This window comes from Clinocottus analis, unplaced genomic scaffold (assembly GCF_023055335.1).
Source record: "Clinocottus analis isolate CAN_PGR_092001 unplaced genomic scaffold, fCliAna1.0.p SCAF_3, whole genome shotgun sequence".
NCBI classification, from domain to species: Eukaryota; Metazoa; Chordata; class Actinopteri; order Perciformes; family Cottidae; genus Clinocottus; species Clinocottus analis.
The window spans coordinates 8,996,905-9,133,795 of NW_027176042.1; the positions used below are offsets into that span (position 1 = coordinate 8,996,905).

At 43.4% G+C, this 136,891-nt stretch overlaps 15 protein-coding genes across 24 annotated transcripts; 5 read left to right on the plus strand and 10 right to left on the minus strand.

Annotated features, from left to right (window-relative positions):
* Positions 1-1,650: 1,650 nt before the first annotated feature.
* Positions 1,651-3,130, minus strand: LOC137796362 (blue-sensitive opsin-like). Its single transcript, XM_068594261.1, has 5 exons — positions 2,752-3,130; positions 2,490-2,658; positions 2,232-2,397; positions 1,846-2,085; positions 1,651-1,752 (listed from the first exon to the last, which is right to left on the minus strand). Exons 1-5 carry the CDS (start codon positions 3,128-3,130, stop codon positions 1,651-1,653), a joined length of 1,056 nt encoding a protein of 351 aa, XP_068450362.1.
* Positions 3,131-6,904: 3,774 nt separating this feature from the next.
* Positions 6,905-20,242, plus strand: hcfc1a (host cell factor C1a). 3 transcript variants are annotated; one of them, XM_068594258.1, is made up of 28 exons: positions 6,905-7,044; positions 8,231-8,430; positions 9,004-9,152; positions 10,117-10,277; positions 10,361-10,569; positions 10,822-10,906; positions 11,046-11,152; positions 11,261-11,440; positions 11,526-11,768; positions 11,887-12,035; positions 12,152-12,334; positions 12,424-12,645; positions 13,012-13,116; positions 13,213-13,438; positions 13,740-13,876; positions 13,960-14,107; positions 14,789-15,009; positions 15,212-16,037; positions 16,123-16,322; positions 16,471-16,599; positions 16,701-16,908; positions 17,067-17,348; positions 17,417-17,523; positions 17,611-17,745; positions 17,836-18,021; positions 18,164-18,461; positions 18,568-18,631; positions 18,740-20,242. In XM_068594258.1, exons 2-28 carry the CDS (start codon positions 8,235-8,237, stop codon positions 18,777-18,779), a joined length of 5,196 nt encoding a protein of 1,731 aa, XP_068450359.1. In that variant the 5' UTR covers positions 6,905-7,044; positions 8,231-8,234; the 3' UTR covers positions 18,780-20,242. The 3 variants fall into 3 exon arrangements, with proteins under 3 accessions (XP_068450359.1, XP_068450361.1, XP_068450360.1); XM_068594260.1 differs by having other exon boundaries at positions 16,126-16,322; XM_068594259.1 differs by having other exon boundaries at positions 13,213-13,426.
* On the minus strand, positions 19,679-22,831 carry si:dkey-13a21.4 (uncharacterized protein LOC494576 homolog). The gene is made up of 5 exons (XM_068594262.1): positions 22,746-22,831; positions 22,199-22,325; positions 21,875-22,093; positions 21,336-21,461; positions 19,679-21,210 (listed from the first exon to the last, which is right to left on the minus strand). Exons 1-5 carry the CDS (start codon positions 22,799-22,801, stop codon positions 21,124-21,126), a joined length of 615 nt encoding a protein of 204 aa, XP_068450363.1. The 5' UTR covers positions 22,802-22,831; the 3' UTR covers positions 19,679-21,123.
* A 4,602-nt stretch (positions 22,832-27,433) lies between these two features.
* On the plus strand, positions 27,434-31,232 carry gata1a (GATA binding protein 1a). 2 transcript variants are annotated; one of them, XM_068594601.1, is made up of 6 exons: positions 27,434-27,522; positions 29,078-29,312; positions 29,408-29,914; positions 30,128-30,273; positions 30,381-30,506; positions 30,598-31,232. In XM_068594601.1, exons 2-6 carry the CDS (start codon positions 29,099-29,101, stop codon positions 30,883-30,885), a joined length of 1,281 nt encoding a protein of 426 aa, XP_068450702.1. In that variant the 5' UTR covers positions 27,434-27,522; positions 29,078-29,098; the 3' UTR covers positions 30,886-31,232. The 2 variants fall into 2 exon arrangements, with proteins under 2 accessions (XP_068450702.1, XP_068450703.1); XM_068594602.1 differs by lacking the exon at positions 27,434-27,522 and adding an exon at positions 28,843-28,902.
* Positions 31,233-34,624: 3,392 nt separating this feature from the next.
* Positions 34,625-36,770, minus strand: LOC137796402 (bcl-2-like protein 1). Its single transcript, XM_068594321.1, has 3 exons — positions 36,652-36,770; positions 35,369-36,034; positions 34,625-35,186 (listed from the first exon to the last, which is right to left on the minus strand). Exons 2-3 carry the CDS (start codon positions 35,894-35,896, stop codon positions 35,046-35,048), a joined length of 669 nt encoding a protein of 222 aa, XP_068450422.1. The 5' UTR covers positions 35,897-36,034; positions 36,652-36,770; the 3' UTR covers positions 34,625-35,045.
* Positions 36,771-37,477: 707 nt separating this feature from the next.
* adnpa (activity-dependent neuroprotector homeobox a) lies at positions 37,478-41,945 on the minus strand. 2 transcript variants are annotated; one of them, XM_068595208.1, is made up of 4 exons: positions 41,574-41,945; positions 40,882-40,994; positions 40,446-40,538; positions 37,478-40,341 (listed from the first exon to the last, which is right to left on the minus strand). In XM_068595208.1, exons 2-4 carry the CDS (start codon positions 40,987-40,989, stop codon positions 37,870-37,872), a joined length of 2,673 nt encoding a protein of 890 aa, XP_068451309.1. In that variant the 5' UTR covers positions 40,990-40,994; positions 41,574-41,945; the 3' UTR covers positions 37,478-37,869. The 2 variants fall into 2 exon arrangements, with proteins under 2 accessions (XP_068451309.1, XP_068451310.1); XM_068595209.1 differs by lacking the exon at positions 41,574-41,945 and adding an exon at positions 41,111-41,230.
* A 309-nt stretch (positions 41,946-42,254) lies between these two features.
* On the minus strand, positions 42,255-44,587 carry si:dkeyp-97e7.9 (DEP domain-containing mTOR-interacting protein). The gene is made up of 9 exons (XM_068594989.1): positions 44,505-44,587; positions 44,220-44,398; positions 43,961-44,084; positions 43,635-43,813; positions 43,220-43,432; positions 43,002-43,136; positions 42,803-42,873; positions 42,466-42,570; positions 42,255-42,380 (listed from the first exon to the last, which is right to left on the minus strand). Exons 1-9 carry the CDS (start codon positions 44,585-44,587, stop codon positions 42,255-42,257), a joined length of 1,215 nt encoding a protein of 404 aa, XP_068451090.1.
* Positions 44,588-47,121: 2,534 nt separating this feature from the next.
* Positions 47,122-48,947, plus strand: mafbb (v-maf avian musculoaponeurotic fibrosarcoma oncogene homolog Bb). The gene has a single exon (XM_068594263.1). It carries the CDS (start codon positions 47,404-47,406, stop codon positions 48,364-48,366), a length of 963 nt encoding a protein of 320 aa, XP_068450364.1. The 5' UTR covers positions 47,122-47,403; the 3' UTR covers positions 48,367-48,947.
* Positions 48,948-71,202: 22,255 nt separating this feature from the next.
* Positions 71,203-79,055, minus strand: fam83d (family with sequence similarity 83 member D). Its single transcript, XM_068594816.1, has 5 exons — positions 78,689-79,055; positions 74,623-75,297; positions 72,856-73,023; positions 72,565-72,689; positions 71,203-72,394 (listed from the first exon to the last, which is right to left on the minus strand). The coding sequence occupies exons 2-5, from the start codon at positions 75,106-75,108 to the stop codon at positions 71,554-71,556; spliced, it is 1,620 nt and encodes a 539-aa protein (XP_068450917.1). The 5' UTR covers positions 75,109-75,297; positions 78,689-79,055; the 3' UTR covers positions 71,203-71,553.
* On the plus strand, positions 78,543-92,312 carry zhx3a (zinc fingers and homeoboxes 3a). Its single transcript, XM_068594812.1, has 3 exons — positions 78,543-78,851; positions 86,996-89,884; positions 90,417-92,312. The coding sequence occupies exons 2-3, from the start codon at positions 87,192-87,194 to the stop codon at positions 90,448-90,450; spliced, it is 2,727 nt and encodes a 908-aa protein (XP_068450913.1). The 5' UTR covers positions 78,543-78,851; positions 86,996-87,191; the 3' UTR covers positions 90,451-92,312.
* A 329-nt stretch (positions 92,313-92,641) lies between these two features.
* On the minus strand, positions 92,642-105,393 carry top1a (DNA topoisomerase Ia). 2 transcript variants are annotated; one of them, XM_068594814.1, is made up of 21 exons: positions 105,258-105,393; positions 104,766-104,790; positions 102,580-102,676; positions 102,286-102,361; positions 101,710-101,756; positions 101,520-101,612; positions 101,347-101,419; positions 101,064-101,152; positions 100,792-100,907; positions 100,563-100,684; positions 100,320-100,442; positions 99,711-99,898; positions 99,461-99,605; positions 98,989-99,132; positions 98,602-98,787; positions 98,449-98,517; positions 95,421-95,535; positions 95,083-95,210; positions 94,380-94,474; positions 94,142-94,291; positions 92,642-93,975 (listed from the first exon to the last, which is right to left on the minus strand). In XM_068594814.1, the coding sequence occupies exons 1-21, from the start codon at positions 105,270-105,272 to the stop codon at positions 93,873-93,875; spliced, it is 2,199 nt and encodes a 732-aa protein (XP_068450915.1). In that variant the 5' UTR covers positions 105,273-105,393; the 3' UTR covers positions 92,642-93,872. The 2 variants fall into 2 exon arrangements, with proteins under 2 accessions (XP_068450915.1, XP_068450914.1); XM_068594813.1 differs by having other exon boundaries at positions 102,286-102,394.
* A 1,786-nt stretch (positions 105,394-107,179) lies between these two features.
* Positions 107,180-112,233, minus strand: cyld2 (cylindromatosis (turban tumor syndrome) 2). Its single transcript, XM_068593696.1, is given in 12 exon segments — positions 107,180-107,965; positions 108,212-108,416; positions 108,504-108,622; positions 108,750-108,858; positions 108,959-109,091; positions 109,186-109,437; positions 109,689-109,793; positions 109,984-110,116; positions 110,605-110,773; positions 110,847-111,082; positions 111,524-111,653; positions 111,793-112,233. Coding segments are annotated over 12 exon segments (2,238 nt in total). The 3' UTR covers positions 107,180-107,759.
* A 1,353-nt stretch (positions 112,234-113,586) lies between these two features.
* Positions 113,587-117,732, minus strand: LOC137796466 (glutathione hydrolase 7-like). Of its 4 annotated transcripts, none has more exons than XM_068594409.1 (15): positions 117,590-117,732; positions 117,190-117,374; positions 116,544-116,695; positions 116,413-116,458; positions 116,200-116,267; positions 116,039-116,112; positions 115,736-115,917; positions 115,536-115,623; positions 115,317-115,447; positions 115,129-115,217; positions 114,668-114,820; positions 114,445-114,562; positions 114,238-114,375; positions 114,044-114,143; positions 113,587-113,962 (listed from the first exon to the last, which is right to left on the minus strand). In XM_068594409.1, the coding sequence occupies exons 1-15, from the start codon at positions 117,717-117,719 to the stop codon at positions 113,817-113,819; spliced, it is 1,800 nt and encodes a 599-aa protein (XP_068450510.1). In that variant the 5' UTR covers positions 117,720-117,732; the 3' UTR covers positions 113,587-113,816. The 4 variants fall into 4 exon arrangements, 3 of the variants coding, with proteins under 3 accessions (XP_068450510.1, XP_068450509.1, XP_068450508.1); XM_068594408.1 differs by having other exon boundaries at positions 116,341-116,458; XR_011078590.1 differs by having other exon boundaries at positions 113,837-113,962; positions 114,252-114,375; positions 116,341-116,458.
* A 209-nt stretch (positions 117,733-117,941) lies between these two features.
* LOC137796785 (tumor protein p53 inducible nuclear protein 2) lies at positions 117,942-120,331 on the minus strand. 2 transcript variants are annotated; one of them, XM_068594906.1, is made up of 4 exons: positions 120,144-120,331; positions 119,149-119,328; positions 118,711-118,813; positions 117,942-118,568 (listed from the first exon to the last, which is right to left on the minus strand). In XM_068594906.1, the coding sequence occupies exons 2-4, from the start codon at positions 119,255-119,257 to the stop codon at positions 118,331-118,333; spliced, it is 450 nt and encodes a 149-aa protein (XP_068451007.1). In that variant the 5' UTR covers positions 119,258-119,328; positions 120,144-120,331; the 3' UTR covers positions 117,942-118,330. The 2 variants fall into 2 exon arrangements, with proteins under 2 accessions (XP_068451007.1, XP_068451006.1); XM_068594905.1 differs by having other exon boundaries at positions 119,149-119,331.
* Positions 120,332-122,353: 2,022 nt separating this feature from the next.
* snai1a (snail family zinc finger 1a) lies at positions 122,354-125,789 on the plus strand. Its single transcript, XM_068594576.1, has 3 exons — positions 122,354-122,584; positions 123,090-123,611; positions 124,265-125,789. The coding sequence occupies exons 1-3, from the start codon at positions 122,509-122,511 to the stop codon at positions 124,447-124,449; spliced, it is 783 nt and encodes a 260-aa protein (XP_068450677.1). The 5' UTR covers positions 122,354-122,508; the 3' UTR covers positions 124,450-125,789.
* Positions 125,790-136,891: the final 11,102 nt, after the last annotated feature.

Sequence of the window (136,891 nt, forward strand, 5' to 3'; positions counted from 1 at the left end):
CTTTTGTAAGGGGACTGACTTTATAAACGTTCCCAGGATGTCCCTTGTCCCCATTCGAAGATTAACTGAATAGTTGACAGGTTAATTTGTTTTTTATATTGATTGGTGTAAGTAACAGCTCGTAACGAGGGTTGAGAGCAGCGCCTGTCACGTGTTTACAGAAAACAGCACATGCTGCAAATTTCGTGTTTAGTGTTATTGTCACTGGAAAATACACAAAACACATTTGCAAAAGCTAATGCTTGTAAAGACTGTTCACGGTGCTTATCCTACAGAAGTTAAAGAGATACATTAAACCTGTGTAAGAGGTTGTTGTTCATGGTGAGCAAGACAATGATCAAAATGTTGAATGTGAATGCTGAAAGACACACATCCTGCTGTTAAGAATATCCCCGTATTGGACAGAGAATATAATATTCAAGCACAGTGGTGTAGTGGCTCGCAGTGTGACCTCACAGCAAGAGGGGCCAGCGTTTGATCCTGTTCGGTGTTGCTTCTGTGTGGGTTTCTCTAGCTTCCTCCCACAATCCAAAGACATGCAGCTCAGGTTAATTGGAGACTCTAAATATCCCGTAGGTGTGAATGTGAGCGTGACTGGTTGTCTGTCTCTGTATGTGCCCAGGGATAAACCGGCGACCAGTCCGGAGTGAACCCTGCCTTCGCCCTATGAGCCTGAATAGGTTTGGATAATGGTGTGAGATATTCAAGATTTGGTAAATTGTAGAATCATTATCTACAGGTATCTGAATCAAGGACCACACAAGCATGTGTGCACGGTGCACTTGTGTATGTCGACATACAGGCTTGTTCTTAACATGCTTGTTAATCCTACTGTTTCAAGCATGTTAATCCCACTTTCTTAAGAAAGATCGCAGCAGGTCTTGATTGATAATCTGGCTTCCAATAATCGCATGCACTGTAGCCCTTTCTAATCCTCTCTGCTTTGTGTTACCTTTCTGCCATTTTGCCCCCATCCCTGAGCTTGAAGAGGGTTAAAAATGTTTTCAACAAGAGGTTATTGCAAAAAAATACTCACCGTCCGGTAACTCTATAATATCCCCTGATACAATGTGCACTGTCCTTGTTTGCATTGGGTTGTTGGATTGACACAGACGAGGGGATAAATTAAAAATGACCAAATGGAAAACTTTTTGTCTAACTGCATAAGAACATTCAAAACAACACAATCCTATAAAACAACAATATGAATGCAAATGATCAGTCGCCTCTGCAGTAGTATCGTTGGACAAAACTGAAATAAAACAAGGATTTTGTGGGAGCTTGACATCATTAACATCAACCAACATATAATTACTTTTCCATCATGAATTTCGCAGTAAATAGTAAGTTACTTTCACAACGCAGCTTGTGTAACAGCTCACATGTTGCAGTGCCTTACAACACAACACCCAGAAAGGAAACTACAATCCCAACCTGTATGTTGTTTCCCAGAATCAACAACATACAGACACCATCTTCAATTGATGTTCGTTTTTTATTTCATTTTTACACTTTGCAGATTATTCATATTTCTTTATTTTTTTGAATTGCATATACCTTTTTTTCATATGACAAAACACACGTACATTTACTGTTATTTACAATCAACAATCATTTGTGGCAGAGAAGTCAGTGGTCTTGATGTTAAGTCTAAGCAGGCCCAACTTTGGAGACTTCGGTCACTGATGATGTCGACGACTCTTCATCCTCAGCTCCGCCCATTCCCATCATCTTCATCATGCATGCCCGGAACTAAAAGACATCAAAGGAAAAATACATTACAAATAAGCCTTTTGAAGCATACCTGTTGTGGGTTTTTCAACATGACAGGCCATATTAACTGACCTGTTTATTGAGGAGAACATAGATGATCGGGTTGTAGACTGTAGAAGCCTTGGAAAAGACGGAGGGTATTGAAGCAAGCCTCAAGTCGAAAGGCTGCCCTCGGTTGTTGACCACCCAAATAGCAAAGGAAGCATAAGGCATCCAGCACACCAGGAAGCCCATCACCATGAGGACCACCATCCTGGTCACCTCCCGCTCGGCCTTCTGGGTGGAGGCCGACTCTGCTTGGGCCTTCGCTGCCTGTTGAGAGAGAAAGGTGAGCCAAGTCTCATCTTCTTCGTGTTTAGTCGGCCAATGCGCCAAAAAGGTAACAAGCAGATTTACACAATTGTTAGCCAAACAACATTCTTTCTTCGTTTTCACTTTTTTTTCAAACTTTGCCTCACCATTTTCAATGTGAAGAGGAGCTGGACGTAGCAAAAGACCATGATTGAGAGGGGAACAGTAAAGTGGCAGGAGAAGAGATACAACACGTAGGACTCATTGTTGTATTTGTTGTTTGAGGTGTACCAGTCTGGACCACAGGAGCACTGCAGGCCCTCTGGGATGTACCTGGAGAGAAAAACATAAGAGCAATGAGTGAGCATGGCCGCTTTGCATCCATCATGTCAGTGCAGATGTAAGAGTGTGCAAGTAATACTGACCTGCTCCATCCAAACAGAGGAGGAATTGAGGCAGATATTGCCAAAACCCAGGTGACTACGCAGCAGCCCAGAGCATGGTCAGGCTTGAAAATAAAGGTACCAAGTGGCTTGCAGATGACCAGCCATCTTTCAAAAGCAATCACAGAAAGAGACCACAGGCTTACCATACCTGAAACGACATAAAGTAGGATTAAAAATGTTTTTACCTAATCAAAACTCAAGTTTCTTGACCTCATAGAATGTGTCGCAAAGTTTGTCTTACCGCCAAGCGTTGCTAAAAAACCTTCTATCTTGCATGCGAGTGCTCCGAGGATGAAATACTTGTTTGCAAAGCTGCAGAAGGCAGTGAAGGAGCCCACACTGGCAACAAGAAGGTTTGCCAGAGCCAAGTTCACCAGGATGTAGTTGAGATGGGATCGGAGCTTCTTGTTTTGGACGGTGCACGCAACCGTAAGAGTATTGATGAAAGTGCCCACAATAAATATAAAAAGCATGAATACGGCCATTACATAGAAGATGCCTGAACTTGCTAGATGGTCCTGGGGGACCAGGAAGGGGCTGAGAGACGTGATGTTGTCCGTATCCAAGGGTATGGGGATAAAGAAATCCGCCTGTAGCTCCGTGACACGACCGTGCTTCATTTTGACCCGAATGTGAATCAGAAAAATCTAAATTAGCTTTTAATGTGATGGTCCACTCAGCGTCTTCTGCTATATCGCTATGGCAGTCCACCACAAATGACAAAAGCCCATTTATAAGGCTGTCCAACAGAGCATTTAATTAATTGAATGATTAAATAATGAATTGTTTGGCTAAATAGAGACCCTGAAGGATTGCCAAGGAGATTAGAGTATGACAGGAAGCAATGCGATCTACAAACACATTATACAATGGAAAAAAAACAGGCCAGTACATGATTTTGGATATCATTAATCACAGCAGTGAATTTATCTCATTACTTAGATGTAATTTCAGGTCCAAAGAACAGTACATTAAAATATGCACATTGATGCTAGATGTCCTGACATGACCATGCATTCACCCATGAGTGAACAGTTGAGTTGCCCAAGCTGTTTAAATTGTTTTTTATTTGTTTGTCCAGTGATCTATTAGATTAGGACTGCTAATCACATTCAGGATGCCCTTGGGTAACCTGCTTTCTGTTGGTTTTAGGATGGATGATCTCTTCCTTCATTATCGTATCAGGATCAAGAAAGGATTACTCTGTGTGGAGCATGGATCTCAACAGAAAGGAGAGCGTTTCCATTTTTCCACATCAGAATCAAATATTGTACGGAGAGCTTGCTGTTGAGATGAAGTGGAAACATAAGTCTGCACTTCCTGTCTGAAAGGCTATGACGATTTCTGCAATTTCTATTGGAAATATACAAACTTCTGTTACGTACTGAGCGACATCTTACACAGTGAACAGCAAATATTGCTTTCTGCTGCTCTAGCTAAAAGTAAAGGTGTGCAAATATCTAAATAAAAAAAACAATGCAAAGGAATTTGGCCTAATTGACCTAATTGAATTTAAAAGAAGGCTGTAAAAAAGGACTGAGACAAGAAGGTCCAGAATAGATGTACTAATGTACTCTGCTATTTAGATGCAAAAATAAACATTAAAATTTAATACTAGCAGAGCTGTTGTTGAAAGTATAGAAGGAACAGACTTTCAGAATAAAAGGTCCGTTGGGAAAACTGCCTGGGTTCTTTGAGCAAAATAAAAAGTAAGGTGTTCATGAGGTAGACAAACAAAATATTGGACATAAGAAAACCCAATACAAGTACAATCAGCATTTGGTTGTGAAAACTCTGTTTTAGAATAACAATACTCAAGATATAATTTCATGACCTCCGTATTATAATGATTGTTTAGACTTCTGATTTCATGTCACAAATCCCTTTCAAAAATGTATCAATATGGCGACAAAATGAAGATTGAGAAGAAAAAAGCTCACACACTGATCTTCTTTGAATCTTAAACAGGTGAGAACCCACGTACATCTCCTCAAAAACCTGCACCACCAGCTGCCTTTATCCATGACCCACGTCAACTTGTGAGGATTTCACATGATGATCTCTTCAGGCTTTTAACGCTTAGTTCTCTAGCCGTTTCTTAAGACTCTTACCATTTGTAAACCATTACCGGCAGCTCAAAACGTTATGTTAAGTCAAGGTGTTTGTCTGAGCTCCATTGACCTGTTTAACCCGCTTCTGTTCTCGCTATCGAGGTGAACAGACACGTCAGTGAGCGCTGATAGGATACGAACTGCTCATTTAGTTAAATGGTAAATATTATTTTGGAAGTTCAGACATTTCCACTATTTCTTTCTTTAGACCGATTACAATGTGGTGTTTTTTCTTATAATTACAATCTCAATTGTGAGTCTCTATGACTCTGAATAAATCCCTCTCCTGGTCAGGAAAGGGAATTCCCTAAGGAAAAAAGGAAAGAAGAGATTTGGATTAAAAGGAGTACACATTCCATACAACTACATGTTACAACAGTTTGTGTCAACTTGATGGACAAATGATCTGTTAAATTGCTGCTATATTAATACAGACAACACTCAGTGTCACTTAAGCACATTATGTATTATTAGTGTCCACAGTGTACGCTGTTTGACTCGCTGCTGTGAAGCACACCGTGTCAGTTTACCTCTTAACCGTATCTTTTATTGCTCTGGTTATATTAATTTGTACTGTGTGTTGCTTTTTACTTTATATTCTTATACTAGTTGTAAATTCCTTTTATTTAATTTATAATTTCTTCTATTTCTGTCTTTCGCTGCTCTAACACATGGAGCTGGAGAAAGGCCTGTCTTCTTATCTTAGTATTGAGTTTTAACAAGTCTTCAGATGATTGAATAGATTGCCTGTGTGATGGGAGCAGCCTTCTGTTGTTTTCACTTATTATCATCGCATGCCATTCAATTTGGCTTTAAAGTCAGCTGCTGCATTAGTGCTGATCATAAAGCTTGAATTAGAAAAATCTCAAACTGCTCACTGTACATTAACAAAAGAGGATTTAAAAAACTACAATATTGTAGCTATACAATATTGTAGCATTTTTTTTACTGTAACCTTTTCATCTTTCGGTTCATACATCATTGATTGTTAGCTTTGGTATTGCACTATATTACTGCTCCATAAACACACTAAAACGACCCTATTTAAATGCAAGGCACACCCAAAAAGGTGATTTTGATTGTCAAACAATCAGACCTCTCAGGGTGTCTACAGTCTGTACTTGATTAACATTTCCCTTTATCACTCATGAGCTTTGATGCACCTATTAGAACAATAAACAATTATAATGTTTACTGGCACTGGTGATCATCCCATCATCAACCTGAGCAGAAACTTAATCAGACATAATAACCCAACTAGGGGTGTGCAGGGGTTTTAAGTTTCCAACTATTTTTCTTTAGTCTGTATGGAAATGGTATTGTTGTAGTTGTAATTCAGTATAATGACAGCACACAAAATCATTAATAAAATAATTAACTGATGAAAATCAAAACACCCTGGCCCTGTTGGATTCATACATAACTTGTTCAAGTCTGGTATGTTGCAAAAAAGGACCATTTGAATTAAACTATAAGCACAGTCTTTCCATATTCATTAGATGTTTTTTTTTCACATGTATTAATGAAGCAATAATTAATACTATATATGTTTGTGGTACATTAAGAATAGATTCAAATAATAGATGGATAGATATGTCCATCTATTATTTGAATAATATATTATTGAGTAATATTGAATAATTATTTGAAATAATTTGAGGATATCTTGTAAAATAGACTGCTATTTCAGTTTACTGACAAAACACAAATCAAACTTTCTCTTAAATGTCCATATTTAAAGCAATTTATTGTATTTTCAGTGTAAATTCAGAAGAAATTAAATATGTACTGTTTTGAAGAGAGACGATTTGTTAATTGATGTAGATAGTAATGCACTACTTGTATCAGTGGAGGGCGCACTAACGATGGGTGTGGGCGTGGTAACTGCATAGTACGCTTCACGTGAGCGCTTATCTGTAAATAAGTGCTTTTACACTATTATTGTGCATGTGAAGGCATACCTCACTACGTTTACAGTGGAAAAAAATCCACATTGCTTTTAATATTAAAATAAAAGAGATTTCAGCACGGATGTCGCCATCTTTACTAAGGGACAATAAGCCGAGTGCTATAACGCAACTTGTTGTAATTTTCAAAACTTGTCATGTGTTTTTTTTCCATCGATTTAAATTGTTCCCAAAAGCACCTTACGATGTAAGGCATCCTTAGCCTATTCAAAATGACAAGTGACAAAAACGTTATACGTTTCTGTCGGAAATGGTTAGCGAGCGGGTCTCTGTCGCCATGTTTACTTTGGGTGACGCCAACTCTCTTCCATTTTCCTCCGCCTCTGGTTGTCAAGAAGATGGCAGCTTCCAGGCAGGCATGAGAGGAAATACTTCTTTAAAAATCGAATGAATTTGGATTATTGCCTCAAGATAAGACCACATACGCGTGTTTTTGCAATTTCTGCATCGAAATAAGTAAGTGAAATTCAGAAATATTTGCGCCTTTTTTGGTTTGTTATGTTTTGTTGTGGCAGACCGCCCGGCCATTTTTCTTGTGGGAGCTGTAGAACTAGGCCGATTGTCGAAAAGATGGCTGCTTCCAGAGACGGCATGAAACATAATAACACTATGTTTATGCAGTTTCACTCTGTTTAGCTGCGTTTTAAGACCGTTGTTGCAACTACACTTGTATCAGGTAAAATATGCATGTCAGTATATAACGCAGTTACATTGCATTTAATTAGAATATTTGGCGAAGCTCTGACAGATGCCAGCCTTAATGCTAACGCTGTTAGCTTGAACAAATTAGGGGGAGCGACTTGCCGCTAGTGCTAACGGAGTAAAGCTAACGTTAGATTCCTTTTGATTACCACAATTTGGCGTAATTTATTTGAATATTTCAACACGGTATGGAGTTGCCGTTTTGGCGCGTGCCCTTCACGCTGTTGAATCTGTTAATATAAGCTTCTAGTGTGTATTTAGTGCCAATAATTACGTTAAAGGGACTGTAGATAATGCTAAGCTGGTTAGCTACAATATGGCGACTCCCACAGAGGCATGAAAATAGCCGACTCTTGTTCACAGTCCTAACTGTGGATTAAGTTTGTGGTGCTACTACGTAAGCTTCTGCTGTGTTGGCCTACTACAGTTTCATTGAATTTGTTTTTATATTTAGTGTTTTTCTTCGCTTGTGTGGCAGCTTTCATCTATTTTTCTTTTTCGTTCGCTTCCGCCATTTTTCAGACGGGCATTCGCGTTAGCGGCGGTTTGTTTGGTTACAAGATGGCGGCTTCCATAGGTGGAATTCAATGGTTAGAAATAACTAAGACACAACTCTATGAAAGATTCGATGTATTTATCAGCACAGCTGCATCGTTAAACGCACAGCATGGGCTATTAATCAGTAATTACCATCGAACACGTTCTCTGCATTGTTCTGTGCGTTTTGGATTGATTGTGTTCAATAGCCAACAGTTAGCTGCTAATACAGCGAGCGTTAGCTTGCTGCCACACAACGACCGCACAAACTGTTTTTAGAAGTTGGCCGACGTTACACGGCACGGCCGGTTCCTGCTGATAAGTTTCTGGAGTCGATATCGTTTGATTACCACAATGACTCAAGCAGTCAAGTGTAATGTTGTGTAATTATTCTCTTTAACAGAATCATGTCTGCCCCTGGCTCCGCGGTGTCTGGGACCACAGCGTCGGTTCTGCAGCCGCGGTGGAAACGGGTCCTCGGATGGTCCGGTCCCGTTCCTCGGCCCAGGCATGGGCACCGAGCTGTTGCTATAAAGGAGCTAATGGTTGTCTTTGGCGGTGGAAACGAAGGGATTGTGGATGAATTGCATGTATACAACACTGGTAAGACAAACTTTGCATGTGAAACTTTACCGATTATTCGTTGCAGCAAGCACCGTGTTCAACTTAACGAATCTTCAGATGTGAAATAACCTACAACTCTTTTGTTCACATTGAGTCTTCGCCCTAAACAGATCTATGTTATGTCTGCCCCTGGCTAAAGACCGATTCGTGATGTGCAAACTGTGTAGCCTATAGGCCTCAGCAGGCCAAGCAAGTCCGTGTCGGATTAAATTTGGCCCCCTCTACCGGAGACGGGGTGTAAATGCACGTTAAAAAAGGCGGGCTAAAATAAAATGGATGATGCTGGTTGGTTTAAGTATATCCTCTGCCCCAATTTCCTGCACATAAACCAATAAGGACAGATAAATACATCACATTTTCTTTCTGTATCCTTATCACTAAATCTACATTTTGGTTTATGTATAATGCTCATAAGAGGGTTGTTTTGGAGTTATTCCAGCAGTTCACACCAATGTTTAGTTCATAACATTAACTTCCTTCATAACTTGAATTACTTTATATGAGTAAGCCTCAACTGTTAACTTCCATCATCATTGTGTTTTTAATTTCTAGCAACAAACCAGTGGTTTATCCCAGCGGTTCGTGGTGATATCCCGCCTGGTTGTGCTGCATATGGTTTTGTCTGTGATGGCACCAGATTGCTGGTGTTTGGTGGGATGGTGGAGTATGGAAAGTACAGCAACGATCTCTATGAACTACAGGTAATCCGTCTGTGGAAAATAACTCACACTTTTGTCTGACATTTGCACAATAAGACAATGCAATTGTTTTGATGTGTTTACAATTGTATCAATCTATTTAAAAAGGCTGTTCTGGTAGCTTATCCTACCATGAAATGGAGACAAATATTTTAACAATACAAACAAATGTTTGACATGTGAGTTTGCCTGCTCATATTTTTTTAAGATCAAAGCAAAGTGCACCTTTTCACGGCTACAACCGTCTGTAGAGATTGTAGATATAGAAAAAGAGTTTAAAATCACTGTCAAAGTTATAGTTTCAATGATACGGTGTAGCTTTTTACATAAGCAGAGGAAAAGCAGAGATCAACAAATGTAATCCGTCATTGTTACGTGTAAATTTCACTCTTGTGCATGTAAATGTACTCTGTGCAGTTCAGCTATAAACAATGATGGTAAGCGATGGAACTCAGTTGAATGAAGACATAAATCCTGAATTATCAAATGTAGAGTGGTAGGTGTGTTGCATAGTTGTTGGTGTGCAATTGATTCTGTTTGTATGCAGTATAAAGGTTTCATTTCAACCTCATCCTATGTTAAATGTGGCTCAACAGGATACTAATCAGCCCAAGTTATTCTGCTTCTGACATGTGCACTTTGCCAAAATCATGTATTTATTGTCAAACTTAAAAAGCTTCAGTCTGCACAATGGAGGACGTTTAAGTTGTTGTTATTGTGTTGTAGTTCTGGTTCGGACATAAAATAGATACGTTCCAAAAAGGTTTTGTCAACCAGAGTCCAGATGTTTTTTAGCCACTAGAAAATGGAATAGATAAATATTAAATGGAAAATAAGTTTTAAAAAATCCTTATCAGATAGCCAGAATAGGGAATGTGGTCAACTTGTGCTTGGTACAGTTTCTGCTCAGACATGAAGATAATATCATAATATGTTGTTTTGACCATGTTTTTTTTTTTTGTTACAGGCCAGCAGATGGGAATGGAAAAAGTTGAAAGCAAAAAACCCGAAGAATGGTCCTCCTCCTTGCCCTCGTCTTGGCCACAGTTTCTCACTGGTTGGCAACAAGTGTTATCTGTTTGGTGGACTAGCCAATGACAGCGAAGACCCAAAAAACAACATTCCCAGGTACAAATTTTAACGACATGGCCCTTTGCGCCTACTTTAACTAGCAACACAATTGTGACTTCTGTTTTTTTTTTAATTTTCAGATACCTGAATGATCTGTACACACTTGAGCTACGTGCAGGCTCCAGTGTGGTTGGATGGGATATCCCAATCACATATGGCGTTCTGCCTCCTCCTCGTGAGAGCCACACTGCTGTTGTATACACAGAAAAGACAAGCAGGAAATCTCGCCTTATAATCTACGGAGGGATGAGTGGTTGTCGCCTTGGAGATCTGTGGACACTTGATATTGGTATGTTTGTATAATAACAATTGTGTATAGAAAAATTATACCACCCAGAGAAAGTGCTGCGGTTTATACTCAATCCGACCAACAGGGATTGAGCATCATCATCCTTAGAGTCTCACACTTTCAGAGAGGATTCAAAGTTGGTCAATGATGTGTATAAGTAGGCCTTACCCGAGGTTCTTTAATGTATGCGGTTGTGTGTCAAAATACAAAAGGGCTTTTGTATAACATCCTGCTGCTGGTCATTGTCTCCAGATACCCTGACATGGAACAAACCATCAGTAAACGGGACGGCACCACTCCCCAGAAGTCTTCACTCTGCCACAACCATCACAAACAAGTGAGAAACTGCTTCACCTACGCAGTAACACATTGACATGTTTTATTAAATCACATTTAAACTCCCAGAAGATCAGGCTGTGTTTTACAGCAACAACGTGCTTAAATCTCACAGAGTTTTCTTTTGTCTCAATTTGCAGGATGTACGTTTTTGGAGGATGGGTTCCATTGGTAATGGACGATGTCAAAGTGGCCACACACGAGAAGGAGTGGAAGTGCACAAACACTCTTGCCTGTCTAAATCTAGGTTGGTCTAACTCTGTATTTATTACACTTTGTTTTACCTTTAAAAAAAAAAGAGGTTTGACTAAAACAGCTTCACTGGAGTTTATTTCTGTACCTTGTATGTCTGTAGACTCCATGTGTTGGGAGACGGTGTTGATGGATACTCTTGAAGACAACATCCCAAGAGCCCGTGCCGGCCACTGTGCTGTAGCCATCAATTCTAGACTTTATGTATGGAGCGGACGTGACGGTTATCGTAAAGCTTGGAACAACCAGGTCTGCTGTAAAGACCTCTGGTACTTGGAAACAGGTAAGTGTTGTGTAACACAGCCTTGTCATTTAAAAAGACTTCTCTGGGTCAGCTTCTTAAATCGTGTCAATGTTGTCCCCCCCAGAGCGACCCCATGCCCCTGCCAGGGTCCAGTTAGTCCGTGCCAACACGAACTCTCTTGAGGTGAGCTGGGGAGCCGTCTCCACCGCTGACACCTACTTACTGCAGCTGCAGAAATATGACATCCCTGCAACTCCAGCTACAGCCTCACCCATCATGAGTGCCACCCCTGTGCAGCCTTTGAACTCTCCAAAGAGCCCTGCACTGGCTGCTGTAGCACCCTCTGTTCAGAGCCTAACCCAGACAGGTATTATAACCTCTTTTCCACTGCTTTCAAGTTCATCGTTTTCACCTTAAAACCAGAAAACTCAGCAATTGCAAAAATGCTGCACATAAAGTCTGATCATTGGTTTCCTGTGTTGCAGCTGTCTTGAAGGTTGCAGCTCAACAGTCTGCAACAGGCACATCTATTGTCACAGTCCGCCCCAGCCAGCCTGGGAAATCCCCCGTCACTCTGACATCCCTTCCACCAGGTGTTCGTATGGTAATGCCTGCCCAAACCGCCCAAGGATCGGTACGACCAACAATTTTGCACTGTATTTTATCGTATTAAAATATCATCAATACATATAATTTTCAGAAGATAATAGTCCAATGATGTGTCTTCTTGCTTGTTTTTTTGTTTTTTAGCCAATTGGGAGTAGCCCTCAAATGAGTGGCATGGCAGCTTTGGCTGCAGCAGCTGCAGCAACACAGAAGATCCCGCCCTCTTCTGCAGGCACTGTCCTCAATGTTCCAGCAGGTGCCACCATTCTCAAAACAGTAGCGGTTTCCCCTGGCACAACCACAATGAAAATGGCTTCTCCACTTATGGTATACATCTCACTAAACATTCTCATTTAAAATTTTCTGTGCCTTCTGTCTGTCCTGGGTCATTTCTGAAAATGTCGTTGTGCTTTTAGGTCAGTAACCCGGCCACCCGAATGCTGAAAACGGCTGCAGCCCAGGTGGGCACAGCGACTCAGTCCTCTCCCACCACCACCAGACCAATCATCACTGTGCACAAGTCTGGTGCAGTCACAGTGGCCCAGCAGGCCCAGGTGGTAACCACTGTGGTGGGAGGAGTAACCAAGACCATCACCCTGGTCAAGAGTCCCCTCACCATGGGGAGCGGTGGCACTCTGGTAAGAGAGTAGGACAATGTGGAAATGCTGTAGCACAATTTAAAACTGCACCACCACTCCGAGAGCACCCATTGGTGTGTTAACATACATGCTGTAAATTATGGGTTCTGTAAATTGCTTTTTTCACACCTTTTAGTTTTTTATGTCTTCACCCATGACGGTGACCAAATGCACTGAGCTTTAACTAGTGGCGGAACAGAGTAAATGTTGAGGGATTTTACTAAGAAAACAGCAAGCGTGATGTTAGTGATTTGCATGACTGTTGGTATGTTAGGGCTGTGATGATCCAGCTTACCAATGAACTCATTGATCTTTCCAATGTTTTCTAGCGACTTATGAACTTGAGTCTCTCTCTTATGTTTGCAGATCTCCAACCTTGGCAAGATGATGTCTGTGGTACAAACCAAGCCAGGACAGACATCGGCTATCACAGGCCAGGCATCTACCAACCCTCTCACACAGCTCATACAGGTCAGCTATATGCGTGAGTGCTGAAGAAAAAAACAGAGACAGGCAGCAGATGTCTTTTTCAAAAGCAGTTGGCGTAACGTTCTCCCCTCTCCCCAGACAAAGGGTCCCCTCCCAGCCGGCACCATCCTGAAGCTGGTGACCTCCGCAGATGGAAAGCCCACAACTATCATCACCACCTCCCAGGCAGGAGGCACAGGACACAAGCCCACTATCCTCAACATCAGTGGCGTCTCTCCTTCCACCACTAAGCAGGGCACCACCATAATCAAGACTATCCCCATGTCAGCCATCATGGGCCAGGCTGGAGCAGGTCTAAACTCACGCAAGTTCATGTTCCTAACTACATAACACAACAGCCTGCACGTTTATGACTAGGAATAGTACTACACAAGAAGAGATGTTAAAGTAAAACCTAAACACGATGAACATGTAGATTACATGCTTTTTGCTGTTTGTTTGTCATCTGGTTGGATTTTCAGATGAGCTTTGGTTGCATGCCACAACATAAGTTGTGATTTAGTCTGGCAATCAATGAATACCAAAAACAAATGTGGATAGTGTGTCTTGAGTTGGTCAAATCGGATTTAAATTAACTTGAGGTATACATGCATTGGTTCTTGCAGGTATGACAAGCAGTGCAGGCATGAAAACGCCGATCACAATCCTTACCACAAAGGTGATGACTACTGGAACTCCTGGTAAAATCATCACTTCTGTGCCCAAACTTGCCACTGCAGGTGGTCAACAGGGACTGACACAGGTAATCTAACTGCTTGCAGTCTTTATAGCCATCATCATTTATGTTGCACATAAGGACACTGACTCTGATTTGTGTGTCTGTAGGTGGTTTTAAAGGGTGCTCCCGGGCAACCTGGAACGATTTTGCGCACTTTGCCAATGAGCACAGTCGGTGGGGTTCGACTTGTGACACCAGTGACAGTATCTGCCGTTAAGCCCACTGTCACCACTCTGGTTGTCAAGGGGACTACTGGTAAGAATTTATTTTTTTAATGATTTATTAATAAATCACATGAATATGTTATCACAGATGTACACTACCGTTCAAAAGTTTGGGTTCACGAAGAAATGTCCTTATTTTTCAAAGAAAAGCACTAATTTTAAATGAAGATACATTAAATTAATCAGAAATACACTCTATACATTGTCAATGTGGTAAAAAACTATTCTCGGTGGAAACGTCTGGTTTTTAATAAAATATTTACATAGGTGTATAGAGACTCATTTCCAGCAAGCGTTCGAATGGTACATTGTGTTTGCTCATCGCCTTAGAAGACTAATGGATGATTAGAAAGCCCTTGAAAACTCTTGTTCAGTGATGTTACACAGCTGAAAACAGTTCTGTTGGTGAGAGAAGCGATAAAACCAGCCTTCCTTTGAGCTAGTTGAGTATCTGGAGCATCACGTTTGTGGGTTCAATTATATTCTCAAAATGGCCAGAAAAAGAGAACTTTCATGTGAAGCTCGTCAGTCTATTCTTGTTCTTAAAACAAGAATAGACTGACGAGCTTCACATGAAAATGCGAGAACTTGCGAAGAAACTGAAAATTTGTCTGGTTGACCCCAAACTTTTTAACGTTAGTGTAGTTCTTTATACAATGTATTTTGACCCGTTTTGTTTTTCATCTTTTAATGCCACTTATCTTCCTTCCAGGTGTCACCACTCTTGGGACAGTCACTGGTACGGTCTCCTCGAGCCTGGCAGGAGGCACGGTGGATAGTTCCAATGCCTCTCTGGTCACACCCATCACCACACTGGGAACCATAGCTACCCTGTCCAGCCAGGTCATCAGCCCAGCTGCCATAACTGTTTCAGCAGCACAGACCAACCTGACTTCTGCCTCCACATTGCCCTCCTCCACCATGACTGTGCAAGTAAGACCGCGCAGATTGTAGTAGTGATTAAAAGTCTCTGCTTTTAATCACTATGTTAAAAGTTAAGTTGTTCTAAGGCCTATTTCTGTTACCACAGAACAATGGTTATGTTACTGCTTGAAGAACAATAGGATAAGAGTATAAAATTACTTCCTTTTGAGCTGTCTAACTTGCAATTAACTTAAATTGATTTTCTTTCAAGAACCAGCCCACCCAGGTCACTCTGATCACAACTCCCAGTGGTGTAGAAGCTCAACCAGTGCAGGACCTACCTGTGTCCATCCTGGCTTCACCAACATCTGAGCAGCCTAGCTCTACTGAGGCTGGAACAGCTGGAGAAGGCTCTGGGACCGTCACCCTGGTCTGCTCCAACCCGCCCTGTGAGACCCACGAGACAGGAACCACCAACACAGCCACCACCTCGTCAGCTACAATGGGAGCAGGACCAGTCTGTTCTAACCCGCCTTGTGAGACCCACGAGACAGGAACCACCAACACAGCGACCACCTCCTCTGCTACAATGGGAGCAGGACCGGTCTGTTCTAACCCGCCGTGTGAGACTCACGAAACGGGCACCACCAACACAGCCACAACTGCATCATCAAACATGTCTGCGCCGCGTGTGTGCTCCAACCCACCATGCGAGACCCACGAAACCGGGACAACTAACACGGCTACCACAGCGTCGTCTAACATGGGAGGAGGCCAGCAGCTGTGCTCCAACCCACCCTGTGAGACCCACGTGACGGGCACCACCAATACAGCCACCCAGTCGTCATCTACCATGAACGCTGGCCAGACAAGCACCGTGCAGAGGGTGTGCTCCAACCCACCCTGTGAAACACACGAGACGGGGACCACCAACACGCCGTCCACAGCTACCTCCAGCATAGGCGGCGACCAGACCAGCACAGCGACGGGCCAGGTCCAGAGGGTTTGCTCCAACCCGCCCTGTGAAACACATGAAACTGGCACCACCAACACAGCCACCACAGCCTCCTGCAGCATGGAGACAGGCGAATCCACGAGTATACCCAAATCTATTCTAATGGTATTGATTGTGAAATAAATGTATTGGTGGTCAACCTTAAATTATATGTTTGTGTCCATCAGCAGCCCAGCAGACAGAGGAGGGAGCAGAAGGTACCAGCAGTCCTGAAGTTGCCCCCACCACCACCACTGCTGCTCCAGCAGCAGCAGCAGCAGCAGCAGCAGCAGCCGCAGCAGCAGCAGCTGGCATAGTTACCACTGCTCAGGGCAGGGCCATCACTACCGTCACTCAGTCCACACCAGCCCCCGGACCCTCCGTACCTGTAAGAAATGCACTAATATGCCAGCAAAATTAAAAAGTGATCTAACCAGCACTGCCGAGTTATGCTAATCTCAGTTGATGTCCTCCTGAAACATAATTTCCCATTGTGAACAATCTGCATGTTTTATTTAATCTTTGTTTCTCTCCAGTCGATCTCCTCAATCACAGAGGGCGTGAGCACTGCTGCCGGCTCCACGGAGGAACCCATGCAAACTGATGAAACCACATCAGCAGAAGCTGCACAGGGGGAAGCCACCGCTATGGAGACACAAGCAGAGGTGAATAACAGTGTGATGTCCCACAAAGCCAGCGTTGGCTTGACGTCTATCCAATCAAAGAGGTATAGAGTGCATATGTGAACTGTGTTGTGTTCTTCTAGGGAGAAGCAGCCACAGCTACAGCCTTGAATCTACCCTCAGAGCTGATGTCTGAGGGTCAGGGTGCCACTCTCATGGTGACAGGGTTGTCGGACGAGGAGCTAGCTGTGACTGCAGCGGCAGAGGCCGCCGCTCAGGCAGCAGCCACTGAAGAAGCCCAGGCCCTCGCTATCCAGGCCGTCCTCCAGGCAGCCCAGCAAGCAGTAATGCGTGAGTTCAGCCATAGTATAGTCAGATCTCTCTGCTCACTCGGTTTTGCTTTGATTCTTAAATGTAGTGTCATAGACTAAGGGCTGCCTGTAGTGAAGTGGGGGAAAGGCATGGGAGGCTTCATGTTGTCAATGTATGAATTATCTTCTGTTTGATAGATGAGGGAGATTCCACTGGACAGAGCCAGCAGCCCACCAGCATTCCCATCATGTTGACCCAGCAGGAACTCGCAGCACTGGTCCATCAGCAGCAGCAGCTGCAGCTGCAGGAGGCTCAGGCTGCTGCACAGCAGGCCGCCGTGGACTCGAGCTTGCCCACTGAGGGCCTCGCCCCTGCTGACAGCCTCAACGACCCTTCTGTCGAGAGCAACGGGCACAATGAGATGGCCGCGGCAGTCACCAGTGCCGTGGCATCGCTGTTGCCACGTACCACTGCTGAGAGTAAGTTATTGCTTCTTTTTTGGATGTCTTTTTTAAACAGAGTTTGACTGTTCCTTTTTACTCCATAGCACTCGCTCCATCAAGCACATTTGCACCCTCTGTATCGGTGGCAAGTCCAGCCAAGCTGCAAGCAGCAGCCGCTCTAGCAGAGGTCGCCAATGGGATTGAGGGAGAGGTGAGGTATTGGACAACATCCGGCTGGTCCAGCTTAGTCGAGCAGAGAAGAAATGTAACAGTCTACATTTTTTTTATTTCCTTACAGAAACAAGCCCCTCAGCCAACCCCAATGAAGCCTGTTGCAAAAAAAGAGAACCAGTGGTTTGATGTTGGAATTGTTAAAGTGACAAACATGGTGGTCACCCACTTCTATATGCCTGGAGACAATTCTCAAGGAGATGTAAGTTTCTCAGGAGGCTCCTTTCATGCTTCGACGACTTGATGCCGGAGTGCTCGGTGCATCTTTGACCTTGTGTGTTTTGTTGTTCAGGATGACTCTGGCATCATGCCAGACTACGGCCAGATGAAGAAAATGGAGCTGCAGCCTGGCACAGCTTACAAGTTCCGTGTGGCTGGAATCAACGCTTGCGGTCGCGGGTCTTTCTCTGAGATATCTGCTTTCAAGACTTGCCTACCAGGCTTCCCAGGGGCACCTTGCGCCATAAAAATCAGCAAGGTAAACACACCAGTAAAGCCCCTTTCCCTTCTTTCCTCACGTGGTTGTGGACATACTGGTGTGTAAAACATGACGATGACACCAGTTCTACTGAGCTTTGCTTCCGGGCACTGAGTGGTAATCGTCCACTGTCCCTATGCAGAGCCCAGATGGTGCCCACCTAACCTGGGAGCCGCCCTCGGTGACGTCGGGGAAGATCATCGAGTACTCTGTGTACCTGGCCATCCAGAGCAACCAGACAGCCGAGGCCAAGGCCTCCACTCCGGCACAGCTAGCCTTCATGCGCGTGTACTGTGGACCCAATCCCTCTTGCTTGGTGCAGTCGTCCAGCCTCTCCAATGCCCACATTGACTACACCACCAAGCCAGCCATTATCTTCCGCATTGCTGCCCGCAATGAGAAGGGCTACGGTCCGGCCACGCAAGTTCGATGGCTGCAAGGTGAGCGGACGGCGTCACAGACTATTTCTCACAGATCCTTTTTTTCGGGGCAGTGAGCAATTAATTGTCGTTGGATGTGTTTAAACTGTTTTTATGCTTTTTGTAGAATCCGGCAAAGATGCCGCCTCTGCAAAACCGGCCGCCAAAAGACCAGGCACCTCCCCTGATACGTAAGTACAGTGTCTACATTTGGTACCGTCCACAGAGGCTCGACATTGACACGACACTAATGAATAAAACCTACAATACTTACTCTGGTTTTGTGTGTGCTCTTCCAGTAAGGCTACTGGTCCAAAGAAAGCAAGGACGGACCAGTGAGGTTGCCCAGAGACCCCCCTCCCCCTTTTCTCAGTCTTTTGTCCTTTTTCCACTCGCTGTCCTTTTTATCAGGAAGACTGACCTTCACCCCTCCTCCACCTCCTCATCCTCATCCTAATCTCATCCTCCACCCTTCAAGTCTCAGATCAAGACGGCAATGGAGGCAGAACAAGCGTATGAAGCCGAGATGAAAGTCAATCTGAGAGATGTTTCTGTAGATAAAAACCCTCCTTCCTCCTCGTTCTGTTGGTTGTACTATTTTTAGAGCAACACAAACTTAGAAGCACATTATCTTTTTCAGTCACATCCCCTCCCATCGTTTAACATCTTTTTTGGCTTGTTTCAGTAGTTAAGCAGTGTAGAGAAGAATTTACATCTTTTCACCAACTGGGAGCCAGCCTGAGCTCATTGTTACCTTTTTGTTTTGTCTTTTGCTTTGTGAATCCTGGGGGATGTAGAGAGAGACTACACAAAATGATGTACAGTGTTGGAAAAAAAGCTGTGGAGGCATGAGTTTAGATAAGAGGAAAAATCGGTATGGATACAAATAAAGCACTTGTCCTCAACGACAGAGGACATCATTCTTTTTCCCTTTCTTTTTTTGGTCAAAACAAATTTGCTTCATCAAGAACCAAGTCTGTATTCATCGTGCTGGACTCCAGTCTCCTGTAAATGTCATCAATGTGCGCTTTTTACCCCAAGATGAGGACTGGTGGCCGACACTTCAAAGTGGACAAAAAAATAAAGAGAATGACGAGATTTGTAGAGGATGAATGACAGACTTTGCTAGGACTGAGACTTGCAACACACACACACACACACACAAATCTTCAAAATCTTCCCAAAAAATTAGCAAGCAATGACGCAGAAGATCTTTTGTGTAGTTTATTTTTGTATTTTTTAAGCTTTTTTTTTTTCTTCTTCTCCTGTGTGTCTGTATGTCGTGTGCATTTTAAAAAGACATCACTTTTTTTAACAGTTGTTCATCCCCATAGTTTGTGTTCGTGGGAAGATCGGTGGCTGTGTTGCAGTTGCCACTATATTTTTAAAGAAAAGAAATTTTCATTCAGTTGGTTGTATGTTCTTGTTCACAGATGGTAATGAAAGAGAGAAATACTTTTGCATTTGTTCCATAGTAGAACCCACAGAGGTTATAGGACTGAAGGGAACTTTGAAGTGGACCCAGGGAGAGTTTTTACTTTGTTTACTTCTCAATGCTTGTGTTGCTTTGTTTGCCAAACATGGTATTTCACGGGGTACAAGGAAAACATCAGATATTTTTCGTGCCCCGCCCCCGCCCAAATATCCTGATCAGTTGTCCCACGCTTTTTATGCTCATGAATGTGGCGTCTTACCTCTTTAATTTTTAAAAATGGCAAATTATATTAGTCGACATATTTTCCCTTTCCTATTGATGTATGTGAATCCATTTAATAAATTTTAATTTTTGTTTTCCTTCCACGGCTCTGTATTTCAGACTACAGATGGTGTGCAGCTTACTGTGATGTGTTAACCGTATGTCTTGGACTGGGGACGTCTCGGGAAGAACGCTTACATAGCCGGAGTGTACTCACTTGTAAATTAGTTCGTTCATAGAGCAAGAATAAAACAAACAAAAAAACATCTTGGCCTTTTATATAATTACCTGTAACAAACTGTTTTTACATGTTGGTCATCTCTTGATTGCCTTTTGTGTCTTTACTTATAAAAGAAACAAATATATATATATAAATATAAATATATATAGTCTCCCTGATGGTTCTAATTAGCTTCTGTCCAGCTGATTCACTGTATGAGTCTGAATCACTGCTAGTTTCATTACGGTAAAACAAGTTGTACAGGGAGGAGGTTTCTGGACACAAGTGTGTATCAACTTTGTAAGGGCGGTTTCAGTTGTTACGGTAACGGCCAGGAAGATCCGAGCCGAGGTTTTCGCTCGCCGCCTTTTCTCCGGCTGGCACCTTGGTTTCATGTTTTGTGGTTCCTCCCGATTTCTTACTTCGAAGCGAACGTTCTCTTCATATGCATTCATCATTTTTGTGTGTGTCAGTGTGTCTGTTGAACAAAACTAGACATGCATGCAAAAGCAGTGTATTTTAGTAGTGATGCCTTAAGTTAGACCATAAGCTGAAGGTTCAAAAGAAAAAAACAAGAAAAAAAACATTTACTGAGTTTGTTCCTCTCTCTCTCTCTCTCTCTCTCTCCACGTGGTATACAATTGTGTCCTTTCCTTCCACAGTACCTTTGCTGGGTCACTATTTTTGCACCCTTGTTAGATAGGTCATCATCAGCAGTGCCGAGGTCTCTCTGAACTTTCCCTCCCACTCCGGGACGAGTGCTGCTCTCAGCACTCACAAGTGTTGCGAGTTTCTCTCGGCTGTTTGCAGGTTATCTGGAAATGTCCTGTATTTTCCAATGTGTGTTTTTTGTACTGTAGGGAGTAATGTATCTTTTATCATCAAAAAATAAACATGTTAAACATACAAATAAAAAGAGATGCTGCCTCTTTCTTTGTCTTTTTTTTTTAAACAAGAGGCTGAAAAGTGTCGGACTCACCTGTTGTAAGCCCCCCCGAGCGGCTTTCAGGAACGGTTCCTCCACGTCCAGGTCCTCTTTCGCGCTCCCTTCGAAGTAGTCCGCTCCAACCTGCCCGCACCAGTGCTGGGCCTTGCTGACCGACACCTGCAGGGGCCGAGTCAGTGCATAGAGCGTCAAGCTGTGCTGACGTGACGTGCATGAAATGTACATGAGAATATAATAATGAAGATGTAAACAGGTGCCATGTACACTTTAAATTACATTCTTCAAGCCAGATATTGCAGCTCACAGTTGGTGAAAGCTGCTTTGTACTTAGTTTGTAATGAAATCGTCATAGAGAAGAAAAGGCCTCGACTTAGTGGATAATACATCGACTATAACTTGGGCTGCCAACTATTTTCTTAATCTGTCATGAAAAGGCCAGCGTGTATGATTAATTTTTTTTAAAAATACTGTTGCTCTTATCACCTTTAAAAAAGACCCCTGTTAACCTCCACCCTTTAGTCTCCTTTCCTCTATTGCACAACTGTTTGACACTTATATGGACACTGGCTGACCTCTCGGTGGCTCAGGTCAGTCTTGTTGCCCAGCACAATGAAGGGGAAGTGTTGCGGGTCCTGGGGCTCGCCCTGGATCAGAAACTCCTTCCTCCACTCCTCCAGGGCGGAGAAGCTAGCCGCGGACGTGACGTCAAAGACCAGCATGCAGCAGTGGGCCCCCCGGTACAGAGGGGTGCCCAGAGACTGGAACCTCTCGGTGCCGGCCGTGTCCCACATCTGGGTGCAGATCAACATCCATGTCAAAGCATTAGCAGGCTACCGGACACGTACTGCGCATGACCGTGGCGGGACACGTGGTCACGTGGACAGGTGGACAGGTACCTGAAGGGTGACTGCCTCCCCGTCGATGTTGATGGTTTTGGAGAGGAAGTCTGTCCCCACCGTGGCCCGGTACATGTTGGTGAAGCGGTGATTCACGTACCTGTTCATGAAGGAGGATTTCCCCACCCTGTGTCAACACACACGCGCTCATTAAGTTAAAGGTGTGACGCACGCAAATCTCTCCTAATTCCTCCCAGAGACATTTATGTTATAGGTTTCACCTTTAAATCTCATTTTCAAAAAAAATTTCCTTCATTTTTTCCTCTCAGTATACTAAGTAAACAAGTTTCATCGACTTCAACGATTCATAAAATACAGTACTTTCTTTATATAATATATATGTGGGGTTTTTTAAATTCATAATATGCTTTACAATTACATATACCACAAAAACAAGTCCTAAAGAAATACAAACCCAAACATTGTTCAAACACAGAGATGTGTTTTACATTGCGCAATAAATGAAAGTGAAACGGCTGTCGAGGTCGCAGCAAATCAAAAGTTTTAAACAGGGGAGATTAGATTAAAAAAGGCTGGTCGACGTTACCCGGAGCTTCCTATGAGGATTATTTTCAGTGTCACCGGACTCTTTCTGTCGCTCATGTTCGGGTCTGTTCAGGTTTGGTTTCCAGCAGGAGCTTCAGCTGCTGCCGCCTTCAAGAGCTCTTCGGAAATTTTGCCTCTCGGTAGTTTGAGGATCGTCTCAGTAGTTAGGATATTAGAAAAATGTTAGGAATCCAACTTGAAAAATAAATAATTCATTCTGTCAATGAAACTAAGAGTCCATGAGGTGTTTCAAAGCCCTCTCTACGACGGCAGGAATCAAATTATGGATGGGAAATAAATCAAACCCGACACCTTAAACACGTCTGAGTCCGAACATATTTGCATAAAATGAAATTGAACGTCCACGATATGTCGTTGTCTGTAGAGGGTAAGTTACTAAACCTATGTTCCTGTGTACGAAATGCACTTTTAATTGAAAATGTTAATGTAGCCAAAGTAGCATTTTAGTGGCCAATAATCCCAATAATCTTAAGAGAAAAGTGTCCAAGTGTCCGAACATCACATCGTATCCGTAGGAAATTATAGTATTTCCTCCAGCCAACGAAGGCACCATAAAACAGCTGCTTTGTCCGGTTGGCACTGAGCTGACCTCTGTCCGGTCTGAGTCACCACGCAGAGGTTCAGCTGATTTCAGAAGAAAAGTTGAAACCGGCTGGACGCGAGACACAATACTCTCATCATTCTAAAACACAAAGATAACTGTTTCCCATGCTAATCTTTTTTGTTTGTTTGTTTTTGTTTTGCCATGTAAACTATTCTGCAGAAATTGAAACACATAAGTTATCTTAATTCAACAATTTCAGAGATTTTCAGAGATGCAGTTGCATTGAATATTCTAGTGTGGATTTATAAAAATAAACCGACTTCATTCTCAAGAAAAATTCTCTCAACATCTGCTCTGTTTGTTTAGCGTAACTGTAAATCAGTAATTGTATAATAAAACTCAATTACTGTAATCTACTGCAGAAGATATTTGATAATGTGTTGATGGGCCACTAGGGGGAGTATCAGCCTCACCTTTCCTACAGGAGTTCCTTTCTGTTGGAGTACAATATTTTAGGCGATTCATTATTTTTCATCTGCTTTTTCAACTGAATGTGGAGCTTCTTTATTTGATGCTTGAAAAATGCTTCATACTGTAAGTAAACGGACAGACAAGACGTCATAGGTGAAGAGAACCATATTTACTTACAATTTGTGTTGTGATTTTTTTTTCTGTTTTTCCTCTCAATATTAAAAAAAGGTTTAAATGAATCTGCATTCAGAAAGTGCAGTACTTTCTTTCAAATATTTAGTAGTACAGCACACAATTAACACAATACAACTTTTTAATATATTTATCAAATTGTTTGTTTAAGAATTACATAAACCACACAAAAATCCTAAATATCAATACAAACCCCTCGTATGCATCCAAATGTTCAAACCCACAGATCTGTGTTTTACATTTTTGATATTACACCATGAATAGAAAAAAGGGAATGAAATCTTTATGAGGTGACACGTGTTGTCATCTAGAGTATTTTCATTTAATTGTGATATTTTTGTATAACATGTTGTAACTTAATCGGCAGTGTTTTCGGTTTTATATGTTGAAAAAGAGCTGAAACACACTAATAAAGTGGAATCACATGAGTTTACGACCTAAAAGCTACTTAATGGAAAATAAAAGGGAAACAAACAGGATGTGAAGAGGTGAGAATAATGCCATAAAGTATCGTTAGATAACTATAGGAAATAAGAAGAAGAATTATGTAGATTACACATAACATGGCATGTTGGTGGTTGAACAAATGAAAGCAAAACACTTCAGCTCAACTAGAAAAACAAATTTCCAAAATACCAAAGTAAAAAAGAAAGAGAGGAGCAGTTCCATACGTTGAGGTAACGCTCACATGCTTTTGCAGCTCGCTGTCCTGCAGAACACTGCGATTACACAAAATCTTGAATATCAAAATCTCTATGATATCTCAATGAATGGCACTAAAGGGCCAAGCGTTTTATCGCCCAACCACCCAACTTTATTAGTCATTGCAGGAAACAAACACTCACAACACACTGCCTGATGCGCGAAACACCACGGGAAAGAAAAACGCATGGATATTAGTTATGCGTTGTCTAAAAATGTGAGTAACTAATGAGGTAGAGAGGGGTAAAACTAAAGCATGAGGGTGTGTGTGTGTGTGTGTGTGTGTGTGTGTGTGTGTGTGTGTGTGTGTGTGTGTGTGTGTGTGTGTGTGTGAGCGAGAGAGAGAGAGAGCACTCTCCTGGGTATGTTGCTGCAGTCCTGCGTGGCAGAGATAAGACCACCGCCTACACAGAAGCCTGTTTCTTGGGAATTAGAAAGCTGTCCCCAAAGTCCACTGTGACACACAACACCATCCGTCACCCGGCTGCGACCTCCAAACTGTCCAACAAGATGCTCCGGGGTCAGCCCAAACTGCTCCTGTCAAGATACCGTCTACAAAGTGGGCATGGTGTGTGTGTGTGTGTGTGTGTGTGTGTGTGTGTGTGTGTGTGTGTGTGTGTGTGGGCATGCAGGTTTATGACTTACATGACACGACCACAAGCATGCTGCAATGTCCTCTGTGTGTGTGTGTGTGTGTGTGTGTGTGTGTGTGTGTGTGTGTGTGTGTATGACAGAGCGCGCCGCTGCCCTATAATTCCTGGCCTCCTCCTTTCATCTTGATAACCTCTTATCAGAGCAAAGCAGCCCGTCCCTCACACAGCGGCAGCAGCCACATCCCTGCCCAGCTGTCCGCGCTGCCTCAGAGACCTCGTGTCACTCTTTCTCTCGCGTTATGCCACCCTTATTCAGTCTTTCAAGCGCACATGAAACATGCACAAAAGCAAGCAAAAAATAAGGGGGGATAGAGTTAAGTAGATAACGCACACAAAAACGAGCCTCAGCATCCATCTTTCCATATATTTGCAGTATCCTGTTCTGGAGCCGACCCAGCATGCACTGGGCAAGAGAAAGGTCACGGTTCACACACAAAGGCAACTTTAAGTTTTCAATTCCCCTTACCTGCATACTTCCGACCCGGGGCCTTCTTGCTGAGGCAGCAGCGGCAACAACAAGCGTATGTTCGTAAACATAAACTGAGGCAAAATGCCTCAAATATCGTTTTAAAGAACGGCGCCACAGCCGCCTCCTTCAAGTAATGCAGTAAATACAGTCAATCAGAGTTGAAATGGTTTTCACCCTGTTAGATTTGAACTTTCAGTGGTCTATGCCCTAATCCGTGGGAATACAAATAATACATTGCTCACAAAGGAAAGTTTCACTTTTAAATGTACATTATTCATCAGTCAATTACACTTCTTAAAAACAAACTAAATATCACAATTCTGTGGAAATACCCAAAAACAATGCAAGCACGCCCTCCAAAGGTATGTGATCATACGAGAGCACGAAGGTGATTCGTGAATACATTTCACAACCTGTGAGCTGATGTTGTCAGTGGCCATTAGTGGATGACTTCCCCAGCTGATCACCCCTCAAACACATGAAGGGGATATTTTCGTACCTTTCTGTACTTCCTGATCCCCGTCTGGTCAAAAATTCTTTTGAGTTGTCCTGATGCCTCACCGATTCTTTACGATGTTCTACGGTTTGTCTCACAGGAGACTTTCATACCAAGCAGCTGTTTGAAAGGGTGAAACGTTGAAGGAAATAGGTGACTCAATTCTAATTTAGTGCCACTATTACCTTTATTGATTTGCATCTGACCTAAGTGATGTAGCTCTCTTGCCCCTCGCTACATCACGAGGGCATCATTCTGCAGCAGGTTCTTTAAGTGTCAGAAAGGCCTCAATTATTCCCAACTGTTTTTCATCCCCTGATTTCCCTGGAAACTGTAAAGGAACAAAGAGAAAGGAAAGTTGAGGAGCTGCTTTGACTACCAAATGACCGGGACAGTGCCAGGCTTGTGCGCAGCCAGGCCGGGTCCAGCCCATATCTTCCCCCCATGATTGCAGCTCCTGTCCTTGATTTGCATTACTGTATTCCACTCTTTGCTGGACCACAAAGAAATTGAGTCTTTGCATTTCATATTTGCTTTGTTCTGTCGACTCTTTTCCATGTGGGCCCGGTCTTATCAGGGGCCGTATGCACATTTCATCAACAGACGAGAGGCGCTCACCCTGCACGCTCACCGCTGTAGAAGAAGCTGTACGACGCCTTCTATTTCACATTGGTGGTGTGCATATCTGTGCAAGCATGAAATCTTAGAAATATGAACCCAGTCGGATGTTTCTCTCTATCAGCCACAACTAATCGTTTGATAAAGGCTAATTAGGTGCTTTCGTTGTGCAAATCATCAGATACAAAGCTGTTATCAGTCCACTGCCGGCACACACGGCCATAAAAACAGAGCAGGGCAACCGCGATCTAAAGTGGACACCTTTAATCTTCGGAGGTTACGGGTGTTGATGTTTGCAGTTGATGAGACAAACATTATTTTTTGGGAATAATTACACCGTTTGAAATGATTTTACTTTGAGAGTTATGTCATATCTGCCCTCATAAGTGGTTTTATTTTTTCTTCTCTCTGGCCCAAAGAGGTGTGTCTTCCAAAACGTTGCCCCCAACCCCTCCCACGGACCGTCTCTTAGCCCCAAACTTTGCTGCTGGTAGGAGAAGTTGTTCTTGTAGCCAGCAGTATAATAGTGAGACAGACAGTCCACCTGACTCCACACATTAAGACCCCGGAGTCCGATACCGCTCAGCACGCTCCTCTGTCACATCCACTCAGGTAGGTGACCCCTCGGCTCTTTGTCTCCTCTTGGTCCTGCTCTTCACTGGACATCAGAATATAATCCAGTCGGCTAAATAAATATATCTGTCTTGTGAATGCACAATTTTTCCATTTTAAACTTTCACTGGTGAGGGTCTTAGCTCAGGCCATTTATTGCATGGTATGACTTGTAGAGATGTGAGGACTTTGCTATGTGGTGACAGATGTTCTAGCTGTTCTTCATACTATTATTATTATTATTATTATTATTATTATTATTATTATTATTATTATTATTATTATTTGCGGTTCTTCCATCAATATATTGCCATGGGCCTGCGTAACTTAATGATAAAAGAAATTTGGAAGAAAGTAAGTCTTAATATATATATATATAAATAACTATTCATCAACTTAATTAACCTTGTTCTTGTGTGAGACGCTGCTTTATTTTTTTCTAAATCTAAATGGGATTATCGCCGCCTGTTTTCATCACTGGATTTCTCAGTGCAAAGTGTGATGGTCCCTCCACGAACACGCTGTCTCCCTCGGCCGTGTTCTTACATGTTCTCACACTTCTAGTCTAACAGATTTCTATGAATCAGACGATAAGGGCTGTGTTGTGTCAGTGGAGCTGGATAAATTTAGCATTATAATAATACTGTCTATCAGATTTTCTCAGACTTTATCAGACGCTATCAGCCTCTTCTCTTTTCTCTTGTCTTTCCTCTAAAGATATGGAGCAAGAGTGTTCATGAGCGCTTTTGCAGCCCTAATAAAATTGATTTAACATTCTGCGCTTTCATAATTTATTTTTTTAGAATAGTTTCATCGGTTTTACGAAGCGATCTTCTTTTAAATATATTTTTAGGTCATTAAATGGTGGTCTACTCTCTATGACTAAAGATTGTATCATGAGTTATTCACCACCACGGAAAAAATGACCAAATAAGAACATCCTTTACAAATTGAGAAGACTGGTGTGAAAATGTCACATAATCTTTTCAGCAGTGTGACAGGGGCTGCTGCTCATAATTTTGCTGAGAAAACGTTTTTGTGTGTGTGTGTGTGTGTGTGTGTGTGTGTGTGTGTGTGTGTGTGTGTGTGTGTGTGTGTGTGTGTGTGTGGTTTAAGTGTTGTGCTGTTTGTCTACCCTTGTATAAGGCGTCCCTCAGGGCATGTCTTTTGCATTCAACTGGCACACCTTTTGTAGAAAGGCCACCGAGTAACCGTTTGGTCACTGGCTACATCACTACATTTATAGACCCAGATATTTTTAGTTTTTACTTTCAGCCACAGTCAAATGCGGATCCTAGAAAAGGAAGTTTGAAGAAGCCTGCTGTCGAGAGATCGTATCCCTGATAACTTCAAGTTACATTGGTGGATTTGAAGTGAACGGTATGGTGATAATAATGCAGGGCAAAATCAAAACAGTAAATCAAACACAGTTATTGTGTCAAAACAGTTACCGACAAAATCAGATTTCAGCTTTTAAAAGACAATTCAGACGGGTTGCATTCTGCAGGAGACTCAAAGCACAGTGGATTTCTCACATTATTGGTCGTGCCCGCAGGTCGAGGTGTGATCTGTCAGCATGGAGGATTTGACCGAGCAGTCCCACTGGGCGTCTCCAACTCTGCTCAGCTCCGACACTCTGGCCGGTTTCTCGTCTGAGCCCGGCCTTCTGCCTCCAGGAGAAGACGGGGAGGTGTTCTTCTCCAGCCAGGACACAGACTACAGCGGCCTGCCCTCCTTCTTCCCCAACCCGAGCCACAGCCGAGCGCCACCCACCTACAGACACACCTCGGGTGAGTGCTCCCAGCTATCGGTCGCCCATCCGTTCTTCTCCTCCACCGTCCACACCATGATCTGACTTTAGTCTCTTCTGTCCCGCTTTCTCAAGTCCGACAGGTGTTCACCTCACCCAGCCTCCTCAGTAACCTCCAGCTGCTGGACGGGCCGGGCAGCCACTCCCTGAGCTCGGCCTACAACCACCCGGCCTCAACCTGGAGCAGCAGCCCTCTCACTAAGACCCCGCTGCACTCGCACACCCCGACCTCCCTCTACACCCCCTGCGTCACCCCGTCCTTCGCCGCCTCCAGAGACGGATACTTGTCTCCGAGCAGAGAGGGCAGGGAGAGCCCCCGGCTTCAGGAGGCCCTGAAGGCCGAGCGCCTGAGCCCCCTGGGGGGCTCGGGGGCCAGTAGCAGTTTCCTGAATCTGACTCCTGCTTCTGGGAGTGTGTATACTCCGTCGTCACACTGCCACCCGCACCTGCTGAGCCCCTACAGCTCGTACATGACAGGCCAACAAGATTACAACTCTGCTGCCCTCTACTCCAGCCCGGGAGCATGGATCAGCCCCTCATACTCGCCTAAGATGCGCAGTAAGATGAGGATATCCACTCCAGGTGAGAAGATTGGTTGTTTCCACTGATTTCAGACCAGTTTATGATCAAAAAATAAGGACGTTTAGGATTGAAACTCTCACGCTGGTCTATTTAGTGGCTTCAATCACATCACATGAGCTTCCGCAGCAGATGGCGTTGTCCAGTGGAAACGTGGCATTTTTGTGATAAACCCTTCAAATACATGAGGCAATATTAACTTTTGCTTTTGTACAGAGGCCAGAGAGTGCGTTAACTGTGGAGCCACAGCTACCCCTCTGTGGCGTCGGGACGGTACAGGCCACTACCTGTGTAACGCCTGCGGACTGTACCACAAGATGAACGGCCAAAACAGACCGCTCATCCGGCCCAAGAAGAGACTGGTATGACCCGCTGAGACCTTTCTGGACCAACACAATATTGCAAAACATTAAATGGATACAAAATCCTTGCCGAAGCCATATTTATTCATGTATTTTCTATGTTTCAGATTGTCAGCAAGCGGGCAGGAACACTGTGTGCCAACTGTCACACAAGCACAACAACACTATGGAGACGCAACGCCAACGGAGAGCCTGTGTGCAATGCCTGCGGGCTCTACTTCAAACTGCACAATGTGAGTCCGTCATTCAATTAAAACTCACAGTAATATTGTGTTGAGTAAATCTGTTTGTGTATAGGAACTCAGATTTTGTCCTTGTTCCCAGGTCAACCGGCCCCTCGCCATGAAGAAGGACAGCATTCAAACGCGCAACAGAAAAGTGTCCAACAAGAACAAGAAGAGCAAGAAGGCCGCCATATTTGAGCCCTACTCGGATATGACTCAGCCATCCTCCATGGACGACCACTGTGGGCCCTTCTCCCTCGGCCCCGGGTCTCTCCTGACCTACAGCCACACGCCGCACCTCATATCGTCGCCATCCCCTCTGCATCCCTCCGCTTCCTTACAATACACACACCACCTCAACTCGGGCATGATGCCCACGCTGGTGTGAAAGTGGCCCTCGGAAGTGGTGCATATTTAGAAATCGACAGCCCGCTAGCTTGCCAATTATTTGTGTGCATTTGTACATATATGCGTTTGTACATTGGACGACTCGAGGGTTCTGTTTATTTTCACTGTAGTTTACAAGACGTTATCTAGTCAAGTAGGTTATGTTTGAAGTCAGGTGAAGTCACTCTCCTGAGGTTGCTGCACATGTGAACACACTGATGAGGGAATTGTTTCAGCTGTGAATATAAACACAAAGTATCTTCTCTATTAATCACAATGTGAAATTGTACTTGGGTTTTGTTACAGCCTGTTTCGTATTTGCTCAAATATCACCAGATCCGAAAACTACAGAGGAAATAATAAAAAAAAAATGTCTGATGGATTTATGGCGGCTTGTGTTTTTGATTGCATTTGAATTCCCTGTTCAGTGAGCTGACCGCAGCCAGGCCTGCTGTGTGCGTTTATTGTGCTCTTCTGCACAGGTACAATAGTGTCATTGTACAGGCAGCGCTCCACTTTGAGTCATTGCACGTACGGCGGGTATGCAAATCATCCATTCTGCAGAAGTGGCAAACATTTAACTAAAGTGCAACACTTACGCCTGAGTTTTATATTTGGATCAGCGCTGCGAGCTCGTGAGCAACTGGCCTTCGGGTTCAAACACACACACAAGGTCATGTTTGTAGACATATTTGTTATTATTACTCGTCACCATTTCTTTGCTCATGAAGGGGACATTTCTTTTCACGTGTAAGATTTCTACTTTCACGTGTAAGATTTCTACGTGTAAGATGTACCAGTACACTGACGTCCCTAATGTTGAAGTATTCAGAGTCTCTACTGATGTAAAAGTAGCAATACAACCACTATTTTTTCCACCGGGTTAAAATATTCATGCTTCTCTTTCCAAATCTTACTTCAGTGAAATTACAACCGTACAAATATACGTAAAGCATCACATGTTAAAGTATCTGTTATGGCGCAGATTGGCCTCCACCAGCGTTATATTATAACCTGATTATTACTCATGTAAAGACGTTTAAAAGTTGAAGCCAGAACTTGATGTTCTGTGGTTTGGTCTGCAACAATGTATCGTTTGTGAGCTGATAATATATTTTGTGTGAAAGTAAATAATTCAATTTCCATACTGTAAAAATGTAGCAGAGCAGAAGTGTAAAGTAGCACTAAACTGGAAGTGCCCAACTGAAGTACTTCGCTAATTTCCACCACTGTTGATGAGAACGATACTCAAAACGGACTTTCTCAGAGAATGTCTTTCGTTATATCGTTTATGTAGATGTCAGCAATACTTTTAGTTGTAAAGCAGACAAGTCAGTTTACTGTGATTGTTTATGTCCATGTAATCCCTCTCAATGAGCCAGAGATAACACTTTCATACTGATTAAACCGGGACCTTGTCGAACTGACTGAATAGATTGGACTATGTATGCAGGCGAGACTCTTCGACAGGATTTTGTTGTGGAAGACAACTGAAAAAAAGAAGAGAGAAACGTTCAATATGTTGTAATATTCCTCTAAATGCGACAGCACCGTTGCACGTATGTGCAAACTGAAAAGTATTCCTCTGTGCAGCGCAGCAGGGCTGGGGTTGCTTGCACAGGACTGGGAGATGACTGATAGGTTATCGCTGAGGCCACAGACCCCAAAACAATCCACCTGCTGCTGGCACCGCCACTCACACACTCCCTGTCAGTTAGCCAGTGAGGGGCGCCATGTACACCAGAAAGTGTTCAAATAAATCATCAGTGTCAACTGAAGACACAAGAAGGACTGCTCTGGGCAGATTGATTTTAATCTCTCTCTTTTAAAAAAAAATCATTATTGTTTTTTAGTTTGAAGTAAGATAAACCTAAAAGAAAACCGCAAGATTAACTATTTTTATTTTACCCGGTCAGGTTTCATAATCTGCGGGCACAAAATGACTGCTTTCCTTCAGACAAGAAAAAAAGATCACACACATCGCTGATTGTGTTTTTACAGCCGATTTGTACTCGCTTCACTGCAGACTCAAGAAATAAGACTTACGTTCATGCATGGCCCTGCAGCCAATTGGACACACACACACACACACACACACACACACACACACACACACGGTATCACTCCTGTCAATATTTTGGTAAAAATACAACTTTGAGGCACATTTTAATGACAATTGTTTTGCCAAGTTACTCATCAGACACCTGAGCAGAAAAAAAAACTTAAAATAGCTAATATCTCCTTCTTGGTGCGGCTTAATTTCAGTGAACTCCCCTGATTCCCCCGAGACCTTGATGTTAGGAACTGAATGTACTGATGACCTGCATGTGAGGTGACAAGAGGTTTTCTATTTGGATCAGTTTATAACATTGACCCTGAATCACATTAAAGCAGAGAAACCTTCAAAGTCCACATCGTTTCACTCCTCAAGTGTGATCAGAATTAGTAAAACAATCACAAGACACCTAATACAGTATTTTATTAAAAGAATACATTAAATTTACTGTCTCTGTCTGCTGTTTATCTCGAGCTGTGGCCGCCAACTCTGCTCTGAGGGAAATGGCAACAAATGACAGAGATAGATTAGCAACCACAGGCCTGCTTGAGTTCACTCACAAGCCATCCGTTGGTGGCATTCTCTCTGTCTCTCTTTGCTCCTTCAGTGTTTGTCTCTTTTCCCAGTCTGCCTGTTTTATCCTACAGAGCTGCACGGCATCCTTAGTTTTAGTGGAAGCTGCTACAACAGGGGAGCAAGAGTTTTGACAATGAGTTATTTGATCTTTGACTCTCTGGGAGACTCCATGAAATAGACTTCATAACTATCCTTGATTGAATTCATATCTTGATCATGTGTAATTTCAAACAGCAGCTTCCCTGAAGGAGCAGACAGATTTATTTCTGACAGACGGAAAACATGTCAACGCGACACGGTTGTATCTGCAGCCAGGAATAAATTGGGAGCTAAATGCAAGTACCACAGCCTGACTTACTTCTTGCTACTTACTTGCTCCTTTTGAGACGTGCGGTACACGTGCACCCCCTAGCGGTCAGAAGACAACACTGCAGCTCCAATTTTTCTCCAACTGACAGGATGTAAAGCTCTCCACGCTGCAGTTGCGAGATAACGCACGCGTATGCGAGCATACAACTCATATTGTCATGTAAATAGCTGGTGCATATTGTGATGGCACAGAGCTGAATATATAATTAGGGAGGCTCCATGTGACACCAAGAGGATTGAATCAATAAGATAATTTGCAACACTTGATTTATGGTCAGTGTTTTTGTCAATGTGTATGTCAGCTTATTGGTGTGTTGTATATCTCAAAATTTAAACTGTGATCAAAAAGTTATGAAGTTCCTTTTTGGAGTCAGTTTGCAGACATTACTATTTTCAGCGATGCTGATTAAGAATGAATCCAGGAGACAAAGTGCCCCGTATTGTTTTTATGCAATCTTAACATTATCAGAGGATTCAAAACACTAACTCTGCTCTAAAACCAGAATAGTGCCTTAATTTATGTAATAAATAAGACATTGTAACATGAACATATTACAGAGCTATGGGAGTCCTATGGGGGATATATTTTTGCACAATTACAGTTTGTTGGACTTTGGGTTTAGCTTGACAATATTAATAAAAGTGTATTTTGAGACAGGCAGCTCAAGAATCTGTAAAACAAACTAAAATAAACGACACAAGAAAAACATAAATATATTTATTTTTTGAAGCATGCCTAAAACTCCAGTACAGCCAACAATAGGAGCTGAGCAATACACAGTGAAAAGGAAGCATAACTTATATTATGTCTGTCAGTTCGTAAGTAATCAAAATTGGTCCTTGAATAACTCTTCCACTGTCTTTAGCTTATTAGGTTCATTTAAAGCACTTCCTGTCAGGAGAATAACATCCTTTTAACAACTTAACATCTGCTGTCAAAAAAATAAAAATAAAAAGACAGAGGACGAAGCAGGGTGTGAAGTGTTAACAGCTCACCAGGCTACATATTTATGGATGCTCCCACAAACTGCTTCTGCCAACCCACATTCTGTCAGTGCACAAGCAGAATGGGCTGTTTTTGTAAACATCAACTATTTAGTTTGACTTTTCTTGGCATAGCATTACACAGGGTGTGCCGTGGGGGACGAGATGCAGCACATTCACCGCTTCCTGCTGATGGCCATACCGCCAAGCACTCCTATTAGCAGCGCCACTCCAACTAGCAGACACCTCCTCAGGGTCTCCTGAGATATCCTTGACTCTGCAGCGCTGTCCCGCCCAAAAATATCGGCAAAGCAGTCCTGTAATCGAAAAATAGATTCGGACGAGGAAAAGAAGAGAGAGGGGGACAAATTGAGTTATTGGGACAATGTTTAGGTTTCTGTCTATAAAATATGAAAGTGCTTCTTAAACCTGCAATATGTTAGATACTCGGCACAGTAACAGTGCGTTAACTGAAGCTGCATGTCCCCGGCCGACTCACCCATCCTCCCTGGCTCTGGATCCATGCGCTGATGTGCTCGTCCAGGTACAGGGTCATCCAGTCTGCGATGCGGGGAACCAGCTCGCTAATGTCCTTCTCAACGCTTTCCACACACAGCACACCGCCAAAGGCAAACAAACCCACCACACGCCCCCAGTTGACTCCGTCCTTGAACACCTCGTCCATCACGCTCTTAAAGCTGTTGTAGGCTGTTTCAGGGGTGATGTCGAGCTGCGAGGAAAGCTCACTGAATGCTTGGGTGAAGAGCAGCTCAAACTCATTCGCTGAGTCCCGGAGAGCTGCCTTCACAGCCTCCACGTCACCGGACGGGGGCGATGACATCCCCGGCTGGCCGTCCCCATCACTGCTGTGGGCCAGCAAGCCGTTATGGGATGCTGAGTTGGCATCGTCTCCCTCCGTCCTTCCACCAGTGTCAACCTCTGGCCTCAGCAGAGAGGTTGGGTAGTTCTTCTGCGACAGCTTGTAGCTTATGAAGAACTCCACCAGCTCTCTGTTGATGTTCGACATTTTTTCCACAACGTCAAACCTTCAACGCACAGCCAGTCTAACACGCCCCCATGTGTCCTCCTGCCATTCCTCTCAGTCTGTCAGCTGCCACATTGGAGCTTTTCCTTCTCCTGGTGTTGCCTATCCAGCAACAGCAGCCTGAAAGCATACAGGAGTAAGAGAAAGAAAGCTTACATTAATTTATGGAGGCAAATATTTGTGTGTGTTTTGTTTGTGTTTATTTTAGCATCCACCGGTTTTAATGAAGTGATGCACATGAAACTCTTAAACACTTGCTTGAGTTGACTAATCTGTCACATTATCGTCGATGGGCGATGCTGTTTGATTGCAGATAAATTCAAATGACCTCCACAGCATTTAGCAGACAGTAATACTGTATAACATGTTGATATAATTTACTACTACAAAACAGACCTAACTGAAAACTAATGTATACCTGCAAGCTGAATACAGCAGAAAACATTTTTTTTTAAAAACACGCAGCCCCCGCGAGCTAAAAAAGCCGCCTTTTGCAGGCTCGGCATTGTGCAATCCAGCAGCACTAAATGAATACAATGTACATAAAGCGCGTCTGATGTGAGCCGACCTACCACAGCTGACAGCTCTGGCTACACGTCACGTAGACACTACCAGTTTTAGCTTCGCGTGCTAACTAGCTGTTTATAAACAGTCCAAAGGAAAACGCGTCAAAACCCGACAACGAACTACAACCGTGGGACGTATGTGAGGTCACCGTCGTTGACAGTTATACTTACAAGTGCTAAATGTTGTTCTGCCTTTTCAGAGTGCAGCTATGGAGTTACTAAAAGCTGAAGTTGTGTATGCAGACACAATATGGACATTTTTGCAACTGCAGACTCTGTGGCCTGGACTATGGTGCACGCTGGCGGTTGGCCAATTCCGCTACTGTACAAGCCTCAAGTCCCGCCTCCTCCCACCGCTGCACCAATCAACGCTGCGACAGACCGGAAGTAAGGGGGCCCTTGAAAGCGAACTAATTGGAAAAGCATGTAACGTTTGTTCTGGATAGATCTGACGTCGCCTAATGAATATGGACGACCCCGTAACCTGCCTCGTCTTTTCAATTTTATAAAATGAATGGAATCCTAGCGTTCAGGAAGCGAGAAATATTTTTATTTCGTTGAAAAATAACTTACAGTCCTCTAGTCTGTTAAACCTTTGTGATATTTTTTACTTATTCTCTTATTCTTTTTACTTATTTCTCTTATTTTAAGCATCTGCGCATTTATATACATATATATATATATACATATATACACATATATACACACACACACACATATATACATATGTATATATACATATATATATATACACATAATTTAAATACTCAAAAAAAAGTCTTATGACCACATTCTATACAGTTAACCAGATTTAAGCTTAGTTTCCTTTACCTTTAAGAAAGTATCAATGACTTAAATTGAATTTTAAAAAAAGTTGCTCTATTTAACAAAAATGTAATGGTCCACTATGTCCTGTACATAATGTTTTTAAAGTACCTGTTGTATGAACACAGCACAAATAAGTAGATTGAGTAATTTGAATAGGAAGTTAAAAAAAAAAAATCAAATGTTTTTATTAATCAAACATATTTACTAAAACATGTACATAAGCGGTTAACATATCCTACACGTTCTAAATGTGAAATGACAATATGATACAGTTCTTCGTCAGAAGGAAAAAACAAAAACACATGGAAGTGGGGAAGTTGGCATTATTTCATGAATCTTGTGAAGATTAAAAGTGAATAATAACTTGTATGAAGAAACTAAGAAGAAAGGCTAACATATATACAATGTCACTTACATATGCCATATTTATGCACTATAATGTAACTTCTTCCTTTTCTTAAGCATTTTTGTCAGCCATGCCATTGGAGCAACCATTTTGTTTCTCTTCATCTTAATTTACACACTTTCTCTCAACCAAGGCACACCTCTAAGCAGACTTTACTAACATAAAGTCGTCAAAGCATTTGCGGTCCCGTCTTGCAAAGTGCTCTCGTTCTTTGTGGGGGAATCGGCCGGGTTTAAAGGTTCTGTCTCTTCATCTAGGTTCAAAGTGTCCGTTTCTTCGTCCAGGTTCAAAGTGTCTGTATCATCATCGTGGTTTAAAGGTTCCGTCTCTTCATCCAGGTTTAAAGGTTCAGTCTCTTCATCCAGGTTCAAAGTGTTTGTCTCTTCATCCAGGTTCGTTGCCTCCTCAGATTTTACATTCTCATCTTGGTTTGTGTCAACACTTCCATTCTCAGTGGGTCCATCCTCCGTTTCTGGCTCACTGTCTGAGTCAATGGAAATAGTCTCTGTGCATGTACTGAGTTTTAAGGTACAGTTTAGCGTCTCACCCTGTTTGCTTTGGTCTGTGCTTGGAGTGCCAGACTTGAGGCCTCCAGATCTCCCTGTTGAGGTGCCACTAGGCTTGCTCTCCACAAAGAGCAAGTCGTGCTTAACTTTGTTCAGAGCGGTCATGTCAAATCCGAGCAGCACTGACAGCTTCTTGTTCTCACATTGTCTCTCGCACATCCTCCGTTTGTTTGAAAAGTGACTAGCAATGTCAGATTTCCAGAGCCACAAACTCGCAGAGAGTTTCTCCTCTTCTTGAGAAGAGAGGTATGGTCGCCGGTTGAAGTAGGAAGTTAGGAACTCTTTCCTGGCCTCATACGTCTTGTGTTCATAGCTTCTGGGATCCAAAGCAAGCCCATCCGAGTTGGACAGATTCCCAACAGTTGTGGAGGAAATCTTTGACTCCTGGCTCAGTTTCATCTTCTTCGGGTTGGACATGGCCTGCGTCGGTGGCTGCCTCTTGAGGAAGCCAGCCCCCGATGAATTGAGAGTCAAGGCGGATTTGAAGCCTTGGCCTGCCTGGTTCCTACCAACTGCCCTGCACTGCACCAGATGCAGTGTGATTGTGGAGGCAACCATGTTACTAGTGTACACTCCCAGGCAATGAATGCACTTGTAGGTCATCTTTTTTTCTACGGGATGCATTGTTTGGAGTACTTGGTGTCTCTCCCTCAGATGCATGGCCAAAGCGTCCGAGATGGGACCTTTAAGGATGGTGAAACACAGCGGACAAAGAGTCTTCCCAACCTCACTCTTGTACGGAAGTACGGAGAAACTTCTCGCAAATGAATCACTTTTCTTTTCAATGATTCTGGGAGCGGTGAGTTTGACTTGAGGTAGACCACTATTCTGAGCAAGGGCAGACTGATCTTTACCATTGATGGATTCTTTCATGTTAAAAGTGAGCACAACAAGCTGTACGTTACTGGACTTATCTTGTTTGAGGGTGAGATCAAAGGTCAGAGGTGATGCACCAGGGGGTCCAACAAAGTCATCAGGATGAGCCTGAGCAACATGCTCAATGATTTTCTCAACATTGTGAAAAGCAGAGTGGCACTGTGGACATGTGAGCCCGTGGATGAGCATGTGGTTCAGCAGGGTATCGCTGGGCAGATAGCGGTTGCAAAGCAAACACTTGCTGGTGAAGTTGTGGATTTTCATGATGTACTTGGCTAGTGCCCAAACTCTCTTTGCCTTGTGTGCACTCTCGAAATGCGCATTGTAAAGGTTTTCAGGAAAAAGCTCATTGCAAACAGTACATATCTTCCACTTCTGCGTCTGTGCCGTGTTTACACCGGCAGCATTAATTTCAGACACTGAGCTGTTGCTAGGAACTGTGGTGCGCATCAGACTGGCTGCAATAGAGGACTGATTCTTAACAGGGGCCGCTGGCTTCAAATAGCCGATAACTGGTTGTGCTGTTGGGTCAGTTCTAAGTTTTTGGCCTCTTATGACCAGAGGGGCCTTCTGAGAAGTAACTGGCAAGGATTGAGGCCTGGAGACAATAATGTTGGCATGTCCAATCATGGTGGTTACTTGAGCACCAATGCGCTCGTGGTACTCTACAACATGCTGCACTAGAGCCTCATAGCTGCGAGTGGAAAACTGGCAGCGCTTACATAGGATGTTGTTGCCATTCACAGGATTAGCCCCATTTTTGACAGATGATTCGGGAACCATAGCGAAATATGGTGAGACAATATGCCGAAAATGTTCTCTGTAGATGTGCCTTCTCACAACATTGTAGAGACTGTCCCGGAAGGTGCATTTTTTGCAAAAGTACATTGCTTTCTCCACACCATCTCCCTGCTTGACCCTGTCAGGAAACGGTTTGTCCTTCTTTCCCAGTGCAGCTCCCTGTGAGTTTCCATAATTCTGCCGCACTGTGCTGGGTATATGGAATATTTTAACATGAGTTTCCAAGATTCTCTTGCTTGCAGTGAATGTGCAGTATGGACAGTTGAGCAGAATTTTACTCTCAAAGATTTTCCTGTGTACATTGCGGAAGTGATTCTTGTACCCTGAGTAGTATTTGGAGGAAAAGGGGCACTCTGTGCAGCAAAATGGCTTTGATCTGTATTCCTAAAAGACATTTAGGAGAGAGAAAAAAACAACAGCATTAAGTTAAATACGGTGATTTGTGTGTATGCATTTGAAAAGGCCTTGGACACAAAAGTCAGATTTACCTGTGTTTTGGAGTAAGATGGATCCCATGCACAGATATCAAGGCAAAAACTACCCTTTACAAATTGCTCATCAGGACAAAACTCTTTGAACTCCTGTGGAAGGATTTAAAAAGATAAAAGGCATACATTATCATAAACAATGCGTAGTTTAGATACATTAAAAAAGGCACAGTTGATGGCATACAATCCTTTGTAATATTGGCCAAACTGACATTGAACAAATTCTGCTGACTCAGATTGGATTTCAGTTGGCCTTAATTGCTTTCACATTGAGATATATTTTCTAAAAAAGACATTTAAGACTGATACGGGATTTTAACAACACAGCTACAACTATCTTTGGAAAACATGCATGTCAAATCATCCGTAAACTCTATAATGAGCATTGTTTTTCCTTTTGATTTAGAGCTTCTACTCGCATGCAACACAAACTTACCTCAGCTGCCTCCTTGCAGAACTCCAGTCCAATGTCTTCAAGTGCTTTTTTCACTTGTTTCCTAGCTCTCCTAATTCTTGTCAGGTTATTCACTGGAAGCTGATACATCTCTCCTGTGAAACAGAAAATCAACGGCTCATTAGTTTGAGGCAACGTTCAGGCGACCTTAAAACAAAATCACAGGCAGCGCATTATGAACAAATCCGTTTTTAAACGTAACAATAATTACCAACTTTATGCAGAGACCGACTTCAACAAACAGGCGACACGCCCTTTTAACGCGTGTCTCTGCTGAACAAATCACTGTCAACTGATTTACTTATATCTGTGTTACTTTCTCCGTGTTCAGTAACGCTACTTCAGTTCCTCCAACGGCCCAGCACCGCTTCAAGTTAGCTTCAATTACCGCCGCTTTGACCCGCAGAAAGAAACGCAGCAGGTCCAAAACCTGCCTGGCCCCAATCTGTCCGTCACCCGGATGCATGTACCAGCCATACAACGTTCATTTGAGTTGCACAGCACATGTTGTTAGCTTTTGTAGCCTATTAGCTATATTAGCTGTGTTGCCCGCTCATGTACGCTTCAATCAAACAACATCACTTAGCTAGCAGCAAAGTTGGCGCCGCATAGCCGGTTACGGTTATTTATTTTTTAATTATCACCGACGAAATCAGTCGAGGCGTTTAACTTACCTGGCGATACGTCCGGGGACTAGCTTGGCACGAGTTTCCTCGCTACATAAATTGCGAACAAAGACGCTGCCCGACTGGTCGGGACGAACAGACTGGCGGTGATGGTCGCTCTCCTCGGAGCCGGTGCTGATGCTCGGCTCCACGGGAAGCTAACTATGCTAGCTAGTTAGCTCTGACATCTGCTCAGCTGTCGCGACTGGCTGGCTAGATGGTGGGGTTAAATGCGGTTTAGATGGGTGCACAGCTCACGAAGACTCGTGAACTGCCGACCGCCAGGACCACTACACGTACTCTGACTAATTATTGTACTTGTACTGGTGGTCAGGCCGGGCTGGTAGCTACGTTATCTATTTCAAGTGAGCCAACTCTCAATCCAAAATGGCGACGACAAAAAGACGGAAGTCGTCGCAGGGAGCTGGGCAGGGACTGGATCATGGGCTGGACGGCCCAAAGTTAGTGTTCATTGTGGTTGCATTATTACTATTTTTATTTAGAGTTATTAAAAAGCTAACATTTAACCATGTTCATTTATTGATTTGTGTTTTTTTATTTTTCAGAAATTGCCACATGACTATATTCAGTCTAGGTTACCATTGATTTCAAAAAAAAAAGAAAAGAAATGTTATATTTCAGTTGCAGCAAATGCAATTGTGTCCAATACAAGAACTGTTGTGGTTGTTGTCATTCCAGTGGTTCCATAACTTCCAGGACAACAGTGCGAGGCCCCGTCATCACCAGTCTGTTGACAGTCCTGTAGTCCATGTAGAGAACACACTGTCCGTTCACCTGGCACACAAACTGCCGCACCTAAAGACGATGTGAAGTACATAGGTCTTATTTTTGTCACAGAGTAAATATAATATATTTCCATTTTCAGAGCCATATATCTAACCTTGACTCCTGCAGCTGCTGAAGGGCTTCCAGGGTCAACGGCCTGCACATAACAGGGAGCCATGCCTCTGACAACAAAGCCCCATCCCATGGCATCTCCTATCACCTGTGAGGACCCGAGGGTCAGATAAATATTTCTACAAAATACAATCTGTAGAAATGAAATGTAATCTCCCCAAGTAAGTTTCCACTTTAAAGGAATGTTTTTGTTTTGTGTCTTAATAATAATAATTATCCACTTTTTTACTTTGGAACACTATTGTTCAATTGAACTGAATTATTGTTAAAATCCCATAAATGTTTGCCTTATCCATGATTAAGTTCTTCAAGTAACTCACCGTCAACACCCTCTTGATTAAGGGTGCCCCAGGTGCAAATAACTCTTCACATGTAAAATTTCTTCTCAGCACTGTAAAAGTGTTAAAGCATTTCAGACATTTACCATTTTCCAATTTCGGATCTCATTATATCCAATACTTTTGTCTTCATAAACAGTTTTTTAAACATTTCTCACGTAAATATTAATTTCCCACTTGCCTGATTTAGGATTGCATGTCACTGAAGCCGAAGACAGTTGTACCAGAGGTGGAAATCCAGAAGACTGAAGCTGAGGGGAGTTCAAGCTGCCTCTACGCCCACTGGTAACCTGCTTCAGATCTTTACTTAACCTCACTGTAATTACATTAGAAGTAACGTTAAAATGTGATATTTGACATTCATTACAAAGTGACGAAAGGGCCAGCATCTTCGTTTACCGGACTGGAAAGCAATGTTGCCTTGCTGAGGCAGACTTTTGTGCAGGACAAACGGACTATCGGCATAGCTGTCCTCTTGTGTGGACACCGCCATGCCTTCGTTGTCTCCTTGTTTACTTTCGTTCAACAGTTCAGATAGGCGGCGTCTGCGTCGGAAATTGATGCCGAACTGATAGAGCAGTCCACTGTCAAAGAAATCATGCTTCTGTGCCACTAGTGGTGGGAGTGGGGGAGAGAGGGAGCACAAACACATCAAGTTTTACGATGAATAGGTTTTTTTTTACCAAGAGTTGATGAGAATGTATTTGCTTTAGATTGCAAAAGTCCCAGCTTGCCGCACACTGACAACAGCCACTGACAGCCCACTCATTCCTTGTGCCAGACATCAAAGGGCCCAATGAAGGGCTCCCCTCACCGTGTTGAATGATGCCATGCTCCTGCAATGCACGGCACAGCTCCAGTCCCTGGCGCCGGCTCTCCGCCTCCCCGTTCTGAAGAAGCCAGTCGATCAGCTGGCAGCCCGGAAAGGAGCGCCGATATGCAACGCCATGCTCCTCTCTTAGCTGCAGAATGGACTGATTGTCCCCTATGAGACTGAAGAAACAAAGACACGAAAACACAGATCCGCCGCTGTCATAAATGCTAATAAACACAAGTTACTTTAAAAAAAAAAAATGCTGGTTTAAGGTACATTTCAAGGTCAAACGAGCATACCAGCACAAAATATACAGCAACTCTTACTGTTCATAGAGCCGTTGTCCTCGCATGAAGATTTTCACCTCTCTATTGAAAGGAAATGTGCCATCATCCTTGCGGAAACGGTACAGCAGTTTGGCATCCTTTAACACTGGCCTCTTATCACAGACTATAAAAAAGGCAACATACACTTTCTCATAAGTTTTGAAATTTGGCGCGTTTCTAAATAAAGCTACAACAACATTCTCCCTTTTTGTTTACCAAAATCTCCTCGCTGACACTTGTGTTGTTGCGTCCTCCTTACCGTGGTGAAGGATGTCATGATCCATGAGGTGCTGCAGGAGGCAGACGGCTGTTGCTCGATCCGGAGCTTCCTTGTGGCTCACTATCCAGTCAATAAGTTCCTGTGCCACAAAGCAGTTTGGGTACGTACGCAAGTGGTAGCGTCGGTCTTTGATCAGTTTTCCGTCGTGGAGTCTCAACCTTGAATTCAAGTTCAAATCAGCCATAATTTTAAACTTAAACCATGAATCTCCTTCAAGTCGGACCATAGACATGTCATATACGCCCCCCCTCTCTCTCGTCATACCTTAGTTGTTCTCCAGCAATCATGACTTCTCCTTTATGTTGTCTGGTTATGGCTTTTCTCCGAATGCTATCTGTTCGCTCCATGTTTGTTACATGTGGACTGGAAGGTTACGGGAAGCCGACTCTTAGTTATGGCCCTTTGTATTTACAAAATAGCCATTGAAACACACAGAACCCCATTTGCTATGTGGGAAAGGTGTTGTGTATACAGAAAGAAAGGGAGACAACGACATGGTCCATTTCTGTCAGGATGACACACACTGAATTGCACCTGCCAAAAGAAAACTTTTCCAGTGTTAACACGTGTGTTTTCTCTTCATCCTTATTTATTCTTAAGGCTGAAGCTATCACTGGTTTTCTTGTTGACGGTTTTAATGATGCACAGGGGAGATACACATTTTGAGAGATAGAAGTGAATGACTGTTGTTATCCACATGATCGCCCTTTGCTAACTGTCTCCATGGTGCTAATTGTCCAGCTATGGTCAGTTTATAGATGCTGTGATAGTCTCTAGGTTACCTATGGATGTTACAGCTTTCTAGAAGACACGCTGTTATGGACCCGCAGTGGATGAAATTGAACCTTAAGCACCTTTTTAAAGCACCCACATGACGGGTTGGAATTATTCCATGAGCACGATCAGTTCTCGGATGCAAATAAAGTGACGCCTTGTTTCCAAGAGCTGTTGTAATGATGGCTTTCATTGATTACATTTGTGGGTAGGAATTTAATATGTTCAGGAGGTGCGACTGTCTTCCTGCATGTGTTTTTGTGGCAAAATATGATCCCATTGTCTGCTGGCGATGTGCTCTTAAGCTGTTTGCATCCTATCTTTAGCATAATGTCCCTGAGCCATCCTTGCTCAGTCACACTGTCTCCTCTTTTCCTTTATTCCCAGCAACTAAAGCTGACTGAAACAATACCGCTGAGTTCTTGGACAGCACTTTCTATTGGTTTTGGCTTGAGTCCTCTATCTTGTCAGGAAAGCTTTCCCTATCTTTAGAGTAAGCGTTGCCTGAGAGGGTCATCTCAGGGCAGGAACATCGCTTAACCCTTTGATACCTTGTGCAGCTGTGGCACCTCTGGACACCGCTAGGGTGACATCTGCGAATCAGACAGCACATCCTGGAACATAACAAGTTTTTATTGTGCCAGAGATGTTGCCGAGCTGTTGTCAGGGGTGTTCGTGATTTATGGTGGGATGCTTTCCTCTTCTCTGACTGTCGGCTCTTAGGGCAGACATATTGTAAAATCAACACAACTTTGAGGGCTCTCCCACAGATGTTTTCAGCTCTGTATGCACATTTTCCATAAATACATAATTCTACATAGAAATAAGGCAGAAATAAGCGCTGTAACTCTCAAAACAGGACTGATAGAGCCTGGACATATCCCCAAAACAAAGCAAATCAAATCATCAAAAAAACAACGGAAATATATACAATTAAAGCTCCAAGCAGCGATGAACAGGCCTTCGCACCTTAGTGCATGTCGGGGATGCTGAAAATTCACATAAAATTCAAAATGGGTTTAGAGCATGATTTTAAGCAGGCTTCATTCAATAATGATCCACCACAAAGTTTTTGTAGGGGTCGCTAGCAAGCCAGTTTGTCATAAAAGTGTGAAACCTTTAATGATAACAAGCCCAAAAATGGCATTTAAATTGCAGAATAATAATAAACATTACCGTTTCAATAGTGCCTTAGTTGTCGGTGCCCGGGCCTGATTAAGAAAACACAGAACATAGAAGGAGCTAGACAGCCCTGTTTCTAAACGTTTTCATCTGAATTGATCAAACAATATGAAATGTTTGACTTGCATCAAAGCAATGAAAAAAAAACATGAATATGTTCATTGACATACAAAAACATAATATTGGGTTTGCTGGGCACAGAAGTACAATTGTTCCTCTTTTGAAAGTCTGAGAGTTCAAACTTAGCTAGGAGTGGATTCTAATAATGGGACTACTGCGATGTCCGCTAGTGGCCACCAGGTGTCAGTGTTTCCCTGTGCACTAACGAAAGAACACAGCGAGCACAACAGTGAAGGCTGAATTGTCTTCCAGCCTCCTTTTTTGTTGTTTTAAGTAAAATGAGGCCGTAGCGGCAACTTATATAAATCACCGCAAATTCAGTCATTCATTGAAACCAAATTATGGCTGAAGGAAAATAATTTTGGCTCCATATGTTCAGCATATTGGCTTGAAAAACAATAAAAGCACAACCTGGACGAGCCTGTGTGTGAAGGTATTTGACCGGTGCTATTCACCCTGTGATTAATCCAAACCAACGCGCGGGATGAATAGGTCTCCATGTAAAATGGAGGACAAGTCAAACAGTTAAAAAAGCATATTGCAGAAGATGGTGTTCCGCTGTGCAGACATTTATAGGTTTTGGTCAAATGATCATCACGAACAGCCCGTTTGGGCGGAGAGAGGAGGAGGGAAGAAGGGAGGGAGGGAGGGACAGACCCAAAGCGGCTCTTATGCAAATCGCCTCTCTCAGCGTGTTTTTATTGGAGAGTCGCGTGGAGGTGTAGCCTGGAAGGCGTGACATCATGCCAATGCAGCTTTATGAAGAAAGTGCGCTTCTCCCGAGCAGGCAGAGAGGTGCGTCCAGTCCACTGGCGTCATCGGTGGACTTCTAGCGTGCGGGGACTGAAGCCAACAAAAAAAAGGCTGCGCGGTGCAGATTTCCATTTCCAGTTCGCACAGAGTTTGATAAGGTGGGAGAGGCTTTTTACGCACGCGTGTTTCTCTTTTTTGTTCCAATCCTTATGAACTGAAATCAAAGTTTGGGATTACTGCCGTTTTTTCGAAAGTATAAGCGCGATTCTGCTGACTGTATGAAATATCTGTGGACATTCGGAGCTCTCTAAAGAGACCAGCTTTGCCAGTCAACATGAGCGATTCACATTTGGGACTGCAGAAAAACCCCATGGATTTCGTCAGCGACTTTGACTTGATGAAGTTCGGCGTGAAGAAGGAGGCGATGCAGGGGATCGACCGCTCCTTCGTCGGGCCATGCAGCCAGCTTCAGAGACCGGACTCCGTTTCCTCCACCCCCGGCAGCACACCTTGTAACTCGGTACCCTCATCGCCAAACCTCAATCCAAGCGAGCAGAGAAATAACCCCGGGGGCGACCAGTTCTGGATACCCAACAACGGGGGTTACCCTCAGCAAATGTACCCTCAAGCTTTTGGGCTGACACCCGAGGACGCAATGGAGGCCCTCATCGGCGCCACGGCGCAGCAGGGACACCCATCTGTGCCCCACGGCCAGCCGCCCCATTTCCACGCTGAATACGAAGGGTACGGCCACCTCAACGAGCCCGTCCAGCACTACGCGGGACTCCCGGGTCATCCCGACATGCAAGGCATCCACAGCAGTCACTGTCAAGACCCTTATATCAAAGACGACATGGGCTGCGAGTCTCCCCTGTCGGCGGACGAAGACCAGGACCTCGGTGCGCACCACCCGCACAGCCGCCGCGACCGGCTGTCCAACGCCGACAGTAACTTCTCCGACGACCAGCTGGTGTCGATGTCCGTCAGGGAGCTCAACCGGCTCCTCAGAGGCCTCGGCAAGGACGAAGTGATGCGTCTGAAGCAGAAGCGCCGAACCCTGAAAAACCGAGGTTACGCGCAGTCCTGCCGTTACAAGCGCGTCCAGCAGAAGCACGTTTTGGAGCACGAAAAGACCAGCCTGGTGTCACAGGTCGAGACGCTGAAACACGAACTGAACAGGCTGATGAGGGAGAGGGATGCATACAAACTTAAGTGTGAGAAACTGTCCGGTGCAAACTGTTACCACGAAACTGGGTCCACCAGTGACAACCCTTCCTCACCCGAGTATTTAATGTGACTTTGTTAATCTTCCTGCAGAACTGCTACTTTTCCAGAGGGAGGCATTAAGTTGACAGCTCGCCTTTTGCTCCTTAACAAACAAGCCCGTGGATCCGCCAAGTTGTAATTAATGTTGGACAAAAGGATATCGCTCAAATCATTGTAATAGATACAACTAGGCAACAAGTTTTAACACAAAATTACAATAAAGCATGCATGCAGGACATGCATGAAATGTTTTTTGTTTTTGTTTTGTTTTTATACAGGCGTATCTGTATTTTGTCTGAAAGGACATACTTGAAATCAGAGAATATTTCCTTTTTATTAATATACAACTTTAATCCTTCTGCATTAATTACTCCTCAATCTTCATTTTAGTGATTTTGCTTTGCTTAGTTTTTGTAGCTCAAATTATATTTTGTGTCCATGCTTCCTTAAAATAGACAACATACAAATTATGTTTAAACAGCATTTCTATTATTTTTTATGAAGCTGATTCTGCTGGACAGATATTTTCCTTATTTGCTTTTCTTTTTAAGATAATATATGATTATGCAAATTGTTTTTCATCCACTATGTTTTTAATTTGCTATGGATCAATAAAACTATGGTGACTTTTTAAAATTGTGTCTCATCGGCTAATATAATCACTTTCTCACGACAACTACAAAAACTGTTCACACGGGAAAATATTTCAGCTTCCTCAAATGCACAATCCTCTTTCAAGTTAGTTATTGGAATTTCAATGTGTTATTATTATGAGAGCCATTACAACATTTGTTTTTAAATTGACATTTGCAATATACAAATGGAAAAACATACTTTACAATTGCTAAATCCGCAAAAGGAAACACACACTACATCACAGTCTCGTGTAGTCTCTTAGATAGGTCGATACAAATGTGAAACTATTTTATGCGCAGTGGAGATGCTAAGACGACAAGCACAAAACAGTTCCTCTATTATAACCTACATTATACTAGGACACCATACATTTTATCTTTGACTATACATGAATTAGTCTTTTTTTAAATTCTATTATTATTAAATTATTATTATAAGACGGCCAACAAAAGGAGCGCAGTATCAGGGTTGTGGATCTGTTGGTCTGGTGGTGAATGAAAGGACGAGTGGCTTTCCCTCCTTCGCTGACCTTTGCCCTTCATGGAGTGCTGCTTCCTGTGGGACCCCGGCATGTGCGAGCGCAGCGGGCTGACTGGCAGGGGCTGTGGGGCACAGATAAAATGGAGTGGAAATCAGGCTTCCCTTCTGCGCTCTTCCTCAGACAAACAGATCACCTCTGCATTCATTAACAGAGGAAGAGAAAAACAACAACCTCGGCACACACCGCTCCGCGCTCCCTTGGCCGGCTCCGGAGGAATTTTTTTCTTGTTCTTTTTTTTTTTGTGTGTGGTTTTGTTTTGTTTGTTTCTGCCCTGTTACACATTTGAAATCCTCAAGCAAATTTCCTGACAACCGATCATTCCCAGTTCAGGACTACAATAATATTTGGATGACCGTAATAGTACCAAGGCCATTGTGATAATGTGTGATAAGTGGCCACATTGTAAACTGAGTTTATAACCTCTGTCATGGCCTGTGTGCTGAGAAGATAGAGAAAAATGTAGGGAGTTTCTCACCGTGAGAGGAGACTTTCTCTTCCCGCTTGGTGAGGATTAGCCCGGGCAGGTGGCTCCGTTAATGGCACAGCCCTTTAACCTGGAAAGCAGGTTCTCTTTCCTTGTGTGACCCCCTGACAGTTTTGACCTCACCCTTCTGTTGAGAGACAACGGCTCTAAAAATCACACCACAGGTGCAAAAACACTTTCCTTCTGAAAACAGGCCTAATCCCTGAAGGTCGGCCCGCTGCACTGGGAGCACGTGACGTAGATGAGTGCGTTTGTGAACACCAAGGATGCAGCTGAAAATAACCAGATGGTTATAGCAATGAATAATGCTCCCCTATATTTTAATGTTATTGGGAAGGGCTCGTTAATCAGTGGCTCTTATATATGGCATGAGACTTTGTTTACTGGCACAGTTTCATTTTCCTCTGTTTCAAAAGTGTACTCGTAAATATACCTATTACCAGTAAACCTACTCAGACGACTGCTGGGCAGAGAGTGAAACTCACCATCGATAGATACCGAATAAGTTTGTTATGGAATTAGTTTAGTTCCATTTTTTTGTTCCTGTATTCATCTCGTCTTGAATAAATATAATTTTGCATGTCTTGATGTCATTTCTAAATGGCATAATCGGGTGAAGTATTAAACCGTTGAGTGCTACAAATAAACTAAAATCTTCCAAACATCTACAGCATTTGGGTACGGGTTAATATGCACATGCAAATTGAAGAAAACTGAGCGCACCGTATGCGTGTTTGTGTATATACTTGCATATGTTTGACATGGCCTGCACTGATGCATTTTAAAAAGGTGTGGGTTTTTTTTTTCAATCACTTCTTTGTTTCGTGTGGTACGTTTGCGCACTTACATACATCACATGAGGATTTCTAAGCAACGGTGGAATAATACAGTAGAAGTGTTGGCGAGGAGAGCGGTTTGTGGTACTGTGTGACAGTGTGCAGGGTGCCATTGTAGAAACGATTAGCCAGCTCTTTTCCCTCGCATGTGATAGGCTGGTGGGCCTGATGTGGGAGCCTCACACTACCCCTCCCCCCAGTTCCCTCCCCTCCCCGCCACCAACACCCCGAGCCCACAGCGCCTGAGGCTGGCTACTGAGTCAGCAGGAGGGAAAGGTGTCTGCACGGCTGTGGCATCAGAACAAGAGAGAAAGCAAAATAGCTGGAGAAGGATAAAGAGCAGTGAAAACGATTTAGAATAGACACGCTTGCATTTTTTAAAAACAGATGGAGAGAAGGAGCGATTGCGCGAAGAAAAAAAATAAAAAGAAGAGAGAAAAAAGAGCCAGATTGCGATGATGAAGCGAGTTAAAGAGGAAGCATCATCATCTCCTAAATTATTTCAAAACCTCTTCTGCAGAGACCTTTTTTTTTTTTTTTAACATCGTGATGAAGATGTCTACTCTTGATAGCACGGTGGCACACTTTGACACGATGAATAACGCCCCGTACGTGGCTGGTGTTCAGTGAAAACGATTCAACACACTTCAGCGTGTCCCAACAGAATCTGGTAAACGCGGCGCCCACCTCCTGCCCGAGTTGCAGGCTTTTTTTTGCCAAGGCCTGGCTGCATCTCAGACAGCGGACACAGACAGAGGAATGCTGCAGAGACTCACCATTGTGTGGGGAGAGGCAGAGGAATGCAGGCTGCCAGGCGACGTGCGCTGTCACCAATGAACACAGCCAGAGGCCTCCAGGGCCAACAGGCCCCACAGTCAAACGCATCTCGCCCCTTCAATCTGTGCTACCATACCTAGCTTCTGCGGACAGTGTTGGTGTGGCCAGCGTGGCTTTCTAAACACGGAGTATCTCGCTGAAGAGATTAGATACAAAATGGCCCGTCAAATAAGAATGAGTTATCTGAATCAGGTATTTGAGTAAATATTTGTTTTAAACAAACCCTGTTCATCAATCTGTGGATCTTGCATTCACAATAATGATTGGCACTAATCTCCTGTGGCTGAATGTCAACTGACCAGACATTTGACCCCCAATAGCAAGCCGTTTCCAGCCTCAGCCAGTTCTTCCACCCGATGTTTTGCAACAGTAAAGACTCACACTGATGGTCGTCTGTGAAAAGTGGCTTCACGTGAAGCGCAGAGCAAGAGATTGGGATGGAGGACAGGATGGACGAGTGGCTTCCTCTTTCACTTCCTATATGAGGGTCCAGTCAAGTGACTCTTTGTGAGAGTGGTAGGTTGTATGTCGCAGGAAAACGCAGCTTCGACGGCTGTGGTTTCCGCTCAGGATGTCCAGTCGTTTCTGCGCACGGTTGTGACACTGTGAATCATGCAGTGATCACACACGCACAGGCACGTCTCCATGGACATGGCACACACACACACACACACACACACACACACACACACACACACACACACACACATACACGCACACACACACATACACGCAGACATGCCTATGCAAATACAGAAGATCATGTGTGTATGCGCTTTCTTGCTCTCTCACACAGAAAGCTTTTCTCTTTTTTCGATGTTGCCACATCGCAAAAGATTCCATGGTAATTACTATTGTAAGCTACTACTGGTAATGACTTAGATTATCACATGATGGGCTCTGCAGGCTCCAACGGAGTGGATTAATGTGTAGCCTCAGAACTACAATAAAGATTGTCTCGCTATCTTATTGGCTGTAATAAGGAATCTTGCTTCCTGGGGACGTTGTGTTTCACATGTTTGTGCATGATCTCCTGGGGATCTGATAGGAAGGTTCCTTGATAAAGTGCTTGTCACGTTTCAGTAGACATCCCTGACAGAAGTGTGACAAAGTCCTGTCACATCACAGACCCTGGACTTGAGTTACAAAGGGTGAACTACTGTATGTAATGATTATACAGGTGCCTTCCAGCGCGACACAAGCATTATAAAACAGCCCGACCCTGTAAACGAAGGATGAAAAACAGAAGTGTTTTACTGGCCTGCAACACAGGGGTAAATGAACTGTGCATTGGAAGTGACCGATCATTTTAAATATAATTCGATGACCACAACCTCAACACCTTGACTTTCTTTCATACGATGGACACGCAGCATATTCTTCTGTTTTTTGTGAGTGACACTGCAGTTGGCAGCATGAATAAGAGGCCAAAGAGTGAATGAGGGGTCATTAAAGAGAGGAGAAGAGTAAAAAAAAAAAAAGAAGAGAAGGAATCTCCTTTCCTTTCATTCCCTGCTAGGATTTCCTGTTCTGTTTTATGGGGGTCATGCAGCTGGCAGGCGCCCTCCTGTTTCTGTCCATAATGATGACAGGCGTCCATTAGTGCACAGTAGAAACACGAGCCACAGAGGTTAACTCAGGCCACCCCCCCTCCCCCCCTCTCGACAGCCTCTTCCCTTTCCACAGCCCCCGGCCCCCAGTATACGGCCTACCTATCTATAGGGCAGATAATTGTAGCTCTCAGTTGCTGTTGGCAAAACTTTGCTGATTATGGGTCAGCTCCTGCTCCGACACCAGCATGTGCAGCCTGGCGAGTTTATCACAACGTGGAAAGGAAGACCCGGCCCTGTGGGACCATATTATGTCTCTGGTATATAACAAACTCGCATCCAGGAAGAGTAATGGTGGGACTGGTTTTTGAGAAGAGCGCAGCAGATGAAATAATAAATAGTTCTTGCTATGGTTCGAGAACAAAAGAGAAGAGAGCATGTTGTTTTTTTGGTGGGGTTAAATGTAGAAGATCTTTTTTGGAATGGTGGCAATGAACGGTGGCCCAAAAAGAATAGCAAAATATATCCTTGAGAAAAAACTATTAGCTTGATCAGGTTTAGTTGGAAAATCCAAAAGAAATGACACTTTTACACTGTGCGAGCGACTCAAAGAGTGGGAATCGCAGTTGAACAGATGATAGGGTTTGAAAAGTACTATTCAGCACCCGTCTTCATAAGTTTCTGCGGGTGTCACTGACATGAGAATATGGCAGCGGTGTCATACGTTCTGGTAAAGTCTAACAGGCCTCCCTGGAATTGGGTGTGTCTCTCCCACTGATGTGTCATGTTATAACGTCTCCCTTGTGTCATAACTCTTCCCTCATGTTTCTCAGATGCACCATGCTGAACTTAAAGCCATATAATTTGTCCTTTCGGCTGATTTTAGCGCAGCCGTATCCGTCTCTCTGTCCTCTACGCAGCTGGAGGATTTGGCAGGACAGTGTTCACACGCCCATTCTTTGGTTCTTTGGCCATCTTTGTCATCATGGGCGATGTTAAGCCTCTGCTACAACAACTGAGTAACAACCATCTGTGTGCTGCGGTTGGACTGTCGGGAGAGCAGCTCGTGATTCGCCAACACAGGGCTTATGAGGACTCTATTTAAGGGGATGCAGGCCTTTATACTACAGTGAACCCATGTACTTGTTTGTTCTTTTTGTGGTCAAGATACAGGAAGTACTTTGTTCTGGGATTTAACAACAGAAGAAAAAAGAAACCCGAACTTCTCAAAAGAATGAAATGAAAGGTTACAAGTAAAATAAACAATGTTTATAGAGGGTGTGATAAGAATTCCCACTAAATTTAAGATCGAGTTAATTTGTTAGACCAATGTAATTTGAAAATACTGGCGGCTTCCTGTGATTCAGTTGTTACACATAGAAAATATGTTCTCATGGTTACATGCAAATGATCAACTTTGACAACCTGCTTTATCTATTTTTTTGGCAACTTAGGGGGAGCAGACACAAACTGTAAACACCAACAGTTTATCACCGTTTAAAGGATCAGTTCGACTTTTCGTCGCAGACTGAATACTCATCTGTTCAGACTTCACCTTTGCCCTGAAGTGATAAAATGAGTATCTTTCTCTTGTTGTCTCTAAATGTAGCACTTGAAGTAGTTCTGCATATCTGACGAAGTTGATGTGCTTGCATGATCCTTCCAGTCTTTGTGGTTAAACCCAGACGGTTGAACGCACTTATTGTTAGTCGCTGTGGATTGAAGCGTCAGCTAAAGGAATGAAATGGTATGTTTGAGGAAGCTACAGCCGAGCTAGCAAGCTAAACAACACCAAAACTTACTTAACTTACTTATCAAACTTAACAACACCTACCTGCGAGCCCTCCTAATGCTCAGACTTAGCACGGTGTATCCTGTTTAATTCCCCGGTTCCAACTCCACGATGTCGTCCCCATAACAGCCCGCCACGCCAGAAGTAGGGTGTAGTCGCGGATCGGGTAACAACAAAGGGCTTTGGGTCGTGTTGCGTGTTATAGTGGATGACAGCTCACAACGTCCCAACATCTCATTTAAGAAAGTGAATCTTGGTATTTCTCAAAACGTCGAGTTGATACGCCACACACGTTAGCTATTGCTTATTTGCACATCGCGTGGATACGGATCGGTATGTGGTCACCTCGTAAATATGACTATACTGTCTAATAATATTCATTCATAGTCATGTGAATGATATATTGATACAAGACTAATTCCAGATTTATACTCTGTACTTGTGTATTCTGTGCGGCACCTCTTGTCCGCACCAGGCTGCATCCCATTGAGCATAGCATGTCATTTTCTAGCGACATTTTTCAGCAAGTGTGTGGCACGTCCCGCTCTCTGTGAGCTCTCCGAAAACCTACTCTGTGGCCCTGTGGAAGCTTTTCCTCAGAAGTATGAAGTAGGTATCAGAGTCTACAACAATGCTGGCGGCTCCGTGAGGCTGTAGTCCTACTGAGCACGGCTAAGGCACAGCTCTGGGCTGCTTTTAGCTAAATGCTGCTGTCAGCATGCTAACATGCTACCAATAACAATGTTAACGTCTTGATTCTTAGTACATATAATGTTTGCCATGTTCACCATCTTAGTTTATCAACTAATTAAAATGTCGACCTGATGATGCCACGAGACAACCTGAGAGAGACATGACTGTCTGTCCTAAATCACATGGCAAGACATTTCATTCAAAACCACAAATGTTGACCTCATGGTGTCAAAAGACGAAAAGTCACTGAAGAACATGAAGATCTGTGCAAGATGTTGTTCCACCCAAACAGTTTAAATATTTCAGTTTTGGCCAAAGATATGGCCTGATAGACATTACTATGATTACAGCTGCTTCAAGAATTAAATTTTATATATATATTTTTTTTTTTTTCAGTCAGGAATTTTTGTTGAGGTTGTGCTGGATTGAATGATATTGTGTATTGTATCCTTATTACATACCCAAAGGAGGTCTTTTTTGGGGTTTGGTTTGTTTCTTGGTCTGTTCGTCAGCAGAATTACGAAAAAACTACACAGACAGATTGTTGGTGGTGTAGTATGGGTCGAGGAAGAACCCATTCAATTTGGACGCATTATTTTTCACTTATGGAAATGACCTTGACAAAGGGCTGCGCTCTGTGAGTGCCCCTTTTAGTTCATCATGAGATACAGCCTGTTTACTGACTTTAAAAGTCGTTTTAGCCTTTACAAGACATAAAAGAATTGGTATGATTGCCCTGATGCAAATTATATATTTTAAGCAGCAGTTCAGTTTTGGAGACGAGAAAGTGAGTTGTGTGAAGTAACACACTGCCCACACGTGGTCAAGCAGCGGCCTGCAGCACTTACATGTTCAGGCTAAACAACAACAACACAAGTGGGTGGCCTCCGAGCTGTAACCCAACCAACTCTGACCTCAACCTGCACGTCAGGTGCTGAGAAACGTTTAACTGTTCAAATGTTGTGGGAACTCGTCATCTGTTCGCCTCCCGCACGTTTGCACTGGCTCCCGGAGCGTCGGCGAAAGCTCGAACAAACTCAGACAAATGAGTTTAAACAACACCGCGCCAAAGTATTAGACGAGCAACATCCGGGCCCAGAAAAGAAAAAGAAAAAACAATATTGAAATGCTGCTCTGCCGTTTGGTGTATGTCAGCTTCAAGTCTCTTTTGCACAGGCGAGGTTAAAAGGTCACCATAAGTCTGTGAGTGACAGCAGTAATGGAGAGCGAAGCTATATTTAAATCCCGAGGAGAGGAACAGCCTTGACTCATGTGTGGACCTTGTGCATCCTCTTTCCGCACAATAAAAAAGAAACTGCTCATCTTGTTGAATTTTCTAGCATATATGACTTATTCGCAATAATTATTTTCGGACCCTGATTGTGAAATCTATTCCGCTATCTATTTACTCATCTATTTCTTTAAAATAAACGGCATTTAAAAAGAATGAAAAACAAACGTTGCTCTCATTTCCCCTCTTAAGTAAGAAAGTAGGTTGTGTTTTATTGGAAAGAGTTTGGTATCGCTGCCTGGTTTAAATAGATTTTATTGATCGGTGTGATAAAGTGAACCCTCTCTTTAAAGATTCCTTCCCAATGTCCTGCTCAGGGAGTTCAGCTGCTTTGTTGTCTGAATGGATCTGGAGTCTAACTGTGTTGATTTGTCTGTGGCAGCTGAGGTGTTTAGTAAAGGCCGCTGTGGTTGATTGGTGGAAAGAGTGGAAAGCAGGAGCATTGGGCTTTCCCACAGAACCAACAGAGAAGACTTTGAAATAGGAGCAGCTTTCTCAGAAGCTTTATCAAGCCCTGATCACCTGATAAATCTGTCAGAAGCCGCAGCCCCGTCCAAAGGAACCTGTTATTCATATATGCTAGTAAAACAGATCTTTTGAAGGACTAATCCTTTAATCCCAATTCATTGTTTCATCAGCAGAAGAAGAAACACTTGTGTTTGCTGCAAAGACTTAAACTTGTTATCGAGAGCACTGCTTCCAAAATCAGTTTAAAGTGTCCCATTATGTTTAAGATTAATGGGGAAAGTGTGGCACATGGATTGTACGTTATCCCCTCAGTCTTTGTCTTTTCAGACTGGCTTTCCCCCCCAGGGACTACTTTGACATGCACATGCATACCTATCTGTGCTGCCATCTCTTTACAGTATATCTGTGTCAGCAGCGGGCTGAGGCAGGAGCATGAGAAATGGAGGCAAGCTCGGTCCTCAGTCCCACGGATAGGGGCTGTGCACTCAGCTGTAAACGGCGTCTGTGTGTGTGTGTGTGTGTGTGTGTGTGTGTGTGTGTGTGTGTGTCTCGTGTGTCTTTATTTCCATCTGTTTTCATCACCTCTGGAAAGGTGGCATGACGAGTCTTCCCACAGGAGTGGCGAGAGCGTTGCCGTCCCGCACCTTCCTCCTCTCCTCACCTTACTTGATGACATGGGCCTTATCGCTGCATCTGCCGGGCCAGTTAGTCCTTCCCCTTTGTTTGAGGATTAGGGGATGCTACTGCACCCATTGTGAGCGACGGAGCGCTAAGTTGGGAGCTTTCCGACACGGACGACGCACAGACATCTTCCTCTGTCCGTAGTCGGAATCAAACAATTATTTCAGATAATCTTATGCATAATTGAATAATATCTGTGGTTGCTGTGATGAACTCTCTCTGACTGCTAAAATATGCAAATATCTTCCTTTTTTTTTTTTTTTACTCCACATTGCATTAAATCATCATTCTGTTTGGCCTCAAGCTGCGGGGGAGAGAGGTGGCTTGTTTAGAGCCACACATCAGGAGGCTGTGAAGCTACGTACCTGATATGATTAACTAAGATATAGAGTCCTCCGTAATATTTCACAGCAATATAAGGTCAGAGCGTCATATATTTCGTTCAGTTTGACTTCAGGAAATGTTTCACAAAAGTACTGACAGCATCAAAGAGGGGATGCCTTCACTCCATAGCGAGCCACCATTACAAAGAGAGGTTGACCTTGCCTTTGGCCTCTTGGCTGTCTGACAAAGCAATCCCCATGCTCTAGTGCAGTACGGCTGTCCTCTAAATGAAAGTAGCTGAGAGGCGAAGGGCAAAGAGGCCTATGGAATATCAATGTGCGATGCTCTCAATTAAGATTAAAGCTTCAAATGGAATCCTATGGAGCCGCTTCCCTAAGAAATGCTTGACATTTTACCCTTGCTGACTCTGGATAAAAAAAAAAAGAGTCCTGCGCCACCAGTACCACCACCGCTACCAGCGCAGCTGCTAACTAGCTGCCCCTCCTCGGCAATTCACTGAATTCATTCTGTAGATATTGACTTAGGCTACAGTCACACTTCTAAGAAATAAGTGAAATGGATCATCTTACTGCCAGTGGATGATAAGAATACTGAAATATGAAAAAGCATCTGGATCAGCAAAATGACAAACTGGGGGGCAGGGCGGACGGGGGGTGGGGGGAATATGAGGCATGATAAACCCTTAGAGACAAATTCCCAGCTAGACGGAGAACTGAGGATAGGAAAGAGGGGAAGAGAGGTAAAGGAGAAAAATAAAATATACATCTGCAACATGCACAGTTTACATATATATTTAAGAGAGAGCCTCATCAATTTACAAGAGACAGCCACAGATATATGAAATATGTTAGACAGTCTGATCTGAAATAGATTCATTATATCAGCCACTATATTTTACATTCAGTTTAATAAATAAATACATCACATCTTTTCTCATAAAATGGCACACAATATTGTCTGTTTGTTTGCAACGACCAAACAGTCAATTACTAAGCTACCATTCTGTGCTTTATTCCCTATAATTAGTACAGTGTTGGAGATTTATTTAGCGGTTTGTTAAGATTCAGCAGATGCCATTTCTGGGCCAGTGGCTTCAGTTTGAATATAAAACACGAGTCGGTATTTACATGGAATATGCGGCACATTTCCTGGTGATTTACAGAACATGATGTCAGTTGTTTGCATCTGATTTTGTAGATTAATGCAGATTATGATGTTGTTTACAGTGTGTATCTGCCAGTATCATCACATCTGCGCTGTGCAAGCATTTCTAGTTATGACTTTGGTACAAAAGACACAGCGGGAAAATAGTATGTGGCCATTTAATTAAAGACAGTAAATTAGTAATAACTGAAAACACACATCTAGTCATTCTCATGAAACTCCAGGTGGGGCTAACCTATATGTATAAAGATAATATTACATTGTATTGATGAAAGTAAGAAAGCAGGGGATGATAATGAATGCGATGTAGAAAATAAGATCAAAATGGAGCCTACGTGTAAACTCCACCCTTGATAAACAGAATTCCACATCACGCTCCAACTCTGCAGTTAACTGAATCAATGCAATTCCACTTGTGCTGATCTTGCAGACTGAAGCCCTTCCCCCACCCTCCCTCCCTCCCTCTCTCTCTCTCTCTCTCTCCCGCTCTCTTTCTCTCTCTCTCTCTGGAACACACACACAAACCCGTCTCCCTCCCTGTGCAGGTCTACCCATCGTAACACATTAGCAGTAGAAGCCATCACACAATCAAGACAAGGCAGCGTATGAGACGTCAGGCCAATTTGTTTCCTTCTTGGAGCTACATCACATTAGCAGGGTGGCTATACCCTTGAGCTAAATCCAAGTTCACACAGAGGGAGCGGGCTGCCGGACAGGAGGGCAGCAATGTCAGCACTTTTCAGACGGCTGCTGACAGCAGACTGACATGTATGAAAAAAATAAGCTTGATAGTTTGAAATACGGTCCTTTGGATGTTTCTTTTTCTCCACATTTCCTGAGGCCCGCAAGAGAAAGAGTGCACACTCGGAAAATTAAAAAGTTCTTCAGTCAGAGGTCAGGACATCAAATGAATCTGTCGAGTAACTGAAAGGACCGTATTTTATTTCCACTCTCATCAGTTTCTTGTGTATCCAAACAAATGTGATAGGAGTTCAGCTCTGCCCACCCTGAATCAGAAGACAGACGTGACTCGGAGAAACCAGTCAATAGTTCAATTATCTGATGTATGTCTTGCTTAATTAAACATATAATTGACTATCTAAGCACTAATGATAGCCATCCCATTACCCATGAATCCAATGGATTTGTCATAACCACCACTTGACCCCGCTGTGGATAGGTTGACCCCAGGTGCAGGGTCAGAGTGTATCCACTGTTCACCGCTGTTCGAGGCTGTATTTCCCATCGCATGACTCTGAATGTGGCTCTCAGCTCTGCCAAAAACAGTTGGAGGGAAAAATGCAATTACTGCAAGATTATCATACTGCTTCCGTTTGACTTTTCTGACTGAATTCATGAATATATATGAATCCATCTTGCATCTCAATCTGGAACAGCCCCCATCTTAGCCCCCCACATCTATGTTTGGCTGGTGGCATTTTTCTTTGTTTCCTCAAAGTGTGTTCTTACAGGAAGATTAAAGCGTTACCTTGAAAAAGCCAGACCATAATTATAAAAGAGCGTATGAAACCTACACAATTTTCAGAACACTTTGTCTGTGAAAAAGAGACTCCAGAAGAAATAATTTCCAGAACTTTGAGGGAGATTGCATAAAGGATGTGTTCTTCCTAAATATCTTGGTTGTCAGGTGAAAACTTCCAAAATGTCAACTTTTCAGGAAGCAATAAACACAACCTGTTTTTTAACATGATGACCAAGCATTTTTGAATTCATCCAACTGAATTTGGAAAGGTTATCATTAGATTCAAACATTTAAATTGAAGGAAGAGTCATAAAAATGTTTTTGCTGACAGTTGAGAAGAGTGATACCACTCTCATGTCTGTCCATTGAGTATGAAGCGAGTCAGGAGGCAGTTAGCTTAGCTGGAGCTAAGTCACTGTGCTCGGCGAGGAAGTAGCTTTCTGTAAACGACAAATTGTTGCTTTTATATTTTAATTTGTATACATATAATAAACAACAACAAGATAATACATTTATAATTGTTGGATGGTGTATTAAACTCCACACAGAGCCAGGCTAGTTATTTTCCCCCTTATTTTTTATCTTATGCTAAGCTAAGTGTCTCCCGACTGTAGCTTTAGTAGCTTTATACTTATTAAACAAGAGAGTGGTATAAATCTTCTCATCTCACTATCAACAAGAACAGGATGAATTTCTCAAAATGTTCAACTCTACCTTTAACTTGATTTAATGAAGACTAGTTACAATTTTTAACAACTTTTGTTTGATTTTAGTGTCAATACAACACCAGAGTTATGTTTTTATGCAATATATATATATATATACATATATATATATATATATATATATATATATATATATATATATATATATATATATATATATATTTAGTGTTTTTCATATAAACATTTGTATTTGACAAAATATGCTATATTTTACAAATGCTAAATGTTGTAAAAGCACAAACAGAGACACACAACGTTTGACACAAACAAAATAGGAGCTGCATCTATTATGAATATAACTAGTTATTTGATGTCAGTTTTTTGTGATGAATGGTTTATTATAGGTTTCTTTAATCTGCCCTTACAGAACATATAAAGCCATGAAGCCATAGCAAACAAAAGCACAAATAAACTAACTGAAGTTGAATTCACAGAGATAAATTGTTACTTGATGGTTTTATATAATCTGTGCAACAAAGACATTTAGGTATACACTGCACACTTTTAAATGCCTGAGATTATTCCCATACTCAACCCTCACACACACACACACACACACACACACACACACACACACACACACACACACACACACACACACACACACTCAGAGCACCCCTCTCTCTTAAATGTATCACCAACCTTTGGACTTCCCCACTACTCCCCTTAATAGCTCAATCTGACGGATCATTTAAAAGCCAGCTGAAACAGACAGATGGGTAATGGATTGCATGACAAATCAATGCCGAGATCAATGGAAGACATGCATCAATAAATGGATAGAGAGCTGCTGAAATAGACACCAGAGTTAATGTGGAACAGTGTAGAACATCATTGTGTGGAGCACACAGTGGAGAAGGCTAATACGAGTCGCTCTGGCTGATAAGGTGTCCTTTTGAATAATGGAGACAACAAACTGACAGTGATAAGCTAAACTTAAGCTGAGCTGCTAGAGTGTGGCTGAGAGCTGCGTATTTAGTGCCCATCCCCAACACACACACACACACACACACACACACACACACTCTCTCTCTCTCTCTCTCTCTCTCTCTCTCTCTCTCTCTCTCTCTCTCTCTCTCTCTCTCTCTCTCTCTCTCTCTCTCTCTCATAAAGACAATTCCTATGCCTACTGTAGCTCCACAGCAGTTTCCTGCCAATTCACACGAGTCTAATCATGTGACAACCCTGATCAGACTGACGCGGTGGTGAACTGGACTGTACATACAGATACAGCTCAACATCAAGTAAAGGACAAATCTGTGGAGTTTTTTTTTTTTTTTTTTTACAAAACACAAAGTCCCAGGAATCTGTTCTCTGTTCTCATCTGGGACGTGTAAGCAAACACAGAGTCACCTTCGTCAGGGACAAACTATACGCTTGTTTTTCAGATGTACGTACAGAATGCTGAGCTAACATGCAGGCGCACATGCTGTTATGGAGGAGCCGCTCACCACAAGTGTTGAACTTGTGTCGGACCCAGGTGGCGTTGTGACCGGACTGACTCATCGTTGCAGCACCGGACGCTCCAGACTTGTGGTTTAAACATTCAACTGCGTGAGACATCCCACTTGCTGATATCTACATTTAATACTGATGTCAGCCATTGTTAAAACTAGGCTTCGTAATAAACAAAATAAATTGGATTCTTAATAAACCTCGGCTTACACAAGCAAGTGGCAAAGACACTACAGCTGTTTCTCATGGGCCCGTGCCATAAATCTCTGTTGAATGGCTGGTTTAAGGGTGGGTGCTAAGGAGCAGCTGTACCCGTCTAAAAATAGCGGCAAGGCTTCTGCTGGACAGCGTGTTAAAGCTCAACATGCAGTATAGCACAAAGAGCCTATCAACAATACCTTCCACCTGCATTAGCCTAACTGCGGCCTGGCGTCAGCATTAAAACGCAGGAAGTGACTGACTGTTGTGCAAACTGAACGTCCGTGCTTGTCACTGTGTCTGACTCACACACCCAAACAACGGCCAGATCCCGACCACATAATTCAGACACACTTTATTTTTCCAATGAGCTGAACATTCATTATCAGTGTGTCGTGGCCCGAGGCAGAACGCTCCCTCCTCGGTGTAGTGACAACCACCGGCCGCCCTGATGGAAAACAAAGCCAAGATGGCACAGCAAACACGAAATCATTATGACAGGCAGAGTTCAACATAGTAGGACTGAGCACACTAAGCACATTTTATCAGTGTTTCCTTTCAGTCAGGCTCTTTCTCAAAATAAAAAAAACAGACTGAAACTCCTGCATCCAGTGTGTTCAGGCTGGCGATACCAAAAAGTGTGAGTGTACATACGTAAGTGTGCGTGTGTGTGTGTGTAGGCGTATTTGGGGTGGACACACCTGTTTGGGTGTACTGGAGGGTAAATGTGATTGCTAAACACAGAGGCTGGCAGTGTTTAGAGATGCCAAATAGCGCCTCTGGGAGTCACTATATCTCACAATCTGACTAATGAAGGCCAAGTAATCAAGCTTCAAACTCATCAACCATGTTTGCTGTAATTAAAAGGTTTATGTGCAGCACCAGGAGAGCTGTTTGACTCTTTCAGTCAGTATCAGAAGCCAAACCTGATTTTTGTTATTTCCCAGAGCCAGAGCCAAGATCGGACACGGACTCCACTCCTCTGACGGTCGGTTTATATAACGCCATAACAAACACTTTGTGCCACCGTTGGAAGTCCAGTCTGTGCGTTCACACTCAAGTAGAGAGGAAACCTGAATAAATGTACACAGTGATGGATATAAGTCAAATAATCAATTGTATAACGAGTACTGTCTGTCAGCAATATCCTGATCTACTCTGTCCTCTGGGACTCTGAGGGGCTGTTAATGTAAAGTGCTGCCGTCATACAACACAGCCCCCGGCCTTCAAATCTACATTTCATACACTAAAAATTTTGAGAACTTTCCAAAGACTGAAACACTTCATGCAAATACAAACATGCAAGCGTAATAAAACACATGGCAGTTTTGCAATTCACATCTACGTACCTTTGACATTCAGTTTATAACCTCGCTGTTAGTAAAAGGTTATTTCACATCTGCATGGGTGTGATTTGTCATTATGCACAACAGCATGCGCGTGCTGACTAACTGGATTAGGCCTTAACACAATATTTGGTAGGGTATAATGTTACACCTTCTGCCAGACATGCTGACATCCACAAGGATTTTACCCAGCATGCAGCATGAGAAGTCCCTGCTACAATTCTCCAGAGATCTTAAGTGACCTGATGAGGACATCAGACGCTAGCCATTTGTCTCTTTAAAACAAGTCCGCTCCAAACTCAAAAATTAATACTGTGCAGTTTTATACAGTGTGAGCGAGGGGAAGGTATATAATAAATAACAATAAAATGTGATTAAACAGGGATAATTCAGGCGGGTATTTGTGGTGAAAAAGACAGATATGGCGCTGTTTCATTCTAAGAATTAAACCATTGCTATTTCCAGGGTTTGAGCCTGTTCATAAGGCGAGGGAAGGAAAAATGATCTGTGAGCTTGTTTTAGCTGAGGACAGGGCTCTCTCTGGTGGCGGAGTCCTGCTGGTGTTACAGCAAACGCTCATCCCAAGTGGAACCCCAGGACGTTAGTATAAAATACACTCTTTCTATCAAGGGAAGAAAAGAAGAAGTAAAAAATAGATATCGTTTTTTAATTGTCACATGTGAAGTGCAATATGAGCGCTGTGCCGAGCCTAATACATACTGTTGTGTTGTGCATCCCCCACAGCTTCCTTGATTGCAGACAGTGTTGCTTTGCAGCAGCCAATTAAAAACAAATAGCGTTCTCTCGCATTTCCCCGACCATTGTTTTTACTTGTGGATCAATTCTCTGCAGCTGCTCCATTTCACATAATGGCTGCAGAGGTTTTTGATGTGTTTGCCCAGCAAGAGATGCACACGCCACATGAGGACCGTCTGCTGTTCTCCTCTTATTGCCATGTAATAGTTCCAAGTGTAGGTGATGTTCATGCTGGATGCTAATATTGTGGCATCTTGTAAATGAATGCAATTTGTAACACTGATCTTGTGGTTAACTGCAACATGTTATAATTACTGGTTATAATCATGCTGAATTATGACCTTTCAGTACTTTCTCTGGAAAACACACCAAAGGTAATATCAACAAATCAATACTAATATGGGTGAAACTCATTAACCAATAGATTCAGTATTTAATATTGGGTAAGCAATCTCTGTGGCCATTAATAGCAGCCAGCAGGTTAATTATTTCAAGAGGCATTTAGTTGTGGAAGTACTCTATTTTTCTTTAGTAAAAGAGCATCGCTAAATGTGTGTTATGGTGGCAGAATGGCCCCTATCGATATCATTTGATTTTGTTGCAGCCATAGTAAAAAAGGAAGAGGTACCATATTATTAAAGCTGCAAGCAGTGCACCTCCGTGTACGTCAGTAATGAAAGAGGATCTCTCATACAATCAATATACTCTAGTTAAGTATAAAATATTACAAAAAGTGCTTAATTTCAGGATTATTAAATTATCTTAGTTACTTTCTACCACCGGAGTAAATAAACAATAAGACATAAAAAAAATAAACTTCATTCAATTTCAAACACTTACCTGCATGAATGTCTCACCTGTCATATGAATAAAGTTTGATTGACAACATAGCAAAAACATTTTTTTCAATGTTTATGTTGAGCATCAACTTTAAAAGTATATATTCTACTTGGCAGTGACCCATCGTCAATACTTCATGCAGTACTCTGAACTTTGGGCTGTTGTCAAATGTTTAATGCAACGCCTTTTTATGAAATACATCTTGTTCAAATTGTTTGTCTCTGTAGATCATTCTGCGTGTCTATTGTACAATAGACAGCAGAGTCATTAGCAGAAAGTTTGTTTTATACCGTGATGCTATAAAAGTTTATTCTCATGACTCATGAGTTTACAACCTTCAGTTGATCATCTGTCAACACGATCCTGTGATCACCTTCAGATCCCTGCTCTCCTTCACATACCACTTACCCACACTAACATGTCTCCTTTTATGAATATAGCTATCTGTTCATATTGATATGGGATAGTTACGCTTTATATTGAGTTAAACATTATTCACCTCCATTTCAGAGTGAGTGATACTATAATAACTCACACGTCTCATCAGAGCCAAGACTCTGACTTGCTTTGATCATTCACAGTAGGACCTTTGTACCTTTGTGTCAGATACGAAGACAACTACACAGTTTGTGGCAGGCTTAGCGGCACACAGTGTCCAAGATAGAACCACGATTCAAAATGTTTTTTTAATTATTACTAATAAGGAGCAACACGATATAATAACGGAACATAATACAAAAGCGAGAAAACAGCAGTTTAAAAAAATCCAATCTATGTGTCAACATCAGTGTTCATTTGGCATTTATGTTATTCCAAACGAGCACAGTCAGCCCACCACTTTGCCTCTTCACCGAACAAATTTATGACATTTTAATTTTTTGGAAAACATTTCTATTTTGTATGTGCTCCAGCCTCCTGCAGGCTTTGCTCTTGGGATATCCTCTCAAGGCTCCGCCTCAGCACCTGGGAAAGAAACAAAAGCACTCACTGCCCAATAAAAGGGACTGTGAGTGTTTTCTCTTCCATAGCTTCTGAATATCTGAAGATGAAATAGAAAAAAACCTTGAAGGAGCGCATTGGTCATCTTTGTTGGTTCTCAAACAGGCTTGTGGCACTCCGATCGCACACCAACGCTGTCAAGCAAAGTCATTTCATATTTAGTTTGTGATATTTTGGCCCCAGAAATATGTAGATTTTCTTTTTGAAGAGACGATCACTGATTGCACTTACCCGACAGAAATGGTGAAAACATGATTCCACTTTATTGTGCTCATATAAATGTAGTCTACTGCTGTTAGATTGCTGCTAGACAGCCCAGCTAAAACACGACTTTAGGAAGTAAGTCTACTTCACAATTGTGCCAAAGTATGACACACATTTTGTATTGTTCCAAAATGTTCTCTCCAAACAAATCATTCACACAAAGCTAAAAAAAAAACTGACATCAATACTTTCAATACAGCTACACAGCAGTAGTATACGGTATCAAGTAAAAAAAAAAAACAGTGCACTTTAGAAGGAAGACTTTAAGTTAGGTACATCCATCTGAGCTATTTTCAAAACTTGGATGAACATAAAACTCAATGTTAAATAAGAACAAAAGAAAATACATTTTAGCTTTAAAAAGAGAAATAACAAAAAATATAAGATTCAACAAACAATCAAGTCCCAACTCCCCTGTCAAGCTAAACAAAAGACTATGAAACAATGAGAAAATGTCTCAAATCATAAAGCTCAGTGTGACAGAAGAGCGTTCTGGAGCCTTGTTGTGCGTTCAATCGTTATAAAGGTGACCCAGCAGACGATTGAAGATTGAGTGTCCTGGCTGGTTGGAGACTCCATCGTTCTCACTTTCACATTCACAGACATGGTTGCTTTCTGCCATCACTATTACTACTATTCACTAACGTAACTACTGAGGCAACATGTATTACACTGTCAAATACAACTACTACAACAGCCTTTAGAAAAATGTAGAGCATGTTTGTAATTCACAGAACACAGACACACACACACACACAAACACACACAAACACACATAATGCAACACAGCACACATTCCAAACGTAAAACTAGAATTTATATAACCACAATAACACAAAAAATTAATTTTCCCCAGTTTTTTTCACGAGATATGATAAAATATGATGAACCTGAATGTAAAGTTACTACAAGGAACTATTATTTTGTGTTGATTTTGCTGTTCCCCGTGGACAGAAGTGGTAGTGTTTACGAGCACCAGACTCACAAAAACTTATAATTTCATGCAGGCGCCCGACAGAGACGAGCGCTGAGAGTAATTATAAACACAAAGACACTCTTTCCGCTGATTGATTACTTATGTTGGTCATATAGAGGCAGCACTATTACATTGAGACCGTTTCATGTCCATTTAAAAGTTCCTCACACGTACTTTGAGCTATGAATGGAATTTTTATTATTATTTTTTTAAATACATGAATGACTGAATGAAAAGTACTTTGGTGCTCACAGTTTCCATCAAATTAACTGCATGTTGGAATTGCGAAGAATGTAACTGATGTAACGATGTGGACCATGTCCATATTAAAGGTTATTCCGGCTATTTATGACCAGCCAGTGAAAGGTGATGTGGGGTCTGATTGTGGATTGGCTTGAAGGTCCAATACTTTTATTATATTTGTATGTCTTGTTTATGTTATGCTATCATGTTAAAACCTGTTAATGTTAATGACATGTTATGGCAACATATCCTGGCATTGTATGGCATACTATGTGATGTCTATCGCACACAATATTTTGTGGCATACTGTATGAATATGTTTTATTTATTTGAATGGCATCCTACCATATGAATCTTTTATGGTAAACTGTACTATTGTTCTGACTTTCTTTTATGACTTTCTCATGAAAGTTTCTTTGACATGCAATGTTAGGATTTCTTTTATGGCAATACCATGCCTATACTGGGAAAAATTACATATATATATATATTTATAAGACAATATGTTGCTTTACTGGTGTCTCTCAACTCTGAGTCCGTCCAGCAGCTTCTGCTCGTCTCAGATTCTCGTCGCGGAGGCGGCTGCGCTGCTTCTGGCGAGCCTCCCTGTGGTTCTCCAGCCACAGTGTGTTCTTGTGCACACTTATGTAAAATAACACATCAGGCACACAATCGCTCAAATATACTTTGTTTCAGTTTCCGTACAGACTGTGGTGTTTTTCAGGTGTACCTCTCCTCACCTTGATGTCCTCATCTCATCCAATCGGCTGCTCCTCCCACAGCACCGAGGACCGACAAAGTAGACAAAACGTCTCCTTCAATGAGCTCTATTGTCCGTTTAAGGTCATCTGAAGCTCTGGACAACGGAGACAATGATGTTCTCGGGAAGTGTAAATCACACTTAATGTGTAGTCTATTACAGGCTACAGTGTCCTATAATTTCATTTTGTTTCATGAAGTTCATAACAAAGATAAAGGAGCTACTGAATTTAAAATAGGTTGTACATTTTCAATATTCAAACACCAGCCCTCCGGCAACTTTCCGTACAATGAAACACAAAATAAATAAAGTCCTCAAAATATTGAGTTGCATATATTTCAGGTTGAACCATGTTGCACACATTTAAACCATTTTTGTTTGTTTTGGATATTTTTACTGATACATTATCTTTCATTCCATCTTGTTTCCATTTATTTTGTCATGATGAATTCATATTTCATATATAATTAAGCTAATATAAAAGTATGTTTTTTGGAAACAATAGATTATCTCATTTTTTTATAATAACTATGCGGCAAGAGTTAGCCTATAAATTTCCTCAGAAAAACACACACACAAATATAATTGGAGAGGGGTGGATGGGACTTTGCTTAGATTTTTTTGTTTTGTTTGTTTATTAGTCTTTGGCACTTTCACACACACTCAGCTCAATATGTCCAATATGCTCATTAGATAACAGTTGGCGCAGCGTGGGCACCTTCACTTATTATGCTAGTCGAAGGACATGGCATGTTGTTGTTATACAGAATTATTCCAGTAATACCAACGCTATAATGCAATGAGTTACGGACCAGACAAGGGTTAATTTGCCACTGCACCAAAAATAATAAAGCTGCTGCTGAACATGTGACGCATGAAGAGATGAATTACCAAAACAAGCCATAACTAAGAAAGAGAATAAGTCCACAGAATCATGTGTGAAGCCTGTGTAGTACACGGGGAGACAGGTGACACAGCCCGTTACAGCATCACCCAGTTTATGATGCTTTCATCTCAAAATGTCCTCCACAATAATGTGTGTGTGGTAAAAGAAACAACAACAAAACAGTATGTCTTTGTGAAACTTTAAACGTTTTTTAAACCAAATAATGTTTGCAGTTTAGTAGTCAGGGGCCTTTTACAACTTTTTTTCAACAAGGCTTTATGAATCTAGTCTTCTGTGATGAGTTATCCATTTATCCGTATTGAAAGGATTTATTGTTGTTAGCTGTTAGCGGAAGCCTATTGAGGGCAACATTCATCACATGATGCTCTGTGTCCAGTCTGCAAGTTGACGTGACACATTTTGCTTTAATGTATTTGTAAAAAAGTTTTTAATCAACGTGATTGCTTGAAAGTGGCAACGCACCATCATATTTAATCTCAATATCGCTCTCTTTTTAAATGTCTGTGAAATATATGCTTATGAGCTTAAAGTGAAGCTTTATGTTGAGCTTAAATGGAACACAAATTCTTTCAAGAGCCAAAATAAAATAAGCATCCATCAAGCGAAATACTACTGTTTATTCAGGAATTGCGGAGAGAGCCAGCTGCTCTCTTATATGTTGTTCGACTGCCGTTACCAGCCAAATGTGATTAAATTATAAAAAAAAAGAGCTTCAGTGCATTTGCTTTCCAGTTTTAACCGACTCAGAAAATCCTTTTCCTTAAACTGACATGGATAAACAATGACTATTATAATTTGTGTTGATTACGATACTGCCTTACCATTACATGAAAAAGAAGACAAATAGAAGTAAGCTGGAATTTGACTGCACTAAACCATTTACTTGCAACAGGATGCTCAAGAAATCTTTTCCCGCTGCTCTCCGTCTCCAAAATCCCTGAAGACAGACTAGTGTACACATCTGGCTCTTGGCCACGTGCCCGTGCCCACACTTTCAACAAGCAGTCTGGGGTTTGGTTCCTGCTCATAGTTTTTGTGTGCCCTCTGCCCGCCGTGAACCATGTTGGTGACGTCCGCCAGCTCTCGCCTCTGGGACACGGAGGCCACCATGTGCTCCAGCTTGGAGCGGATGCTGGAGTAGTGGTGATGGCGCTCTTTCCTCAGCTTGTGGAAGGAGTCCTTCAAGGTGCCGTCTGGAGCGGCCTGGGCTGGCGAGTCCCGTCTCGGTGAGGTGAAGGACGGAGAGGGTTCTTGGTTTAGACCTGTGCTCGCTGGTGCAATGAGGTCGGGACGCTGCGTGAGCTCGGGGCCAGCTTGAGTGTCGGCGTCCGCCACCGAGCGGCTGGTCTGAGTGGCGGCGTGGCAGGAGACGGGCGCCGGCTCTTTCTCCGCTCGCTGATCTGCGAGAAAATGCAGAGTGGTGCTGCCGGCCAGGATGTCCTCCTGCTCGTTCTGCTGCTCCGTCCAGCCGTCACCCACAGTGGAGGAGTCGGACACCGGGCCGGACTGAGGGCGGTCTGGAGTCGAGGGTTCACGCGGGGTCTGGACAGCTACATTTGGGGGCTTACGACTGGGTGTGCTGGTCAGCCGAGGGGAAGGAGAAGCCCCCAAGTTTTTGAGGAGGAGATGCTCGTAGATGCCGCTGTTTCGCACACTCTGAGCTCCTCGAGTGATTGCGGGTAGAGACTGGGCGTAGAGGATGCGGAACTCCTCGTCAAATTTCTCTGTTATCTGACCAGAAAGCTCGATGAGGTTGCTGCTGTTCAGTTTGCCATCAGTCCAGTTGAACCTGCACAGGAAGGACAGTCAGTGTGCACGACTGAGAGTAAGCAGCTACAATTATCCAAACCCGGCAGGAAAAATGTATTAATTTGAAGTCTGGTAAATCTGTGGGTTCCATGCCACATAATAAGCAGCCGAAGCATTTAAATTGAGGTAAAATGGTTAGCAGTCTGTTACCTGTAGGAACCTGTCGCCACTCTGTTTCCATCAATCAGCATGAACCGCTCATGAACGTCCCCGGTGATCCTCGCTCCAGACCTCATGTAATAAGTTGTACCAGTTATGGTTCGCACTCTCATTTGCTGAAAGAATTTAACAAAAAGGAGAAAGAACAGGTTTGAGAGGTGAAGTGCAGACCCACCCAGTCATATCAAATATTAAAACAGAATTTATTTTGTATTTGATGCTATCTGGTGTTCATGCTGTGCACACGGAGCCACACCCAGCTTTACTCAACCAACCACACACCCGGAGGTCATCCAGTCGAACGCCGACATTTTTGCACATCTTGAGGAAAGCTGGGGCGCAGGATTGGTCCAGCAGGATGTAGACAGGGACTTTGCGTTGGGAGCATGCCTCCTGAAGATCCTTAAAGATATCCAGGTCCGTCAGGGAGTCTGTAACTATGGCAATCACCTGCAGTGGAAAATTACGGCGGTAATATAATAGAATTCCTTTTCGGGCTGCAGCCGCGCGCTCACAGATGTGGCACATGACTGTTTTTATTATTGTCAAATTGCAAGGCCTTATTCAAACAGAGCTGCGAATCTCTTAGAAACACGTGTGTGTGTGTGTGTGTGTGTGTGTGTGTGTGTGTGTGTTGATGAGCTTTCTATTGACTGTGGCCTGTTACCATGGCAATGGACACAGTGACACTTCTCGGTCAGCGAACAAGTTTCTTGTATTCAGGAGACAACACCGTGCACCCCGAGCGGAGGTTCGCAGAGAGGTTTCTTCTTCTTTTTTTTTCGCGAGGAAGAATGGAATTTCCCATGTAAAGGTTGTGTGTCGAGGATTAGATTCAGGTGTTTACATAGCTTAGATTTATGTCTTCAAACTGGTGTTATCCACATGCAGTTGGCAGGAGTCCCCCCTCCACAACTTATTTGGATGATAGCTTGTAGGTGCTTTTTTTATTTAGGCATGTGCAAAAACATTTATTTTTTCACAGAAATACAGGATCAGGCTGTTCCTGTGAGCCGACTCGTGACAATATACTGTAGCTGCACGAGTGTTGTAGGCGCCCTCGTCGCACAATAAAAAGGCTGTGTGCAGCGAGTGGTTTACCGCTACAAAAAGACAGGCGACCAAAAGGTTAAATGTGCCTGAAAATATTTGTCTCAGATTTCTACTGGCTGCCAGTACACTGTATGTAATGTAACCACCAACACATTTTAGCTGCAAGACCTGAGAGAACATCCAGCATTTCAAGGCTGTGAGAGAAAGAGGGAATGGACACTTTGACAGAGGGGAGCAAAACAAGTCGAGGCACATCTGGCAGGCAGGCCCTGCTCAGGCCGGAGGTGCTGCTGAAGCCACACACTCCCTTCATGCTGAAATGTTTCTTTTCAAAAACAGAGGCGAGACTGATGGGTCCCGTCAAGGAGCGGCTCCATGAATATTCATGCTGTTTTCTGTTTGTTTAACCGTTTGATCCTTTTGGTCACCACTTTCTGTCTGATCAAGACTTCAAAATGTTCAGACTGATCAAGGGAAGTCCACAGGGACAATCTGGCATGTATTTTAATAATACAAAGAAGATTTAGAATGTTTTAGTTTTTACTCTGGCAACTTTCAACAAAAGGACCACACACACACACACACACACACACACACACACACACACACACACACACACACACACTTTGTGGCAGGGGACTATTTGATGAAATTCGAATTTTAGAATATATTTATTAAATAGTTTCCTAATTTGACTCCCAGCCAAGAATAATAATATTTTTTAGGATAATACCACAGAAAACTATGATGTCTCTATGGAATATATAAAGATTAGGCTATAAAGTAAAAACAACAGAGGAGTAAAAAAAAAAAAGAAGACTACCATTGGATATTATCCAGGATGTCCCTTCAGGGCCAGCAGTGTGGTGCCAGTGCTCACATAACATTTCTAAAGGAAATAATATAATCGGTTGCCATGTAACTAATCATTAAAAGGTGGGTTATCACATAAACAAGTCCGTGCAGCTGCCCTTGCATTACTCCCCGTGTGCATACCTCTCTCGCGCTCTTAATCATGCGCCTCGCGGCCTCCTTGCAGCTGTAGATGCAGTCCCCGTAGCTGGGCTGGAAGTGGGCCACGGCCCGCGTGACGCCCCGGTACGAGCCGGCGGTAAAGCCCGGCCAGCCGATCTCCAGCAGCGGTGGCTCCACGTCCGACACCTCGGGGAAGTAGGTCACGGAGGAGCAGTCCATGGAGCTGCCGACCGACTGCTCAGGCGCCGGGTCCTCCCCGTGGAGGGACACGCACCGCGGCGGCACGGCGGCGCTCCGGATCCGCTGCATCTCGTCGTCCGACAGGAAGTTGGGGATCCTCTCCTTCCCGAGGAAGTCCAGAAAGTTGTCGGACCCCCCCGACAGCAGCTCCTCCAGAGCCAGTCGGTGCCTCTCGTTGTACACCTCCTGCAGGTTCAGGTCCTCGACCCCGGTGGGTTTCGCGCCCGACCTCAGGGGGGAGTCGTCCAGGTACTGCGACAGAGCCATTGCGCGCGGCCGTTGCTCTCCTTTCTCCTCGGAAGTGACTCTTCCGTTGCAGGTGACAGGTAAACGACCCGCACAGGAAGCCACATTCGTATTTTCTTGGTTTCCCTCCGTTCGTATCCGTCGAGGATCCGCATTGGCTGTCGAGAGGTTGTCGGACCGCAGCGGCGGCCCCGGGCTCGCTCCAGCAGACTGTCGATCAAATGTAAAGCCGGCGTCATTGGCTCATTTGGAGGCAAACAAGCCTCCGGTCCGTCCCTCTGCTCTGCCCTGATCCGGTTACACCGCGCAGAGCAGGGACGAGCAGGGAGCTCTCACTCCGACGGTTTTCCCCAGGACCATGGACGCTGTGGTTCTTTGAGACCAGTGTCCTCAATCTCAGTTAGAAAATAAAACTGAAACCTCTCCATTAGTTGCTTTCTTTCCCTTTTAGAGTAACATAGACAGGTAGAAAGTGATATTCAAAAATATTCCCATGTGGCTTTCATGTGCTACACGATAAAAAAGAAACACGCACTTTTATTAATCCCCTTGGGGAAATTCTTCTCTGCATTTGACCCATCCTTGATTAAGGAGCAGTGGGCTGCCCTGTGGGGCGCCCGGGGAGCATCGAGGGGTTAAGTGTCGTGCTCAGAGACACTTCGACGTGTGAACTGTGAGGGGACTGGGGATCGAGCCGGCTACCTTGTGGTAACTGAGATTGAGGACACTGGTCTCAAAGAACCACAGGCGACTGCAGTCAGGAGGCGACATGGTTAGAGATTTGTTATGATTTTTAATATTTTTTTTCTGAATGTCACAAGAATATTTAGCCATGCCAAGGTTTCTGTCTACAAGAAGAGGATGAGTCGACTTCTTTTCCTGAGGAAGCTTCGGTCCTTCAACGTGGCGCAGCAAGATGCTGGAGATGTTCTATCAGTCGGTTGTGGCCAGTGTTTTGTATTTCGCCTTTGTCTGCTGGAGCTGTATACGAGCCGGTGACACCAACAGACTTAACAAACTGGTTAAGAAAGCCGGGTCCATCATCGGCTGCAAGCAGGAGCATCTGGAACAGGTGATGGAGAGGAGGACGCTGAAGAAACTATTGCCCATATTGGACAACCCGGACCACCCTCTCCACCTACTGCAGAGTCAGTGGAGCTCTTTCTCCAAAAGACTCATCCCGCTCCGCTGTCACAAGGACTGATACAGGAAAACATTCCTGCCCGCGGCAATTAAACTATACAACAAATCACCTCTGGCCAGATCCTCTGTGGACTAATTAACCACTGTACACATTCACATGTATGTTGATTTACACGTCACACACTTCTCATAAACTACACATACTTTACACATGTTTAAACCTAAATTATTTTCCTTAAATACATACTGCACAGTTATTTGTATTATATATAATGTTTATTTTGTATGTATCTTTAATCCCTGTTCTTATATTTTATTTTATTTTGTGTGTTTAGTTAGTTAGTTTATTTAGTTTATTCCATTTGGTGTCTGTAAAGTGGTGGGCGCTACTCTGACAATACATTTCCCCTTGGAGATTAATAAAGTATATATCTATCCATCTAAATAAATGTGTATTTAAAACCATCTCCCTCTTTTGTAAACCAGTGCACAAACTGTGGGTAACCATAGCAACAGTATCTACTTATGATGGATGCCGTGCATGAACCTAATCTGACCGCAAACGACATAAAAAAAGGCTCTATAATTCGAACACAGCCTCACCTCGATCAAAACGTGATTAATGGTGAAGACTGGTTCAAGTGGAGACAGCTGTGCTGACCTTATCCTGCAGCAGGCAAGAACCTGGAGCTGCTGTCGTCTAACAGGTAATTTAACCGTGGAGATAAACTGTAAACCTACAACCTACAAACCTGCATGTTTTTATAGGATTTTGATGATAAATCAAGGGAAACATGTTGAGCAGTATTCAACAGCCCTGCTGTTCATAGGCCGACTGGGACTTAAAAGCAAACCTGTGAGAGGAGTCAGTGCCAAGAGAACCAGACGGATACTACCTCCTCCAATGCAAAGACTGCATTGTTACAAAAATGATAACATGTAAAAAATAAAATATTGTATTGAGCCCTGACTGCTGGTATCCTTTCCCTCGCTTGATCAGCATGATATATGTGCACTAAATAATCCATGTTGTCATAGTGGAGGCACGTCTCCTTCAGTCCTATATTACACCTGATTGTGTACTACAACACGACTCACTCCAGTGGACCGGCTGGGTTCTTGTTTTACTACTGAGTTATTCATCTTCCTTATAGATAATCTTTGTTTATCCTGACTGTACACAGCCACAGGCACCATCTGAACCCAGTCAGGACAAACTGGGAGGGAAGAGCAAATCCATGTTTCCTAAACAATGGAAGCCGGTAGTAGCCCTATATGTGCATACTTCACAACGGACATTGAGAATGTGTTTTTGATGTTGCATAAGCTCCTGGCCTTTGGCTGTAGTGACCTACCTGTTACACATACATACACTGTACATATGTCTAAATCCGTCATATTAGGCTACTGCAATATGTTTAAGTGGGCACATAAAGTACTTCTAATGCTCAGTGGTTTCAAAGTAACCTTATTATACTTAATATTTTTATGTAGTATTACTATCCCACTTGTTTTGTTGTTATGGCCTGGTTATGTGTTTTCTTAATATCCTTCCAAATGTTAACATATTTTTTTCTAATTACTGGTTCATTAGACGCTCCATCTAAACTCGTCCCTGTTTTGAGTCTCTGCACTTTACTCAGGGCGCTTTTAAGCACATACGGGTCACAAGGTCACGAGGGTCACAGTCATACAGCCATAAGACATGAGTAACATGGGTAAGTTTCAAAAATGAAAAATGGCATTCGCGTGTTTAACTATGAAAGTGGACATGTACAACCAGGCTACATGTACTGTTCATCTGCGTCAATGGTCTCCCACTTTTACGCGTGTGCGTAAAAGTCTATTTTAAGCCTGTGGACTAATAGGACTGTGCTTCAAATGGCAATTCCCACAACGATTAATATTAGTAGCCCATCGTGATATTTTTTTTTCTTACTAAAAAACGGCAGGAAGCTATTGCAAAAAATAAAATAAAACCATGTGACCAAATTAATATTAAGAAGACCTTTTGGTTGATGTTTCACTGAAACGGCAGATCCCTAAACTCTTGTCATATCCCAAATGTACACAAAACACTCCATCTGTTCGGCCTGCTGCGCGTCGCCATTGTGGCTATGTATAACCCAATCTGTTAGCGCTGCCTTACCCCTATAACGACTTACCCAAATGTGCACTGGGCTCAGTATACGTACCCCCCACCCCCCTCCTTTCCACACACACACTCGCACACACACACACACATCCCCATCTCATCCCCGCCCCTCTCCAAAATTTTAGATGAAAGGGCTTTTGGATTTTGGATGACGCTCCGAATCACGTGTTCATAGGAAATAGGCTACACTCGCTATAATTTTTTTGGAGCTGCCTCGTCCTGCACCGCCGACCATAGTTGTTTTGCCGTCTCCATACAGTGTGGCTGAGCGGTGTAAAGGTAATGTAATGTAATGTACCTTACCGTGGTCACTGACGGGTTCACGCCAGTTCACCGGGTTCACTTGAGGAGAGCTCCCACCCCCTGCTCGCCTCCTCTTCTTCTCCAAACGCAACGATCGGAGCTAATCCAATATTATTCATTAATATATTAATGTCGGATTCCAGTCTTCCCACCGACTGTTGAGGTAAGGACGCATCTACTCTTCCGGAACGCGAATCCCTCTCTTTATTGGCGAGGCGCGATCTCTCAAAGTTGTTTACCGAAATTAAGGCTCGCCACTGAATATTGAATTTTCATCTGGTGCTGTAGTCAAGGCAGTTTATATGAAGTCGCCAATGTATAAAATGGCGACAGGAGGTGGAGGAGGGGGGGGTGGAGGATTTTTGGGAATATTCATTAAGGTTATAGAGTGCCAGATCGGCTTTGGCAAGTCGGCTCCGAGGCAGTGTGTTGCCCCACAGCCTCGTGAATGGAGAGAAACGGGTTAACTCGTCAGTTTGTTACAGTTACAACGGATCCTCCGTCTGGTGGATCTGCGCTCCTCGCGCTATACAATGTGGCGTATCTGCTTATTTTATTGCACAACGCGCTGTTTCCCCACTGTGCCGTGCGTGTGAGTGTTTTACAGTTGTGAAAGACTTGTGAACACAGCGCTATAGCAGACTCCTCGACTGATTTAAAGAAGCCTTCTGTTCAAACTGCACGCCAAGTATATCAATTCTCATCTATTGATCGCTCTCTGGCTACACATTTCTTCCACTTGCCTGAGCTGAAAGGTAGGCCTGTGTTTCTATGCATAGGACTCTTTTTCTTTCATTTCCTCCTCTTCCTCCTGTCAACATGTGCTGCTGCCCTACGCCCGCGCGCGCGCTCTCGCGCAAACACACACACACACACACACACACACACACACACACACACACACACACACACACACACACACACACAAGTACAGTAAGAAAAACTGTTCATTTCAGGAGCACGTAAATCTTTTTGCAAACTGTGGATTAGCAGTTTTTCACAGTATAAATAAAATCTGTTCTTGTTTGTCACGTTTTCTATCTGTACATAAATATTGAGCCAGCTTTGAATGCCATGTGTCTCCCCCTGCCTCCAGGGGAGGGACCTCTGTGCTGACTAATGTTGCCTCTGACGATCATGTGTGAGTCCAGTGTCCATAACACAAAAGTCAACCCCATAATATTCACACAACCGGCTAGAACGGGCACGAAGCGTCAGTCATTTTTGGAATGCATTTGAATCATTTAACCGTGTAAGCTTGTCACATATAATGTAGGTCATGGAACATGACTGTGCAACTCTTCTGCTACTGAGGTTTTCCCGAGAGAGAGAGAGAGAGAGAGAGAGAGAGAGAGAGAGAGAGAGAGAGAGAGAGAGAGAGTAGGTTCTTTGGACTATGGAGAGACTCTCAAGTGTGGAGTAGAGTCTAGTGGATGATAGTTCATTTTCCAGCGTGTGTGATGACCGGCTAAACAAAAGCAAATGAGCTCTCGCTGTGCGGATCGGGCAGATCGGGTTCAGCTCGGCCCGGTGAGTTCAGTCAGTGTGTGTGGAGGATTTCACTCCGGCAGGACGCTTACACTGGGGGAATGTCAATTCCCTTTGTGGATCCCTGGGAACGGTCTTCCATCTCCCTTCTCGGAACTGCTCTAATGAGGCCAGGCATATTGCCTTTCATCCCTCACTCCCTGCAATTAGGCACAGCTCACAGTTTTCATTATGGCCAAAGCAGAGTGTTTGTATACACAGACACAATGTAGTGGGCCAAGACTGCCCACTCCCCTTTAAAAACAGCGTCTGCTCATGCCGCCCCTCGTATACCTGGAATACTGTACTTTTCAGGATTTGGTGTTCTGGTTTCCAACCACCCTGTGGATGTTTTTGCGTGCCTCCCACAGCTCAGAGTGAATCCCCTGCCAGAGAATGCAGAGGAAGGTCATATGGTCATGATTTGCAGATTTAGTTTACATGGAATGTATAACATCGCTTGAGTTCAGAGAAGAAAACCCCTTTAATCTAAGGCCAGGCGATCTATTTTCCAGTCGTTTTTTATGCAAGCAAGCGTTCATGATAGCGGCGTACCTCATGATCCTCATAGAAAATGCTCCGTAACCACAATGCCTATTCACCTATTTATCCCACCAGAAAGGACAGCGTTTTATACAGGTTCACTTCTATTTGGGTGCTTTCATCCTTTTTGGTATTGCTTTTGTCATCGGACCAACGCCGTATCGGAGCCCAGACCACTCAAAAGCCTCACTAAAACAGCATGTTTGCACAGTCCCAACCCAAAGAAACGCCCGAGCACTGAGAGGTGGAGGGGTGGGTTGGGGGAGAGGGGGAGGGAGGGGAGGGGTGTGGGGGGGCAGTGGGGAAGGAGCCCCTGCCACTTTCTCTGTCCCATGCAAGAAAGGTTTGGTCAGCGGGAGCTGGCATTTGCCAGGCTTTGGCAGTTATAGGAGGCTGTGATGTCAGCCATTTTAGGATGGACAGTACAATGTGCGGTACGCCGCCATCTTTTTCCTTTTCTTCATAAGTTGCCAAATGAATGCCTGTAGTCTTGGCTACAGAACTGAAGAAGTTATTCATCAAAAGTGATTTAAAAAGGGTGCGTGACTCAGTTTTTTTTTTTTTTTTTCTTCCCCCCTCTGCGCACCATGGTTTATTTGTCTGTCATTCATCTGGGCCACATATAGAAGGTTTGGGAGAACAATGTAAGATTACAACATTGAGCGTTCCCCCTAACACAAAACAGGACCACGTAACAGTGATGCTCAGACAGGCAGAGGGCAGGAGGTGTGTCCTGGAGCGCCTCAGCCTCCTCATTTAGCCAGACAATAACACTCACTGGTACTGCTGCACGATTTCCTCCATCAGCCGCGGCCACACGCATAAGAACAGTGTGTTTTGTGTCTGATTGAGGGGGGAAAAAAAGCCAAGTTATTGTTTCGGACCTCACCCAAAGTTATCTGAAAGAGACCTGACCCATGAATGGACTTTTCAAAGATGGCTGGCAGAGCATGTGGATTAAGTTTGTCTTGCACCGGATGCAGTCCGGGGAATTCAGTGTGTGAGCCTGTATGTGTGTGTGTGTGTGTGTGTGTGTGTGTGTGTGTGTGTATGTGTGTATGAGTGTCTTGAGGTTGGTGGGTGTGGACAAGTGACTCCGCTGTGTGTGTGCGTGTGTGTGTGTGTGTGTGTGTGTGTGTGTGTGTGTGGTTTGGTGGGCAATGGGAAGAGAGGAGTTGCCATGGCGATGTTAACACATGAGTGGCACCACCGACCGGTCTCCCTGTGGACGAGGCTGCAGTCATGGAGGTAAGGGGTGAGGGTGTGTGTGAGGGTGGGTGTGTGTATGTGTGCGTGTGTTGAGGAAGAGGAGGAGGATGCAATGGCTGACAACACCTGCATCTCAGGCATTCGGACACTTAAAAGCACACAAACACTGCCACGTAGAATTAAGAAGAGCCCGCAGTGGAGACGGGAGACCACAGACTTAGGGCACAGTGGACAAACGGTGAAGATGGCGTGGACCCACATGCCGGATTAGCACTGTGCTTAGGACCCTGATGAGTCTGAATTGTTTTTCAGCACACGTAACACTGGAGCCTGACACTTATTCATGCCGGCAGGCGTACAGTGCCATTCACACGCAAAGATGTCCCCAAACTGAAGCCTGTCCACCCTTACTGTCAATAAAAAGCCCACATTAGTCAACTGTGGCGGCGCGATGGACACAGGAGACACAGAGAGGCTAGAAACGGAACAATCACGATTCGACAGTCAGCCGTCTAAAAGCTCCCAGCGCTGGATCACGTTTCCCTTATAAATGAGGCGCCATTGTTCCCAATCTCTTTTCTGTGCAAGACAGTAATTGCTCTCGGTCTCTGGCTTATATTTGGGTGTCCAGCTGATCCACTCACATGACATTAATCTATTTAATGGACATTTGGTATAAAATGTTCCCGCTAAACTGATTTTTTTCATCGTTCAAATGTGTCCGACAGGAGTTCCCCTTCCCAGCCCCAATTCCCCATTGGACGTCAGGTCTTTTTTTTTTGGTGTGTTTTTGCAGATTTTTTGAAGCACAGTGTCTCAAGACAGCCGTGGATCACTGTCACAGCAAATTACACGCAAAACAAATATTGTCACAAAGTGAGAGAATTTATGCCTGTGTTTTTTTCTTCATTTTTTTTTCTCCCCCTTCTCGGTTGTCGCATCAAGAGACTCCTCGCCAGTTATTCCTTTTCAAAGAGAAAAGATTTTCGGAACGGTGCTGGTGCTAAATGTTGCGGAGGTGAGGAGGGAGTGTGTGTGAGGAGTGTGTGTGAGGAGTGTGTGTGAGGAGTGTGTGTGTCTACGGCGTGTCAGCGGGGAGGAATATTGAAACAGTTGAGCCTGTCATCATCATCAGTCATCCTCTCACTTCACTCCCAAACGTCTGAGTTTTGTCTTCCTTTGTCCTTCTTCCTCCTCCAGCCTCCACGTTCTCATTCATGTGACAGGTGGCACAACAAAAACACCAATCTCTGTTTAATGCCAACTGTAGGTGACCCAACAATCTGGGAGTGTCTGAATCAGTGGACTGTTTTGAATTCAATTTAAATGTTTAGCAACCACTTTGCAGCCTCGCCTCCCTTTCCACTGGTAGCAGCTCATTGTAGATTGGGCATGTTTTTCAGGTTGTAATATTGTAATTACTGCAGCAGTTTATGGGGTGATGAAAGGGAATACATGCTGCTTTCTTTCAATTGGTTTGCTGAAATGGGAGCAGCACACTCAGCTGTTTGCCATGTAAAAGCGTAAAGAATATAATTAAATATTGATGAGATGTAAATATAATATTGTTATGGAAATGACAGTGTAGGAGCACATAAGGGCGGCCCTCCTGTAACTCTTAAAGCTGCTATTAAATGAGGCGGAGCGTATAAATCCCATCAGAATTTAAACTAGCTTAATCCCATTTGTTCTGAAACGCTTGTTTTTGAAAAGTTGAATGGTTCAGACGTGGTTTCAGCTCGCCGAATGAGGCCCCCTCTGCTCGCAGCAAGCGTGGGTGTCCAGTAAGCATTTATTTCCGAGAGCTCTGCCGCTTTCCCTCACGTCAGATACGACTCCCCCGGTCCGGCCGAGATGAAAAGAGTTCCCTCCCTCCGTGCCACAGATCCAGTGCCAGTGTGGAGGACATACGACACACTTGGGACAGTGAGCGTCTGAGCGTTGTCTGCCTCGTCGCTGAAACACAAGGCCCAGCTTTTCAAAGGCCACCATTCAATGGCTCCCTGTCTGGGAAGCCCTCGTCTTGTGTCTGATTGCGCGCCTCGCTCGCCAGATAAAGCAGCCCATTCTTTTGATAGGTGACCTGATTCTTTATGTAACCTGTCTCAACTTTTGGCTTGTCTTGGGTTTTCTCATGCAGGAGGTGGGGTGTTTTGTCTGGGGAGTGGCACTTCTGTTCGCCATCAGTCTCACTTCAGATCGGCATCCCCTCCCTTCTGGGGAGATCAGATCCTTCATCAGTTGCAGCCGTGACCAAGGCCCCCATTCCAACACTTTATTTTCTGAAACGTCCCAATAAACAAAATGAATCTTGTCAGTGCAGCTCAAACTGAGCCAGCACTGATTTGTTCTATAGCACGGTGACATCTTTCAGACAGATGTGTCAGATGTGCATGGCTACGTCTCTCTGCTGCGTGAAAGCCGACTTCTAAATCCCTCCGTTCGGTGGTACAAACTCAATGAACGCCGTGTCCTCAACAGAGGTTAATCGAGTGTGCCGTCAGAGGATATCATGACCTCTCTGGCGGCAAAACATACAGCACATGCCCGCGTCTGGATGCAGTGAACTGGGATTACTGCATAAGATGCTGGTGACCTAGTTTTTGTTGTCGTTTGTTTTGTTTTAGTTTTTTTCTGTTGGAAAGCAACAGCCGTCAGTAGAAAGGGAAAAAAAAGAGGTAAATACAAGGATACTGTCTGGGATCAGCGTGTATTGTTGGCCAGTCATTTGAGGGTTTTAATTCTGGAACAAGTTCATCTTTTATTTACCGTCCAGCCGGCCATGGTGAGCATTCACATGGATGCAGTACAACGAAGGTCTGTGAAAGTGTTCGCCACTATGTACAAATGCATCGTGACAAAAGGAAACATGTCAGAATTGTGAGAATTTTTTTTTCTTTGGGACAACTCTGCTACAAAACGCAGTACAAGATGTTGAGGTATGCATAGATTTCAACAGAAACCAGGTTTTGGCTGGTACAGGGGTGGTTGAATTTGTGCAGCTGATGTTTTTCCCAGAATGATACGCTTTCTGGAGAAGGTAAAGCTTGAGCGATATGGATAAATGGTGATGAGAGTGGTTTTCAACTGCATGTCACACATCAATGCTTCTCCAGTCTCAGAAAAGAACAGGAGAGTGATATACAGAGGATGTGTCTGTCAAAAGTTCACGCAGAGGGCAGAGAGTGCTGCAGTCCATCTCCACTTTGATATTCTTTTCTCATCATTTCTTTTACATATTTTGTTAGAATGAATATAAAAAACAGCTGTATTGCTAAGTTAACTCTGACTGGACCGTCGCTATTGTCTTGTCCTACAAGCTTTGTTAAATATTTGTGGCTTTGGCGAAGCTTTTCTTTCACAACATGATGCAGAGAAGAAAGAGGAGAAATGTTGGAAGATTGCAGAGGCCGTATCCATCCTCATGACTGGAGTTTTAAAGGAAGGGAAAGCTTGTGGATGTGGTTTGCTAATGGATTTGTGCACCCAGGGATCTGGGGATTGTGCTTGTATGCATTTATGTGACGCCATGCTGCTGGTTGAACATGTGAAGGATAAAATCATTTGAGCCAGCAGCTTGTAAAAGGCTTCAATAGGTTTGCAATAACCTTCTCAAACCTTATGAGAATGTTCCAGGCCCTTAATTGTGCTGTTGTTGGCTGACTACTGGGACGGACGCACACACAAGGGCGTGCACACACACACACACATACACACACACACACACACGTTACCTGATTTCTGTTCTTGACACAACATTATGCCGGGAAGGTGCGCTGTAACGTACAATGTAAAACACATGACTCCCATCCAAGTGTGGCAGTAAAATGCTCAATCTTTCCAGTAAAGTAATTTGACCTTCATATGTCTGCTTTAAAATATCAAACCAAAGACAGACAAGACATCACTACCCCATGGAGACATTTTTTTAATTGTATAAGATCAATAAATGTCCCTCTTTAAGAAAAAAAACAATATTTAAAACAATCAAACCTGTACCCGTAAGATAAAAAATACTAGTTTGCATATTTCTGCATATTTGTGGTTGCTACAGAAAATGTGCAGCAGCTGGTAAGGTTAGAGACACCCGGCACTATCAATTGTGAGTGGTGAAGTGCGTCCCACTCAATAAGTGCAAAGTCTCCAAAGTAGTGCGGATAATATTTATTTACTGGAGGTAGGCAGCGGACATCTGCCGACAAATAACACAAATTCAAACACAATGCATCACATTTATGTGATGTTAACTTCAGTCTTAGTCTCAGTGCGTTATTATTACATGTTTTATTTTTACTCAAAATGATTCTGTGGACACGTGCCATCACTAATAAGAGGAGCCAAAACATATGGCAACAGTGAATTAGACTGTCATTTCTGATTTGCATGCTCATTTTGTCTGAATTCATTGAAAGCGACAGCAAGACAGAAGTCTGTAAATCCGAATAAATAACCAGAACGATGACAGGCTGCATTGATAGAAGGAGTGTGTAGATGTAGTGACCTCAAAAGTTTAAATTATATTTCTTTGGAAATTTCCTTAATATATATGTATATTTTTAACTTTTTGAAATCAGCCATAATGTTGTTCATGAACTCTAAAGCCATATTAAAATCAATACTATGTCTCAGGGCTCGATTCACTTTACCTCTACCAGATATTATAATTTAATGTAACCTTCATATTTGATTATTAACATAATGTAAAAGCATTTTTTTTTAAGCAAAGCCCTCAGCTCTTTTAGTTTAGCGCTGTAATTGCTGATAAATACCACCTACACTTATTACACTGTATCTCCGCCTACACTTACAAACCTGTGTGGGCCTTTTAGCTTCCTCTACATCCTGCTTACTATAGTATGAATATTTCATGTTTTGATTTTTCTGAAAGCAGAGACGATAAAACGTCTATCCATATACAACATGTTTTTAATTTCAATCATTTTCTTGTGCCACACTGCCAGTTTTTCTGTAATGATTAAGGATGGGCCGAGAGAGTCACGTCCCTTTTTTTGTACTGTTTCCTCACAGGTTCCCTGGGAGCTGTTCAACTTGTCCATGAGACAGGAGTCCTGACGTTGCAGAGGCATGAAGCAACACTGTGATATCATAGTGGCTGGCCCATGACACTAAACTCCATTCAACCCTCTCCACTCTCCACCCGCCCTCTGTTCTCATCATACCGAACAAGCAATCACTCACTCTCCCATCTACACAAAGCTGCACAATGGCCAGTAAGAGGAAATCCACTGTGCCCTGCATGATACCATCCAAATCCAAACATGTGCGTGAGGAAATCATACTGGGCTCACTACCAGAACTCCTACCAACAATCCCAGAAGACAGCATACTCAGCATTTCTGGAGAAGAGTCTGGCCATTTCTCTCACAGCTCCTCCAAATCTGACTGTGGCAGCAAGGTCCAGAAAGGAGGTACATACAGCTGTCCAAAGTGCCGTTTCGAGTCCAGAGATCTAAACTACTTTTTGGATCACATGCACAATTGTCACTTAGACTTCAGGGCTCAGCCCACTTTCTACTGCCTGAACTGTGGGGTTTCTGTTGTCCGTTTTGAGGCTCTGGCTCTACACAACGCGACTGCCCACCCTAAGATAATGGAGGGCTTGGTCACTGCCTCCCTAACTGTCAACAAGAGGGATGGAGTAACAACAGTCGAGCAAAGCCTCTTCACAGACAGCGGAGAAGTCTACAAAGAATCTGGGATCTCCCTCACCAAAACACCGATTGCAAAAATGATTAAAGCCAAGGGGGAGCACAAAAAGATTGTGGTCTCTCACACCGTGGAGGTACGGAAGATAGACACTGGAAAAGATGTAGACCCCAGCATGCTGACAAATGTGCCTGAACTCCAAAACGGGGCTCTCAGTCTTTCTGGCCCCCCAGCTATGCCGAGGACCACTGTCGCTCATGTGACGAAGACGACAGTGTCCAACCAAGTCTTTCACCAGCACACTCCCTCCCTTTACTCCCTGCCTTCCTCCAATAAAGACCTTCCAAAGGTGATGATCCCTCTCAGCAGCATCCCCACATATGATGCCGCCATGGACACCAGCAGCTTTCTCAAGACATCCTTTGGCAAGTTCCCCTACCCGACCAAAGCCGAACTCTGCTACCTAACGGTAGTCTCAGAGTTCCCAGAAGAGCAGATCAAACTGTGGTTCACTGCCCAAAGGCTCAAGCAGGGCATAAGCTGGTCTCCTGAAGAGATTGAAGAGGCCAGGAGGAAGATGTTCAACACAGTGTTCCAGGGTGGAGCGCCCCAAAAGCAACCTGCTACCCAACAGCACGTGAATCACATTGTAACCCACCACACTGTCCATGGAAGCTCAAACGGACCAAACTTTCAGATGGCCAAACCTCCCTACGGCACTATGAAAACCGGGCCTGGCGGAGTCAGGACTACACAGACGAGCATGTCCACAAACCCAAATGTCACTCGGGTTTCTTATTCTACTCCAATTATCCCCCCAAGGTTTCCATCAGTAGTCAGAACAGCACAGGTACTGACCAAGAATACTCAACCCACTGTGGAGCCAGACAAGAGCAACGGCCTCGGCCCGGACATGGCTGGAAGCAGTGGTTGTGTCAGTAGCACCAGCAGCAGTCGAAGCAGCAGTAGCAGCAGTAGTTGCAGTAGTAGCAGCAGCATTAGCAGCTATTCCGGCAGCAGTAATGGTGGTGAGGCAGTCACCAGGAAACTGGTGCATAACACCAGTCCAACCAACAGCATCGGCACTTGCTCTACCAACATTAGCAATAACGATGATCACTGTGCTGCTAACGCCAACGGGAAACCAAATGCCCAAAGCAACAGTTTACCAATCGAATTGGAAGGATCAAACGGTACCAAGAGTCAAGTGATCATCAATAACACCAGCAAATCCAACTTCACCTTTAACAATCATAAGAGTGGCACCATGAGTCCACAAGAGCTGGCCCACGCCATGAAGCCTGACGACGAACGCAACAACAATCTCCACAAGACCAACAACAACAGCAGTATTAGCAATGAATACCCCAGTACTACCTGTGATGACAATGTCCCAAACCTGAACCATACCAGCAAATCCCCACCTGAAAGCACCAGCACTACTGTCATTACAAAAAGCAGCCCATCTATTTTAGATGAGGGCAAATGCAACAAGGACTTTCCCATAAAAGGTATGTCAATCTTACAGCAACTCATCAAGGACGAGGACCCGTTTGCTGGGGACGGAAGCTGCCCAGAGCTGAAAATTGACCCCATCAAGATCAACTTCAAGAGGGTGAAGATGAATGAACCAGACACCACATCTGAGATTGTACACCAAGATAATAAGTCTGAGATAACCGAGGTGTCTACTTCTCAGCCATCTTTCTCGCCCCCGTGGGCCAACAAGACCCCCCAGCAGCTGCACATCCTCCGGCAGGTTTTCTACAACACCCGCTGGCCCAGCAGTCAGCAGTACGAGGACTTGAGCGTCCAGACAGGCCTTCCAAAGTCAGAGGTGGTGCGCTGGTTCAGCGACAGCCGGTATAGCCACAAGAACGGGAACCTGAAGTGGCTGGACACCTATCAACGACCGCCTGCTGTAACAGAGGAAGTGAAGAGCCCCGAAGACGCTGGAGCCGAGTCCCCAAAGAACTCTCCAGTGGCCAAAAATACATTTGTTGAGCAAGACATGAACAAGCACCTTGAAGGAGACGCAGGACTGAACTCAGGGCAGCGAGTTGTGTGGCAGGATTCATACTCACCGCTGCTGGGTCTGATGGGGTCTGAGGGGATCGTTGAGCGAGGCCGAGCTGAGGAGTCAGCGCAGCCGGGAGTCCTGGAGGATCCCTGGTCCGAGAGCGCAGAGGACCACCAGCAGCCAGTGGACAGTCAGTCACTCATCGAACAGACCGATGCCAATCAGGCCAGGTACTTTAGTCAAAATGCTCGACGTACAAAGTGTGATAAAAGCTCCCTAAAGTAAGATAGTCCCCTCACTCGCAGTGCCTTGTAATAATTTTCAAGCTTAGCACTATTTAACAATCAAGACAACAAACTCAGATGGAGAGATAAAAGCATGACAGCTTGTTGTTTGTAGTCGTGGTCGCGTGATGTACAGTAAAAAAAAGAGGCAGGAAAAGTGTGTACAGGTGCTCATGTTGAGTAGCTTATTCAGGCAATCAAAGGTCTGTGTTTAAGAAGCTATTTTTAGACAAGTCGAAGTCTGGGCCGTTGAATTATAGATTGAGAGCGCATGCTAATATATGTGAATAAATCATGACGATTGTCTTTGGTGAGATGGATTTCCAGCAGGCGAGTTAACCCGTACACGGGCATCTTTTTTACAAGGCTCCCTCCCCAGAAGTGTCTCCCTTGTACAACAGTAATACAAAAGGAAGTCCCATACCACCTCACGAATTGTGTATGTTGCGTTGTGTGTTTCTGTGTGTGTTACTGACAGGGATCGCCTGAGGATGGAGCTGCTAGAGGTGTGATGATGAAGAAGCAGGCCCAATCCCACCAGAGGAACATGACGTTTAAAGGCTGGTTTGCTCCCCTGGCCGTGGTTTAAAAAAAAGAAGAAAAAAAAAAAAGAGTGTTCATAATGACAGCAGATGTGATTGTAGCTGGACCGTTGGACTCTGACTGTAACTGTGAATACCCCCCACCCCTCCTCCTTCTTCCATCACTTCCTGCCATCGTCTAAAGAAAGAACTTCTCACCTTTGAGTCCTGTGATGTTTAAGCCTTTCATGCTTCTTTGTGGTTGTGTGGGGAGGGTGCACAATGAGGTCAGTACGAGGGATCAAAGAAAAGAACAAGAAAAGACGCACACTGACTGGAAAACTGACTTGAATGAGGAAAGATAGGATAGAACCGGGAGATATTGTTTTTGGGTCAGAGGGAGAAATATATATATATGATTGAAACTGCACTAAAGAGGGTTTGTACCAACTGGACAAACAAACGATGTGTCAAGGAAATGTTGTTGTTGGCTTTGTGATATTTTTTACTTTTTTAGCAACCAGTACTTCAGCACTGCCTTGAATTTTACTTTTTCCGTTTTGTTTTTTCAATTCTATTTACTCTTCTATAGTCACTGTAAGTCCAGATGCAATCAAACATGGTTTATTTAGAGCTGTATAAATGTTGGTGATCACTTTGCAGTTTAGCTACACGCAAGAGACTATATACAATGCACTAATGAAGACAGCAATGCTCAACAAAAAAAAAAAATCCCACTGCCCCACAGCAAAGGTATTGACGGCTTCGTCAAGATCAATACACTACACTGCCCTGCAAACTGAACAGAGAGAAGCCTGCCACGCTAACGTTGCCTTACTCAGCTCTGTCCATGTGTTTTTATGACCTGTCTGTCCATCACCTTGCTTTCCAGCTACTGTGCTGTCCTGAAAAAAATTTAGAAAAAAAAAAAAAAAAAAATGCCAGTGCATCAATGGTCACTGTTTGTCTATATCTGTGAAAAAAAAATAATCTTGTGCTGCTTTCTGTACCCTTGGAGATGTTTAACTTTAAGCTGTAGTTGTATCAAATATTGTTACTGGCAAAATGTTGTTTAAAAGCAAAATTATCAATTTGATCCCAAGACACTGACAGAGTGAGATATTGTGCTAGCTAGAGAGCCAAATGAGGAGATCTTTGCCCTCCTCTGAATTTTCTTGTTTATATAAGCATACAGTCACTACATGAATCCTATTAAGCTGCATCTTTGTCAAGCTGCTAATAGCTAAGAACGGTGCTATACCATCCAAAGTGAAATTGGAGGTTGATCTCCTACCAGCAGTGTATGCACTTGTGTCGAATGTTACAAATTTCTTTTGGTTTGAGATAAATGGAATCTGGACTTACGGTGTAATGATCACTTAAAAAAAAAAAAAAAAAAAAAACTTTTATGAAATGGTCTGATCATAAAGCACTGTTGTATCATCCTTTCTACACTTCTGAATCTTTACAGAATAAACTGAATACTCACCAAGCAGTACCGTCTCATTACTGCTCAGCACCTTGCACCAGGAGTGAATGTGAATTATGCCAGGCACACATTTCTAATTATTCAGCGTGATAAATGTGAGACTAACCTACAATGGACTTGTATTGAAGAAATGCATATAGCCCCACCTGCTGGTGAGCAGCGAACAATACAGCGTGAGCAGAGACCTGAATTACACCGACAGGTAATGGTTGCAAATGACCCATTTATCTGTCTGCAAGGTAATGCGAGGTATTTAGCTGCCTGTTTGTATGCCGATGGCGACCACAACGTCCATCAAGAGAAAGGTGTGGCCTGTTCGACAAAAAAAAGATTAAAAAAACACAGGAACGTACAGGATAGTAATGACTCCAGTCACACCATGACTCAATTTACAAGATATTCTTTAGGAGTGGCTTAACGTAAAGGATCAGAGTTTTGAAACTGATAGTCGTGTTAAACCTGGCACATTGCTTGGAAGTCTCAGTTGGCCTCACAATTTGAAGCTCAAACCTGTTTGTTAAGCTAATATAATGATGCAGCAACTCTGACAAGACCTTCACAAAACGATGCTCGTCCAACAGCAGCATTGCAACATCCTTGTTTTTATATCCATGTGAGGACAACGCACCCTTCAGAATTCAACATTCCTAAAATGTTTACGGTAAATCCAAAACAAAAAAAATGCATAGTGGATGTACTTGTAGGGTTTTATTCATTTTCCAACCTACAATGGAGCATAAAACTCAAAGAAAACATGATCAAAGGCTATGACAAAAGATAAAACAGGAATAAGATGTTGACTTTACAGCTACTTACATCAATTTTCCTATCATAAAAGTGGAATAAGATGAACTGATAAAATTCACATTAAATGTTACATTATTTTATCCTGAATCTTTACACCATAAAAAAGAAAGAAAACTGCCTAAATTGTAACAAATTGGTGATTTTTTTTTTGGCAAAGTTGAAATCCCTCACACACCCTTTCTGGGAAGAAAACACTTTCCATTTAATGACTTTAAATACATTATCATAGCATTATCTTCAAGTAACAGATACGGGAGTTTGTTTTCTTTTTTTTCTGGGAGCCATTTTTAAATTAAGTTAAAATCAGATGGAGACAAAGCAGAAAGATCAGAGGATGCTTGCGACTTAAAAAAAGGACACAAATGATTGGTTCACATTTACACTGTAAAAGAAGTCCCTGATGGAGGCTGTAAAACATATTCACATTCTGCTTGCTTAAGTAAATATTGACATGGTTGCAGTATTTTCCCCTTTGCCTGCCAAAACATCCTCTTTCATGCTTAACAATTCAACATAGTCCAGTTTAAAATATTCACCCAATCAATCAATTTCATGGCCGAGCCCCTCTCACACACATGCACGCACACAACTCAAGCTCAGATTTCCATTTCTCGAAAGGCGCGTGGGTGTAGTTAAGGAATTCATTTGATTTTAACTTTGTCTATCAAAATATAGAATTCATTAATAATACATGGGAGGGCTAAAATACAGAGCAAGTGAACAGAGAAATTAAAATGTTACAAAGCTTCTTTTTTTGTTGCTGAATACAGTAGCGATAGGACCACAGAGTTCAAAGTTCAGGCAACGTCAAGTCCCCAAGGAGAGACAAACGGTAAAAAGGTCTTCCAATTACTGGGACCATGCCTTGATGCTCAGTTGTGGGTATAGTTCAGCCTTGATGCCTGATCTCAGATCAGATGTTTTAGACTACCCACATCACCCTGCTGCCACTTCATTATGGCCTCATTATCTCGTCTTAAGCGCTTCGCCGCTGTTTTCTTGCTCAAACTGTCTGAAATTCCTGATCAGGTCTGGCCATCGAGCAAAATTCAGGCAAGCTAAAAAACAAGTATCCAATAAAAAAAAGTGTATCATAGTTAAAACCACAAATTGGGATTTAAAATTCATAGTCTTCATCTGCCATGTCCATGGCCCAGGCAAACTTCTCACGCTGGGTTTTGTTGTAGATCTTCTCCACGGGAATGCTCCACTTCTTACACCTAGATACAAATGAGGACGGGCAGCGTTCATTTTATGCACAACGTGCTTCATTGCAATACTTGTTCAATTATGTCAGACAACAAAATCCAGAGGGGGGAGTAAAGTTTCCCGAACTCTTTAAAAAAAAATGAAATAAAAATGCACATTTAATGTATGCCATCTTACCAAGCCACAGAGATGCGAGGGTCCAGATAGTTGAGCTTGGAGGTGCCGAGAGCGATCTGCTTGTTCTCTTCACGGTCGGTTGCCTGAACCTCCATCTTCATCAGCTGCTCTTCTATCCTCTCAACCGCCTTCTTCCTCGTCTCCACGGTCCTACAGAGGAGCAGAGCAGCACAAGGTCAGTGAAAGGGCTTCACCTTGGAGACCGCCATTTGTCTACAGCAAACCTTTGGGTACTTACTTTTTGGATTTTTCATCTCTCCGTACTTTGGCATCCGCCTTGGAGCTCTTAAGTTCTCTCTTGGCATCAGCAAGCTGGTCCCTTTTCGCGTCAATCTAAGAAAAAGAAAATAAATTGTTAGTTTGAGAAATGAAATGCTGATTGTTGTTCTTGCAACATGGAGATTCCTTAAAAACCCAATAGGCCCATGAACGTTATCTATAATAACTTGAATATGCCAATAACTATTTGAGAAATTCAAAGCTTAAGATGCAACTAACAATTATTTTGATGATTATTTTCTGGATTCAATCAATTGGTTTATTAAAATGGTGGTTTCTCAATGTCCATCATCTTGGTCCAAACCCAAATATATTCAGTTAAATATGTTAGAAATCTCTATATTTAAGACTATAAAACCTCATTTCCTGCCAATTTTTACGTGAAATGCTTCATGGATGATTGACTATAACTTGTTGTTGTTGTCAAACCAACTTCAAGTGCTTTTTGGACCAAAAGATCATCTGAATGCTTCCCCTCAACATGCCGGTCTCCTGTGTTATACAATATATTTGACCCATTTCCAGTTGAAGCACAGACATGCAATGAACACAATTCAAGCATCCTTACTTGAACTGGATGCTAAACAGACAAGATTTAATTTTGGTGAAACGGGGGACAAAACAAAAGCAAGCATCAGAAGTATTCAAAAACACATGTTCACCTTAGCCTGCAGGTTCTGCATAGACTTCTCAAATGTCTTTGGTGCAGCCCGCTGATGGTTACACAGGATGGCCACAGCCCTGTTGGCCCGGTTGTAGGACAAGACCTTGGCTGGAAGGTTCTCTTCCGCTAGAGAGAGAGCAACATAGAGAGTATGAGTTTCCGGTCTGCGGATTCATTCATTATAGTACACAGATGCAAGGCCTGTTCCATCTAAGCCAAGCACTACAAATGTAGGTTCTAGTTAATATCTTCTATTTGTCTCTACATAGGACTAAATTAAGATGGAGTCTAGTGAAAGTGTGGTTTTGGATCCTTCGGCTGCAGGTGTAGACGTACCATTTGTGAGCTGCTTCAGCTGTTGTTGCAGGGTGATAGAGGCGTTGTAGGTACGGAAGACTTTGGCCGTCAGTCCTTCCATCAGCTCCTGAAGGTGCTTGTTCAGAACAGAAGTCTGGGGGAGAAACAAATTAAACAATGAAACAGTTTTTTTGAGCGCTAAAAAGAGCCACCAGGGCCTGTACTACAAATAAAGTAAACAAATACCCTGGGTATCTCTTTGTTATCTGGCTTGATTATTCATAACAACCCCCAGAGGGTTCTTACAACATTCACCAACTCTATATATCAACCCAGGGTTTCTCAATCCGACTGCCCATGTTCACATAGAAAGGGGCGGGGTTTGCAGCGCACGACCAAAAGCAAACAAGTCTGTCAGCAGACCTGCATGTTTTACAAACAAAGGGAAAATACAGTAAAAGACAAAGTAGTTAAATACAAAACACCACCTCTGCAGCTTACAAAAGCACTGAGACTTTAAAAATATTGACTAGTGAAAATATTGACCAGCACAACAGTTGCTGGGACAATCACAAAACTCGCAGGCCCTGTATAAGTACATGGAACATACCTGGTCATTCAAATTGAGTGCTTCAAATGCCCCCAAAAAAACTACACAATCATGTGTCAACACTGTATTGACTGGAAAAACTGATAAATAGTCAAAGTTTGCAGGATATGTTGAACCATGTGTGAAAAGATGCCTCCATTTTCAAACATGTACACGGGCTAGGCGCAAATAGAGGAAAAATTGACAGCTTGTCTAAACATCACCAAACTCGCTGGTTATTTTTAGTGAAGCTGTTGAAAAATATCCCAAAACGCCAAGAGACAGGATTGGCAGGACATGGGCGAATGCAATTATTGAAAGATGGCGTACATCCGCATGATAAAACAAGTGTGTGATTGGTCCCACTCCTTAAGGCAGAATTTAGCCATCTGAAGTGACTTTGCTCAGCTTTGTGAAGCCCGCTTGCTGCTGCTGCCTTTGATTATGGCAATTTATTGGCTTCCTTCTGTTAAGCTTAAAAATAAAAATAAAAAAAAGGAGGGCAACCCAGAATGGCCATTTGTGTCTGCATTTACTTTTGTGTTACGTTAATAACTTAGATGGATTCTCACAGAATTTATACTTTAAATCATAATATAGAGTGTATGACAATCCCAGTGTTTCATCTGCAACATGAATATAAAAAAAAAAACAATTCAAAGCAAAAACTTTGCTAAATTGTCTTTAGCAAAGTAAAGCAAAGCAGACACGGCAATGTACAGCTCAAGCAGCTGCAACACATAAGTGAAAATGTAATCAGAATATATGAACTAATTGTTTTTTGAGAGTATATTAAAGTAATATTTAGTACCATTACATTGCTGCTAAACCACCCTGTTATTGGTGTGTGTTGCATGCAGGTGACCAAACTTGTTTCATACGTCACCAAGAAATATGGACAAAAGCATGAGAAAACATGTTGTGACTTCTGGAAATGATCCATCTTTTCATAAATGTCGACTTTATAACGCTCTGGAGCAACAGGAAAAACACGAGTCTAAACAATCCATGACACCTCGTTCATAAGACATGACCTACTGCTTTGAATTACACCGTGTCGTTTTGCCTTTGTGTGTCCTTCTCACAACATCGTGGTTGCAGCTGAAAAGAAGAGGCTAAAATATTGACCTACACAACATAGGAATACATCTGCGACACATTAATTTAATGGAAAACTCAAATGTTATTATGGTCTGTTCTGTGCTCCAGATGGGGCAGCGGTATCACAAGACTATTCATTTAAGCATTCCTGCAGGTTAGCAATTTCTGCCAGCTGTCCTTTCTGCATTTGGCAGTTTAATGTGTTGCTTCTAGCCTGCAGGATGAATTTCACTTCTTTGTATTTGTATGGATTATTATCTCAAGACACGCGCACCAAGCTTAGATTTGCCAGCCAGTGAAAGAAGCTCCATTAGCATTCTGAACATAAAAATAGTAGCAAATGATTTGCTATGAAAAGATAAAGTGAAGTCCTTCAGTGTGTGTTGCCATCTTAGATTATTCTTTATATAGAATGCTTTTGTGCATGTTGATTAAAAAAAACCCAGAAATGACAATAGTTCAGGTCACTTAGGAAATATTAAAGACTGAAATTAGATTTACGGTTAAAGGCTGATTTATGCTCGGGTTTTACGCAGAGACGCAAGCACGTGAGACACGCATGGACCCTGTTGCATAGTCAAATCAGCCATTTTGCATGCGTCACCCAAAATTTCTGACTATCCGTCAAAGCAATGCGAGTCGTTCGCAGCTCGCAAGACTGTGATTGGTCCGCGAACCACATGTTTTCTGAGTCTCACATTTACGGTTCCATAGCATAGTAGCGCTGTTTTTAAAAGCCATAGCAGAAACGCAAACAATGGATCCCGTTGAAGAACGTTTGGCTGAAGAGGTCCGCAAATATGAGCATTTATAAAACCCGTCTGACGGAGTATAAGGACACGCAGATGGCGGTGAATTCCTGGAGGGAGATATCGTGAACGTCGGTGTGCAGGTCGACTGTGCGGTCATTGCACCACCTACTGTTTTGGCGTATGAAAAAACGCACGGGAACTATAAACCAAAACGGGTCCGTCAATCCGACTGCGGGGCCTGCCACATTTGCAAGAGTATAATTCGCCCTTTAGCTCCTGGCCGCTGCTCTGCAGTCTTGTTGTGGAAGCAAACAAACTACCCTGTGGTTTTGCCTCGGGTACACTCTGTTAGCTCGGTTAGCACTTTCCTCGTTGTTTGCACCATCATGAACGCAAGCCATGAGCCACCAGCTGGCCATCGACATGTAGACGATCGAAACGCTCCCAATCTCTGAACGACATCTTCAAAACCTGAAGTTATCGCGCTAACCTTGAATCCGGCTTTGTCATACAGGTCTCTGGTATTTTAGGAACCGTCTTCTCAAATAACTATGCAAAAGTGACATTTTCTTTCCCTGCTGAAGAAGTATTTATATTTATTTTCCTCAAGTTATGTCTTGCTTACATTTAGGCGATCAAACAGGTCATCATCAGGCTCCTTGTTTTCCATAAACAACTGAAGATTCTTGAATACCTAGAAAGGAGGCAGAACACGCATGAATACAGAAACAAAGTTTGCATCCTCAAAACAATAAAAACACTCATTTAGAGTTCTTACCCGTTTCTCCACAGGGACTTTGTTGTAGTAGCGAATGGAGTCCTTACCAAGGAAGTCAAACTCCACCACAAACTCTTGACCATCATTCTCTGGATAGAGTTTGATGTGTTCAACTCTGACCGAGCAGCAACCGACTGTGTCCGCCGTTTCTCCTTCCTCCTTCTCATTTCCCGCTCTCAGAGCCAGCTAGAGTACATCAGGATTAAAAAGTCAACTTACAAAGACATTACCCTCCCCGTGGCAAGTGTTTAACAACCCTCCAAACCACCACAACTAACAGTCATTGTATTAGAATAAGCTCCCAAAAGCTTTATAAACTCTGCACAAAGTGTGAGGAATAATGTAGAGCGAGCCAGTCGTGGCTTCAAATTGCGTGATGCACCTCACCTTGTCGATAAAGTAGAGTGCCACAGCCCTTTGCCTGATCCTCATCTCCTTGGACTTCCAGTCATCGCGGTACTGGGTTCTGATACGGTCCACACATTTCTTCAGTCGACGAGCAGTTTCATACTTCTGCCAGTCTTTCTCTCCCTGCAGCGAAACAGTTCAAACAAACCAGTAACGAATGAATTAGACGGGGCTATGTTTCAGTGTCATTGTGCACTCTTATGAAGACAAATTAAATTAGTAGGTTTTAGCACAGTACAGCATATCATGTGACAGCTTTGTCCCAATTTTTACAATCCCGTGGCACAAAATTTATTTTTAACAGATTGTAAAAAAGGTGTTGAAAAGTAACAATGAAACATTTACTCAGTGACAGATAACGCAGATAATACAAGTTCATGCAGTCATGAAGCCCAAAAACTATTTTAAACCAGTTCAAAAACTCCTCGTTCAAAAACTCCCCTCAGCCCACCTTGATCCTTGAGCTGGGGTTCAACATGATGTATTTGATCGAGCCTTGAATGTTCTCCGTCCACGACACCAGCCAAGTGACCTTGTTGTCATGACGAACCTCTTTCCACTTCGTGCCTGGAGGAGGTTCTGGGTGCTTGGAGTCCCTGTGAGGAGCACATTAATGAAACATGTCATTGTTATGCTCACGTAAAACATCTGTTCACAAGCATCGGAAAAGCAAAAGGAAAACTAAAAAAAAAAAACCATACTTGCTGCAGTTGACGATGATATCTCTAGGCCTGATGCGACGTTTGAGCATGCCCATTTTAGGATGGTCTCCACGGCCGCGGAACAGGCCCGGGGGCTCAATGCGAAAGTTAGCAATACGTTCCCTGTGGTTGTCCATGATGCAGAAGCCGTACAGCTGTAAGAGCCGCTCGTTCTCCTCCTTGATTTTCTACAAACGGGAAGGAAAAAAAACACAAGATCTCAATCTTGTTGTGACATTCATTCTGCCTCATTTGCACTTTCATATTTTGAATCAGATAGTTATTCCAGATAGTGCATTTTAATAAGAACTCTACTTGAAAAACACTGCCAAAAAGTAGTCGTTTGTGTAGCATGGCTGACATTTCTAAAGGAATTTTTATAACCGACAGATCCTAATCAAGAAAAACTTTTGGGGATCACGGTCGACTTTGACAAAGGGCTACTGTGGCTGCATAGCATTGTATCGAATATTCAAAAACCATGGCATTAAAACGTAAGGTAACACTGGTTACATTGTTGGTCAATTGTCCTGTATGGCTGGTTGATATATTGGGTGGCCCACTATATATTGCCATTTCCCCTAGTTTTGATACAATATAAAGCTTTACCAGTTTCCCATCCTTCGACATGGCCTTCCTGGCTTCAGACTGTGCCTTGAAGTATTCACTCATCTCATTGAAGTTGCACTTCTTCAGGTCTGTAATCTTAGCCTTTTCCTCTGCAGTCATTTCCTAAATACGCAAAACACTGTACACTCAAAAACAGAAATCTTTGAACAGTCACTTCACAAGACGCTAATGTCACACAAAAAAAGCTGCGTCATTGTATTTACAATTGCCTTTTCTTCTTACCTTCCTCCAATCTTTAAAGAAGTTTTTGCGGAAGACATCCTTTGTGGTGTACTCGTGGTCCAGCATTTTGGCAAAGAACGTGGCCACCTCTTCTGCCTCTGGGCTTAGCTTCATGTGCTTACCTAAAATGCAAAAAAAAAATCAATACAGTGCGTTTTGTCCTGGAAACATAATATTGCATGGTTAAAACTTAGTGTTTGACTGACGCCATTAAGAAATATAAGCTTACCGTCATAGTAAAATTTGACATTATTAGGAAGAGGCTCGTACGGTGGTGCCAAAACAGGTCCTTTGTGCTCCAGAAACTTCCATTTGGAGCCGTCTGTGTATCTCTCTTCCTCCCACCTGGAATCACCCAAAGAATTCAATCAAATAAGGAGTTTGAATATACGAGAGGAACAAAAAACACATTACTCTTTGCAACAACGCAACCACACTTGCACAACCCCCGCATTGATAGGCATGTAGGTATCGTTCAGCTGGCTGGCATGAATAACTCACCATTTCCACTTCTCCTCTGGCTCTTTCTTTGCTTTCTTTTTCCCATCAGTGACTGCTCTCTTGTTTTTTGTCTTTTTGGGCTTACTATCCTTTAAAGACAAATTTAAAAAAGGAAGAGAAACCAAGTTATTTGGCTCACATGTTAGCGGAAAAAAAATTGCAGTATCAGCAAATAAAAAAAAAGACACGCACATCTCTGTTGTGTTTGAGAACATATAGGAGTAATGGGTTCTCTTTTCATTGATTAACAATAACGCCCAGAACAAAGCTGGCATTCGCTTACCTCCTCATCCGGTTTCCTTTTCTTGACCTTCTTGTCATTTTCAATCTTAACTTTTTTTGGCTTAAAGTCAGAGCTGAAAAACAAGTTTGGTCACAGACAACTTTACAAAATGCCTATTCCTCTAAAATGGACACAGAAAACATACAAGAAGCTTTGTTGCAAAGGCCACTCACTCGTTATTGTCATCGCGCTCCCTTTTTAAAGATTTCTCATTTTTAGGAGAGTGGTAAAAATTATCGTCAGGCTCAGACTTCACTTGTGGAGGGCTGCAACAACAAAAACATTTAAAAAAAACATTAAAAAAAAATACATGTGATGGTAGAGTAAATGTAGTTCTTAGATAAATATTATAAACAAACATACCTGGCAAAGCCATTCTCTTTTTTGACTTTTACATCAAGGGGCTTAATCTGAAAAATGCACACAAAGTTGTTTAGGGAAATTATGTCTGCATACAAAAAGCTTAATCAGTCATCTGTTTTTTAGTACTTTTGGCACAAGACATAGTTGGTTGTTTCTGAGCGGTAGAAGACCATAAAACAGTATCGAGTTGACAATTCTGTCTGATCTCCGGCAAAGAAGCAAGTGCAGACAAATTGTATTGCTACATTCAAAATACATTATACTATATTATTTATATGGGTGTCGAGTAATGTGTCTGATATTATACATTAGTTGGCCTCAGCATTCACCCCATTTGCAGACCAACTGAGTATACTTCATTTGTGTTTCATAACGGCCATTATCCAGAAAAAAAATCTGTTTATATTTAGATCATATGTTCTGGTTGAATGTATTTATTTAATATTTCACCATGAAAACAGGTGAGAAATAACTTTGTATATGGCAAGTCAGGCACGTGTATCACGTGACAGAGACCATAACATGCATGCAAACTACATGTACAATCCTCCATGAATCATGTGCATGGAAATTCACCTTCTTCTCCTTGTGCTTGTCCTTGTATTTGTCTGCGCTGCCATCTTTGTGCTTCATCTTTTCCTTCTCCTTGTCTCTGAATTTTTTGTCAGGAGAGTCCTTGTGATCACTTAAGTTAAGAAAATATAAATATTACAAAAAAAATGTATTGCGTTGTTTTACCCTCCTCGATTTAATACCATACATTTGTTAGAAAAAACTGCCATGATCAAATGGTACTTATCCAATTTGAGTAGGTATACAACCAGAAACATGCATTTATGAAGATTCTTGAAGCACACACACACACAATACCTGTTGCTATGCTTTAATTTTTCCCGTTCCTTATCCTTTTTGTGGTCCTTATGTTTGTGTTCTTTCTCTTTGTGCTTTTCTTTATGCTTGTGAGAGTCTGAGAAGAAAACAGTGTCATGTACTTCAAGAGTGAAAGATATTGACTGAAACAACCCAACAATGGACTGAAGAAATAGGATTGTCGAGTTCTTACATTTAGGTACAATAACCATCTAATGACCATAATGATTATACACACTCAAGTGGGAAAGACTAACAAAAAGTACAGTACACTGAGAAACACAAGCTCAACCAAAAACTTGGGAAGAACCAAGTCCCCCACACAGTTTTTCTAGGTAAAAACATGAATTAAATGGCTAGACACAAGGTCTAAACATACACCACTGTCTGAATGTCATGCACAAAGTAGATGGAAAATGTATTACACAGTAGCACAGCACCACCTACTGCCCATATAAGTCTCATTGTTTATGAGATTTGAAACAGACAGGTTGAAACATGTCAGTGAAGAAAATCATCTTTCACCCTCTTTTAATTTGTAAAACCACAGCTGGGGGGAAAAAAGAAGTCTTGGAGCGAATAATGGCAATCATCCAAAGAGCAAATACCCAAACTTTAAGCTATAAGAGCGTCAGGAGCTGAGAGCTTTGTCTAGGAACAGGTCGTAAAAATACATTGTCCATAATGTTTCCCATGTACACGAGTGTCAAACCAACCAACAGCCAGTAGAAATTTGATCAGAGTGATTTGATCTCAAATAATCACGAAGGCCAAGACAGATTTTGAGCTTTATCTTGATTGTTACATGAATCATAATAAAACTAGTTGACTTTGTTGACAAAATCTACTATTTGTAGAGTTAATTTGTGCCATATGACAGCAACCAAAATATTTTTAATACAACTTCAATGAATGGAAGGGATCTTTTGAAACGCAAACATTCAATTGATGTGATTGACCAGCAGACAAGTTGTGCTAAACATCATGTAAGCATGGTTAAAAGTGCTGACAAAAGTCAGATTTTTTAAAAATCTGCACAGAGTTAAGATGCTCCATTAAAAAAGACAACATTGGTAGTTAATCATATAAAGTTAGACAGTCTAGTGTGGCAGCAACTAATACTCTGGTATATACAAGTGAAGTGTCTCAGTTAAGTGTTGCCCTATTTCTGATAAATGAAAACCAAATAAGCGGCCAGCTACAGTTGTGTAGATGATTTTAATCATTCCAGATGCATGGCAAAATAAATCTCAGATCAATAACCCTCACGTGGCTGTGAGCTCATTTATACAGACAGCTGAATCACTTCACTGAACCACAGTTCATTTTTGCTCACGGTAGTTCAGTGTTTATAAAGTGTATACCAAAGAAAGAAAACTAAATAAATTGTCCTGCTTAACTGGAATTAAGAGAAACCCCAATTGTTTTCTTTGTATAGGTGGTGCCCACCTTGTATGCTTGATAGAGGTGTCTTAACCTTTAACAGACAAATCTTAATAGCATTAAAAATAATCAAAAAATAATAATGTTAGACTTTCAAGATGACCAGGTTGTTCAAATAAACAAATACGTCGCTTTTCTTGTGTGACGAAGAACTTAAAGTTTTTGACAGGATGCGTTGACAGTTAAATGTGACTTAAAACGGTTCACTTTCTCCTATAATAGAAATAATTTACGCCCTTAAAAAGACGTTCACAGTAGTGTATAAAAAACAGACTGCATGGTCACTAGTGAGCTCTCAATAAAGCGATGTGCCTTCGCATTGCTGCTCCACACAGCCGGTGAGCTTCATAGCCTGGGTTCAGCTCGCAGTACAGTCAGGCCGCTACACCGAAAAAGAAAATGGCGCAGAGACTAAGTCCTCAACCCCCAAACCCTCACTTTCAGGTGCGAATTGTGACATTAAAAGCCAACCATACAGGCATTGTGATGCGATAAACTGATACAACACCTCTAGGTGTGTACCAATAATGATTCGCATCGAGAAAATACCGATCGGAAAAGCTTTTATTAGACCTCCCTTTTGAACAATAGGCGCTTGGGAGTGAGACAGAGGACTTAGTCTCTGGACGCCATTTCTGTCCTCTGCCGAGAACTACCGTAACGTTACATCGGAGCAGTGAAGACATGTCAGAACCTGAGCGAAAACAGCCCTGTAACCTGCTGGCTTTGTGTCACAAACTTACCATTGAAACGAGAGCCACAGTCAATCTGAAAAGAAAACACAAACAGACGGGTGTTAAATATCGTTGTGGCTAACTAACTTTGAACTTGCTTGATAGCAACGGGAGTTTGTTAGCTGCTATGCTAGCTCAGCTAGCTCGGTCCACTGGCTCTCAGTGCTGATAGGCGGCTGACACCGACGCCGCGGAGGCTAACGTCGGCGACAGCTAACGACACATTAAATGTGGCGTTAGCCCACTTTCCCCTGGAGTTAATGCTCAGCCACTCAAACACTAACCCTAACCGGACAGCCCATCTCCGTCACATTACTAACACAAACGCGACCAGACGTGTCAGAAAGCTGTTAACAAAATGAGTTGGCGTAACGTTACAAACACACTAGGCTAACGCGCGCTAGCAGCCACTGTCTACAGTTAGCCAAGTTATCTTGACCCAGCAAGCACATGAAATGGTAGCACTACATTGTAAGCGTTCGTCACCGGAGGTGGCATTACCTGGTCCCCACTCATTTCCTACGTGTTGTTTGATTGAAACGAATCAAAAACGAGTAAGGCGTAATAGGGTTACCACACGCCGGCGCTGAGATGCAGGCAGAATGAAGAAAAGAAACAGTTGTGTAAGATATTTAAGTCCCGATTGTGCACTAATGCGCATGCGCGCCCAGTTTAAATGGTGGAGAGCCGCGTGGCTCCTCCTCTCGATAAAACGTGTTGCTCTCCAGGCCCACGATGGTCACACAGGGTTCTCCCGAGTGAGAGATGCACATGCAGCAGGAGCGCAGGCTGCTCCATGTGCTCTTCTGCTTTGTTGTTCGTATTCACTGCATCTGATGAGTGACTGAGCAAAAGGAACGAACAGCTTTTTGTGCACATTAATAGTAATAGTAACAACATTATTCCTGTCATCATCAAGCCTGAAGATGTCTGTCCTTTCAAATCCTGTATATGCCCACCTGGACCGGATGTAATTGTGTGATCGTGTTTAACAAGATGCATATTAGTATTTTTTAAACACGGTTTAGGCACATATCTTGCCATCCGCAACCAACACGGCCAACCAGTCCATCCCATAACTTAAAGAGAAAGAAAGGGAATTAGATTTCAAAGGGGTAGTTCAGAATATTAAACTGAAAAGTCACCAAAATTGTTTTTTTTTGTCTCGAGCCAGAATAGAAATATGTAGTTTTTTTAATGGTTGACAGTAATAGAATAACAATATAACAACTGAAGACACAGTACAGCATCTAAAAACACATTTAAACATATTTTTTACATTTATTACAATGGCATGGCAGCTTCCACTTTAATATTTGATAAACAACTTTTATGGGCAATTTTTTAAAAAGCCAATACTATTTCCTAATGGATATGTTTCCTCTCATAATTTATAAGAATAATGTACATACTTGTATGGTTTGGTGGGCCTATGTACGCATACCAGTTATAAGTATACGTATACTCCTATTTGTCCATAAGAGGGCATTGCAGTCCACAATGTTACCTCATCTGTCCTCGCTGAAATTTTAATGAACTACCTCATGCCTAGACTCTAGAGATTTAGCATAAAAAGAGGTTTCAGATGTGGTTGATAAAACCAATCGAAATTAATTAGTCCACATTGTAAATGACTGCTAAAAAGCAAGATCATAGGCAGTGGTGTATCTTCTGAGAGGGACTGTGCACGGTAATCTATAGCACATTCAAATTCTGTTCACTGATGTCCAACTGCGATTTAAAAATTTAATTGATGAACAACATTACAGAGTATGAAAAACTTCAACTGCAATTTCTTACATTTAATTTGAAAATTGTCTAGAAACATGCACTGCTTGTGCATTTAACAAAAGTGTGTCTTTTACATTTGGATTTGGCTTTAATCAATTGTGAGCAGACACCTTTATCTGTTCAGGGGCCACATTGTCATTTTACTCTTCAAGTAGATTGTGAGTAATGAAGGTTATTTTGTGTTACATTCCAATCTTCTGTTATTCCGAGACAGCTCAACAAGAAAAGCATGTCGTTGACATGACCTGGAAGGATTCAGTACGTTTTTTAGGTCAAAACTAACAATCCTGAAAAAAAACAATATCGCAAAAACAAGTCACCAGGTACTTGTTTGACTTTCCAAATAACCGGCCTAAAACAGCAATGTATGTTTAATGTCAGTTTTCTTTGGAAAAATGACAGGTGTAAATAATTCAATTATTTAAGAGATAAAGAAGGCATTGCTGAGTCAATGTGGCTTCATTGCCATTAAAGTAATATATATATATATATATATATATATATATATATATATATATATATATATATATATATATATATATATATATTTCCAAAGCATCAAAATTAAAAATACATTATTTAAAAAAGACAATGTGATTGTTGCATAATAATGATATATTTACAGTGTTAGAATTACATTTGAACAAACAAGTATGCATGTCGAGGTCATTCACTGTCCCTCAGGCTTTGGCATGTTGATACATATCGGGCAGCAAGATATGCCTTGTCTCCGAGGAGAATCTCCTGGACTGACGACTTGTCCAGGGTGTACCATGCCTTTGCCCCTCGACAGCTGGGATCGGCTCCAGCGCCCGTGACCCTAATGAGGACGGCGTGGGTTTGGATAATAGATGGATTTAACATATTAAAAATATGGGGGTACAGAGTTAAATTAGTCAAAATAATTGTTTCTTATTTTATTTAATGTTTTTCAATTTAAAAGTGCATAACTGTTTCTTTTTGGAGAGCAGTGTTGTGCTGGGTGGGAGTTAGCCTCAGCACTGACTGACAGCCTCTCTCCTTACATATCTACATCAACATTAACCATCATCATTCATAATTTCTCTTCAATATTTTTTTCCTCCATGATGTTAGAATCTTCCGTTTCCATTCGTATGTAATAACAAAACACACAATCCAGTTGATTATGCATAGATGCAAGGTTATTAAGGCAACGTTATTGGAACGCCATGTCCTCGAACTCACAAGCGTCTAGGACTCCTGCTGGTTTGGCTTTGAAAGAGGAGTGGCTGGTTTTTGGTACAAAAACATGTAAGAGTCACACAGCAGCCTGCACACCAGCTCAGAAGCCTGGGAGGGGTTAGAACAAGCCAGCTCCTCCTCCGGCTGGGAGAGGAAGTCACCCAACTCCGGACAAGCCCGGATCACAGGAATGCTGTAGCCACGTTGATCGTCACCTGTCAGAACGAGCAGCCTTAAGATTAGATCAGCTCAAGAAGTGATAAAGACCAGTCATAGACGCCAGAGAGTGGCGTTCTCCAACACTGTCGGAGCTGCCTTATCAGAAAATAAGGCAGTCACGGGTAACCACTTCATAGTGAAAAATGAAACAAGGCAGAGTTTGCACAAACATCAGAATAAAATGATTTGTTAATTCTACAATGCCAAAATGAACAAATAAAACAAGTTGAAATCTATCTTACCGCATCTGTCTGCCATGCTGTCATAGAAAAGCCAGGAGTGAGGATCAGGGCCAAATTTGACAAAGGACACATAGTGGCTGGTTTGAATGCAGAGCACAGCAAACAGCTGCATTGTGTGCCTGCGCACAGGAGAATCAGAGGCTGCATCTGCTGGTACCACTAGAGCTTTGGTGGAGTGACCCTGTCGTGAGGGGTGGGTGTGCACCTGAAAGAAAAATAACTAGTGACTTTAACCCGCTTCCAACTTCGGCCAACGAGATATTGGACATCTAAAATGGCGATCTGCCAATACCTGTGCGTTGCAGGTAGAGCAGTACTGTTTTATTCTCCCTGGCTGCAGTTTGCGATCTGGTAGACACTGAAGACACTCATACTCTGCCAGATGCCCACAGACGAAGCATTCCCTCGGAGCTGTTGGGAAAAGTAAATGATCTGTAAGCATATTTAAGCTGCTCAAAATACACTTAAACATTTTTTTTTAAATCCCTTCACATGCTACATTATTTAAAAATCAATGCAGACTAGGTCTGTTTCTCACAGTTGTATAGGAGATCTGTGACGTCAAGCTCAGTGGAGGGAATTATGTGAGGAAACATCTTATACTTGTTTCCAAACCTCGGCATCTGAACCACTAGACAGGACGGCGTCTGAGGGACAAACAGTAAAGGCGGTTACAGTACAATCCAGAAAGAAAGCTAGATAAACCACTTAAGGCTCCTTTTCCTTTTAACAGGAGCAAACGCTCACCTCTTCAAACTTGAGGTCACCGGGGAGGCACGATGTGTCCAGCAGCTGTTGGACGGTGGGCACCGGGCCCATCTGTTCTTTTTCTAGAAAGATCTGGAAGGTGTAGGCACCTTGACATGTTTCTTGTCCCGATCTAAAAAAAAAAATTTTAAAAAAGGAAAGAAGTTATTTTAGCAACTTTACACAGTCACATGGGATCTTTAATACTGGTTGGCTTCAGATCCTACCTGAGCTTGAGCAGCGGCTCCAGGCAAAGTACTTCCTGAAAAAGGACCGTGATGAACTCCTCAGGGTCTGGAGTGAAGCAGAGTTACATTACTGTTAAGTTATGTCGTAATGACTTATGACCAATTATTGGAATACATCTAACAATGCACGCCGCAAGATATGAGTGTGTACCCTTCTCCTCTGTTCGGAAAGTGTCGCAGCCAAGCTGTTTGCGGAAATTCATCACACTCTCTGCAGGCACAAACCCTTGTCTGCAACAAGTACATTATCCATCAGTAAGCAAATACAATCAGGAGCACACACAAAGACACACCCTTCAGTGCGTTTCAAAAAGCTTTAAGCACATGGATTCTTGTGTTTGCCAATGAATTAAGTATCATTACGACACAGAGTACTTGTTTACCATTGAGATTATGTAAAATGTAAATATTTTCCTTGTTTTGCAGACTCAGTGATAATGCAAGGCTTCAGAGCAACAACGTCTTGAACACAGCGTGCATACCTGCGCAAACGATTGACTATTTTTCTTAGAGTGCAGGTGACGGGTTTCTCCGTGTCAGCAGGTCTTCTGCAGATATTATCCAGGGTCACAGATGAGCCGAACAGACTGAAGGCAGAAAAAACACATTGTTTTGTCAACTCCGCACTTATCTGAACACAGTTCTCCGTGCTCATGCAAGTTGTACATGACGATCTCATAATAAAAATAACTTGAGATAATGAGACTAAATTAAAATCGGAGTAGAGTTTGCGCCGATGTGCTCCTTAAGGAGCAAATGCCCCTGAACTAGTCTTACCTGAAGAGTGTGGCATCAAGGTAACAGGAGTTGATGTGACCCTGAATCCCTTTCATTCGTCCCACTAACAAAGACAAGGCTTTGGATTCAGGTATAGGAGGCGTATCTTCATCTGACTCCTCAAACGGAGGAACTGAAAACGGCGAGCAAACATACAAAAACAGATCTGAAAATGGCAGTTTTGGCACAGACCTCAGCATTTTACTCGTAGCTGAAGGTAGAAATGTGGTATTCAGCAGCAGCGTCTCATCCGGCTTACAATCACACTTTGTCTTTGTGAATACTGATCAACCTGCTCTTCCAAAAACAGAAGTTGCCTGATAAAAACACATCCACAAACACTGCATTGTTTCAGGACTTAATTTCTCTTCAGACAATGAGGAACAGAAGTTAGACTTTCAAACGGATGTTCAACCTGAGTATGACGCTACAACGCTGAATCTGTGAGGATGTGTGCATCATGAATGACATGTCTTGAGAGGAATGAAAAACACCCATCCCTAAAGCTTTTGAACCAACTGTACACAATACTGGCTCCTCGATCAAAAGTTAATAGTTTGTCAATTGTGTACTGCTGATTCAACCACAATTCAGTGGAGAACATTTTGAACAATGTCCAACCTAGAGGTGTGTCGGCGGAGTTGACGTTCTCCGTTGCTGTAGGCGTGCAGACGAACCTGCCATCAGGCTTGCACTTAGTGACAGGAACAAACAACGCCCTGCCCACTTTGCAGGTGAAATATCTCTTGCCTCCATGCCTCCCATCTGAGCAGCCGTTCACCTCATACTCCTAAAACAATGAGAACCACATCAGGAAGAGGCCTAAAGCTGAGAGAAAACGCAAAAATGTTTGAGTCACTCACCAATTCAATCCCAGCCCATTTACCAGTCTTCCCTTCTGGGACCCCCAACCACTGGACGACCCCATACACTGTGACCCCCGAGTTGGACACCACTTCCACCATGGAGCCCACCTCCAAAGACACATGAGATGTGCTTGAACGTTGGCTCTGCTTTCTATGATTCGCTCTGACTTTGCGTGCATGAGATTCTATATTCGGCATGGAATTGATGCGCGTCACCTCTTTTCTGTTTAGGCCTGTGGAGAAGTATAGAAGCCGATGGTTAGAAGTCATAAGACAAGTTGCCTCATCAGCCTGACACATCACAGGTCTACGAGGTATGTAGACAGCTCAGCTCACAATGTGCCAAAAACGCCAGACCATGTGATGAATCTGCAGTTTCACATATCACAGCAACAGGACCAGTTATTCCAGTTGTGCACTGGGACAGCTGCTCTTGCATGCTGTATGAAATATTTTAATTATAACAAGATGTAATTATCTTATTAGAGCGGGGTTTTTTTTCTTTATTTTCTTAAATTTTGTTTTAAACAAGAAAAGGGCTTAATACAGTCCGCGAACCTTTAAGGGATTTAGTTCAATAATGACGAGGACACAACCACCAAGTATCTTGTGGCAAGGAGTGGCACACGCTGACTTTAAAAAGTCCCAGCTTCCCTGACTCCTTTTAAACTTACCCCCATATTGGCCATCTTTCCATTGCAGACCACGGGGAACGGAGTAAGACGGAACCACCTGGACGATGTCGGCCGCACTGAACAGGGGCAGAGGAGCCGACTTCTTGGATGACAGACTGGGATCACTGTCCTGGAGGAAAGACCGAAGGAAAACAGACACTCAACTCTCTTATCTACGGAACAGATAAACACTCTTGTGTGATCGTAAATGTGGCAGTTCTCTGCTCTCCCACTGAATCCACTATTTGGGTCCTTCATACTTCACCCACCACAAGCTCCACTTCAAAGCCCAGCAAGTGCAGGTCGTCTTTGTCGTCTTTGTCCTCCTTCCGCCCAATTTGCATCAGGTTCTTCACCAGCGCGGGCAAGTGGCCCTTATTGTGCTTCACCACCACCAGGTCGTCCTGAGACAGCTCGCAGACGGCCGCGAACAGCTGCGGGTTGCACAGCAGCTCCAGGCGCTTGGACGCCGGGGAGACGAAGAGCAGCAGCTGCGCCTGGTGGCGCGTCAGCGGGTAGGTGTCCTCGCGCCTCACGGTGCCTCCGCTCTTGGGGCTCCCGGCGCCGCCGCCGCTGTACAGCAGCCCCGTCAGCTCCCCGGGCCTCACCTCCGCCTCCACGCGGCCCACGCACCCTCGGCAGAAGCCTTTCCTCGACTTGCCGTGGATCACGATGAAAAACTTCTCCCTCCCCCCGGCGCTGGGCTCCATGCTTCCGCTGGTACGGACACCGGGGCTCGGAGACGCGGTTCAACTGCGGGAATACAACAGCAGTGTACTGCATTAGTAGTAGTACAACAAGTATTATGGGAAATTAAGAACGGCTACAAAAGTGGGGGAGACACTTAAGTACACACGAACTACAAGTATAATTCCATGTTAACTGTACACACAGTGTCATGGACAATAGAGACAAAAATCGCATGAAGCCTATATTAGTCTATTCACTTGTTAGCCTCCAATTGTTAATACTGTTACATAATTACCGATATTTACACGTCCCTTAAATAGCGCGAGCTCGGAAACTGAGATAAGCGACACATTCAAGTTAACAAACTAACCAAAGTCTGCAACCTTTTACGTGAGCACATTTGTAATCAGTCACTTTCATAGGAGTCAGTTTATCCTTTTGAAAAACAGAAACCTGCTGGCTCACTTACGGGTTGTTTTTTTGGTCGAAGGGGCAATTACTCCGCGACTGGTTCCGTCACTTGTTGCCACCAGAGTTAATTGCCAACGAAAGCAGCTGGGACGTCACAGCCTTCCTCTTCCTCTGCCTCGTAACGAGCAGGTGAACGACTTAAATACTGACCTGCGTCTGACCGGCAACGCCCACTTGGCAGCTCCAGACTTCTCTGCCCTAAAATCCTCGTAACGAGAAGCGAGAGATAATGGATGGTATTTGTTATGAGCGTTTTATGTTCGGCTGCTACTCTCACTGCCCGCTCATATAATTATTGCGCAGGTATACTGCAGTAAACTCAAACGTGTGCGCAGCTCAAGCGGCTCAGAGGAACCTAAAAAAGGGAAATGCATATAACAGTTAATTTAATTTACGTTGTAGGATTGATGTAGTGAGACAGAACGGATATTACTGCTGTTGCCAGTGCAAGCTGCATTTACTATGTCGTGACACATTTTGAGATTCATCTCATGACCTCTGACTCTCGTCTTCTGCTTTCTTACAAACTGCACCTGTTTATTATTTGACATGAGCCTAAAAAAACAGCTAATTTCAGAATGAACTCTTAAAGTCTTCGTTTTCATGTTAAACCACAAACAAAGTGTATTGATGCGCTAGAATATTAAGTTAGTCTTAAGTACTGCAAATGAACAGTGTTGGCAGATATTAGGACTATTATTTGGATGCAACGTTTTGAGTGACGTGTTTGTCCGCATGCAGGCTTAACACATGTGACATACGTAACCTACCCTCTAACACAACTGGTATGCATGACAGACAGTATCTTGAAGGCACATCAGTTCTGCATAACAGCCATCATGTGTCCTCTACCTGCATAAAACCGCAGCCTGTTCATCACAACATATCAGTTTGGGGCTCGTTATTCCTTTAATCATTTTTTAAGACGTGTCTTTTGGAAAGACACATTTGCCCTCTTCAATAGAAAGTACATGTTGGATGACTGCCCTCTGCTGGCTGGTGATCACAATAACACGAGTGTATCAAACACTGGGGAACAACAACCAAAACTTACATCATGCAGTTTAACAGTAGCTTATACAAATAACTACCACACATAATATGCTCCAGGGGGATCTTTCACAATAAAACTTCACAAGAACTGTAATGAACTATCAGATAATTGAGGTGTTATTGCAGTAATTGTATCTTTGTTCCTCAGGATCCCCTGGACAACAGAGTTTGTCCTCACTCTCGTGACTACGCGTTCAAGCGGCAGTCTCTCTTCTGGAAGCTCAGCTGATGAGGGGGAGTTAGAAAAGTATAAAATTACTAATAGGAAAAAAAAAGTGATGTCACGAAAGGCAAAGATCAACCTACGGTCAACAAGATGTCCATTTGGCTGATCGTCAGGGTGGAGTCTTCTTAGGGAGAGGCTTTCATTTTTGTCTTTGTGGAAAGACAGTGCACTAATCAACACCTAAAAGCACACGAAAAGTCAAAATTGAAAATGTTTTTATTCAATGAATCCAGTGAATCAGAATCCAAACCTTTATGATGTAAAGTGGTCAAACCTGGGTGCTCTCACTCAAACTCTGTTGTCCACCTGAACTGCTTAGCGCCATGTGAATCCCACATTTACGCCATGCTGGCAACACTATTGTGGGCATAAGAGATGTTTGGGGCCTCTTTCCTGGCTGGACTCTGTTGTTCTGTAGCAAATGGGAAAACGGTGAGCCACACCAGAAAGAAAAATGCTCTGTAGATGGTGAGATTTCTACCTGATTAGTTAAGCGTTGCCCCGGGGTTTTGTTTGGCCAGGAGAAGTCAAGGACGAGGCTGTTGAGAATGACGCCCGAGCCAGTTATGATTCTGCTCCCGAATGGCGTGCTCAAGGAACTGAGATTATGGATGCAAAAAAAAGATAAGATTAAAAAAAAACGTCAGTGAGCCTAGCAGCGCATACCACACATATCCTGTAGAATAGCAGCCTCACACCGTCACCTCGCAATCGACACTATGAGTTCATCCGGCCCCATGACTACTACTTGTCCAGCCATCAGCGCTGGCCGCAGGGAGTGGCCATCGGAGGAGTACTCGGGGGGAGAGGAATGGGAGGAAGTGACCCACTGGTGAAATACTTCAGCTTGACTCAAACTTTGGAAAAAGCAGAGTGAACGTTAAACCTGACGTACGGATTGGTTAGATATGACAGTCCATCTACAGAAAGCTAATTGTATTTATCAATTTCAGTCATTTTAACGCTGTTCCAGAGAAATAATGTGATGCTAAATTTGAGTACCTTTGGGTTTTTTGCTCTTAATTGAATAAACATATTTAAAAAAAGACATTTGGAATGTCCCTTTGGCTCTCGATACAACTGGAATTGTCCTTTTTGAAGAAAGTCTGACTAATCAATAATGTAAATAATCTTTATTTGCAAGTGTGACACAAGTGTAGCTTACCTCAGCATGTCCGAGAGCAGCTCAATTACGGAAGAGTTATACGAGGGGTCACCCAAACCACTGGCTATAGCCAAAGCCCCTTTCAGAGCCTTAATAGGGAGAAATAAACAATTCCTATGTGGGAGATCTACCATTTCAGCCAGCCCGTAATGTCAACATTAAGATATGTAAGCTTTGCATTCCAGTACCTCGGCAATCCAGTGGTGCGTTTGATTTTTGGTGTTATTGTTCTTATTCAGCTGGAGGCCCTCCAAAAGGTTGAGCGCTAATATCAATGCCGCACCAGCAGAGGGAGGAGGAGGAACTTGGATAATAAATTCTAAAAAAGATGAGATTAACTAAATATAGATGGAGGTACCAATAATGCATACAATGCAGTCTGTTGTTGAGGTAAGCTTGGTCCTGACCATTGTACAGGCCTTCCACCGGCTGCTCTACTTGTACACTGTAGTTACTGATGTCGTCTCTGCTCAGGACACCTCCGTTTGTTCGCACCTTTGGATGAAAACACAGCATCACCGACATTGGAATAAGTGCAGTCGCTAAAGATTGAAAGCAAATTTCACCCACGAGAAAGGAACCCATCGCATGTCTCGCTGTTATTCACCTCATCCTCCATCTCTCGTGAGAAGTTCCCATCATAAAAGTTTGACAAACCGGCCTCGAGGACTCCGGCCAGATTGGACATCCTCAAAAACGACCCGGGAAGCAGAGCTTGATCGCCTGGCAGGAACATGTCCCTGAAGCGCTGCGACAGCGGCTCACCTTTTACCTTGGATATGGCCTCAGCTGTAGAATGACACGAATGAGTCACAGCCTGGTATCATCGTTCCTCTGGACACACCATCGTGTCATATTGCAAATAATGTGGTTGAGTAAGAAAATGCGAAGAGGGATGGTTTTGACTCACCAAGACTTAAAGACACATTGAACCCGTCATTGGCAACAGCTGCAGCTCTGGTGACCACGTCCTCCCATGACAGACTGCAGTACATTGTGTGGAGATTTTTTATTTAAGGATAGAGAATTTGTTTTTAAAAAGGAACTAGACAAGATTTGTCTTACTCTCACCTCCCATACAGACTGTGAGCATGGTGTAAACCTCTGAGCAGACCTGGCACGCCCACTTTAAGACCTGCCTGAAAGGATTCATTAAAATTATACATGTCAAATAATAAAGTGATTAATGATAGCCTCCCCCTTTTTTTTTACCTTTAGTTCAGAAACATTTTGCAGCTTCTCCTCTGTAAGTGCTTTAGGTGCAGTTCCCTGAAAATTAATCACCCTGGTTTCATTCCGATGGATGTCATGAACCAGCATCACCCCACCTCTGCAAAAAGAGAATGAGCCAGACACGTCCAGACACGTCTGTGTACATCGCACGCTGAGCGCATAGCAGCAAATAAGTCACATACCCACCAACGCCTGACAGGTGTGGATGCACAACACCCAAACACAGGGCGGCAGCGATGGCTGCATCCACACTGGATCCGCGATCGCGAAGGACCGTCTGGCCGAGAGAAGTGCAGCGCTCGTGATCAGAACCCACAACACCTTTCAGAAACACCTGGAGAGACAGCGAGTGTGATTACTGGCAGTGGCAAGCGTGTGGCGAGCATCAGTCACGTGCCAGGACAGCTGCAAGCGAATGGCCCTCGTTCTGCACCCCATGTATTGTTGCCCTATCTTATTGACACATTACGAAATTGTACATGTGCAATTGTTAAATAAAGAATACAATTTCAAAAACATAAAAGATGCCAAGCTGAATGTGTGGGGAGCCACATTTCCCGGGAACACCCATTGTGGTTATGACAGGTCAGCTAGGTTAAATCATACTTACGATTTTAGTTGAGTCAACTGAGCCCCGTTATCTTTCAAGCAACCTCGTACTTTTATTGTTTATCATTAATTTTATTTATGTATGATTTTTGCTGGTTTTGAAAAACAACATATACTCCTTCCAAATAAATACTTTTATATTTATTGAGAACAATCGGCTAAAATAATGAAAATGAATCATCCTTCTTAATATAATTTAAAACTATTTACAGTACATACCAAGCTTACACCCAGGTAAATGTGCAGGATCAAAGCAATGGTGACTCCAATGGCAAAGGTGATCGAAGCAGTGTAGATGTGGATGACCGAGTCCTGACAGGAGCAGCCCTCGTCCGTCTCCTTGAGGTCGGACTGGCTACCAGAGGCCAGTTGTTTCAGAGGGATGTCCTTGAGATGGCTGAGGTCTGCGGCAGCAGCAACAAAACAATATTCAAACTTTTACAACAGTGGAAATCTCTTGCGTTCGCAAGTCATTCAATCATTTCAGCCCGAGGCCTCAAAATCCAGCCCACTTGATTTACACCCGATTGTAAATATGTAAATCAGCTGGTAAGTAATAAAGCATTGTGAGCTGAGAGAGAGGATTGTAACCCATTCATGCGGTCTTGTGTCCTCTCACCATGGTTTTTAATCAGGTCGCAGGTGAAGTCACTTGAGCCGTCCGGCAAATGAGAAGAACCATTAAAACTGCTGTAACTGAACGAGAACTGCTTGTTGAGTTGTGTTTCAGGAGACAACTCCATCCTCATTGTACTCACGCACAGATGGAGTCAGTCCAACAACGCGATTCTTCTCGGGCCTCCTAATTGTAAAAAGTCCAGCAGCTGCAACATGAACCATGTGATCGAACACAGCAGGTGCAATTAGCTGCCAGCCAATGAGATCTCTCGCTCACAATTTGCTTCTGTCAAATTGTGAGCAGTTCCCGTGTCATCTGGACATTTTAATTTTACTCAAAAAAAAAAACACAATTTGCAAAGTCATCATTTTTATTGCCATATTTTAAAAATAAACGGTTTAAACCAGTTACATAAAGCAACATAAAAATGCACGTGGATATGCAAAGAACAGTACATTTTGAAAAGACTGCACTTGTCCACATGCACACAAATTTGAAAACATAGTAGACCTCATTTCATGAGGCGGACATCTTCGTTTCAACATCCCTATACAGTACAAGTAAAGTAGCTGCCTGTTATGTTGTTGTGATGGGTTACATCTAGATCAGATGTATAACTCAAATCTGCACAAGACACAAATGTGTGTGTGTATGTGTGTATATGTGTGTGTATTGGAGTGTGAAGGACAATGCGTCTTGAATTATTTCACGCTTAACATTTGCAGTTTTACAGCCAGAGCCTCAGTGGCTGAGGTTACGATGTCCCGGCTGTTGGAGGTGGAAGGATTGGTGCTGGACTCCTTGGCGAACGCGGTTCTGGCGCTGAATGGCGTTACGAGACATGTGGTGCGGGTCCGCCCAGGCCTTAGCCTTCTGGGCGCAGGTCAACTGTGTCACTTCTAGCACAGCTTGAGTCTGAGAAACAGAGCCTAGGATGGCTCGACTGCTGCTTTGAACTGTGGGCTCTGGACCTGAAACACTGCAGGGAAACAGAAGCAATATGTGAATCTATCAATATGACTATTACAGGAATTGGAATAAAGTGTTAAGTTATGTATATGATCCCTGACTCAAATATAACATGGTAATGCTTTCCTGAAAGGATTCTCGTGCTCTCTCACCTGATGTCACTTTCCATGTTTGCCACGGTGGCTCCTTGAAGACCAGAGTTCGATGACTGGGTGTCAGTCCGCTCTGCCTCCTGGTTTTCTGCCGAGTCGGCCTCTGTGGAAACCACAACCAAAACAAATAACAGGTGAAATATTGAAGAAAAAAAATCTTCTGACGATAGATATTAATATAAGGAACTATCTTTTTTGTTTGGTATTATTAGCTTTAAAAAGGCCTCATCAAATAGTCGATCATGACATTATTATTTAGCAGTTTGTTGCACAGCACCTTGTGTGGAACGATTCTGCATATGAGGCAGGTTATGATTCATGGACATCAATAAATCATGGCTATTGTTGTAATAACTAATTTAACCACTGCAGGCATGCTCTTTGTCATGAATAAGCACATTTTATATTTTTACATGATATCTCTTCAGAATGACTGACCTTGATGACTCACAACAAGCCAGCCTTCTTCCACCACTTCAGCAGACTTGACATCTCCAGGGGTCTCCTCCGCTCCCCCAAAAAGCAGACGGGTGATCGATTTGAACATTGCTATTTTCTCTCTTCGTGCTGTTGATGAGATTTTCCTTCCCTTCTTTGTTCAGCAGAAAGAGTCTTTATCTGCTAAAGAAAAGGAAAAAGGCACTGCTCACAGAGTCGTATGTGCATTTGAACACTGCACCATTGCTACCTTGAGACATGCTGATCCCCCTGTGACTGTTTGGGAGTGATGCAAAGAGACCCGTCCTCCATTATTTCAAAACTCAAGCTAATCTGGGTCAGCAGACCAATGCTGTCCAATGATATTTCTTTTGATACATTGGTTTGAATAATAGTGCCCACTCCCCCCAGCACATCATTGTTAGGGGTCCATCTGGCTCTGGGTATATGGGGGAGGGGCTCCTTTTACCAAACATCTTGTCAGTGCAAACTAAGCCTGGCCGGTCTGCACTTTTCAGTGGGCTGAGCAGCAGTTGCAGTTAACTATTAATGTACATTTCATTTCTGCAGTGCAGCGCCAAATGTATGATGTAACGTTGCTATTGTGTTGTTGTTCTACTCCCTGTCACCCACTGAGGTAACCTACACACCCCAGCCATAACGGGATGAAAACCTGGGATTATAAACACTAGTGCAGCTGCAGGGATCCAGTCTCTGGTGAATCAAACACGTCTCACTCACTGACTAAGGTGGAAACGGCGTGTTTGGACTTTGATTTCCGTCTTTGGGTCACAGGGTCGTCAGTGGTCTGCAGTAATATATGACGCCACGGCTGCAACCCAACTAGACAACCAGGGATGACAGTCTGCAGAACACGTCACGTGATGTTGAGACAATCGAACAAAAAGTGCAATGTCAACTAAATGTCATTGGGTTGTCGATTATCCAACGTATGCGGTCGTAAATATATGAATGAGTTGCAGCGTCGTCCTCACCTGTCGTGCGCGTTTCCCAGTTTCAGTGGCAAAGCATCGTGTCCCGTTTGCAAAAAAAAAAAATATGTCCACAGGTCCCTTAATTGTTTGCCAATTAAATCCCGTAACTATCACAAAACCCACCGAGAAGACGGTTGTTCTGTGTTTCAAATCTTCAACCGATCACGGACAACAGAGGACCCGCCCCGTGGCCCCGTAGCCCCGCCCAACGCGAGCAACGCACCAATCAGAGACCACGACTCATAGATTTGACTCGTAGTAAAGGACTGCGCCTTCATATTTCATATATGTCCACCGTTGTTTTGTACCTCTTGTGGTGACTCTTTGTCTCCCTCTATTGGTTAGTTCAGACTCAACGATGGAGACCACTTCCTTTGTCTTCACTTGATACGCCGTGGTGCCAGACGGGCCTGTGCACTTCTGAGTGATGCTCTGTGAAAGTGTCTTATGGCTTTTTAAACAGCATGGGCACTCAAAAGACACGTCACAGAAAAAAGTCAGCCCAAACTATTTTTGAGGTTGTCTTACAATATTTACTTTTAGATGTGTGCTCAATGTAGTGAGAGTAACCGCTACATGGCTGGTGGCCAACCTTAAGTATGGAGAAACAAAATAAACAAACTTCATGAAAAAAAACAAAGAACAAAACCCGCCTTCATTTTCTAGCAGTATATTGTGCGGCCATTGTGAATATTACAAAGCCACTACCTGATACCAATAACTGTACAATTATCTTTGTGCCAAGATCTTTGTAGCTGTTTCAGATCTGTATTGTTTCTTAAAATAGATAGGGCTTCTGTTGAATTTGGATTGTGCTGCTGAAAATGGGTTTGATGTTGTATGTACACTGTTTATAGAAAAAAGCATGAACAATGCTGTTTTCCCTCTAGCATGCACACTGCTAGAATATATGGCCTCTCTGTAGGGTACTTTGCAGAACACATGGCAGTGTTTATGTATGCCTACTGCAATGTCTTATTAATCTTCTTCATCTGCCAAAGCATCCCATGTATATGTTATTGTTGCTGTGAGATTTCCATTCCTTCTGAAATATCTCAATTGACTATATAAAAGTCAATTGAGATAATCCATTCATTCCCACCAGATATTGCAGTTCAACGGCCCACATTGCAATGCTTCCGTGAAGATGAGGACAAAGTCTGCTCTGTGGGACGTCCCAACAACTTCTACTGGAGCTGTCTCGAAAAGTCGCAAACTAGAAGGCATGTGAGACAGAGTCAAAGTGGTTCTACATCTTTCACCTCGCACACACGATGTTGGATACCCATCTTGAGATTGCCTGTATCGACGCACTGATTGATCGGGAGCCTCTGTCACAGCGCCAGCCGGTGGTCATTGGCCTCCACTAGGTCGTGATACACCACTCCGTTTCTTCCACGAGGCGGTGCAGCTACTCTACCTTTGCTCGACAGCTGAGACAACGTGTGTATCACGGTTTTTAAGCCTATTTTCTAAGATAACATGTGGCAAGTCTGACAATTACCCCCCGTGACTTACTGATTATTATTGTCATCAAACCAATGTTACGAAAACTACAATTGAGAATAAACAGTGTGCACATTCAGTGTTTTTTAATGTTGAGACCGCGACTCTGAATCCCCCCCGATGAAAGAAAACAGTGAGAACCAAAGTTATAGAAAGACATATACGCGAGGCTTTTACATGAATAATGTCTATTTGTTTATCTATGTGGTGGACTCTCGACCTGTCTTCGATTGCAGTGGCAGTTTGAAACTGTTTTGAAGCACACATTAAAAACAGAAGGAAGTCCATACATCGGTATGCACACTAGGTGCTGTATACAGTGTTCAACCCGCGAATAAAAGTATGCAATGGAGCTGTTTACTGGGTCTCCAACATATCTGCACAATATCATTTACACAGCGTCAGCATGGCAATTAGCCACTCGGTACTTCGGTCAACACCGAACGGATCCCCGTGAGTGAACGCGATGAGGCGCGTGTTTTTGTTGTCGTAGAGTGCGCGAGCATGTAGACTTCACACTGCGCACTTGAGCAGTGAAACGGGAGGTGGGGAGGGCCCTCAGGGTGAGCACACCCCTACCGCCTGTGTCAGAGTATTTCAGAACAGAGGCCAGCATTTAGTCATTCTGCATGAACGCTGCACACACACACACACACACACACATACACGCGCGCACACACGCACACTTGTCTGCTCAAGTCCTCTCTAACTTGTGGACTATAGGAAGATATTTTGTTTCCCTGTGGATCCGAGGACCAAGACTTGCTTTCCTTTTTTCTTTTTTTTCCACTCTTGTAGAAACTGTGCGTCGGGACCACAGGATACTTTTACGCACAGTTATTTAACTCTCACAAGGACAATGCCTCGATCTTTCTTGGTCAAACAGTACTTCGCGAAACAAAAGCCAAACTACAGTGAACTGGAATGTCAGAATGGTGAGTGGTGAATCTTTTTGTTATTATTATACTTTTTTGTGTTCGTTTTGAAAGCGTTAAGTGTTAACACTAACTCTAGCGTATGTTGTCTCTAGTGTAGTTCTGCACTTTGTTTCGTTAAATGTACCTACATTTTTTATATATATCACAGTGTTCAGCTTTTGGTGTCTGGTTCGTCTACAAGTCGGGGCCCGTTAGATGCACTTTCCCCCCTTTCTGCAACCAGACAGAGCTTCATTCATGTTACAAGCCCTTGTGAATACGTGGGAGGAAACGGCCCATGAAACCTCCCCATGGCTCCAGCTTTACGCTCAGTAAATGCTGAGAAAAACACGAATGAATCCCTTAAACTTGGACAGACAGTATATGTGTAGCTGATGAAAGTTGATAAGACAAATTTCAAATGGTGAATATTTCTGTTTTATTGATCTATAATCCCATTATATGTCATTGAACTTGTTGTGTGTACTGTCTGTATGCTTAAACCATCCCCCTTCTCTCTCAGACACGTCATTGGAGAGGTATCCTTTTGCTGAGCTCACATCAGGGGTCAACACCTCCACTGCCACCTGCTTCACAACAGGTCTGGTGTGGGACCTGAGCATCCTGCCTGCACTCTATCTGCCCACCTCCAAAACAGAGCCCTCTGCCGCCCCGGGCCCCTTGGACCTCAGCTCCCCCTCCAGCCTCAGCAGCAGCGCCAGCAGCTGTGGAGAGGAGGACGAGGGACGCACCTCCGACCCCCCCAGCCCCGAACCTGTACACACGTACGGCCCCCGCCAGCGGATGAAATGCACCGGGGTCATGCCTCACATCAGTCCCCCTGAGGAGGAAGAGGAGGAGAGGGAGGCCCCCGTCACAGCGGCCAGGCCAGCCTTCCTCTGCAAACACTGCCCCAAAGAGTACACTAGCCTCGGGGCTCTGAAGATGCACATCCGCTCCCACACCCTGCCCTGCGTGTGCACCACATGCGGAAAGGCTTTCTCCAGGCCATGGCTGCTGCGCGGCCACATTCGCACACACACAGGTAAGACCAATGTCTGCAACAAAACAACAACACATCAATTGCCCCTCACCCCTCCTCCCAACCATCTACCTAATTTTTTCCCTTGTTGCTGATTTGCAAGCAAAGAAAGCAACCTAGGTGTTGCTATAAAGCTGTAAATCTACATTTGAGCGGCTGACATTGTCTTCATGAGTTGAGCTGTGATGTGAGGGAGAAAGATATCCATGACAATCAGTTTGATGAGCTCAACACTTGATCAGCAGACAGACTATCCCATCGTGAAGCCCTCTGTAGACCCTGCACTCATTGATCCCTCATTGTGTTTAATGTCCCAGTAACAATGACTCGTCAGCTAATTATCTTATCACAGCTGCTGGGGAAGACCGCAGATTGGGGACACAAGGGTGACAAAAGGTTTAAAGAATGCCTGAAGGCTCTGTCCTATCACTGAGCACTTTGTACCTGCAGCAACTTGTTAGCGTGATAATCTCATTTGGCTCTGATTGAATCATGCTAACGCAGTCAGGCTCCGACCCCCTCCAGCCTGTGCTTCTTCATTATCTTCAGAATGTGTGTGTGTGTGGTGTGAGAGGCCTTTGTGACCTCAGAGATGCAGAGTGTTGTGCCAGTCAAGTGATACAACATGTGCCCCCCCCCCCTTTTTCTCTGTCCAGGTGAGCGCCCATTCTCCTGCCCCCACTGCAACCGGGCCTTCGCTGACCGCTCCAACCTGCGGGCTCATCTGCAGACCCATGCCGAGGTTAAGAAGTACCAGTGCGGCGTCTGCTCTCGCACCTTCAGCCGCATGTCGCTGCTGCAGAAACACAGCTCCTCCGGGTGCTGCTCCTCCGCGGTGTGAGACACCCCACAGAGCGAGCCAACGAGAGAGAGAAAGAGAGAGAGAGAGAGAGAGAGAGAGAGAGAGAGAGAGCGAGAGACAGAGGGTATCCAGTCAGGGCCCAGGGCAGTGGAGAGCTAGTCGCCGCGGAGAGGAAGTCTACAGCCCCCCTCCTCCTGCCTCACCCAGCTGGCCTGTTGACGACCTGTTGCGCCACTAAGAGCACGAAGTGGCCTTCTTTTAGAGTGCCGGATTGAATCGAGTCGTATCGTGGATCTGACTTTACAAGCCGTTTAGCTTCTTTGCTCTGTGAAAAAAAAATCCGAGGAGCCATTTTTTATTTTTTTCCCTCTCAATCTGTTGGTCTTGAGGCCGGACCGAATCAGAACTGAGCAATGCCGACACTCTCTTGATAGCTACGCCCTTTGTTGCTATTGTGCCCATTCCAAAGACCAAATATGTAGTGAACTCATTGGGGTAAAAGGTGTTCTTTCCTGTCTCCGTCCTGGTGCCGGCCAGCTCAGGATCATAGCCTAGACACAGCTGCTGAGAGGTAGGGGTGCGTGGGTGGAATAAATCTCTCAGCGTGCCTCAAAACACACACACACGCACACACACACACACGCACACAAAAGCAAATGCACACACAGCTGTCCCTGGTACGGTGGTGTAGATAGACGAGGTGCTAACAGGTGCTACAGCCATGACCTTGCTGGCTGATAGCAGGTGACTTCCACTGCCCTTGGTTTGCTTAAGAAAAAAGAGGAAGCGTGTCATCACGAAAGAATGGCATCAGTTGTTTTTTTTGCCAGTCAGGATCATTTTAAGCCTCTATTTTGTCTACATCAAACCATCTCTTTAATCTGATGATTTTCAGAGATAGGAAAAGCCATGCTGTCTGTTAGTTTCCAAAGAAACTTCACTTTGCAGCACCGTGCAACGTGGATTTCAATGCAAGCCATGCACTAAAAGTTACCACAGTGTTAATAATACCAGCCAAAGCCATATTTTATATTTTAATGAATTTGTGCCTTGAAATTGTATTACTTTTGAAACCAAAAATGTGCCTTTTTTACCTCAGTATTTGTGGATTTGAAATAAACATTGATTGCAGTATTAGTAGAAATTAGTGGCAAACAGTTTGAAATGCAAGGGCTGGGACCAAAGATTTTTTAAGGTTTACACCATGGAGACATGGTCAACGAATATGAGATCAGTACCCTGTCCATGGACAGTACAAAGATACATTTTTAACTTTCCTAAACATTTTATGGCAGTGTTTATAGTGCAATGTGCAGATAAATGTGTTGTTTCAATTTTGTACTATGCTTGTTTGTTCACTCCCATTTCTTTTATGTTGTAACTGGTAAATTTTCATTCAATAAAGTAATTTATGTTTATTAAAACCTGCTCTGTCACATGTACAAGCATAAAAAAATCCACACTGTCACAGTACAATCTCTTCTGTGATACAATGTGGAAAAGGTCGTTGGTTATAAAAGGTCTGTTTGATCATAAACTGGGAGAGTTGTGATCACTGTGTGGAGGTTGAACTGACTATTGTTGTGAAGCTGGTGTGCAGATGTGCAGGTGAGCACACTGTGATGGACGGGAACAACGACTGCACCTGCTTCCAGTTTGCACCTGCCATCTACTTCTCGCTGTCACTGTGCAAACACGGCTCGATACGCGGGTGTGTGCGTGTACCGGTAAACGAGAACTTTAGTGAAAGTCAACTTCCGTTTTAAATCAATCCCAATATTTTAAATAAGTGCATACGTTCTCACTGCGGCTCTCGAAATGGCCTAACGGTGGAATTCCCATGAGCCATTTCCGGTGTGTGTGTGTATTATTTTCCTGCTGGGGGAGAGTGTAACATTCTCCGCCTCGACAGTGAGTCAGAGTCTGCTGGAGGTTCCCATGGGTCCTCTGCTCTCCGTCAATTAGTCAGGCCACTAGTTAGTCAGCTAGTTGGTGTACGTGGGCCGGCACAGAGTAAGGCAAGCTCCTCCACAGAACAATACTTTATTTCCTACTGAGTCAGGAAAATATGCTCACAGCTACCAGCCAGGACAACCATTGCAGCATGTAGCAGTGACTCATTCTTGCACACTCAGTACTTCAAACTAAACTGTTATACAGATTCCCAAACATCTGCGCCCGAACACTAACCAGATCCAATATGGAAATAATGTAAGGGTCATTGTTTGTGGTTCCTTTGGCGAGGATGCTCTCACGTCTTTTACCCAGGATACTCATGGACAAAAAGGCTATTAAAAAGTCAGCTGTTGGAGGTTAGCTAAGGACTATTTTGATGATGTCAGCTGGTATGTTCTGAGGTGAGGGTGTTAGCTTTGCAAGAAAGATGATTCAAACAAGTCCCTCATTTCAATTTCAATTTGCTTTATGTTTTTATATTCTATAGATCAACATCTCAGCACATCATGCCTTCTTCTTCTTCTTCTTCTTCTTCTTCTTCTTCTTCTTCTTCTTTCTATAGTCTTTCTATAACAACAAAAGCACCACAGCCTCATTTGGCCAGTACAAACATTCAAATCTTTGCTGCATCACAAGTTACTGTACTTATTGCTGCCTTTTTATAGCGAAATGAAAACACAACAGGCTCCCCTTCTTGTTCCTGGGGGAGAGTGGAGGGCCTGGATCTGAAATCTGAGAGCGTTTTCCTGCTGTGTGCTTTACAGTGCCAGAGCACTCACTGTAATTTACCAAAAGTGGCTGCTATTTATGCCATAAAGCATGTGTTTAACATTCCTGAACCCCACTGTGTTTGTGTATTCCTCGCTCTCTCACTCGCTCGTTTGCTCGCTCCCGCTCACTCTCTTGCCTGCCTCCTTGACTGTATGTCTATTTGTGTATGTGTGTGTGTAGTGAGTGGAAACGGTCCCTACAGAGCCTCAGCCCTTTCCCTCTTCACAGAAGGATCATCTCTCCCCCTCTGAGACAAGGCCGACAGGAAGTGGGAGTTTACATTGGCCTACTTTACCCAAAAAAGCTGCCTGGGTGGAGGAGCTGCGGAGCTGTTTCTGCTGCTGCCGTTTCTGCACTTTGCCATGACCAGCGCCATGTCCCATCCCCCCATCAGCTGTCCCACCCATGCCTGTTCTTTTTTGCCAAGTTTTCGGGGTGGAGTTGGGTGGCCAGCAACTATAGAGTGGCCTTCGGTGCAGCAGCAGTTAGGACTCATGGCCTGGGAGACAGGAAGGAGCTGTCAGCATCCCATAAACAGGACTCATCCTGAATTCTCCCAGGAAAAGACACCCATTTTAAATCCAGACTATGGTTCAGTCTCATGCTAGTCAATGACCTGGTCATCATGAACCACCAACACTAAATAAGCGTAGACTGCTGTTCATTCTTGTGACGATCACCTGAGAGTTTTTCTACTGACGCGTGACAGTCACTCGATAATATACTGATTATCAGCAGCAGCACATCTAAATAAAGTGTGATCGCCTAGCCACATTACTTGGTAATAGCGATGTCTAAAATACAACCTGAACAGTGGGCTCAACGGGACAAGGCGGCCGTCTGTTGGCATGGATGCAGAGCCATCCTCATGCTTGGTGCGTAAGAATAGAAAGTCTTTTTGACAACATTGAAGCTATCATTCAATCCCTAGCTGTACTCCCACAGCACCTCTCACCTCGTGTGTTACTTGGCCTCCTCCTCCAAGATTAGCACCTCTCCATGTCTGTCACCTTGCTCGAGAGTACTTCATTACTCTCTCGCGTTTTGGTGTCAAGAACTTTCTCTGCAAGTGTTGTCTTGCTCTTAACACGGTAAAGTTCAGAGTCCTGAAGTATATGTGAGAATGCAGAGCTGATTCCTCTCCGTTGAGCTGCAAACATGCCTGAGACACAACCGCTGCATCTGGTAAATAACAAGGCCAACAGCGGTAACACCACAAGTTGGCCTAATGATGGATTTGATCAGGCTGTTGAGTTGCCCCAAGGCTGGATAGGAGAAGTGGTTGGGTGGGTTAGGGGATGGGGGTAAGGGTGCATATTAAAGAGTAATGAATCACACACTCAGTCACAGGGTCGCCGGCTATGAATGTGCTCTCTGTTGGTTTTCCTGGAGCCTGGAGTTTACTAACTGATGACGCAGGCTGGACTTGATCAGAGACATGTGTTGCTGCGGACTCAATGCCAGTGAGAAGCATAGCGAGCGAGAGGAGAAGAGGGGGTGGGGGAGGTAGAAGGATGGAAGGCGCCTGAGCTCTCTGCTTTTCCTCTGTGTGTCCTTCTGGGCATTGCCTCACACTGGGGCTGGTGCGACTGGAGGGGGGAAGGAGGGAGAAAATAAATCCTGCTCCTTCCCTGGGACAGGAAACGAGAGAGTATCCTGACCCAGCTTTCTTAACCGTTGTTACTCCCAAATTCTTGTGTGGCATCTCATGGAGCTGGGTAGCAGCCTGTAAATAACAAAAGCAACCAAAACAGATATCATTCGGAAACAAAGAGTCGTAATTTGTCATGTGACGCTCTTTAAGTAAACAAGATAGCTTTGAGCTAAATGTTAAGCATGCTAACTTGCTCACAATGACAAAGCTAACGTTCAGATATGATCATTGCCATGTTCTCCATCTTACTTTCGGTCAAGTTGGTATAGGCGTCATCATCTGGACACACTGAATGTCCCTGCACGAGCTGCTGAGATATTTGAGTCTGGATCAAAGATGTGGGCCGACATTGCAATCCATGCTGCTAGCACGTAAGAAGTCACCCCACTGTTAAACCCATACTTAAAACTTCTCTTCACCTGACAGTGGAGTAAAAATCACCTGTTTGCCCCCATGGAACGCACCTGAGCATATTTTCCCAGACAAGGTGCAAAAGGCTGTTGAGCTGTTGCCTGAGGCCCTGACAGAGTATTATGAAAGACGTAATGTAGATTTGTGCCCACCTGTCAGGGCATGTCATGGTGCAATAGTGTGTAAACAGTGTCAGGCAAAGGGTTGGGAAATATATTGTCTCCCCACATGTTCTTTCGTTTCGAGGTTTCTGATTTGTTGAAACTTAGAAAGCTGTGTGTGAAGAAGAAGAGAAGCACCTACTCAGGCAAGTCGGATCATGCCGTGACTAAAAGTGTCGCACACATGTATATCACTGACAGGAAGAGGACTGCTAATTGAGTCATGACAGTGTCATTTCCCATGAACAGCCTCACAAGTTCACAGATTCTTAAAGCCACACCAATATGAGAGACGGAGGTGTCGGATGCTTTCCATTTGTTGCATTGGAGATCAAAGAAGGTTAAGACTGGAGGTAGTGCGCACCAGGAACAGATGCATGACATCAAAACACTCCTGCAGAGAGTAAACACCAACAGTCTTCCTTGTGTATACACTCTCTCACACTCACACACACACACACACACACACACACACAGCACATACAGTACAACAGCTGTCCTATTGCCACAGATCACCACACTTGCTGTCACACATGTCTCCAACATCCCCAGATTCAAACACTCAGACGTAGGTGAACACTGAGGAGCGCTCCCCTGTGTGGGAGGCCGAAGCAGCTGGTTATGATGGGAAACACCCGACACTTCCAGCGGCACCCCACGGACCGTCCCTGTCTTGGTGACGCACTGGGGGCTGCTGATTCCCCAAAGCCTCCGCGACTCCAGACCTGGGGGAGAGCTGACTATTCATCAGCGGCCCAGCTTTCAAACAACTCCCAGCACACAGAGAACCACTTGATCCTGCACAGTTGGTTCCCAAACAATAGACACACACACAGGCGAATGAGGAAGCACTCGCGCAATCCTAAATCTATGCACGCACACAGACACATGCGCACAGTCCCGCACATGTTGAAGCCATTATCCTGTTGCTTGTTAAGTCATTACTCTATAGCTTGTTATTTTCTCAAGCAAGAGAAAGCAATCTATCCACAAAGGAGTGCTGAGAGATTTGCCACCCGACTGAGCCTTGGGATATGGGAAGTTACCCTGAAATCTGAGGAATGCGGTGAGGTCTGAAACCTAAGGAACAGAGGAAGAAAAAAAAAAGTATCTGGAACAGCGAAGCTTCTTTCCCGGAGTCTCCTGGTCGTAGCTGCAGCCAAGACCGTATGCGATGTCCATGGGGAGAAAGAATTATAGACATTACTGATGACGGTGCAGAAAAGTTTCAGTCCACCAATCGGAGATGGAGGAACTGACATAGTCTGAGAGCTTTGGCATATTCATGGTGGATCTCAGACATCTGGTTTCCATTTCCCTCCTCTCCCAAGACAGTTAGTGCTGGCAGCGTGGCCATTCAATGAAATCGTCTATTCGACTTCCTGTGCTATCAGTTTAGCATAAGTGTGTGCCGAGTAAAGCGACGCTCGACACATAGGCGGTTATGAAAGTGAACTGCTCTGCTTTCCTTCAGTTTTTTTTTTTTTTATCTTCCCCCATCTCCCCACCCCCAAAGCCTTGACACCACCCTTATTAGTTTATTAGTGGGAACACCCCATGAGCAGCCATTTTCGCAGCATCCTCTCCACACGAGGAAAAGCTGTGAGCCAGCGCACTCTCACCGCACTGCTAATGAGTGACACATGCCCCCTAGCTCCGCCACTGACACCTAAGATCAAAGCCCTGGAAGAGAAGGGGACTGGTTTGAACATTAAACCCAGAGCCCTCGTCCTCATCCACCTCCTCTTTGACACTCGTGCGATATGTCTGAAGGCAGCCAAATGGTGACGCACCTGTCCTTCCTACATTCAACACATATAGGCTTGGCTGTCTTGGCTGCTTCCAGTCACAGAGCAGAGGTCAGGACAAAGCAATGCGAATTCCAGCTGTGTATGATAAGAGATCAGATAACACAGTTTAGACAAATTGCATCTCAATGTGAGAGACATGCGTGAGACATTGTGCACAGTCAAAACTTTCCATAACGCCTGTATAGTGGACAGATTAATGAAGGGGAAAGAATTATATGTAAATCTGATTGCAAAAGTCTGGTTCGACCCCGGATTTCTCATCAACCCCCGTGATCCATGCAGTCCTTTTCATTAAATCAATTGCTTCACACATCCCCTGCCTTAAATGTTGTCCAAGCAGTTTCCACACTGCTGAGAGGCGTCAAGAACATAGCGGGCAGACAGGAGAAAGAGGGGGGAGGTTAGCCTGGGCAAAGGCAGGAAATCCCAGTGCAGCATGAACTATTTTCCTCCATAGTTCCACCAGAGCAGCTCTTTGTACCACTCCCCCACTCCCCTCTATCAGGCCTCTGTCTCCAACAGCCATCCACTGCTGTTCTACGAGGCAACCGCACCACTACCACCACCACCACCACCACCGTGAAAAAAACAATCCAAACCTCTGTCACACACACACATGTATTCAGTTCACTCGTGGGCCGTTACTCAGCAGTGCTGGGGTTGTGGAGGGGGATCAAAGCTTGGGGTTCCCCTCCATCTCAGTCCAAAGTCCCGCTGTGGTTAGGCCATAGACAGAGAGGCACCTTACTTTACACAGAGCTCTCAAATGCCAAAAACACTCAAGTATACAAAAGATGAAGCACACATATGAGCTGAAAGCACTTCTTTTGCTGCCACACAAATTCAAGACAGGAGGAAAATAATCTGTGGCAAATCAAGTCCTTTTTCTTTCTCGTCAAACATTCCTTGGCAATAAGTCTCAATCCCCACACAGGATCACTTGATCGTCGAGGACGCACATGCTCTTCATGTGACTCCAATGAGGAGATGGCTCTGTTGAGGCATAGCGTAACAAATTTCATTTCACAGTGACACAAATTCCACTTCATTAAGACGGAGCGGTCGGAGGAATGAGAGAAATTGAGGTCAGCGACACTCGTGGAAGACCAGGGAAAGCAAACATCAGCGTTTGACTACTCACTGAACGTGTGTTTCCATATTGCAACATCGGAGCCAGACACAGTGCTGATTGTTGCAGAGCAGGAACCAGGCCTGTGATTGACTTGGATTTATTTTATGCACCAGTGAGACCCCATGCAAAGTCTGAGAGGCCTCCAAAAAAGCCCACAGCCAGGCTCTTTCTTTCTTTCTTTCCCTGAGACAAACTCAAAACTGTAGAAGAGCCAAGTGTGAGTGTAGTGGGTGGGAGCCGGCAAGGCACCTTGCAACAGCTGGTCTGAATTATCCGTGGGGTCGGGGGTAGTCGGCTCTGCGAGCTGGAGGGGAGGCGTGGAGACTCCTGGCGCCAGCATCGGGCCAGCAGGTCAGGGAGGATGACGATTACCAAAATACTAGCAGGCAGCCATAGCCCTACGGAGAGGGGGTGTTCCTGCTCACACCGCTCACAGCGACAGGATGGGAAGGCAAGTGGACGGCCGTGGGGGTGTGTGTGTGAGAGAAAGAGAGAGAGAGAGAGAGAGAGAGAGAGAGAGAGAGAGAGAGAGAGAGAGAGAGAGGGACGCTCCTACTTCCACTTCCTATGAGATAGCCCCTTCCTGTCATTGAGAAGCACAGAGGAATACCATGTTAAGGACTGTTAGATGGAATTACCTTTATTCCATCAGTAAATGCAAGGCAAGTGTTCGTGGGCCGACACCGTCTCATGCAGGAAGTTTTATTTCGTAAAAACATACTTTTCTTTGTTTATGTTAAAAGCAGCTGCTTGCAAGGTGTCTTCACTCACAAGGTTCCTTTTGTGCTTCCTCTCAGACTGAACTGACCACATGTGCACAGATTCATAACAGACGGTAATGCTCACGTACAGGTCCATGGCGCTATCTGCTGGTGAAGAAGTAGCACTGCACTAAAAGACACGCAGGAATAATGTCACCATGGTGTGTGTTGGTAACGTTCACTTATTTAACAAAGACACATCTCTTCATCCACATTTCAAAGAGATAATGCACAAAAATGATCTTGCTATATAATAAGAATGTTTTTTATAAAACATGCAATTATTTTATTTGTTCAGTTGCATTACAAAATCAACGATAAATAGTGCGAATGAGGCAGAAATCTTACAAATGCAAATTCAAATACATCCTTTAGATCCAGATTTTAAAGTTTGCCTGGCTTGTTAATAAAATGGAAAGTTGACATGTGCTTGTAAATGTCAGAAGTTACTGTTGAACAATGTTCTTTAGCAAGCTAATAAAAAAAAAACACAAAAGTAATTCCCCCAGGTCAAAGTTAACTTGAGGAGTATTAGACCATCTATGAGATTAAGTTCAAACAGCAGGTTCAACAGGTGTGTAAATGGTTCAGACACATCTCCATCCCGCAGGTTTTGGTAACAAGATCATTGAAATATAACAAAGGAAAAAGAAAAGAAAAAATGATGGACGACAAGCAGTTTCAACATTTGTGTTCTTTTGCTTGGTTGAAAAACTCAGAAGGATTCATCCTGAACAGTAGAAAATGAACTTTCAAGATTTATTGAGAGCGAAAAGGATCTTCATCATCTAATCATCATCAGAAGATCAATTGATCTTTTCTTCAAACATGATATGATATCTCTGCTGCAATATAGAGACATCCAACCGGCCCAAACGTACTATTTTAGTGTTGGCTTTTGTTCTGATAACAATTTGAACAAAAAGCAACTTCTCGTCTCCCAAAGCAAGAGATACTGATAGTTATCCCTTATTCAGTCATTATGGAGGCAACAAAGTAATACGTGCGATTGAGAGGAATTGGGGACTGTGATTATTGCTGTGGGGCAGCAGAGGGAAGCATTTGTCAGTGTTTTCACCCATTTTACTTTCTTCACATTTGACTGCAATACGGCCGCTAAAGGACTTGTAACACCCCCTCTCAAGAACCCAATGACCCCTCAAGGAAACTCCTGCAAGTCATTTTTGCACTTCCAGATTTTCTTTTCCCTGTGTTCGGTCAGCCGCAGGTAAGAGAACTCCTCATGACTCCAACCTCCGATGTTCACACTATTCGGATACTGGCAATTAGGAGATGACAACAGACTGTGAACACACTGTCGTATTGTGCGCTAAATGCAGTGTGAGAAAAGAGATGGATTGAGACACGCACACAGTGCCAGCTGTCCATGTGTCTGGCCTGCTGCCAGGAAGTAGCACTTCTTCGAATGCCAAGCTGATCCTTCGGTTACGTCTCAGAGAGCGAAGCAGGAGAACAGCTTTCCCTCAGGAGTCTCTTCACCTGCTTCTGCTCCAGCTTCCTACTGCTCAACATCCTGGGGCTCCATATAGCTCCGACTAGCTGTTAAATGTTGGCAGGATCGCTGAGAGGCCCGTGGTGGAAGCTTTAGGAGAGACTGAGGCTGACACCCTTTGCTAGCCAGTCAGTTAAGTACATCTGAGCTCTCACACAGATGAAAGAAACACTCCGCTTTGATGAAACGTCTTCCTCAATCGCTGAAGGTAAAAAAGAGAAATCTAAAAAAGATGTGAGGAAAAGAGATGGGGTGACACATGGCAGCCGCTTCTGGCTGGACTTAAACCCAGGACGCCTCCATATATGTCAGCTGTTGGCGCCTCAAACCAAGATTCCCAAACATTTACATGTTTTCAGACCCCCCACATTCACGTTCACGTCACAATTTTGGTTTATTTGGTTATGAGACGTTGCCCTTTGCAGTCAAACACACACAACAATGTCAAGGATTTCTGAGATTTTATCTCATTGCTATTGTGGTCCACAATGTAGGTCATCCTTCTGCTAGCAAAACAACACAATAAATCAATTTATTATCAATCAACCATCAAACAAATTTCACCACATCAACAGTCCACAAAATGAATCAAAATCAAGCTTCCTGTCTGCTTATATTGTACCTTTTTAAATTTGAGGTGGTTATTTAATCTTTTTAAAATGCAACAGTAGCTTCCTGGTACCAAAGAACCTAAAGAAACCAGTAACATTTATAGTATCTGTAATAAGTGTAAGTATGTATAAAGGAACGAGTGTAGAAATGCTTCTGTCCGGCCGTATCATTTCATGTGTTTGGCTAGTAGTTGGTTATTCTTAATGCTCGTCATCGGTGCCACTGGGACGGATTCTACCCAAAAATCTGGCGAAATCATACAGGTTCATCCAAAACTCCTTTAGATCAGACTCCAGCAGGGTCCAAAGGGGCTGCGGAAATCGACTGAACTTTAAGTGAAATGCGTCTTTGCCTTACAAAGCCTCAAGCCTCAAAACAGAAATAATTTCAGTTCAGTTCCCTTTGGGAAAATATTCTAAATAGCCTCCAGCCTCAAGCACTTATGTAGACTGCAGCACTGGCCTTTTTAAACATTACATATAATATTAAAGTTACCTTTCTGCTATACTGTGTGTTATCATGTTAACCATCTTCATTAACTGATGGTTACTAGTATTTGTGATTCAGCACTGAGAGCCTCTTCATTTAGTATTTAAATGTGTCTGAAGATAATAAGGCTCACCTTTACCCCGGTCCTACTATAATGTGCAATTAAGTTATTTATTATTTGTTGGTCTTCACTCACCGCCTGCTCACGGCGATGTCATATACATTTTCTTCTAGTCATTTACAACAAACATGTGCTGATGCCATTACAATAAGATCAGTACAGTGCTGTGGACTTCCATAGTCGTCAATAATGATGATAATAAGATTTAGATCGCAGAACATTTTATAGAAAGGGCCCAGAGTCTCTCACATCGAAATAACCTATTGAAACTTCAGTTGTTCATAAATATATGCTCAGCAGACACAATTGGCACAATTGTGTTCGTCACAGTTGGATCATTGAGTCGAGGAGATAACTTCATCAATTCAAATGCATTTTCCCACAGATGTTGTTTTTATTAATGACTTATCACTAACAAAGCTTTAACAAACCATTAGTTACACATTTATTGGCCAGTATTTCTAACTCAATAAAGTATGACTTTAGTCCATTGTGAAACCTTTAACTCCTCTTATTACTCATCTTGACTCCAGAGCGTTTGAGTTTCTGCTCCGCTCTCTGTTCTGTGTCTGCTGCAGCAGATATTTCTCCAGAGGGATCTGTGTCAGTCCGCTTGCCTGGCGACCTCGTGAATTAATTGTACTCACAATCTGATGGTGCAACACATGCGCCGCTTTGCTGTGTGTTGGAGCAGTTGCCACGGGCAACAGGTGACGAGAGGTGGTGGTCGTGTTTGCGTGTATGCATGCACTTTGGTGTAGGCATGTGCGTGTGTGTGTGTAAAGGAAATATAGGAGGGCTTGGGGCCTGTGTAAACTGTGAAAGAGCCGCCACGCAGCTCTCTGAAATGCTTCTCATTGTGACAGCAGCTCCGTCTAAACAGCGCTGGTGGTCAGAGGGCAAGCCCCGCCACCTGCACCGCTGGTCGTCTTCAGCAGACCCCCATCGTGGCCGACCGTAAATTAGGTGAAGCTATGTCGACCCGGACAGCGAGATTCTGTAGGTCACTAACTGAAGGTCTTTCCAAGCAGCTCGACAGATTTCCCTTCCAAGTCTATTAAAAGCAGAGCAACTGAAGTCATGGCCCGC

What these genes read in the sequence shown, in the direction of transcription:
- LOC137796362 (XM_068594261.1), bottom strand. Translation starts at nt 3,130, where the DNA reads ATGAAGCACGGTCGTGTCACGGAGCTACAGGCGGATTTCTTTATCCCC. An exon ending in TTTTTTAGCAACGCTTGGCG is followed by an intron (nt 2,659 to 2,751) that starts GTAAGACAAACT and finishes ATGTCGTTTCAG; the next exon opens with GTATGGTAAGCCTGTGGTCT. An exon ending in ATGTTCTCCTCAATAAACAG is followed by an intron (nt 1,753 to 1,845) that starts GTCAGTTAATAT and finishes GATGTCTTTTAG; the next exon opens with TTCCGGGCATGCATGATGAA.
- hcfc1a (XM_068594258.1), top strand. Translation starts at nt 8,235, where the DNA reads ATGTCTGCCCCTGGCTCCGCGGTGTCTGGGACCACAGCGTCGGTTCTG. An exon ending in CTATGGAGACACAAGCAGAG is followed by an intron (nt 16,600 to 16,700) that starts GTGAATAACAGT and finishes GTGTTCTTCTAG; the next exon opens with GGAGAAGCAGCCACAGCTAC. An exon ending in AGCCCAGCAAGCAGTAATGC is followed by an intron (nt 16,909 to 17,066) that starts GTGAGTTCAGCC and finishes TCTGTTTGATAG; the next exon opens with ATGAGGGAGATTCCACTGGA.
- si:dkey-13a21.4 (XM_068594262.1), bottom strand. Translation starts at nt 22,801, where the DNA reads ATGAGCGACAGAAAGAGTCCGGTGACACTGAAAATAATCCTCATAGGA. An exon ending in GGGAGGCAGTCACCCTTCAG is followed by an intron (nt 22,094 to 22,198) that starts GTACCTGTCCAC and finishes ATCTGCACCCAG; the next exon opens with ATGTGGGACACGGCCGGCAC. An exon ending in CTGACCTGAGCCACCGAGAG is followed by an intron (nt 21,462 to 21,874) that starts GTCAGCCAGTGT and finishes CGGCCCCTGCAG; the next exon opens with GTGTCGGTCAGCAAGGCCCA.
- gata1a (XM_068594601.1), top strand. Translation starts at nt 29,099, where the DNA reads ATGGAGGATTTGACCGAGCAGTCCCACTGGGCGTCTCCAACTCTGCTC. An exon ending in TCCGGCCCAAGAAGAGACTG is followed by an intron (nt 30,274 to 30,380) that starts GTATGACCCGCT and finishes TCTATGTTTCAG; the next exon opens with ATTGTCAGCAAGCGGGCAGG. An exon ending in TCTACTTCAAACTGCACAAT is followed by an intron (nt 30,507 to 30,597) that starts GTGAGTCCGTCA and finishes CCTTGTTCCCAG; the next exon opens with GTCAACCGGCCCCTCGCCAT.
- LOC137796402 (XM_068594321.1), bottom strand. Translation starts at nt 35,896, where the DNA reads ATGTCGAACATCAACAGAGAGCTGGTGGAGTTCTTCATAAGCTACAAG. An exon ending in TCCAGAGCCAGGGAGGATGG is followed by an intron (nt 35,187 to 35,368) that starts GTGAGTCGGCCG and finishes TTTCGATTACAG; the next exon opens with GACTGCTTTGCCGATATTTT.
- adnpa (XM_068595208.1), bottom strand. Translation starts at nt 40,989, where the DNA reads ATGTATCAGCTTCCAGTGAATAACCTGACAAGAATTAGGAGAGCTAGG. An exon ending in TCTGCAAGGAGGCAGCTGAG is followed by an intron (nt 40,539 to 40,881) that starts GTAAGTTTGTGT and finishes ATCCTTCCACAG; the next exon opens with GAGTTCAAAGAGTTTTGTCC. An exon ending in CATCTTACTCCAAAACACAG is followed by an intron (nt 40,342 to 40,445) that starts GTAAATCTGACT and finishes AATGTCTTTTAG; the next exon opens with GAATACAGATCAAAGCCATT.
- si:dkeyp-97e7.9 (XM_068594989.1), bottom strand. Translation starts at nt 44,587, where the DNA reads ATGGAGCGAACAGATAGCATTCGGAGAAAAGCCATAACCAGACAACAT. An exon ending in GGACAACGGCTCTATGAACA is followed by an intron (nt 43,814 to 43,960) that starts GTAAGAGTTGCT and finishes TTGTTTCTTCAG; the next exon opens with TCTCATAGGGGACAATCAGT. An exon ending in CAGCAGCTGCAGGAGTCAAG is followed by an intron (nt 42,381 to 42,465) that starts GTTAGATATATG and finishes CATCGTCTTTAG; the next exon opens with GTGCGGCAGTTTGTGTGCCA.
- mafbb (XM_068594263.1), top strand. Translation starts at nt 47,404, where the DNA reads ATGAGCGATTCACATTTGGGACTGCAGAAAAACCCCATGGATTTCGTC.
- fam83d (XM_068594816.1), bottom strand. Translation starts at nt 75,108, where the DNA reads ATGGCTCTGTCGCAGTACCTGGACGACTCCCCCCTGAGGTCGGGCGCG. An exon ending in TTCGACTGGATGACCTCCGG is followed by an intron (nt 72,690 to 72,855) that starts GTGTGTGGTTGG and finishes AAATTCTTTCAG; the next exon opens with CAAATGAGAGTGCGAACCAT. An exon ending in GTGGCGACAGGTTCCTACAG is followed by an intron (nt 72,395 to 72,564) that starts GTAACAGACTGC and finishes CTTCCTGTGCAG; the next exon opens with GTTCAACTGGACTGATGGCA.
- zhx3a (XM_068594812.1), top strand. Translation starts at nt 87,192, where the DNA reads ATGGCCAGTAAGAGGAAATCCACTGTGCCCTGCATGATACCATCCAAA. An exon ending in ACCGATGCCAATCAGGCCAG is followed by an intron (nt 89,885 to 90,416) that starts GTACTTTAGTCA and finishes TGTTACTGACAG; the next exon opens with GGATCGCCTGAGGATGGAGC.
- top1a (XM_068594813.1), bottom strand. An exon ending in ATCATCGTCAACTGCAGCAA is followed by an intron (nt 99,606 to 99,710) that starts GTATGGTTTTTT and finishes TGCTCCTCACAG; the next exon opens with GGACTCCAAGCACCCAGAAC. An exon ending in ACCTGTTTGATCGCCTAAAT is followed by an intron (nt 95,536 to 98,448) that starts GTAAGCAAGACA and finishes TTTCTCCCCCAG; the next exon opens with ACTTCTGTTCTGAACAAGCA.
- LOC137796466 (XM_068594407.1), bottom strand. Translation starts at nt 117,719, where the DNA reads ATGAGGATGGAGTTGTCTCCTGAAACACAACTCAACAAGCAGTTCTCG. An exon ending in TTTACCTGGGTGTAAGCTTG is followed by an intron (nt 116,696 to 117,189) that starts GTATGTACTGTA and finishes CTGTCTCTCCAG; the next exon opens with GTGTTTCTGAAAGGTGTTGT. An exon ending in GGTGGAAGGCCTGTACAATG is followed by an intron (nt 115,448 to 115,535) that starts GTCAGGACCAAG and finishes CATCTTTTTTAG; the next exon opens with AATTTATTATCCAAGTTCCT.
- LOC137796785 (XM_068594906.1), bottom strand. Translation starts at nt 119,257, where the DNA reads ATGTTCAAATCGATCACCCGTCTGCTTTTTGGGGGAGCGGAGGAGACC. An exon ending in GCTTGTTGTGAGTCATCAAG is followed by an intron (nt 118,814 to 119,148) that starts GTCAGTCATTCT and finishes TGGTTTCCACAG; the next exon opens with AGGCCGACTCGGCAGAAAAC. An exon ending in AACATGGAAAGTGACATCAG is followed by an intron (nt 118,569 to 118,710) that starts GTGAGAGAGCAC and finishes GTTTCCCTGCAG; the next exon opens with TGTTTCAGGTCCAGAGCCCA.
- snai1a (XM_068594576.1), top strand. Translation starts at nt 122,509, where the DNA reads ATGCCTCGATCTTTCTTGGTCAAACAGTACTTCGCGAAACAAAAGCCA. An exon ending in TGAACTGGAATGTCAGAATG is followed by an intron (nt 122,585 to 123,089) that starts GTGAGTGGTGAA and finishes CTTCTCTCTCAG; the next exon opens with ACACGTCATTGGAGAGGTAT. An exon ending in CCACATTCGCACACACACAG is followed by an intron (nt 123,612 to 124,264) that starts GTAAGACCAATG and finishes TTCTCTGTCCAG; the next exon opens with GTGAGCGCCCATTCTCCTGC.